Source organism: Drosophila miranda, chromosome 4, assembly GCF_003369915.1.
Source record: "Drosophila miranda strain MSH22 chromosome 4, D.miranda_PacBio2.1, whole genome shotgun sequence".
Lineage (NCBI taxonomy): Eukaryota > Metazoa > Arthropoda > Insecta > Diptera > Drosophilidae > Drosophila > Drosophila miranda.
Window position 1 is genome coordinate 3579298 of NC_046677.1, and position 133231 is coordinate 3712528.

General features: G+C 41.2%; 15 protein-coding genes, 1 long non-coding RNA gene and 1 pseudogene across 31 annotated transcripts; 11 read left to right on the forward strand and 6 right to left on the reverse strand.

Moving 5' to 3' along the window:
- Positions 1 to 17916: 17916 nt before the first annotated feature.
- LOC117188782 lies at positions 17917 to 24659 on the reverse strand. 3 transcript variants are annotated; one of them, XM_033393152.1, is made up of 6 exons: positions 24147 to 24659; positions 19880 to 20090; positions 19707 to 19818; positions 19467 to 19622; positions 19245 to 19406; positions 17917 to 19181 (listed from the first exon to the last, which is right to left on the reverse strand). In XM_033393152.1, the coding sequence occupies exons 2-6, from the start codon at positions 20081 to 20083 to the stop codon at positions 19015 to 19017; spliced, it is 801 nt and encodes a 266-aa protein (XP_033249043.1). In that variant the 5' UTR covers positions 20084 to 20090; positions 24147 to 24659; the 3' UTR covers positions 17917 to 19014. The 3 variants fall into 3 exon arrangements, with proteins under 3 accessions (XP_033249043.1, XP_033249041.1, XP_033249042.1); XM_033393150.1 differs by having other exon boundaries at positions 19239 to 19406; XM_033393151.1 differs by lacking the exon at positions 24147 to 24659 and adding an exon at positions 23929 to 24016 and having other exon boundaries at positions 19239 to 19406.
- A 109-nt stretch (positions 24660 to 24768) lies between these two features.
- LOC117188781 (putative serine/threonine-protein kinase haspin homolog) lies at positions 24769 to 26865 on the reverse strand. Of its 2 annotated transcripts, XM_033393148.1 has the most exons (6): positions 26848 to 26865; positions 26710 to 26795; positions 25702 to 26650; positions 25451 to 25654; positions 25099 to 25394; positions 24769 to 25032 (listed from the first exon to the last, which is right to left on the reverse strand). In XM_033393148.1, exons 2-6 carry the CDS (start codon positions 26772 to 26774, stop codon positions 24828 to 24830), a joined length of 1719 nt encoding a protein of 572 aa, XP_033249039.1. In that variant the 5' UTR covers positions 26775 to 26795; positions 26848 to 26865; the 3' UTR covers positions 24769 to 24827. The 2 variants fall into 2 exon arrangements, with proteins under 2 accessions (XP_033249039.1, XP_033249040.1); XM_033393149.1 differs by lacking the exon at positions 26848 to 26865 and having other exon boundaries at positions 26710 to 26841.
- Positions 26866 to 54792: 27927 nt separating this feature from the next.
- On the forward strand, positions 54793 to 56591 carry LOC117188774 (asparagine synthetase domain-containing protein CG17486). Its single transcript, XM_033393137.1, has one exon. The coding sequence runs from the start codon at positions 54844 to 54846 to the stop codon at positions 56563 to 56565; it is 1722 nt and encodes a 573-aa protein (XP_033249028.1). The 5' UTR covers positions 54793 to 54843; the 3' UTR covers positions 56566 to 56591.
- A 202-nt stretch (positions 56592 to 56793) lies between these two features.
- On the reverse strand, positions 56794 to 60795 carry LOC117188773. 3 transcript variants are annotated; one of them, XR_004472836.1, is made up of 6 exons: positions 60424 to 60650; positions 58002 to 59692; positions 57853 to 57919; positions 57378 to 57788; positions 57166 to 57323; positions 56794 to 57115 (listed from the first exon to the last, which is right to left on the reverse strand). XR_004472836.1 is itself a non-coding variant. In XM_033393136.1 (5 exons), exons 2-5 carry the CDS (start codon positions 59680 to 59682, stop codon positions 56869 to 56871), a joined length of 2646 nt encoding a protein of 881 aa, XP_033249027.1. In that variant the 5' UTR covers positions 59683 to 59692; positions 60691 to 60795; the 3' UTR covers positions 56794 to 56868. The 3 variants fall into 3 exon arrangements, 2 of the variants coding, with proteins under 2 accessions (XP_033249027.1, XP_033249026.1); XM_033393136.1 differs by lacking the exon at positions 60424 to 60650 and adding an exon at positions 60691 to 60795 and having other exon boundaries at positions 57853 to 59692; XM_033393135.1 differs by having other exon boundaries at positions 57853 to 59692; positions 60424 to 60635.
- A 2871-nt stretch (positions 60796 to 63666) lies between these two features.
- On the forward strand, positions 63667 to 65647 carry LOC117188900. The gene is made up of 4 exons (XM_033393460.1): positions 63667 to 64411; positions 64533 to 65088; positions 65147 to 65433; positions 65492 to 65647. The coding sequence occupies exons 2-4, from the start codon at positions 65004 to 65006 to the stop codon at positions 65516 to 65518; spliced, it is 399 nt and encodes a 132-aa protein (XP_033249351.1). The 5' UTR covers positions 63667 to 64411; positions 64533 to 65003; the 3' UTR covers positions 65519 to 65647.
- A 497-nt stretch (positions 65648 to 66144) lies between these two features.
- On the forward strand, positions 66145 to 68047 carry LOC117188899 (2-oxoisovalerate dehydrogenase subunit beta, mitochondrial). 3 transcript variants are annotated; one of them, XM_033393458.1, is made up of 7 exons: positions 66145 to 66187; positions 66597 to 66726; positions 66790 to 66867; positions 66942 to 67188; positions 67258 to 67476; positions 67544 to 67636; positions 67689 to 68047. In XM_033393458.1, exons 1-7 carry the CDS (start codon positions 66160 to 66162, stop codon positions 67914 to 67916), a joined length of 1023 nt encoding a protein of 340 aa, XP_033249349.1. In that variant the 5' UTR covers positions 66145 to 66159; the 3' UTR covers positions 67917 to 68047. The 3 variants fall into 3 exon arrangements, with proteins under 3 accessions (XP_033249349.1, XP_033249350.1, XP_033249348.1); XM_033393459.1 differs by lacking the exon at positions 66145 to 66187 and adding an exon at positions 66211 to 66320; XM_033393457.1 differs by lacking the exon at positions 66145 to 66187 and adding an exon at positions 66212 to 66320 and having other exon boundaries at positions 66409 to 66726.
- Positions 68048 to 78861: 10814 nt separating this feature from the next.
- LOC117188961 (mitochondrial fission 1 protein) lies at positions 78862 to 80126 on the reverse strand. Its single transcript, XM_033393645.1, has 6 exons — positions 79995 to 80126; positions 79875 to 79942; positions 79745 to 79793; positions 79508 to 79675; positions 79328 to 79440; positions 78862 to 79144 (listed from the first exon to the last, which is right to left on the reverse strand). The coding sequence occupies exons 1-6, from the start codon at positions 80037 to 80039 to the stop codon at positions 79123 to 79125; spliced, it is 465 nt and encodes a 154-aa protein (XP_033249536.1). The 5' UTR covers positions 80040 to 80126; the 3' UTR covers positions 78862 to 79122.
- Positions 80127 to 82514: 2388 nt separating this feature from the next.
- On the forward strand, positions 82515 to 87318 carry LOC117189021 (integrator complex subunit 3 homolog). 2 transcript variants are annotated; one of them, XM_033393889.1, is made up of 11 exons: positions 82515 to 82785; positions 82853 to 83463; positions 83779 to 84412; positions 84471 to 84654; positions 84721 to 84923; positions 84982 to 85791; positions 85967 to 86124; positions 86187 to 86331; positions 86395 to 86520; positions 86578 to 86766; positions 86835 to 87318. In XM_033393889.1, exons 1-11 carry the CDS (start codon positions 82714 to 82716, stop codon positions 86886 to 86888), a joined length of 3186 nt encoding a protein of 1061 aa, XP_033249780.1. In that variant the 5' UTR covers positions 82515 to 82713; the 3' UTR covers positions 86889 to 87318. The 2 variants fall into 2 exon arrangements, with proteins under 2 accessions (XP_033249780.1, XP_033249779.1); XM_033393888.1 differs by having other exon boundaries at positions 82516 to 82785; positions 86817 to 87318.
- Positions 87319 to 89023: 1705 nt separating this feature from the next.
- On the forward strand, positions 89024 to 90364 carry LOC117189026 (gamma-interferon-inducible lysosomal thiol reductase). 2 transcript variants are annotated; one of them, XM_033393900.1, is made up of 4 exons: positions 89024 to 89131; positions 89228 to 89400; positions 89465 to 89806; positions 89981 to 90364. In XM_033393900.1, exons 2-4 carry the CDS (start codon positions 89296 to 89298, stop codon positions 90221 to 90223), a joined length of 690 nt encoding a protein of 229 aa, XP_033249791.1. In that variant the 5' UTR covers positions 89024 to 89131; positions 89228 to 89295; the 3' UTR covers positions 90224 to 90364. The 2 variants fall into 2 exon arrangements, with proteins under 2 accessions (XP_033249791.1, XP_033249792.1); XM_033393901.1 differs by lacking the exon at positions 89024 to 89131 and having other exon boundaries at positions 89212 to 89400.
- Positions 90280 to 92745, reverse strand: LOC117189024 (NHL repeat-containing protein 2). The gene is made up of 3 exons (XM_033393898.1): positions 92495 to 92745; positions 91232 to 92439; positions 90280 to 91173 (listed from the first exon to the last, which is right to left on the reverse strand). Exons 1-3 carry the CDS (start codon positions 92679 to 92681, stop codon positions 90400 to 90402), a joined length of 2169 nt encoding a protein of 722 aa, XP_033249789.1. The 5' UTR covers positions 92682 to 92745; the 3' UTR covers positions 90280 to 90399.
- Positions 92746 to 94378: 1633 nt separating this feature from the next.
- Positions 94379 to 103618, forward strand: LOC117189023 (metal transporter CNNM2). Of its 2 annotated transcripts, XM_033393896.1 has the most exons (8): positions 94379 to 94938; positions 98937 to 99270; positions 99340 to 99528; positions 99616 to 99831; positions 100939 to 101112; positions 101201 to 101846; positions 101910 to 102176; positions 102284 to 103618. In XM_033393896.1, exons 1-8 carry the CDS (start codon positions 94550 to 94552, stop codon positions 102814 to 102816), a joined length of 2748 nt encoding a protein of 915 aa, XP_033249787.1. In that variant the 5' UTR covers positions 94379 to 94549; the 3' UTR covers positions 102817 to 103618. The 2 variants fall into 2 exon arrangements, with proteins under 2 accessions (XP_033249787.1, XP_033249788.1); XM_033393897.1 differs by lacking the exons at positions 94379 to 94938; positions 98937 to 99270; positions 99340 to 99528 and having other exon boundaries at positions 99616 to 99685.
- A 731-nt stretch (positions 103619 to 104349) lies between these two features.
- Positions 104350 to 105338, forward strand: LOC117189025. Its single transcript, XM_033393899.1, has one exon. It carries the CDS (start codon positions 104412 to 104414, stop codon positions 105252 to 105254), a length of 843 nt encoding a protein of 280 aa, XP_033249790.1. The 5' UTR covers positions 104350 to 104411; the 3' UTR covers positions 105255 to 105338.
- LOC117189022 (aminopeptidase Ey-like) lies at positions 105275 to 112408 on the forward strand. Of its 6 annotated transcripts, none has more exons than XM_033393892.1 (7): positions 105275 to 105358; positions 108880 to 109312; positions 109371 to 109526; positions 109581 to 111009; positions 111338 to 111410; positions 111480 to 111861; positions 111916 to 112408. In XM_033393892.1, exons 1-7 carry the CDS (start codon positions 105310 to 105312, stop codon positions 112142 to 112144), a joined length of 2751 nt encoding a protein of 916 aa, XP_033249783.1. In that variant the 5' UTR covers positions 105275 to 105309; the 3' UTR covers positions 112145 to 112408. The 6 variants fall into 6 exon arrangements, with proteins under 6 accessions (XP_033249783.1, XP_033249784.1, XP_033249781.1 ...); XM_033393893.1 differs by having other exon boundaries at positions 111344 to 111410; XM_033393890.1 differs by having other exon boundaries at positions 111338 to 111861; positions 111916 to 112406.
- Positions 105399 to 107024, forward strand: LOC117189028. Its single transcript, XR_004473087.1, has 2 exons — positions 105399 to 105612; positions 106969 to 107024. It is a non-coding gene; the product is annotated as an uncharacterized LOC117189028 (long non-coding RNA).
- A 1-nt stretch (position 112409) lies between the features above and the next one.
- Positions 112410 to 112940, forward strand: LOC117188667 (annotated as a pseudogene).
- LOC117188668 lies at positions 112925 to 113282 on the forward strand (the record flags this gene model as incomplete). Its single annotated transcript, XM_033392857.1, is given in 2 exon segments — positions 112925 to 113108; positions 113111 to 113282. Coding segments are annotated over 2 exon segments (336 nt in total), but the record flags the coding sequence as incomplete, so codon positions are not given.
- A 1879-nt stretch (positions 113283 to 115161) lies between these two features.
- On the reverse strand, positions 115162 to 115545 carry LOC117189027. Its single transcript, XM_033393902.1, has one exon. It carries the CDS (start codon positions 115510 to 115512, stop codon positions 115255 to 115257), a length of 258 nt encoding a protein of 85 aa, XP_033249793.1. The 5' UTR covers positions 115513 to 115545; the 3' UTR covers positions 115162 to 115254.
- Between the last annotated feature and the right edge of the window lie 17686 nt (positions 115546 to 133231).

Sequence of the window (133231 nt, forward strand, 5' to 3'; positions counted from 1 at the left end):
TTATGCGGCTCAACAGATCAGGGCTACTTTCGTCACCCTTGATCAAGTTATGCATAAAAATCACACCAAGCTTTTTTCTACGATTAACTAATGATGGAAGGTTTATTAATCTACCAGAGTAAGATGGCATTCTGGCACCTGCATCCCAGTTAAGATCCCGCAGAGCAAAGAGTAAAAAGTGTTTCTGGACTTATTCTATATGGTCCTGGTGTACTTTGTACTGAAGGCCCAATAAACAGGAGTCGTATCCTAAAATCGCCCGAGCTAGCGAGATATAGAGAGTTTTTGTTATGTACGGAACGTCAAATTCCTTTGACCACCAATATAAAACCGTACACGCCCATGGTCTTATTTACCATGGTAGAAATGTGTTCAGAAAAATCTTAGCTTGCCGTCTAATATAACAACAAGAACGTCCACCAGAGTAATTCTCTCAAGAGAACCACCAAATAGGGTATAGGGAGCCAACAAAGGGCTAGAACAATGAAATGTTATAACTTTGCATTTCGAGGCATCAAGGTGTTACAAGTTTGCACAACACCATGACTGAAAGTTATTGAGATCGGATTGCAAGCGAAAATGAAATAAAATGTCCTTATACTGGACACACAGTTTAACATCATCCGCATACAGAAGTACTCGAGAGTATGTTAATAACGAAGGCGACTCATTAATAAAGAGTGTGAAGAGTAAGGGGCCTAGATGGCTGCCCTGTGGTACTCCCGAAGAAACCTTTACTGGTAAAGAGAGGGAGTTTTCAAAGAGGATTCTTTGAGACCTGGAACAAGCTAGCTAGAGATCTACCTCAGGAGCTTGGGCGGGAACCCAAAAAGGTCAAGATTATCGGCTAGAAGGAAATGGTTTACAGAGTCAAATAGTTTACTAACGTTTGTGTATATAACGGCTGCAAGTTACTTTAAAAGCCTTTAAAATGAAAGAGGTGGTTGATCGACGCCTCCATGCTGAGTTGGGGATATAAGCCACTTGCAGAGATGCTGCAAGTGCGGAGTTAAAACCTTCTCAAAAATTTTAGGAATTACGGATAACCTTGATTTACTTTTATAATTTTTTGCGTCAGACTTGCTACCTTTTTTAGGAAGATTCGATCCAGATAGGGGGCAAGCAAAAAAAATCAGTGGACAGGGTGAATAGTTTAAGCAAGGGACCATAGAGAGCGTCGGCGCAGTACCTGAGTACACAGCCTGGAGCCCCGTCTGGGCCCGGTGAAAACACCGGCTTAACTATTCGACGAATTGCAGGCGATGAAGTAAAGAACATTCATTTAACAAGGGACTGAAGAAGCCGTTCGATCTCGGTAAAACGTATCAGTACGGATGACCAGAGTAGCTTTCCCCAGAATAGGTGGTTTGGAAAAATGGGGCAAAAAGATCTGCGATTGCCTGATCATTATTTGCCGACGTATTAGGTATCATTTCCTAATTTCCGAGGATGGGTTGCGAACGTTCTACGCTTACTGTTTACGAAGCAGTAAACGTGTTTAAGGTCCTAAGGAAAACGTGTCCTGCATCGAGATAGGTAGTTATAGTAGTTATAGCATAGTAGCATAGTAGAAGTAGAAGAGCCAACTTCTGGAAATTTTGTATAATGTCTTGATTTTAAGTTTTTTAGAGTGGATATCTCTTTGGTGAACCAATGGAGATTTCCAGATATAGTCGGATAAGAAAGCGGGACACAAGAATCAAAAAATGTTCCAGTGCATTGTAAAAAATGTTTGTGCCTTTTATAACATCAGTACACAAGTACAAGGCGGCCTAATACCTAAAATCCCTAATGACGTTATTCAGCTTCGCAAGCTCGGATTTACGAAAGCAGCGGTCACGTTCAGATAGCCTTCTCGAATGATCCAAGACAGCTGTTCCTATAACAAGCGACAATTCGAAAGTAGAATGGTCGGCGTCTTCAGGTAAAGTGATCGGGAGGACTCGGTTAACAACACCATGGTTGGATCTGATACAAAGCACAGATCAAGCAATCGACACGACAGGTCGAACAAGCCGTCTACAAAGTCATGTCGTGACATGGGCAATAGGTTACTAGACTCGTTTACCGAAGACCAAACAGTTCCTGGCAAGTTGAAGTCACCAAGAAATATCACATGATATTTATTTGATAGCGAGGAAGAAATAGCGCTTAAAGCGGACAAGTTCTGCTCATAAATTAAGATGTATGTCGAAGGTGGAATATACGAGCAAGTAATGAATATTACGAAAGCGGGAAAAATAAGTTTTACATACAAGAATTCCAGCTCTTGTTAAACTTAGACTGTAAAGTGTTCCGACGTGAAATTTGAGTCCACTGCAATCAGAACCCCTCCTGCACGTCGAGACAAACGGTCTTTTTTAGAAGTTGTGTACCGACCTGCCAAAACCTCGAAACTAAGAATGTCTGGCTTTAATTAGGTTTCGGTAAACATTCGGCCTCTAACATTCGGATAGTCCAAAATTTGTCAGAGCAAATGGTGTCAAAATGAGATGGGGACACACTTATCTTGAATGAAGCTATCTCCCTGGCATAAGAGGAAATAATCTTCTCCACATTTAATCTGACGGCTTTTATTTATAAAGTAGTTACATCATTAGATGTGAGGTCAAGGGCCAGCCGTGAGACAACAACTTTTCGTTTTGATGGGGCCCCCACCAGTAGCTTGTGCACCGCAGGCCTGGTACCTGTGATGGCAATATCCGGTGGTTGGGGACGTCTTTTTACTGGTGGGATCGGAATAGATGGGAGCCGTCATTGCCCTTGGAGTGTAAAACAATATCAGCTGCTTCACACTTGCAGTCGTGGGAGTTAGTGTTTCAGCAAGGAGCGGCTGAGTGATGGTTGGTACTTGCAGATCCCGTGGAGTTACCTTTTTAGCATAGGATACTCATTGAGCAGTTGAAAACTGCTAAAGTGAGACTCATCAACCACACGACATGCCTTGCAACTTTAGTGCAAACCATTACATTTCGCGATGACATCACCCACGGGGCCTGAGAACCCAGCGCATTTAGCTTGCACAACGCTGTCGCAGAGCCAGCAGGGGACACTCGGCTGATTATGGGTTATCTTCTTCTTGCATGATTTTTTGGCCGAGAATCCCACTAAATTATTTTTTTTGTTTTTTAAAACAAATTTTTAATGAAAATAGATATCTCACCAATGTGCCACAGAACGCTTATAGCGCAATAAGGAAAGTGAGAGTAAAAGGGAGAGCGGTTATAGTAAGAGCTATTAACAGAGAGCGCTACTGTTCAGAAAGTTTAAAGAGCTAGAGAGGGAGAACAGTTCTTCGGGTTTGTAGGTTTGGACACGTTTGGTCCCTACGAAAATGAACAATTTATCCGATTTATAGCTGCATTTATCAGCTTTGCACAATTGCAAATATCAGTACAACCAGATGCAAGATACTTAAGTTATGTAAGAAACACAACCTCTGGAAAAAATTAAACAAAATTCCAGTTTTTTAATAATTAAACGAGGGCGAACGTTGTGAGTTGCTGCTGCGACCGAAACTCTACATTTATACCCGGCGTAGGGACCGAAAATTGATTTGTTACTTTTTTCTATTCTTTGGACGTTGACATGCAATGACTGCATCTTACAAGAGGCGATGCAGTTACTGCACCGTCAAGTGGCCCGTGTGACACCAGCAGAAGGCTGTTACGCGCGGATCCCAGGCAAAACGCAGCCCTCCTCCCGCCCAACCGACCGAGGGGCGCTGCCGCATGACGCGCGGTGCGTAGCCGACCCGAACGCGAACATGCAAGAAAGATAGCTATTAGACTAACATTCGAGGAAAATTAGCACTAAACTTACTAAGAAACTACGCATGCAATCAAAATACAAATACCACTACAGTTACTAATTAATAGAAAGGTGTGTAAGGATTAATAATTTAATAAGAGGAAGAGAATTAGTGTTGGATATAATATGGTAGAGGGAGTTATAATCCGAGCATAAGACCCTAAACGGTTCATGCAAGGAATAATTCGATCTACAAAGTGGAAGGAACAACGGTATAAAATTTCTAGTCAACCTAATAGGAATCGTGAAGTTTATGCGGCTCAACAGATCAGGGCTGTCTATGTCACCCCTGATCAAGTTGTGGCTAAAATAATTTTGGCTAAAATAATAATCCGATCTGTTAAAGATTCGACAATCTGGTAGATATGGTCTTTTGTAAATTTTCCCGTATCTTCAAAATTGTGGATGCCACAGATTTTCGTTCTTTAAGGGGGCGGAAGGGGGTGGGGCGAAATTTTGAAATACACGTGTGCAGGTTCGATATCACGGGAGTGTGGATATTAACTTGGTTGCTCTAGCTCTTATGGTCTCGGAGATCTAGGCGCTAGTGTTTTGCGCTAAGCAAAGCCGGCTATGATACGTGTGTGTTAGAGAGAGACAGGGCGAGAAAAAATGAAATTGTTTTCTTCGTTCTGGCTATAATAATGATACGACCCAATTCAGATTCTGCAGTCTAGAAGATATGGTCATTCTCTACGATTATGCGTTTTTGGTTTTCTCGTATCTCGTTAAAATTGTGGATGCCACAGATTTTCGTACTTTTGAGGGCGGAAGTGGGCGGGGCGAAGTTTTGAAATATACTTCTAACAGTGACATATCACAGTAGTCTGGATACAAAATGTCGTTGCTCTAGCTCTTATAGTCTTTGAGCACTAGGCGCTGAAGGGGACGGACAGACGGACAGACGGACATGGCTCAATCGACTCGGCTATTGATGCTGATCAAGAATATATATACTTTATGGGGTCGGAAACGCTTCCTTCTGGACGTTACACACATCCAGTTTTACCACAAATCTAATACACCCCACTACTCATTTTGAGTATCGGATATACAAATGCGCGAAAATATGTACCTGCTCGACTCAAGCCTCGCATATAAGGGCTGCCATTCTGTATTTGTTGTTGGACTTCTCACAAATTGAATTTTCGTTTAGATGCATTCACATTATTTATCTTAATTTTTTTTTATTTCTGGATATCTTAGTTGGAGCATAAATAAATATAAAATCAATATGATAAAAAAAGAACAAAGAAAACTATGAACAAATATTTATAATTTGAACACAGTTTTTTCACAATTTCAGGAATTTAACTTTTTATACCCGATACAAAACCCCGCCCACTTCCGCCCCCACAAATAATGAAAATCTGTGGCATCCACAATTTTAAAGATACGAGAAAACGAATATGCAGAATCGTAGAGAATGACGATATCTTCTAGGCTGCAGAATCTGAATCGGATCGCATCATTATTATAGCTAGAATGAAGAAAACACATTTAATTTTTTCTCGCCCTGTCTCTCTCTAACACACACGTATCTAGCCGGCTTTGCTTGGCGCAAAACATTAGCGCCTAGATCTCAAAGACTATAAGAGGTAGAGCAACCAAATTTTGTATCCACATTCCTATGATATCGAACCTACACAAGTATATTTTAAAACTGCAGAACTCACTGTTACAAGTGTATGTCTTTTTGCTCACTGTAGGAAGCTCACTGCTACAAGTATGTTTCAAAATTTCGCCCCACCCCCTTCCGACCAGGTTAGGTCGCTGTGGCGTCCTCTTGGAGGCATCTTCCAGTGATGCCAGTTGCAGATGAGATGTTCCAGGGTTTCGGTTGCCCCAGGTTCGTCACATTTCCTACAACTGTCTCTGTTTGTGATGCCTAGCTTTGTTGCATGCGCCGCAGCCAGGCAATGGTCCGTTAATATTCCCACTAATAATCTGCAGTCCTTCCGTGGTAGGTGCAGCAGGTAGTGACTGAGTTTGTCATTGCGTTCCTTGCACATGATTTTCGAGGTTCTGCAGGCGGTGGTACTCCTCCACCTACATTCGGTTTGTGATCCGGCCTGCTTTTCTAGATCGCTTTGCAGCGTTCTGAGGGAGACAGGCACGTTCTCGGTTCTCGTATTCGCCAGCCCGACGCCTTCCTTAGCTAGTACGTCCGCCGTCTCGTTCCCTTCGATGCCCTGGTGGCTGGGAATCCAGTAGATCCGCACTGACTTTGTCGTGCTTAGGGTTTCTAGTGCCTCCCTGCTCGCCAAGACATTTCTGGAACTGACTGCGGACGACTGCATGGATCTTATCGCCGCTTGGCTGTCGACGAATAGGTTGACCGCATCGTGTGCTCTTTTAGTGAGAAGAGCGACTTCCGCTGCTTTCCTGATGGCAAAAACCTCTGCCTGGAATATGCTACAATGGTCCGGTAGCTTACATGACAGCCTTATCTCAGGGTCTGTACAGTATAGGCCCGCTCCTACTCCTCCGTCCATCTTGGAGCCGTCCGTATATATATTGAGGTGCTCCGTTTGGTCTCTTCCGATTTTCCAGTCTTCAGGTCCCAAGGATGCAGTTGTTTTTACGTCGAGGCATGTTTGGGGGGTCATGTAATCAGTTGATCTGTTCATTTCCCTTCCAATTGAACTATGCCCGTATTCTTGTGGCGACATATTTCCTGAAGCGATGAGGCGTTGTGCTGCCTTTCCTGCAGTCAGACGGGCGTGGATGTCTAGGGGTTCGATTCCAAGTAGGGTTTCGAGTGCTTTTGTTGGGGTTGACCTCAGCGCCCCTGTAATATAGAGCAAAGCCTGTCGCTGAGTCCTTTCCATAAGCTTATGATACGTTTTCTTTCCAGTAGCTTGCCACCACACTAAGACTCCATACAGCAGAGTTGGTCGCACCACCGAGATGTAAATCCAATGCATCAGAGCCGGAGATAGGCCCCATGTGCTGCTGAGCATCTTCTTGGATGCATAAAGCGCAATGGTGGCCTTCTTCACCCTTTCCAATACATTGGGTTTCCATGCCAGTTTACTATCCAGTACTGTGCCCAGGTATTTGACTTGTGTTTTTGCACGATGTGTGGTAGGCGTCCAGCAACGCGTTGGATAGGGTCTCTAGAGACTTTTCTATGTCCTCCGCGGATTTCACTGTGCCCGGACTCGCGAGCTTTGAAGTAACTGTCTTTTTAAACTTTTCCCAGTTTGTATTCCGGGGGTTTCTATAGACTATTACCTTCGAAGAATGTTTGAAGTCGCACTTAAACTGAATGTACTTGTGATCTGAGAAGGAGGGTCTTTCAAGGACCCTCCAGCTAGATACCGTAGTACTGTTTCCCGTTGCTAGTGTTAGGTCTAGCACTTTGGATGAAGTCGGACCCACGAAGGTGTGCTCCTCCCCGACGTTTGCTATATATAGATTAGTATAAAGTATAAAGTCTAAGAGTGACTCACCTCTATCATTGATGTCGGTGCTTCCCCACACATTGTGGTGGGCATTGGCATCCGTCCCGATGACGAGTTGATAGTTTTTGGTGCCGGCTTCTGTCACCAGGCTCCTGAGTTCGTCGGGTGGTGCGGGTCTGTCGTGAGCCATGTAGCAGGAAGCCACCAGAAGGCGCTTTTCCTCGCTTTCCAGCATCACAACCGTCAGGTCATCCGTGCTGTAATGAGACATAAGGTAAGCATGGATTCCCTTTCGTACGAGTACGACGGTTCTGTTCCTGCTTACCGATGTTGCGTAGAACAGTTTGTGATTTGAGGACTTTAGTCCGGCCACTGAATTGCCTGTCGCAATCCAGGGCTCCTGGACTAGAGCTATGTCGGCGAGCCCTTGCTCCATGGCGATAAGGAGCTCCGCCGACGCTACCTTGCTTTTATGCAAGTTTAGCTGCAGCACACTCAGCATGGGTGGCTGGCTCACTTGCATCCGACGGGTTGACTACTAACGTCAGGTCACCGTCTTCCTCGTCTTCGTCCTCAAGCGCAAGACCCTGGGCGGCCTCCACGATGGACTCGAGACCTAAGTCCTTTTCCACCTCGCCTACCTGCAGGGTATGCGCGTCCTTGTCCTCAGGGTGGCGCTTTTTGAGGCGCAGGTAGACGCTACCCATGCCCCACGCCATCTTCCCGAACTTGGGATACAGCAGATCCTCTGCCTCCTTGTTTATTTGGAGGATCACACATTGGCCCCCCTCGTTGGGTAGTGGGCTACCAATGTGTAGGATCCTCCAATCGGTCGTTGGCACGTCCGCGTTTTGCCGCTGAAGGAGCTTCAGCGCTCGGTCTCCCTGGATTGTGATGGGGAAGAGTACCTTCGCCTTAGGCTTGGACGGGATAAGCTCCCGGTCCACAACCTCCAGCTTGGCCCCCTCCCACAACGCCTCCAGTTGGCAGACCGTACGCGTCAGCCACCTTAGGGTTGGATCGTCGTTGCACTTTAGGATCTTAACCCCATTTAGCCACCCAGCACCATCGAACGTGGGCATAGGGGCCGCGGGGTCTTCTTCCATGTGTGCAAACAGTGCGTCGACGAGACGCGCGTGCACAAGCTTCCACTGTGCCGCTGACATCTTGCCGTTTTCTTCGCTCCGGTCGATGAGTGCCACGATCAAATGTCGTTTGGTCACATCGCTGACCTTCGCGTTCGATTTCGATGGCTTCTTGGCCACTTTCGGTGGAGGGGCTGCACTCTTGGGCCCGCGTTGCCGCTTGCTCGCCGGAGTGTCTTTAATGGCACTCTCAGTCGAGCGTTGCCTCTTGGTGGCCATCATCTCCTCCACCTTATTGGCATATTCGCCATTCGACGCCCTCATCTGTGGCATCTGGGCGTAATGTAGTCGGCCCTCCTCTACTCGCTGCTCGGCCCAGGCTAGCTTGACCTTCTCCTCCTGGGAGATGTCTACTTTACCTTGCAGCCGGCTTTTGATATTGAGGGCCGCTTTGTATTGTGCTTTGGCCTTCATCCCCTCCTTGGAACGCTTCGGCTGGTGCCTGGTTCCGGTGAGCGGAGAAGGCTCTCTTCCTCCGTCCTGCTCATAGAGAGCACGCTCTCCAGATCCGTGTCTGTGTCGACTACGGCATCTGTGCGGCTCAACTTGCAGGCTGCGGAGTGAGTTGTTTTTGTTGTTGTTGTTGTGGCAGTAGCTTTACAACTGACTTGGCCTGCTCCCGCCAAGTCTGAGGTGTGACCGCTGGCGACACGCAGAGAGGATTGCTCCTCCCCGTGCCCGCCGGTGGTAGCAGTCACGCTTCCCACCGACGTTTGGGTTGACATCCCAACCCGTGCTTTCTCCTTCTTCGCCTCCATATTTGGCCCGAGGGTCCATACTGGTTAATATTTTTCGGGGGGACCACCCCCTAGCGTTTTAGGCCTGACCGCCAGGCACCTCTAGCCATGGCCCTGGTTCGGTTCCCCCGACTTTGAATCGGGAAGACGCCGGACCATAGCCTTAGCTAGACACTGCATTACCCCGGACAGAGCAAGCGACAGTGCATTACCCTTGTCCCGGGTAATGCAGTGTCCATTGGCCAGCCGGCACCCTCGTGGAGGGTTCAGCTAGAGGATTTTCGCCAGCCAGCCCTTCCGACCAAACAAAAGACGAAAATCTGTGGCAACCACAATTTTGAAGATAGGAGAAAATTAAAAACGCACAATCATAGAGAATGGCCATATCTACCAGATTGCCGAATCTTGCCGAATCCGAATCAGATCGGATTATTATTTTAGCCAAAAGTAACAAATCAATTTGCAGTGGCTACGCAGCGCCCGTCGACACGTTCTGACTGATTTTCTGTCTCTCTCGCACGCACTCTTTGTCATTTAATGTAGCCATACTGACTATGTATTGGATATAAATGTAGAGTTTCGGTCGCAGCAGCAACTCACAACGTTACCCCTCGTTTTTATTGTGTGTTTCGAGTAAATTCCCAGCTCACAGCTGATATACAGTAAGCATTGTTTTTTTTTTTTTTTGAATCAACTGTTTTACAAATAGAACATATTTCAATAATTTCGATATATATTTTTATATAATTGCGGCCAATTAAAAGTACTTTATAGAAAATATGTACATTCACTACTTCGAGTTTTTTTTATTATTAGATCAATAAATGTCGTCTATGTCATCGGGGGTCGTCATCGACGCGTCCGTAGATCTGTCATTGAAGGCCCGTACTACAGGGTAGTATTAGATAAGTGTATATGTAAGTAACAGCCAAAAAGGAAGCTCTTCCGCTCCCATTAAGTAAAACCGATGCAGAATCATAGACAATGACCATATATACTAGATTAGGGAAGTTGAATCAGATAGGATAACACCATATTTCCACTGTGAACCAAGCCGCCTTTTTAGATAGATTTAGGGCTTTAGGTTAGGTTAAGTTAAAGCGGTAGCCGGGAAGGGTAGATAAAAACCCCACTGTGCTCTGCTGAGTCTATACAGCTCTGCTGAGCGCTTCTTCGATCGATATGTCCATATCAATCTTGAGACTTTACAGGAAACGGTTTGCTGTCATCTCCCATTTGCATTTTGCATCGAAAAATTCGTGCGTGAGGAGCCTGCACGTAGCCAACGGCTTCGCTACTTGCTCCCTCTCTGATAAGAGAGGAATCGTAGTACCCTGCCTGGCTAGCTCGTCGGCGGCGTCATTTCCCTCAATGGCCCTGTGGCCATATAAGGAAGAAATCTAACTGCTCTGCGATTTCGTGCAGAGACCTGCGGCAGTCATTTACAGTCGCTTAATTCGACGATAACGAGCGTAAAGCTTTAATAGCTGCTTGGCTGTCCGAGAAGACGGACTCTAAGTGCGTGTCTAGAAGTAGTTTGGAGACGATAGGAATGGCCTCTTTGATGGCCACAACCTCCACTTGGAACACACTACAGACTCCGCCTCCCACGCGGCCGTCTAACTTTGAGCCATCAGTGTAGAAGTGGACATTTGCAGGTCCTGGTTCGCCCATCTCATAGTCCTCCCTAGGTGGGATTGATATCTGGAAAGGCGTCGAGAGGTGATCACTGGGGATGCAATAATCTGTCCTCTCCGGTAATTGCGGGAGTCTCTTCAGGATTCCCGAGTGCCCAAGCCCAAGCCCGAGTGGCTTCTCTCATTCTGAGGGTGGAAAGTGTTGCCACCTTCTTTCCCATGATATCTACGGGGAGGAGTTGCAGCACGGTATCCAGGGCTTCCCGTGGTGTAGTACGTAGCCTGCCAGCTATGCATAGCTCTGCCATGCGTTGAACTCTACTGAGTCTGTTGAGACAAGTTCATTAGGGCTGGCCACCATACTACCACTCCATAGAGCATGATTGGTCGTATGATGGCGGTGTATAGTCACCGAACTATATACGGGGTCCGCATTCCGCATTTTAGTCCGATTGCTTTCCTGCATGTGTAAATGGCCAGTGTGGCCTTCTTTCCTCCATCCTCTATGCTCAGTTTCCAATCAGATTAGGCCAAAATACTTGGCATTGTTGCTAAAGGCTAAAGCGCTTCCACACAGAGTTTTGGGGGATTCAGTACCGGAACTTTGGACTTCTTAGTGAAAGGTTCCGTTATAGACGGGTTCACTCCCAGCCCCAGTTTCGGATTCCACCTTTCAGGTTTCTCCGGCCTCTGTTCTTGCCAGAGGGGCATGATTATCTAGAGCCTTATTGCAGGCGTCGATGAAGATCTTAACAAGACAAGTCGTGGCGTTCCTAGAAAACTCCTCCTCAGGTGGGGACTCAGGAAGAACACGACAGAGGTAGTCAGAGTACCGAGTCCAGTTTGTCCACCTGAGGTTCCGGAATCTAACTGGCTTCGGTAATGAGGAGAATACAGTTGCCACGTACCTGTGGTCCAAGCAGGACTGGGCTTTACAATTGCAAAAATTTTTTTAATTTTTAATATTTTTTTAAATCTGGATTTTTTTTTTTACATAATTTATGGGATCAAAAGCGTAAAAAAAAGATAATTTGTTTGCATTCCGGTAAACTTAAAATGTGTAGTAATATATAAAAATAAACTTAAGACACGTCTGCATTTAAAAAGTTTAAGCTCGACAACGCAACTATTGAATACGTCAATAAAGTAAATAGCCTAGGTTTCGTCTTCAACAGTGCATTGAGTTAGGGAGATAGATAGATAGGGAATATAAGTTTTTTGCTACACAAATGCCTTTAGTAAGCAAAGTCAAAATCACAGTTGGTGTTTTCTAACGATATATGTTATGTAGCTCGTTATGTATATAAACTGAAAAGGTCAGACAACTCTAAGCAACTAGATAAACGCATAAAAATAAAAATATATATAAAAAATAATAAATTAAATGTGATGAAATAAAAACAAAACCAAAATATTCCGACTAAATTTAAAAATTGAAAGATTATAATGATAAATAGAAAAAATAGGGCACTGCGTAGCCACTGCAAATTGATTTGTTACTTTTGGCTATAAAAATGATCCGATCTGGTTCAGATTCGGCAAACTGGTAGATATGGTCATTCTCTATGTTTAATGTTTAGTGTTTAACTATGGACAGTTAAACTGTGTAAAAATATAAATGTACAAATCATAAAATTATCTGCTACTGGAAAGTACGGTAACACAATACAAGGCAGAAGAAAGTTAACTTAAATTATTCGTTATGGAAGATTTTACTTTGGAAGCGCAAGTATCAAAGGAAAAAATTTATTGTAATTGCGGCAAAGGCTACGGAAAGATTCATGGTCAGAGTAGTTTGAAGGACAAAGAGGAAGACGAAGAGGAAAGTAATTCCTATGGGATGCGGAATGGGACAGCAATACTAATAAGGCTAATGAGAGCCGAGGATTTAACCTCGCCTAGGAGAAGTTTGTGGAGAAAGAGAATTCGATGACAAGTCCTGCTGCTTTCAAGAGAGTGCAAGTTAATGAGACGCAGCCTACTCTCATAAGAAGGAAGATGACGAGAGGGGTCCCAATTAAGACCGCGCAGCGCAATGAGAAGGAATTGTTTTTGAACGGACTCAAGCATATCTTGATATTTTTGGTAATGAGGAGACCAGATACAGGAATCATATTCCAAGATAAGCCGGACCAGAGAAACGTAGACTAGTTTAGTGGTATAGGGGTCAGAAAATTCCTTCGACCATATTTTGATAAGCCCAAGGACTCCTTTGACTTTATTCCAAATATATGAGAATTAAAACATAAGTAAGGTACGAAGACAATGCCTAAGTCATTAACTTTGTACCGGCGTTCCAAGAAATTGTATTAATTGTGAAGTCAAAAAGGTAAGACTTGTTGCGATGGAAGGTCATGACGTTACATTTGTTAAGAGGAAGAGCGTTAATAATACACTACTTGTTGAGAGCGTCGAGATCCGATTGAAGAAATAACGGGGTCATCGGATCGCTGTAGCAAAAACATAGCTTGACATCATCAGCATACATTAGGACTCGTGAATTAGGTAAAACTTGGGGAAGATCATTGATAAAGTGGTTTAATATTAAGGGACCGAGATGGATAGAAGGAGAGATGGTTTAGAAAGAGAAGATTGGAAACAGACACGCTGAGAACGGTTGCAAAGGTACGCATTAGTCCAAAGAAGATGTTTAGTCGGAAATCCTAGTAGAGATAGTTTGTGGATGAGGAGATTGTGATTAACTGAGTCAAAAACTTTACTAAAATCAGTATAAACTGCGTCAGTTTGACATCCTTTGCAAATCCGGCAGTAACATAGGAGGAAAATTCAAGGAGGTTAGACGAAATTTACCGACGTTTTACAAATCCGTACTGTGATTCAGATAACAGGGAACTACAAAAGTGTTGAAGCTGAGAAGAAATAATTGTTTCGAAGAGTTTAAAAATGGCAGATAAATTGGAGATACAACGGTAGTTTGATTGTGCGTTTTTAGTTTTCTCGTATCTTTAATATTGTGGATGCCACAGATTTCCGTACTTTGTAGGGGCGGAAGGGGATGAGGCGAAATTAGGAAATGCACATTAGTGTTGGGTAAACATTGCTCATTTTGGTGAACATGTTCACTTGTTCTTTTTTAGTAAGTGAGTCAACTCACTCATATTGCTGACTTGCTCTCTTAGATTGCTCAGTTACTCACTTGCTCAGTTGCTCACTTGCTCAGTTGCTCTGTTGCTCACTTGCTCAGTTGCTGACTTGCTCACTCAGTTGTTCACTATTCATGCACAGATGGTTCCAAATTTCACTATACTTTCGAATTAGCGACATACTGAATATTTGAAGGAGTAAACAGCTTTGCCGGTAATACAAAAAGTGTGAAGTAAACGCAAATATGAGCAACAGCTGCCAGATCGCAAAATGCCCTTTGACGAGCAAAATTGCGCAAAAAGTGAGTAGAGAACAAGTGAACAAAAATGAACAAGTGAACAACAAAGAACAAGTGAGCAAAAAAGAACAAGTGAACAACAACAAAGAACAAGTGAACAACAAAGAACAAGTGAACAAAAAAGAACAGCTTGGAAGGAACATGTTCAGTTGCTCACTTAAGTGAACAACTCTTTTTTGTTCACTCACTCATGAGCAACACAACACTAATGCACATGTAGCAGTGAGATCAAACAGGAGTGTGGATACCAAATTTTGTTGCTCTAGCCTTAATAGGCTCTGAGATCTGTGGATGCCACACATTTTCGTCTTTTGCGGGGGCGGAAAGGAGTGGGGCAAAATTTTGAAATATACTTGTGCAGGTTCGGTATCACAGGAGTGTGGATGTCAAATTTGGTTGCTCTAGCTCTTATAGTCTCTGAGATCTTGGCGCTCACTTTTAGCGATAGGCAAAGCCGACTATGAAACGTGTGTTAGAGAGAGACAGAGCGAGAGACAATGAAATTGTTTTCCTCATTGTGGCTATAATAATGATAATGAACCAGATTTCAGATTCTGCATTGTTGAAGATATAATCATTCTCTACGATTCTGCGTTTTTTGGGTTTCTCGATTGAGTCTGGATACAAAATGTCGTTGCTCTGGCACTCATACTAGTCTTTGAGCACTAGGCGCTCATAGGGACGGGCAGACGGACGGACAGAGAGACATGGCTCAATCGACTCGGCTATTGATGCTAATCAAGAATATAAATACTTTATGGGGTCGGAAACGGATATCGGATGTTAGACACATGCATTTTCACCACAAATCTCCTAAAATCATTTTGAGTATCGGGTATAAAAAACCACACCATTAAAAAAACTATAATTTATTAAAAACGAGGGGGAACGTTGTGAGTTGCTGCGGACACCGCAACTCTACGGTTATACCCGATACTAAGTCAGTATGGCTCTCCTCCGGCAGACGCCGCTAATATTAAACGACACGACAAAGAGTGCGTGCGAGAGAGACAGAAAATCAGTCTGAGCGTGACGTCGGGCGCTGCGTAGCCACTGAAAATGATCTGATCTGATCCAGATTCAGCAATCTGATAGATATGGTCATTATCTATGACTCTGTTTTTTTAGTTTTCTCGAATGTGCAATATTGTGGATGCAACAGATTTTCGTCCTTTGTGTGGGCGGAAGGGGGTGGGGCGAAATTTTGAGATACACGTTTTATAGTAAGATCTAACAGGAGCGCGGATACCAAATTTGGTTACTCTAGCCTTAATAGTCTCTGAGATTTTTGAATATCCCCAGATTTTCGTCCTTTGCGGGGGCGGAAGGGGGTGTCGCGAAATTTTGAAACAAATTCGTCTCGGTCCGATATATTAGGAGTGTGGATACCAAATTTGGTTGCTCTAGCTTTCGTAGTCTCTGAGATCTAGGCGCTAATGTTTTACTCTAAGCAAAGCCGCCTATGCTACGTGTGTGTTAGAGAGAGACAGGGCGAGAAAACATGAAATTGTTTTCTTGATGCTGGCTATAATAATAATACGATCCAATTCAGATTCCGCAGTCTTAAAGATATGGTCATTCTCTACAATTCTACGTTTCTGGTTTTCTCATATCTTTAAAATTGTGGATGCCACAGATTTTCGTCCTTTGTGGGGGCGGAAGTGGGCGGGGCGAAGTTTTGAAATATTTTTGTGGCAGTGACATATCACAGAAGTCTGGATCCAAAACATCGCTGCTCTAGCTCTTATAGTCTTTGAGCACTAGGCGCTGAAGGGGACGGACAGACGGACGGACGGACGGACGGACAGACAGACAGACAGACAGGGCTCAATCGACTCGGCTATTGATGCTGATCAAGCATATATATACTTTATGGGGTCGGAAACGATTCCTTCTGGACGTTACACACATCCACTTTTACCACAAATCTAATATACCCCAATACTCATTTTGAGTATCGGGTATAAAAATGTACACCAATGAAGCCATTTTTGTTGCCTAGAGTTGTAGAGGAGCATTAGATACGGAAAATATTGTAGAACCTTTAAAGCTCCAGCTGCAGCTCTAAGCAGAAAAAAATTTCATGAATGACATTTCAGAAATACAGAAATTTCCAGGGACCGTAAATAATGATATTTTTTTTTTATAATAAAAAATCTCTTACTTCTAATGGACCTTGAAAAACATTATGTACACCTTAACCTGGTGGCTAAGTACCTTAACAAGGAAATGCCATAATATTGGCGAACATTCTTACACAGAAGCCGTAAATTCCTGTTGAGTTTTATTTTACGCGAAAAAAAAATCATAGATAATCATTATTTTTCAGTTAAATTTTTTTTGATCAAGAATAATGATGAAGTCTAAGTTTTAACAAATTACTCAGAAATAATGATTATCAGTGAAGAAAAACGTAAAAAATTTAAATATAATCTTTACCAAGTAATTTTTATTATATAACTTATAATGATTACGGTCCCTGAAAATTTCAGATGAGATGGGAAGTTCTCCCGACGGGCTGAAACCGGCCGAAGTATGTTCCCAGCAAACCTCACAGCCATCTCTACCTAAGTTAATCTGAGTACCCACTTAAATCGAGATTCTGGTGTTCGGCGATGCCACAACCTATTTGGATCCATTTGTAAAGCATACCATTAATCCAATCATCGAAGTATCTAAGGCATAAATATGAAAAACATGTTTAACCGTGGATTATTGAGCTTTCATTGTACTGTAACGGTTACAAGTCGTAAAATATGAACAACTGCAAAAACCATATAGGATCAAGTATTAACCTAATCATTTAATACGGCATCCTCCATGATAGACGTATCACGTTTGGTGGCAAAAGAAATCACCTAAAATGATGGGCTTGTTACTTCAATGACTGCCTGGAATGCTAACTGTTCTATCCTGCCAAAAACTGGAATGGGCCTACGGCTCTAAATTATGAGTAAACGCCCTTGGCAGAAATTTTTACATTATAGAGCAAGTACATCAAAGATCTTGGGGACCACTTTGTACTCGACTTTATACCCGATACGCAGTACATGTATATATGTGCAAATAAAGCTCAAAAGAAGCTGGCCAAGTAATCTCGGATTTGTTCCCTGATTGGACTTGGTCTAATAGAACCATGTTCATATTTGAATTCGATTCTATTCAATCAATCGATTATAAAGTTGGACTTGGTCTAATTGAACCATGTTCATATTTGAGTGCGATTCCATTCAATCAATCGATTACAAAGTTCAAAATTAAAAAATTAGGCATTACCTAAACTTAAGACCACCGAAGAAATTTTTCCTCGTGAAAGAAATTTTCTTGAAGGCATTTGTCTATAATGAAATTTATAAAGAGAAATGGCTAAGTAGGAGTGAACATTTTAAGGTTTAGCCTTTAGCACTACCATGAGTTTAGTATTTGACAAATTTATTTATTTATTTGTTGGGTTTCAAAGTAATAAAAAGTTAGGCTTAGTTGTAGAATAAATCGTAAAAATATCTAAATATATGTATATACAGACGATAACGGTGTTTCTTTGAAAAGTCTTCTTTCTTGTGTTGTTTTTTTTTTGTAGTCTAGGAAGGATTTCTTCCTTCGAAATATTGCAGCAATTAAAAATCATTATGGAAATGAACAAGGGAAAACAATGTTATGATTGGTACTACGTAACACGTTTTGATTGGCATCCATAGAATTTTGTGGGTCTTTGTATAGGAAAAAATAACAAATAGATTTTATGCAAAAATCTAAACCATATATAAAGAAAAAATAAAAAGTTACAGCATTTATTTGCTCTATATAAGTATTAATCATTTCACAACTATTAATTTGGGTTCCAGAATTCAATAAACGGAAAGCACCAGTTACTGTTCATTCAAAATAAATTATTTGCATTATTTAGGCATTTTAAGCTTACATAGTAACTAAATTTATATATTTTGATAAGGTCCTTTGGTATTGGAATGCAATCATTTGCATGAGTTTTAAAATAACATCAATTCTTAGTCTAGAAGTACAAAAAATGAATGCTATCATTGGTTTCATCCCAGTTTACAGGTCAGACAAAGCTTATATTGACATTAAGAAATCGACCCCAATTCTTTTTTGTGTTTCATATTTGTACATACATACATACATATATAATATAAATTATTGTGCAATTATTTGGTATTACACTAGTCAGCAGATAAATGTTATAATCGATCTCGTATAGATTTATAAACATTTTGGAGGAGCTGATTTATAGAACTTGGGTAAAACGGTACACTGTTTTATTTGAAAAGTTTTCCAAGGATTTTCCTTTTTGAAAAATGGGTTACATAAATAATAGAAATGATTTATATTTCGTTTTTAAAGAATAGAGTAGAACCCCAAAATATACGTTTTCAGTCAGAGGGGGTATTTTAAATAATCAGTATAGGTCCAGCTCTCCCGTTCTGATGCAATTTTTGTTACACTGCATTTGGGAGTCGCATGTATTCATCACAGATTTGCTTTCCATATTTATCGGCAAACTCGGCTAACTTCCCAAAAGCAGTGTAATAATCCATAGTATTTTTCCGTTCTGTGCGCTAATCTTCGCATGATTCCTAATCTGCAGCAATACTTCTTTGTACAACGCATTCAGCAAACCCGATAAATAATTTTGTTTTAAAATTATAATAGTTAATAGAATCTTAAAGTCATAATATAGTATTTTCAAACATTTAAATGTTTTGACGGATGTATGATTGAATATAGACATACACGTGGGTATAATGGCCATAACAATAGTTAGCTAAAATGTCTTTAAAAAATTGTTGCAGTTGATTATACGCCATAGGTGTGTATCTTTAAGCTGTATAAATAAGGAAAAATTAAGTAAGTGTTTTATATTCGTGTTATATTGATTGCATCAGTAATAGACTCCCTTCTTAACAGCTGTTTCGTATCATTTTCTATTTCAATCGGCGATATTCCTGCACTTCTGTCATTTAAATAGGGAGTATCTTCCTCTACAATTTTTTCGAGAAGTATATCACCAGAGTTATTCATACCTAAAACATAAGTTCAATAAATAAATTGAATTAGGGATAAAAGCGAAATACGCTAACAATTACGTCCAACTATCGGTCCGTTAGATAAGTTATCCGAAGATGCGCAGTTTACGACTGCGACATCTGTGGGCGAGTTATTGCGGCCGCTTTTTTGTAAGGCTACAGCTTTGCGAGCATGGCGCGTGGTTAGCACACCAGTTTCTACATCTCTTTCAAGGCGGTGCCCTGAAACAAATATGCATATGTATATCTTAAACAGTTAATATCAAAAAAACTATGTCTTACCAGAACGTGATCGAGTAAGCTGCCGTTGTACGTAGTCCTCGAGATCCTCCTCTTCCTTTCGACTTATGAGGCAATTCAAAACTAACAAAAATAGTCCAAGTCCAAGGGAAAATAATCCTGTGCAAGTCACCTCATTCCACCACGCAGAACTGGAGCCTGAAACAATCCGTAAAGCTCAACATATACTCGTATCTGAATATTTTGAAAATATATGTATGTATGAGTGAGTATATTACTTACTAAACACATTCCAGGACATTGTTTCATCTGGAATAATTCCTGCCCCGATAAGAAAAACTCCAAAAACAATGAACACAATACCAATATGAAGCATTCCAATACTGGTGACAACCTATTTTACAAAGAAATGCATTATACTTGTGTTATTAAAACATTACTTTCTAAAAATCAACCTGGCTGTCAAGCATTCCTGGTCCAGGCTTGGCCGCATGATGGTGATGATATTTGCGTCTCACAGACCCACTGGGTGAATGGAATGTTTCGCCACTCTCGGAGCTTTGAGTGCTATACCTCCGTTCTCGAGCTCTTTTCTGTTCATCTCTTCTTTTACGCTGGCGCTTAATAGCCATAGCAGAATGTATTCCAACCGAATGCATATTCGTCCTACAAATCGGGTAATGTTTCAAATATTTGTATTTTACTCTTGGATGTAATTTTTTTCAATTGGGAGCAAAGTGTAATAGCCTTCGTTCTTGTGTCGGTGGCACGTTTCGACAAATAGATTGTGTTGTACATTTTAAAATATTTTCAGAATGGTTAAATACGGAGAGGTAAAAGTTGAACAGTTGAAAAGGAATTGTCTGAGCGGGGCTTACCGACGAGCGGCTTGAACTGCAGCCGAACTGCAGCTGCGGTTGGAAGCTGCAATGGAGAGAGAAGGCCTCAACGTCGACAAGAAAATCTATAAAAACTCAGAAGCAATTCAGCGTTTGGATGAAGAGATCAAGCAAGAGATCACACGTCTTGATGAGAGAATTCGACAAGTGGAACATCGTCTCGAAGATCGGCTCGAGGACCGATTCCGTCGATTGGAGTTGGGTTTTCCTGTCAACAACATGACAACTGCCAAACCGAAATTCACTACACCTATTTTTGGGGGCACAACAACATTTTGCGTTTTCATGACGCGATTCGAGATGTCAGCATCGAAGAATAATTTGATGGAAGCTGACCGCGCGGCCTCTTTGGAGCTTACTTTGAAGGGTCTTGCTGCTGATCTACTACAATCGATTCCCGACGCAGATAGATTAAATTACGAGGCTGTTAAGCGTGCCCTGGAGCGTAGATATGGAGGTGACCACAGGCGGGAAGTTCCCTTGGAGCTGAAGGGCAGGAAACAACAATACTGGGAGTCGCTTCAAGAGTTCGCGAGAAACATATAGCGACTCCCACGCCTGGCTTACAATGATGCTCAAGAGGTGTCAAGAGGTATTCAACGGAAGATGCTTCATTTGCAACCAAGCGGGTCATATGTCGCTATATACAAAAAGAACGAGAATATCGCAGGAACAAAGGCATATACAAAAGTTGAAACCAGAGACGGCGGATCAGGTATCAGGCTTAAGCAAGAGCAAAGTCTGTCCGAACTAGAGGGCTGCCGAGCCACAGTCCCAGATACTAAAGGATCTTTAGCTAAGCGAAGGCTAAGGCTGGAGCTGGAGAAGCAGTCCAAAGCAAACGAAATCCTGCTGACGAACTTCGCATTACTGGGAAAAAGCCACGAATCGACCATTGGGCAAATGGAGAACTGCAAGCTCCAATCACAGTCGGACAGAAGTAAAGAGACCCTATGGACGGTCGAGGACGAGCTGAAGCGACTGCAGCAGCAGTTGGCAGAGTCCGATGAGGAGGGCAGCATACAGCTTGCCAAGCTGGAGAAGGTCGCTGAGCTGAATGTTCAAACAAGAAAAACTGAGGCAGCTCTCATCTCCAGCCAGGCGGATATAGAGTCGAAGAACAGGATGGTGAAAACCACAAATGCGGCACTCGAGAAGATCAACAAGGACTATGCGGAAACTCGAGCAGAGGCCTCCCAGTTGGAGGAACGTCTCCAGAAAATCTAAGAGCAGCTCCAATCCAAGCTGCAGGCAGAAAGAACTTCGTCGAGCATCCTTCACATCAAGATGACTAAATTCAGCGAACAAATGGCCAGCAGCCAGGAGGGTCTGACCATTAAGACCGATGCCTGTGGCCAAAAGATGCTGCAGAAGAACCGCGAGATGCGGGATCTGTGCCAGCAGCTGCACTCCAGTCAAGAAGCTCTGGCCAAGCCGAAAGCGGAATCAGAGCCACGGCAAGGAGCGCTGAACGAGTCAGTCAAGAATCTGAAGAAGGAACTAGCCAAGATCCATGCCGACCAACAGCAGTTGAGCTGCGACACCAAGGAGACCATCAGGGAGCTGAAAGACCACCTAGAAATCACCAACACGGATCTCCAGCACAAGGAGAAAATGGCACTAGAAGATGCACAAAAGATCAGCGACCTAAAGACACTGGTGGAGGTTATTCATGTGGCCAATGCTACTATATCTGAAACTAATGCAGAGCTGTCCACGGTGGTGGAGGTGCTCCAGGCGAATAAGAGCGAAACGAATCACATCTTCGAGCTGTTCAAGAAACAGGGGAACTAAAGCTTTTCACAATTGCGATTTTATAATCCACAAAGGAAGAAAGGAATATCGCCGAAGCTACAGACGAACAGACAACAGAAGAGCGAAACTAAAAGTGATATATCTCGAGACTGGCACTTTTCGTTGGAACATGTTCGGGACGTGCAATATTAGGCGGAGGGCAGTGTAACAAATGGAGATTAAGTAGGCACGTAAAATCCCCAGTAAAATAAAGACTCCGTTTAGTAAAAATAATTTATGGTTTTTAGGAAAATATTATATTAGGAAAACATTATAGTTTTACCGTTTATTACGCCTGTTTTAACGCCCAGTCAACTTTGGCTTTTCTTCCAAAACAATTTTTTTAAGTTTTTAAAAATATATAAATATATTAAGTTTCACATTGATTTCTAGCTTAGTTCAAAAGTTATAAGCCCCTGTGCAACGTCGTATTTCGTAGCTTCAAACTGATCTGATTTCTTTCACTTCGTAGCGGATTTTTGAAGGCTCGATTATTTAAGAGCATCACGAGAAAAAGTAGCGGAATTTCTGGAGGACATTTCTGGTTCACTAGTTGCTTTCAGTTCGCACAAGTATTACCGACTGCTTGAACGAGTTTTTTACTTTTTTACTCATTACTCATGCATAAGTACTAAGTACGTCACTAAAAAGACATGTCATTGAGGATTTCCAAAGCTTTCACAGAGTAGGGATGGATTCTTGTATCGCTATGAAAATCATAAAAATTAACTGAAACCCGAAATACTAAGCGCCTTTCGAGATGAACGATGCCGAAGAGCTTACTTCAGATAAGACTGTTCGGAGCGGCAGCCGTCAATAGCTCTTAAGACATTTCAATAATCTCTTCTTATATCTTTTTTTCTAATTTTCTTGAATTGTCTATTATGGCGCTTATCCTAAAAACAATAAGCAATACGTGCTCCACCATAGAGCTTTATACCACTTTCTACCACTAACAAGGGATCAAAATGCGACAAACACACTTGGGATCTCGTCTCTTATGGCTCAGGGGCTCTACCTTATGTGGGATGGGGAAAGTGTATTTTCTTGGCAAATATGCAACACATTTCTTTGAACACAGCCAACTCTATGTCGTAGATCCGCAACCAAGGAAAACTTCTTCGAAAACTTTTATCCGAACCATATAGATCAGATAAACCAAAAAAACCCCTGGTTGCAGCCTGAAAACTTGAAAGATAGCACAGTGCCACGAAACGAATCTATTTGAATGTAAAATTCTAAAAATAGTCATAGGACCAGGCTCACAAACTAAAATTGGTCAAGTTGAAATTACAAATCCACTGTAGCACGGTTTAATCTAGCCGAACTAATATACATATGTACATACATATATACATATGATGTGAAATATGGTAGCAGAAGAGATCCCCAAATGCAACGATTTTTCTTTATAAATCAAACCAAAACTGCAGCAACAAAAAAATTTCAATCTACACATGTACATATGTATGTATGTATGTATGTACATTTGCGTTTTGGTCTTTTACAACTTACACTTTTGACCTACTTAAAGCCTTGTTCTGCTCCAGCCACACCCAAGATCAAAATATCAAATTACTAATTAAAAATTTCCAGGTCTTGGGTTTGCCAATAATTTCAACAGGTTTAACTGGGTGTTGAACTTGTTGTGTACTTATGTAGGTATGTATTAAATTAATAAACGCAGTATTCCGTAACGCAGGACACTTCTGCATGTGGATGTACTTGGACACATGTACATACATACGAATTACTAGTGAATCGCATTTATGAACCAGACGGTAATTCCAAACACAAATACAAATACTCACAAACATAAATATAAAATTTACAATGTACTCCCAGTTTCAGTTTTAGTTTGAAAGACCCATAGCTATACACCAGTATGAGTAGGTATGCATACACACATACATAATCGGTGGTAGTTTCACCACCCCCTTTTACAGTCCTGTGAATTGCATTCTGGCGCTTTTTCCTTTGTACCAGATGACTTCAGCTATCCCACTATCTCACATTCGTTTATTCTCACCTTTTGTGCGTAATTTCCTTTGCCTAACAGAATGAAGAACTTTTTTTTAATTTTTGATCAATATAATAATGCATTATACAAAACATAGCACGACAGTCCAATCACATTTTATTACCGAGTAAATAGTTAAAGTTATTATTTATATTTTATCGATTTTTGCTATGTACCGAAGTTGTGTGACCCTTTTATGTGTGATTCTGTATTTGGGCGAAATTTTTTGTTATCAAAACATACGGCTTTGACATAAAGCAGTTTTTTTTAGTTTTTTATAGAACGGAATAATTATTTGTTATATTTTTTGATTGAGTGCAATTTATTTATTTATATATATTTTATTTATAAGCAAGAACAACGGTTTATACATGACAAATATGTTTCACTTGCACTAGTGTGCATTTTTCCCCAGAACTGAAAGTGAAATATCCTTTAGTATAAAACAAACTTAAAGCTAAATAAAATACCATTGATAAACTTCAAAGCTCTAAGAGATGTTGGTTCTTATCCGAACTTAAAGAAGCTTTACTCTCATACTCATTTAGTTCAATCAAAAACAAAATTACATACATACATATGTCCATAAATGGTGACACTACAATTAAGAACTATTTACAACTGTGACGAATTAAAAATGAAATCTTTTATTACAAATATATAAATATAAAATAAGTGAATGCATACGGTCTAATTTAAATCAAATACTTGTTTAGCACAATGGGTGGCACTTTCAAACGAGAGTATTGTACTTTGAAACGTACTTAGCTTCTGAATGTATAGTTTGTGGAGTTTCGTATTGGCGCTCTTATAGTAAACGCCATCAATTAGTTTTGCAGTTACGTAGGAAAGCCAAAGCACGTTTGTTTTAGGGGCAAATGAAGCCCAATTGTTTCTAAAAAATATAATCAGATATGATTGTAGACTAGATAATACACAGTTTCCTTAGTCCATTACTCACTTTAGCTCATCCCGCATCAGTCGGTAAATATCATATTGATAGTCTCCTGACGCCGCAAACAGTTCCTCATCGGAAGACAGATCATTAAAATTGCAAAATTCGTCTATAGTTATTCTTGATAGAGTGTAGTCAATGATTGTAACTTTCACCCCCTTCGAAAATACTTTCAGATCCTTGGTATGAAATTTATAAGAAATTTCCTTCTTGATAGTTGGTTCAATCAATATGTTGCCCCAATGAAGATCACGATGCTCAAATTGGCACTCTTCTTCGCCAACCGCCAGGGCCAAGATTATCTTAAAATAGTTAATATTAACCACCAGTAATAATCTAAGTATTTCTATAATCGTACCTGTTGCAATGCATAATACGACTGTTCAGCATTTACAAATTTAAAACTGGACATGTCTTCTCCAGAAAACTTCAATTCTAAAACTATAAATAGTTGGTCATCTGCAAAAATTCTTGGATGATCATTTTCAGACTCCTTTTCCTCGTCGTAACTTTCCCAAAGTTTTATCAAATGTTCCGGGTACTTTCCTTTAACTAAAGATACCTAAAAACAGATTTAGTTATCCAAATATTATCCTAAACTTGTATTACCTTGTATATATTTGCATATCCATGAGTAGTATTATTTTTTCCTAATCTTAGGCTGCACATTTTCTTAGAAATTAAAATTTCTGGCAAAATTTGTTCAAAGGTCTTTTGCAATTCTCCGTTAACTTCAGTAGAACCTTCAATAGGTATTACCTTTAGGACAACGTCACAGTTACGCGTATCTCTTTTTTTCCGTTTCATAGTATACTTAAACACTTCGCCATAAGCACCTTCACCTATTTTCTTGGTATTCATCATTTTTGATGGTGCATATACAACGTCAAATCGAAGCGGCTTACGCTGATCGCAATGTTTCAGAACTTGGCTCTCATAATCAGTAATTATATTATTGCAGTCATTTAAAAATACCGATTTTCGTCCTTTAGAAGGGCTGACTTGTCTAGATGCGCGGGCAGTGAGTAATCGGGAGTTGTCGCTTATGTTTAGAGTAGGTTCAACTACTTGCGTTCGACGCCAAGAATTAAGAGATTTTCGCCACTTTCCTGGCTGTAAAACAAGTGAAGACCGAATTCCAAGTTCGTCAGAGTTCTTTTTCGAGTTCCTAATCGTATCGATCGTATTCTTGGATTCTACTTCGAAGCATACTCGTTTTTTTATGTGCAGTTCTACAAAGTCCTCCACACGGTCAGTATTACGGTTCAGAATCCAAGGTTTTTCAGTATTACCACCAAAGCCGTCAAGTTTCATTCCCGTGATAGGTGATATACCGCAGTCAAATAAATCATTCCCTAAACGTTTTCCAAACGGCGTTGAAATGGAGTCACAGCTTGTTCCAAACTTTTTTAAGACATCACAGCCATCTAAAATATGTTGCTCAGACCCGGCCTTCTTGTCGTTATCTAAAATACTGTGGTTGCTGTTTTCTACACTGGAATCAAGGTTAAATGATGCTCTAACATTCGTTTTAATTATGTTGAGCAGTCGCAGTTGCCTGTATGAAATTAAAAGAATGATTGTTATGCAAGATAACTAAAAAAACACAATTCTTACGGCCGGGGTTCCAATAACTTATCAAATGAATCTTTCCATGCTTCCTCCTGTAAAGTATCCTCCATCTGGACTAAGTTTCTATAAATCTAAAGTCTACTATTTAAATTTATCACTTCAATAGAGATGTGAAATGCATACTTCGATTATTTTATGTCTTTTTGTCGGAGCCGCCATATAAGTATTTAGATCATGAGGGTGCTCCCGTAACTGTTGAATTGATAAATCACATATCTGACAGCAAGCAATGATGGTATTCTTGAAAGTGCTTCCAATATGCTTCTGACTTTTCAGAACAACGCCCCGCAGTTGTTTTGGTATCTACAGCGAAAAAAAACTGGAAAACAAAAAAAACTGATATTACACCAATTCTTTTCTCCGGCATTGGTGGTTTATTTGATTATTGTTCTGGTTTATGTTTGCTATCGTGAGTTTTTTCCGCGAGTTTACTATCGTTATCGAAATTAAGCAGTAACGCAAATGGAGTGGTAACGCTGGCATTAGGTTGTGTTCTAGCATTATGAAAACAGCAGATCTGTGTTTTGATGTAGGATGTAGGAGTACCATAGAAACCATAGGTTTCTTCGTCACATTCTTCTAGCAGCGTATGCATACCCACAGGGGTCTAAGAAATTCTCTAATAATATGTATATGAATATCCATTACTTACTTATGTACATTTTACCTTTTCCCCCAGGCACATTATAAGGTGCCAAAATGGCACTAGCTTTCGAATGCGTCATACAGATCTATTTAATATTTATCATGCAAATGTTATCCAAAAGAAAATTCAACAGCCTAATGACGGTGGTCAAGGTTAGGTAAGGTTAGGTAGAGATGGCTGCTAGGCTCGCTAAGAGTCCGTTCCATTTCGGTCAGATTCGGCCAGTTGTGGCACCGCTTAGGGTATTCCCTTTCCTATCCAGATATTCTTAAAAGTTTACAATCTTCCTGGGCATAATGTAGGCATTTCTGATATGTCGGCTAAGAAGGGCGAGCCCAAGTATTGTTGACTTCTTCTGCTGAAAGCTGGACAGGAGCCGAACAGGTGTTCCACCGTGTCCTCCTCTCTTTTGTCTCTGTAGCTACGGCAATTGTCATTATATGGGACACCCATCCTGTTTTTCAATATACTGTTAGAAAACGTCTGCCTGGTCTGCATAGCTCAGAGTGGCGCTTCCTGTCTATGGTCGGCAAAGTTTTCCGAGTTATGCCACATCGTGGCACTAATTGCCACGTATTGTCTATTTAGCGCTTGTATTGGTTTTTTATGAGCCATATGATGCCAATGGACATAATTGGCATTCGAATATCCTCCTTTTCTTGGAGAAGGGGGCAGAAGCAGCTAGTCTGCTATACAGTTGCCCTTAAATATCCCGGTGGCCCGAGACCCATATGAGGCTGATAACAAATTGCTGAGCTATCTCGTGAAGAGTTTTGCCGCGTTCGAGGAAATCGTATTTTGCGATTTTATCGCATCTTGGCTGTCGCTATGAATGTTTATCCGAGCTGCCATAACGGTAACAGCTTAAAGGAAGCTCGGAGCTTCTCTGATTAAAATGACTTCCGCTGATAAGACGCTACAGTGATCGGGGAGCCTGAAGGTGTGCCCTTTGTTTAGCTGTTCGGTGTAAATTCCTCCTCTGACCCTGTTGTCCAGCTTCAATCCATCTGTAAAGATTATAGCCCCATCTTTGCCCCCGTCTCTGTGAGGGATGATTGTATTGGAGACTGTCTCTGTGTACTCCCTTAGAACACCGTAGTCCGTTTTTGTAAGGACTGTGTGCTGCGATGCCCGTTGGTCGGAGTCTCTCAGATGTAGTCCTGCTATTTCTAGCCGTTTCATTCCTGCATTTGGTGCATCATTTGGAGTACTGGGAAGATGATGAATAGGGCATAGGGTTCACTGAACTTTACTCCGTTGTTTGGTGATCGTCGGTTTTGATATTGCAAGCTACCACTCAGTAACTCCGTAGAGTTGCATTTATCTAACTATTGCTAGATATATCCATTGGACTATGCTTGGTTTCATGCCCCATTTTAGGCCAAGAGCGTTTTTGCATGTTTTAAGGGGTGTCATAGCATTCTTCACTCTGTCTTTGATGTTCAGATTACAATTAAGGTGAAAACCAGTCCTAACGTCCTCCAGGACCGTCTGGACTTCCGTAGTGGCACCCGGTACGACGTTATTAAAGAACCCCCGATATCGAGAAAAAATATTAATGAGTATTCTTTGAGATGCCGAAATTTCTCTATCGGTAGGCAAGTTGTGCGCATGACAGCATCTGAAGATTTATAGTTGTCCTCAGTAGTAGCCCGACGAGTCCCTCAAAATCTTTGAGAAGCCTTTTTATACGCGAGACTCAAAATGAGTATAGGGGTATATTAGATTTGTGGGGAAAATGGATGTGTGTAACGTCATGAAAGAATCGTTTCCGACCCCATAAAGTATATATTTTTGATCAGCATCAATAGCCGAGTCGATTAAGCCCTGTCTGTCTATCCGTCCCTATGAGCGACTAGTGCTCAAAGACTATAAGAGCTAGAGCAACGAAATTCACTGTTACAAGAACATTTCAAAACTTCGCCCCATCCACTTTTGCCCCCACAAAGGGCGAAAATCTAAGGCATTCACATCGTATCAAAGATACGAACAAACAGAAAACGCAGAATCGTATAGGATTACTACTAGAGTGCAAAATCTGAACCAGATCGTATTATTATAGCCAAAATCAAGAATACAATTTCATTCCCTCTCGCTTTGTCTCTCTCTAACATACATGTTTCATGGTCGGCTTTGCGTATTGCAAAATGTGAGTTCAAGGATCTCAGAGACTATAAAAGCTAGAGTAACCCATTTTGGTATCCACACTCCGAGTTGACGAGTTAGTTTCCAAATTTCGCCACACCCCCTTCCGCACCTGACAAAACCGAAAATCCGAAATGCCCCAGCATCCACAAATCTCCATCCACAATATCCACATTCCTATTAGATCTCACTATAAAACGCATATTTCAGAATTTCACCCTACCCCACAAAGGACGAAAATCTGTGGCATACACAATATTAATAAAAAAATACGAGAAAACTTAAAACGCACAATCATAGAGAATGACCATATAATCAGATTGCCGAATCTGGATCAGATCGGATCATTTTTATAGCCAATAGGAACAAATCTATTTGCAGTGGCTACGCAGCGCCCTACACGCTCAGACTGATTTTCTATCTCTCTCGCACGCATTCTTTGCCGTGTAGTTTAATATTAGCGGCGTCTGCCGGAGGACGTCCATAATGACTAAGTATCGGGTATAAATGTAGAGTTGCGGTCTCCGCAGCAACTCACAAAGTTCCCCCTCGTTCTGCTTTGGGGATGAAGACTTTTTTTGCTTTAAGCTAAGCTTATGGTATTGTCCCCACTACCAGAATCTTCCTCAAGATACATTTCAGTCAGCTTATGTTCGCCTTTGTTAGTTAAATAAATAAGGATGTGATCAAAGTTATCAAAATTACCGACCCTTCACTACAGAGATGTGTGCCTTGATGGTTGTTTTATAAGCCCCCCATGGTACAATCTGAGGGGCTTGTTTTCGAGATGATCCTGAGAAGACTTGCGTCCTCAGACGTTCCCTCGATTTCAAAGCAACATTTTGACAATAGGACCTTTTTGCTTTCCGGGTTTCCCGCCAGGGGGGTTTCTTTTCCACATAGGTTTGTTTGGGGGGCAAGCTGCCAGTCCAATGTATCCGGGCATAATCGTGTTGCTGTAAAACATTTTTCCCAGTTGGCTTTCCAATATAGTCAGTAGGTTTTGGTCTTGCGAGGGATAACATCGTCTCGATATACATGGGGTCATGGAAGGAGTGGTCCTCTAGGACTGTCAAACTCTTGACTATGTCAATAAGTTGAGAGACTAAGGTGGGGTTAATGACATCCTGTCGGTTTTTGTTTTTTAATAAACGTAGCGTCGTTGCCCCGAGCACAAATTAATAAATTAGATTTTAGGATGAAGCTTAAGAATAACTCACCGCTTACATTTGGTTGTAGTGAGCTTTGGCATTGCAGCCTATTAGGTTAGGTTAGGTTAAGGCGGTAGCCGGGAGGGGGGGGGATAAGAGCCTCCCGCCCCCAAGCTCACTTGGACCTATAAAAGGTCCGTTGTGTTGCCGCATGGACATGTGCCCCTTCGCGTTGCCCGAACCGTGAGAGCATACTACTGCAGGTTAAGGGCAGTCCCATCCGGTGGCTTGGATGTATTTGGACAAGGTCCCTGGTTTGATTACGGACAGGTCCGAAATGTCCGTGAGGAAAGCGGCCCCGAGAATACGAAGACGACGATTTCCAAGGGCTGGGCAGTGGCAGAAGAAGTGGGGGACCGATTCCTCCTCCTCCTCGTCGCGACAACTCCTGCAGAAGTCGTTATGAGGGATTGACAGTCTAGAGGCGTGAGTGCCGATCTGCCAGTGTCCCGTAATGGCTCTAGTAACTGCAGAGCACTGTGCTCTGCTGAGTTTATACAGCTCTGCTGAGCGCTTCTTCGATCGATATGGCCATATCAATCTTGAGACTTTACAGGAAACGGTTTGCTGCCATCTCCTATTGGCATTTTGCTAGAACAATTCGTGCGTTAGGAGCCTGCACGTAGCCAAGGGCATCGCTACTTGCTCCCTCTCCGATAGGAGAGGAATCGTAGTACCCTGCCTGGCTAGCTCGTCGGCGGCGTCATTCCCCTCGATGTCCCTGTGCCCGGGGACCCATATAAGGAAGAGATCTAACTGCTCTGCGATCTCGTGCAGAGACCTGCGGCAGTCATTTACAGTCGCTGAGTTCGATGATATTGAGCCTAGAGCTTTGATAGCTGCTTGGCTGTCCGAGAAGACGCACACTAAGTGCGTAACAAGAAGTAGTTTGGAGACGATCGAAATGGCCTCCTTGATGGCATCAACCTCCGCTTGGAACACACTACAGTGATCCGGGAGCCTGTAGCAATGACTGATGTTCAGCTCGCTGCAGTAGACTCCGCCTCCCACGCGGCCGTCTAGCTTTGAGCCATCAGTGTAGAAGTGGACCGCATTTGCAGGTCCTGGTTCGCCCATCTCCCAGTCCTCCCTAGATGGGATTGATACCTGGAAGGGCGTCGAGAGGTGATCACTGGGGATACAGTAATCTGTCCTCTCTGGTAATTGTGGGAGTCTCATCAGCATTCCCGAGTGCCCAACCGCGGATGCTTTCCACAGTCTGGCTTCTCTCATTCTGAGGGCGGAAAGTGTTGCCACCTTCTTTCCCATGAGATCCACAGGGAGGAGGTCCAGCACAGTATTCAGGGCTTCCCCTGGAGTAGTGCGTAGCCCGCCAGTTATGCATAGCTCTGCCATGCGTTGAACTCTGCTGAGTTTATTGAGGCATGTCCTTCTGTCCAAGGCTGGCCACCATACCACCACTCCATAGAGCATGATTGGTCGTATGATGGCGGTGTAGAGCCACCGAACTATATAGGGGGTCATTCCCCATTTTAGTCCGATGGCTTTCCTGCAGGTATAGAGGGCCACTGTGGCCTTCTTTACTCTATCCTCTATGCTCAATTTCCAATCGAGCTTTCTATCGAGGATTAGGCCAAGATACTTGGCGTTGTTGCTGAAGACTAGCGTTTCCCCACATAGTCTTGGGGGAATCAGTACCGGAACTTTGTACTTGCTAGTGAAAAGCACCAGTTCCGTTTTAGACGGGTTGACGCCTAATCCGCATTTGTCTGCCCATTTCGACATTTTCGTGAGAGTACTTGTCATGCACTCACACAACGTCTGCGGAAATTTTCCGGAGAATGCTATGGCAACATCGTCCGCGTACGCCACCACACGGCAGCCACCCCCTCTATCTCCCGCAGCAGTGTGTTCACTGCCACGTTCCATAGGAGGGGCGAGAGGACTCCGCCCTGCGGTGTGCCTCTGCTGACAAATCCGGTACACGTTGACGTCCCCAGTGATGCCTCAACCGTCCTGCATTGTAGCATCTGATCGATCAGGCTCACCGTCCTGGAGTCAACGCCCAGATCCGTCAGTACGCCCGTGATGGCGGTCGGAAGGATGTTGTTAAACGCGCCTTCTATGTCGAGGAAGGCTACTAGGGTGTACTCCTTAAAATTAAGGGACGCTTCGATGATCGATGTGATCGAGTGTAGGGCCGTTTCGGTGGATCTTCCCTTCCGATAGGCATGCTGGGAGTCTGAGATCAGACTGGACGGAATGCACGCCGTTAGATGCAGCCCCAGGAGCCGCTCCATCGCCTTTAGAAGAAAAGACGATAGACTTATGGGTCTGAAATCTTTTGGGGCAGTGTGCGAGGGCTTGCCTGCCTTGGGTATGAATACGACTTTGGTCTGAAGCCAGGTGTCAGGAATGCACCCGTGGGAGAAGATTCCCTCGTAAATTATTTTGAGCCAGTTAATGGCTTTATGTCCCGCGTGAATCAGTTGGGCAGGGAAAATGCCGTCTGGCCCCGCGGACTTGTAGAGTTTAAAGCTTCTGATCGCCCAGGAAATGTTCTCCTGGCTTAGCAGTCTCAGGATGGCATTTGAGGCGACAGAAGGAGGCGCGAGGTAGTTGGGTCTGTTTTCATCGCAGCCAGGGAAGTGGGTATTTAGGAGAAGATTTAGCGACTCCTCGCTGGACGTAGTCCACGACTGGTCGGTGTTCTTCAAGTAGCCCAGGGTGGGTGTTGTCTTCGAGAGAACTCTGCGCAAGCGTGAGGCTTCTGAGTTACTCTCGATTTCGCTGCAGAACTTACGCCAGGAGGCGCGTTTGGCTTTTCTAAGTTCTTTGTTGTAGGTTGACAGACTGGCCTTGTATTCGGCCCAGTTTTGCTCAACGTTTTCAGCCTTAGCTTTATTGAAGAGTCTCCGGGAGGCTTTCCGAAGTTCACCCAGTTTCGGATTCCACCATTCAGGTTTCTTCTGGCCTCTGTTCTTGCCAGAGGGGCATGCTTTGTCGAGCGCCTTATTGCAGGCGTCGGTAAAGATCTTAAGAAGACGAGTCGTGGCCTCCGTGGAGAACTCCTCCTCAGATGGGGGCTCAGGGAGAACACGACAGAGGTAATCAGAGTACCGAGTCCAGTTTGTCCGCCTGATGTTCCGGAATCGGACTGGCTTCGGTACTGAGAAGGAGAAGACAGTTTCCACGTACCTGTGGTCCGATAAGGAGTGCTCTTCCAGGACCCTCCAGGATACAATGTTACGCTGTATCTCATGAGAGGCAAGCGTGAGGTCCAGGACCTCCTTGCGGTTTTTAATGATAAAGGTGGGATCACTACCCCGGTTTAATAAGACCATCTGAGTGGTCAGTAAGTAACTGAAAAGGTACTCACCCCTTTCGTTTGTGTCAGTGCTTCCCCACTGACAGTGATGTGCATTGGCATCGCACCCCACAATTAGGCCGATGTCCTTGGCCGAGCAGTCTGCGATTAGAGCCCGGAGAGGCGCGTGTGGAGGGGGGTCTGGTTGTTCATGCCCCATGTATGCGGAGCAGATCCTCAGTGAGCGCTCCTGGCCTTCGAGACTCACTGCGGTGTGGTCTTCATTGCTGAAATTTGGGAGCAAAAATAAGTGCAACTCTCTTTTTGCAAGAATACAGGTACGAATTTTACCTGCGGTTTCAGCTAAATATAGCTTGTAGTCAGAAGTCCTCAGACTGGAGACCCTGTTTCCGAGGATCCAGGGCTCCTGAATGAGGACTATGTCGGCTCCACCCTTGGCCAGGTGGAGCAGTAGAGCAGCGCATGCTGCCTTACAATGGTGGAGGTTTATCTGCAGGAGCGTCAACGACATTCCTGAGGCTCGCCTCCACCATTGTTGCTTCTAGATCGCTGTCAGGGGACTCCGGCTCCTCCCCGACAACGATGTGGCTGAGACCTCTGGCTAGGTCGCTCTCGTCGAACGCGTAGTCGTCCAAGATGTCGTCCGACATCATGGACGCCGCATCCGACGCCGGGTTGTCTTCCTCGCACGAGGCCCCCTCTTTCGGGATCTCCGGCAGCTCCGGGTCTGGCTCGACCTCCGCTTGCCTGCCCTTGCGATCGGACTTGTAAGTGGATATGGTGACCTTCTTGTAGCCATAATCCACTACACCGTCCGACTTTGCGAGGAGATCAATGGATTCCTCATTTAGGACGAGGATGATCTGGCGCCTCTGCCCTTGGATATCCTCCACCCTTGCCACCTTCCAATCGGCTGTAGGAAGGTGGGGGTTGCAGACCTGCAGTAACCTGAGGATCTTCTCAGGCTCTGCAGGTTTAGCCGAGACCCACGCTCTGGCTCTCGGGCGACTAGGGACATCTTCCCACTTCACGGCCTCCAGTTTCGCCCCTGGGTAGACCTCTTTTAGGGCCGCCACCGCCTTCAAGTAGAGGGCCGCAGAGCGAGCGTCTTGGCAGGCGATGGCTTTCACCTTGCCTTGATGCCACCCTGCGTCCTCACACTTTGGCGGTGGTCCGCCGTTCTCCTCCACTTCCAGTAGGAACCGGTCCTGGAGCTCGTTCTCCACCAGGTGCCACTTATCGCGAGGGACATGGCCGTCCTCGGCGCCCCTGTCCAGGACACCGATCAGGGTCTTGCCCCTCGCCACCTCAGCGAACGACCGGTTCGTGAGGTGGGTCTTCACCCGCTTGGCTTGCTGGGCTTGGCCTGGCTGATTTGCGGGGTCCTCCGCTGAGCGTTGCCGCTTGTTGGGGGCCTTGGCTGCGCCCTTTCCGGCTTTGGCTGGCTGGAACAGTGGAAGGATTGAGCAGGCCCACAGCCTCTGCTCCTTTCCTTCGGCTGACGCCTTGAAGTTCGGGTCTTCGTTGGACAGGATGAAAGCCGCTCGTCTCCTGTCCTGGTACGACGGCTTTCCTCCCCGTGGTACAGAGACGTTGCCCGCCGGGGCTCCCATGGGTTCTTCGGTCCCGGTGCGCTTACCAGCCGCGATTACGCTCTGCATGGCAGCCACCCCGGTATCCGCTTCGCCCTTGGAGCCACCCGACTTGGAAGGACCCGATTGGCTTTTCGGGCCCCCCCTCGCTGCGGCTGCTGCCTGAAGACGGTGGACCGACTCAGTCTCCCTCCCCGTCTTCTTTGGACCCGGTTTCCCAGGCGCTGGTGCAGAGGGATTGGCTTGTCCCTCCGGTACTTTAAGAGGAGTACCGAGCTCCTTTGCGGCTTTGTTGGTTTTTATATATTTATTATTTGGCATAGTAGTTCCCACGAGTAGGCGGGAAGGGGATGGTCACCCGAGGCATAGCCCGCTTGCCCCGGGAAGCCTGATTTAAACTGGAGGTCGGCAGGTATCCAGAGTCCGCATATTACCGACCGGGCACCCCCCCGGCCATGCATCCCTCGGCATATAACAGTGTCACCTTGGATTGGGGTAATTTCACTGAGAGTTTTCTTCTCTCCGCCCGACTACCATTCGCCAGCATCCTAGCAGAGACATGACCGTGCTAGGACCTGTTTCCAGCCGCCCTCACGGGGAGAGTATAGTCGCACTTCCACCGGTATGCACAGTTACGGCGGGTGACGGTTCGCTCGCAACCCTCTGTGTCCTAGGGGGGGTGTGAGACGCAGACCGCACCGGGTATTACTAACCGGAGCGGCTGCGCCTCAGTTCCGAGTTCACAGTTGAGCCGACCTGTCATCCGTTTGTCCCCCTGTAGCACCCGATGGCTGACGGCCCTTGCAGCCTATTAGTAGGCCTTTTTTCTCGTGAGCCAGGATGACATCCGACTTCATTTGCAGCTCTAGGCTTACCGCCATGTTGTATCCATTACCTAAATTACTCACACATTACTCACATCCAAGCGGATTATTTGTCCAGAAGATGCTGGCTCCAGCTCGTCATTAGGCGCTTCGATCTCCGAGCCAACGTCCTACTTGACTGGGTTGACGACTGGTCGCGCCCCGGCCGCTTCGTCCGAACTATACCAGCCAGCGACCTGGCGCTCGGTCTACTGGGCACATCGCTCCAGTCTTCTGCACCGAACTTCGCCCCAGCGTTGACCTCATCGATTTGCGCTACCGCTGCTTTATAAAGCTTCACGGAGCGCTCGTCTTCGAAGGCAATGATTTTAATATTGCCCTGGAACCAGCCCATGTCTTTGGTGGCTCGGTTGCCCGCTGTCTTTACCGAGGATCTCGAAGCAGCGGTTGGCCAATGCCGCTTCCACCCAGTTCCACTGACTTCTGGGTATCCTCCCCTCCCCAGGTGTCTCTTTAGAGAGTGGCCTTTTGCTTGAGGAGCCACCTTTTTTGCTCGAAAGTAAATTCTGGTAGCACCGCCTATGCCCACTCCGCCTTCTTCAGCCAATCGGCTGATGGGCTGGCTTCAGCGTTACCGTAAATGGCAAATCATCCCCCGGCACTTTATCAGTCACTTTACTTTACTATCACTATCACTTTATCGGGCAGCCGCAATGTTGCTTAGCTGCCACTCCATGGTGTCAGTTTTGGGAGGTGCTGACTAGGTGACTAGCCCAGTCGTTAACTGGGAGCTCAGTTAATTACCTGCCCTCTGTTCGAATGATGCCTTGCCGGGCAACGTGAATCTCTACCCGGGCTAACCGTTCTCGTTTTCTGCATTTCGTGGGAGTGGCACTCCCCAAACGTCAACTGGGTCGAATAACACACTTAGTGCGGCCCGGTGTGTAGTAGGTATGGTTGGGATTTGCTAGGCAGTGTGTAGGGACGGGAGTGTGTGAGCTACTTATTACGAGGCAGCACTAGAAGCGCATCGTCTCTTTTGCTTTTTTGCGAAACCCAACTGTCTGCCCGGGACTGCTTATTTTCGGCACTTTCCCTAGGGATGCCCGCTTTTTCGCAGCTGACCTACCTACCGAGGTTAAAGCAAAATTGGCGATGAATTCGACGACTGAGCGACGAGCCGACAAATGAAAGAATGCGCAAGCAGCGGACAGTCGCTGATAAGAAGAGCAAACGCTCTGATGACAGGACCGAAAAAACGAGACTGGATCCAGCTCATGCTGACATACGGAGTATAAGATCACACCATCGGCCAAGTATAGTTCGGAGGAGAAAAGTAATGACCAAAGCCTCTCAAAGGTAGTCTGTGAAGTGCGTGAAACTAAAACAAAACCGGGGACAGCACGACAAGTGCCGTCTGAACCATGAGGATAAGTCTAGACGAGACAGAAGAGAGGGCAAACAGAAATTACAAAGAGAACCTTAACCCGGGTCTAAGAGATGTCATTAAGGATGATCACCCCTGAAAGCGATGACTGCGACGAGAGACCAGTCTCGTGTAAGTACATCATAGAGGAGCGACACACAGAATGATAAGCTGAAGATAGACGCGGTTGCCAGGCAACGTCGGTAGTCTACCAGAGGTTGAGGCTTAGGAACGGCCGAAGATCAGAAGATAAGCTGCGACTATCAGGACCGAACTCAATGAGTCATAGGAAGGTCAAGATGGAGGAACAAGCGTAGTAGTGGGAAAAGTTTTTTGTGCGGAATTAGCCGGAAATATCCGGACTAGCGGTAAAAGTTCCAAACAGTTCGAAAATTCCAAATCATAGCTCACACTACCGAAAGAGAATCATTGAAAGGACGACAAAAAAAAAATCTAGGTTAGAGACGCAGGAAAGAAAAAGAGTCAACGCTATTCAACGTAGCATGCTTCATTGACCGTTCAAATAAACCAACAGACCAGCTATCTCTGTTTTTGCAGTTAGTCACTTAGCAAAGTCTGGTGACATACAGCTTTGATAGGCAATACACACTGGCGACCATACACTATGTCCGTAATAGATTATTCCCACAGGCGATCATCCACCATTCATTTCTGGGATGGTCTGTAAGGTTTTGCCGCTCCGAAAATTTTCCAGTTGTTTTACCTTCAGTCTGGGATGTTCCTGAAGGACCTAGCATTAGTTTGGGCTGTGGTTCAACAACAAAATAATTTCTTTCACCAACTTATAATGTTTCTAGAAATAAATAATGATGATTATGATGACTATAACTTAGACGTGGATGAGATGCTTGACTGGGTACCGGCCTGGGTATCTGCACTAAAAAAAAAACCAAAGCCAGGAAAGCTGTGGTCGTTTGTGATTGCTTCTACTTAATTCAACCAAAGTTTAAAGTACAAGGACATATTTTATGTTTTTAAAAACAACGAGGCGTTCTCCAAAAAGAGTTTTCGAATGGAGAGGCCCTGCTTTGATATTTTAGTGAATCGGCTGGAACTGCTGCGGAAGAAGGACACGAGCTGCCGAGCTGTAATTCCATTGGAAAAGTGCATCACCGTTGCGCTATAGATTTTGGGCTCGTTCTCTGAGTACCAAACCGTTGGCAGGCTTTTCGGTGTGGCTTCAAACAGTGTGTAATATCCTGCAAGAATTTTTCAGAGCACTCGTCCACGAGTTTTCGAAGGAGTACATATCGGCCAATCACCTAACTTCCGACAAAATTAATTATTGCGTAAAGGAATTTGAGGCAATTGGGTTTCTAGGTACCTAGGCGCAATTGGTAAGAAATCTACAGATGCTGATGATCTCCATAGATGTCAGATCAAAATAAAACCATCAGCAGCTGAGGCCTACCATAGCTATCGATGATACACCAAAAGTCAAGCCTTGGAAAACGGATCGAAGCATCGGCATTACTCCAAAAGAAAGCTCCAAGCTCCAGCCCCTTCTTTGGAACAGCGCTGGAAGGCGCTGGTAGAAAATACGTTTGGACATTTAAAGGCCAGACCTCGAATAATCGGAAAATGCTTTGATAGCCACCACAACTATAATCAGTCAGCAGAACAGATTCGATTGCAATCGCAAAATAATGTGTAGAACGTAATTAAAATTAAAAACTTATTTATTTTGTATTTTTTAACAGCTGAAGTACACTGAAACTACGCCCTTTGGAAACTGACAGGACGCTACAAGCGGCAATCTACACCTTCCGGTAAGGAAGGCTGACGGCTCATGTGCAAGAAAAGTAATGGGCTAAGAAGAAGAATAGGCCCCCCATATCCCTTCCAAATCTTTCCAGTGTGCCACCCTCAACCTCAACTTCCTCTTCCTCAACTTCCCGTCTTGCTTCCACCTTTCCAAAAAACTAACTTCTCTTTTAGTAACCTATCAGAATGTAAGAGGCTTGCGTAGTAAGCTCAGCATTCTTTTCCGGGATAGTGTTGCATTTGCTTCCCACGTTATTGTGTTTACTGAAACCTGGTTAAAGCCGGACATTCTTAGTTCCGAGGTTTTGGCAGGTCGGTACACAACTTTTAGAAAGGACCGTTCGTCTCGACGTGCAGGGGGGGTTCTAATTGCAGTGGACTCTTACTTCACGTCGGAACACTTCACAGTCCAAGTTCAACAGGAACTGGAATTCCTGTGTGTAAAACTGATTCTTCCCGCTTTCGCTATATTCATTACTTGCTCGTATATCCCACCTTCTTCGGATATTTCAATTTATGAGCAGCACTTGTCCGCTTTAACCGCTGTTTCTTCCTCGCTATCTGATAAAGATCGTATGATAGTTCTTGGTGACTTCAACTTGCCAGGAACTGTTTGGTCTTCGGTAAACGAGTCTAGTATCCTAGTGCCCATGTCACGACATGACTTTGTTGACGGCTTGCTTGACCTATCCCTGTCTCAAGTCAACCATGTGAAAAATTCCTTGGGTCGATTGCTTGATCTGTGCTTTGTATCGGATCCGACCATAGTGTTGTTAACCCGAGCCCTTCCGCTCACTATACCTGAAGACGCCTACCACCCTACTTTCGAGGTGTCGCTAGATATAGGACCAACTGTATTGGATCGGTCGAGTAGGCTGCCCGAACGTGTCCGCTGCTTTCGTAAAGCCGAGTTTGCGAAGCTTAATAACCTCATTAGGGATTTTGATTGGTCCGCTTTGTACTTGTGCACTGATATCATAAAAGGCACAAACATTTTTTACAATGCTCTTGGCACATTTTTCGATTCTTGTGTCCCGCTTTCTTGTCCGACTAGATCTGGAAAACCCCCTTGGTTTACCAAAGAGTTATCCAGTCTAAAAAACTTAAAATCAAGACTTTATAAAAAATTTCAAGAAGTGGGTTCTCCTACTTCTCACTCTCGCTATGTATTAGCTCGGTCAAACTTTTCAGTTCTTAATGCTCAATGCTATAAGAACTACCTATCTCGATGCAGGATACGTTTTTCTCAGGACCCTAAACAGTTTTACAGCTTCGGAAACAGTAAGCGTAGAACGTACGCACACCCATCCTCGCTATCATTTTGTAATACGTCGGCAAATAATGATCAGGCAATTGCCGATCTTTTTGCCCAATTCTTCCAAACCACCTATTCTGAGGAAAGCTACTCTGGTCATCCGTACCCATACGGTTTACCGAGGTCGAACGGCATTTTCAGTCCCTTGTTAAATGAATGTTCCCTACTTCATGATCTTCGACTAGTTAAGCCGGTGTTTTCACCGGGTCCAGACGGGGTTCCAGGTTGTGTACTCAGGTACTGCGCCGAGGCTCTGTGTGGACCTTTGCTTAAACTATTCACCCTATCCATTGATTCTTCTTGCTTCCCCCGATCTGGAAGGAATCGTTTATAATTCCTCTCCATAAAAAAGGTATCAAGTCTGATGCAAAAAATTATAGAGGTATAGCAAAGTTATCCGCTATTCCTAAAATGCTTGAGAGGGTTTTAACTCCGCACTTGCAACATCTCTGCAAGTCACTTATATCTCCAACTCAGCATGGATTTATAAGGCGGCGATCAACCACCACAAACTTGTTAGAGTTTACCTCTTTCATTATTAAAGGCTTTCAAGGTAACTTACAGACGGATGTTATTTACACCGACTTTAGTAAAGCATTCGACTCTGTAAACCATTCCCTTTTAGCGCATAAGCTTGACCTTTTAGGGTTTCCGCCCAACCTCCTGAGATGGATTTCTAGCTATCTTTGTTCCAGGTCTCAAAGAGTCCTCTTCAAAAACTCCCTCTCTTTCCCAGTAAAGGTTTCTTCGGGAGTACGACAAGGCAGCCATCTAGGCCCCTTACTCTTCACACTCTTTATTAATGACTTACCTTCAGTATTAACATACTCTCGAGTACTTATGTATGCGGATGATGTTAAACTCTGTGTCCAGTACAAGGACATTTCATTTCATTCTCGCTTGCAATCCGATCTCAATAACTTTCAGTCATGGTGTTGTGCAAACTTGTTACACCTTAATGCCTCGAAATGCAAAGTTATGACATTTCATCATTCTAGCCCTTTGTTGGCTCCCTACACCCTATTTGGTGGTTCTCTTGAGAGAATTACCCTGGTGGATGATCTGGGTGTTATGTTAGACCCCAAGTTAAAGTTTTCCGAACACATTTCTACCATGGTAAATAAGGCCATGGGCGTGCTTGGGTTTATAAAGAGGTGGTCAAAGGAATTTGACGACCCCTATATAACAAAGACTCTCTATACCTCGCTTGTTCGTCCGATCTTAGAATACGGCTCCTGTGAATGGTGCCCTCAGTACAAAGTACACCAGGACCGTATAGAATCAGTACAGAAAAACTTTTTACTTTTTGCTCTGCGGGGCCTTAACTGGGATGCGGGTGTAAGACTCCCATCTTACTCTAGTAGACTACTATTAGTAAACCTCCCATCCTTAGTTAACCGTAGAAAAATGCTTGGTGTGATATTTATGCACAACTTGATCAGGGGTGAGATAGACAGCCCTGATCTGTTGAGCCGCATAAACTTCACGATTCCTATTAGACTGACTAGAAATTTTATACCGTTGTTCCTTCCACTTTGTAGATCGAATTATTCCTTGCATGAACCGTTTAGGGTCTTATGCTCGGATTATAATTCCCTCTACCATATTATATCCACCACTAATTCTCTTCCTCTTATTAAATTATTAATCCTTACACACCTTTCTATTAATTAGTAACTGTAGTGGTATTTGTACTTTGATTGCATGCTTAGTTTCTTAGTAAGTTTAGTACTAATTTTCCTCGAATGTTAGTCTAATAGCTATCTTTCTTGCATGTTCGCGTTTGGTTCGGCTACGCACCGCGCGTCATGCGGCAGCGCCCCTCGGTCGGTTGGGTGGGAGGAGGGCTGCGTTTTGCCTGGGATCCGCGCGTAACAGCCTTCTGCTGGTGTCACACGGGCCACTTGACGGTGCAGTAACTGCATCGCCTCTTGAAAGATGCAGTCATTGCATGTCAACGTCCACACAATGGACAGAGTGGAGGCTTTGCGACGAACCTGGAAGAAAGATTCACACCATTCCGGACGACATATAATAGAAGAGCAATGATGGAGCTCCCTGTGGCGCCAATCACTTTTCACTTTTATGTCGAAAGACATAAAGAAACTCAAGTCCAAGAAGGCCTCTGGCGACGATAGGATTGGCAATGTTGTGGCATAGGCGCTACCAAACAGATCTGTTGTTAATCTTTAACGCGTCGCTAAGATTAGCATACTTTCCCGAAGCCTGGAGATGTGCCCACATAAGCATGTTGCCAAAGCCAGGAAAGCCACCGGAAGACCTCAACAACCATAGACCAAGTCTCTTGTTAACTTTTGGCAACATTTATGAGCGCTGCATCCCACGAAGGGTACTGGAGTCGCCGCTGGTTAAAACAGCCATGCCAAACTACCAATTTGGGTTCAGGCTTCAGCACGGCAAACCCGAACAACTGCACATACTAGACGCTTCCAAAGCAAGCATTACACTGGATACGCAGGCTTTCGACCCAGTGTCGCACGACGGACTACTGTTTTCTTGATTCTGGCTATAATAATTATACGATCTGGTTCAGATTTGGCACTCTAGAACATTTTCTACGATTCTGCGTTTTCAGTTTTCTTGTATCTTTGAAATTGTGGATGCCACAGATTTCCGCCCTTTGTGGGGGCGGAAGTGGGCGGGGCAAAGTTTTGAAATATACTTGTTGCAGTGACATATCACAGAAGTCCGAATATAAAACGTCGTTGCTCTAGCTCTTATAGTCTTTGAGCACTAGGCGCTGATAGGGACGGACAGACAGACAGACGGACGGACGGATGGATGGATAGACGGACAGACAGACAGGGCTCAATCGACTCGGCTATTGATGCTGATCAAGAATATACATATTTTATGGGGTCGGAAACGATTCCTTCTGGACGTTACACACATCCACTTTTACCACAAATCTAATATACCCCAATACTCATTTTGAGTATCGGGTATAAAAACAAAGTTATGATATACAAAGCCATACTAGCCCCTGCATGGAAGTACGGCATTCAGGTGTATGTGATTGCCGCCAAAACAAACCTTGCAAGGATCATGACGTTCCAGAGTTTATTTCTACGTAGGATCTCCGGAGCTGAGTGGTATATGCGTAACTTGGACATTGCCAAGGACCTTTTTTTATTTTCTTTTTGTTTTTTAAATCATCATAATTTTTCCTGACTGTTGACTATTGTATAAGTTTCTCCAAAAGTAATAGCAAACAAAAAATTATATTATTATTATTATTTTATAAATAAAATACAATTCTAAAAAAAAAAAATAATAATAATGTACGAGATACATCTCTAAAATAAAAACAATAATATATAAGAAAATATATTTCATTTAACTTTCTGTGGATGCCTAATGTGTTCTGATCAATGAGTTTAGCTTATCATAATTCTGCCTTCTGTTTTTTTCAAGCCTGCAAATATAGTGGGTTTCACAATTTCTTGTTTGCCAAATAAAATAATACGTACTTGTATTTTTTGGTCATGTTTTCCAATTTGGTTCTAATTTCTGACCATCCCAGATCAAGCCCAGCCTCCTTCATGGAAATGGACATCTCCATATACACATGGGAATTCTTGCGAGCTCCCCCCATACGTACAATTTTTCCTGCCAAATATCTATGATTAAAAATGTGCAAAATGTTGTGATCAGAAAATGGCAGTAGTTTGTTAGCTAAACATAAATATGTATGTACCTATGTATGTGCTATATATTATTATTAGTATTTTGCAGCCATTAATAAAACTAACAATACACGCATATTGAAGTGGACTGCGTAGATGGAAAATCTCGTTATGAGCATTTGACATGATAATACTAAGGATTTGGGGGAGGAGAAAAAATTCCGTCAATTCAAAAGCAGTTTTAGAATTCTATCTGCAACCAAGGAGGATTAAACTACTTCTGGAGATTCTAGATCAGCCGCGTTTTTGTTTTGCGCTCCGCATATTTTCCCTTTGTTTTGCATAATCAACCGGTATTTACATAGGTTAGGTTAGGTTAACCCGGACGGCCCTCAGCGGGGCCACGCATAAGCCAATATGGCCCTTAGTTATCCGGATGGGGGGGTGTATGAACCGTCGCGGGAGTGTTAATGTGGTTTTAAAAGTCCCCGAGAATCGAGGTGTTTTTAGCATAGGCCAGCAGTTCCTGTGGCGTCCTTTTGGAGGCATCTTCCAGTGATGCCAACACTGGGGCGCCCAGGTATCTCCTCCTTGCCATTGAGAGAGCCGGACAGTTGCAGATGAGATGTTCCAGGGTTTCGATAGCCCCAGGTTCCTCAAATTTCCTACAACTGTCTCTGTTGGTGATGCCTAGCTTTGCTGCATGTGCAGCAGCCAGACAGTGACCTGTAAGTATTCCCACTAGCAATCTACAGTCCTTTCGTGGTAGGTGCAGTAGGTAGTATCTTCGAGGTTCTGCAGGTGGTGGTACTCCTCCACCTGCTATCAGTCTGTGCTCTAGCCTGCTTCTCTAGATCGCCTTGCAGCGTTCTGAGGGAGACAGGCACGTTCTCGTTTCTCCTATTCTCCAGCCCGACGCCTTCCTTAGCTAGTACGTCCGCCGCTTCGTTTCCTTCGATGCCCTGGTGGCTGGGAACCCAATAGATCCGCACTGTCTTTGTCGTGCTTAGGATGTCTAATGCCTCCCTGCTCGCCAAGACACTTCTGGAACTGACCGCGGACGACTGCATGGATCTTATCGGAGCTTGGCTGTCGACGAATAGGTTGACCGCATCGTGTGCTCGTTCTGTGAGGAGAGCGACCTCCGCTGCTTTCCCGATGGCAAAACTTCTGCCTGGAATATGCTGCATTGGTCCGGTAGCTTATACGACAGCCTTATCTCAGGGTCTGTACAGTATAGGCCCGCTCCTACTCCTCCGTCCATCTTGGAGCCGTCTGTGTATATATTGAGGTGCTCAGTTTGGTCCCTTCCAATTTTCCAGTCTTCAGGTCCCAAAGATGTGGTTGTTTTGACGTCAAGGCAAGTTTGGGGGGTCATGTAATCAGTTGATCTGGTCATTTCCCTGCCGATTGAACTATGCCCGTATCCTTGTGGAGATAGATTTCCTGATGCTATGAGGCGTTGTGCTGCCTTTCCCGCAATCAGGCGAGCGTGAATGTCCAGGGGGTCGATTCCGAGTACAGTTTCGAGTGCTTTTGTTGGGGTTGACCTCAGCGCCCCTGTAATACAGAGCAGAGCCTGTCGCTGAGTCTTTTCCATAAGCTTATGGTATGTCTTCTTTTCAGTAGCCTGCCACCAAGCCTTGCAAGGATCATGACGTTCCAGAGTTTATTTCTACGTAGGATCTCCGGAGCTGAGTGGTATATGCGTAACTTGGACATTGCCAAGGACCTTTTTTTATTTTCTTTTTGTTTTTTAAATCATCATAATTTTTCCTGACTGTTGACTATTGTATAAGTTTCTCCAAAAGTAATAGCAAACAAAAAATTATATTATTATTATTATTTTATAAATAAAATACAATTCTAAAAAAAAAAAATAATAATAATGTACGAGATACATCTCTAAAATAAAAACAATAATATATAAGAAAATATATTTCATTTAACTTTCTGTGGATGCCTAATGTGTTCTGATCAATGAGTTTAGCTTATCATAATTCTGCCTTCTGTTTTTTTCAAGCCTGCAAATATAGTGGGTTTCACAATTTCTTGTTTGCCAAATAAAATAATACGTACTTGTATTTTTTGGTCATGTTTTCCAATTTGGTTCTAATTTCTGACCATCCCAGATCAAGCCCAGCCTCCTTCATGGAAATGGACATCTCCATATACACATGGGAATTCTTGCGAGCTCCCCCCATACGTACAATTTTTCCTGCCAAATATCTATGATTAAAAATGTGCAAAATGTTGTGATCAGAAAATGGCAGTAGTTTGTTAGCTAAACATAAATATGTATGTACCTATGTATGTGCTATATATTATTATTAGTATTTTGCAGCCATTAATAAAACTAACAATACACGCATATTGAAGTGGACTGCGTAGATGGAAAATCTCGTTATGAGCATTTGACATGATAATACTAAGGATTTGGGGGAGGAGAAAAAATTCCGTCAATTCAAAAGCAGTTTTAGAATTCTATCTGCAACCAAGGAGGATTAAACTACTTCTGGAGATTCTAGATCAGCCGCGTTTTTGTTTTGCGCTCCGCATATTTTCCCTTTGTTTTGCATAATCAACCGGTATTTACATAGGTTAGGTTAGGTTAACCCGGACGGCCCTCAGCGGGGCCACGCATAAGCCAATATGGCCCTTAGTTATCCGGATGGGGGGGTGTATGAACCGTCGCGGGAGTGTTAATGTGGTTTTAAAAGTCCCCGAGAATCGAGGTGTTTTTAGCATAGGCCAGCAGTTCCTGTGGCGTCCTTTTGGAGGCATCTTCCAGTGATGCCAACACTGGGGCGCCCAGGTATCTCCTCCTTGCCATTGAGAGAGCCGGACAGTTGCAGATGAGATGTTCCAGGGTTTCGATAGCCCCAGGTTCCTCAAATTTCCTACAACTGTCTCTGTTGGTGATGCCTAGCTTTGCTGCATGTGCAGCAGCCAGACAGTGACCTGTAAGTATTCCCACTAGCAATCTACAGTCCTTTCGTGGTAGGTGCAGTAGGTAGTATCTTCGAGGTTCTGCAGGTGGTGGTACTCCTCCACCTGCTATCAGTCTGTGCTCTAGCCTGCTTCTCTAGATCGCCTTGCAGCGTTCTGAGGGAGACAGGCACGTTCTCGTTTCTCCTATTCTCCAGCCCGACGCCTTCCTTAGCTAGTACGTCCGCCGCTTCGTTTCCTTCGATGCCCTGGTGGCTGGGAACCCAATAGATCCGCACTGTCTTTGTCGTGCTTAGGATGTCTAATGCCTCCCTGCTCGCCAAGACACTTCTGGAACTGACCGCGGACGACTGCATGGATCTTATCGGAGCTTGGCTGTCGACGAATAGGTTGACCGCATCGTGTGCTCGTTCTGTGAGGAGAGCGACCTCCGCTGCTTTCCCGATGGCAAAACTTCTGCCTGGAATATGCTGCATTGGTCCGGTAGCTTATACGACAGCCTTATCTCAGGGTCTGTACAGTATAGGCCCGCTCCTACTCCTCCGTCCATCTTGGAGCCGTCTGTGTATATATTGAGGTGCTCAGTTTGGTCCCTTCCAATTTTCCAGTCTTCAGGTCCCAAAGATGTGGTTGTTTTGACGTCAAGGCAAGTTTGGGGGGTCATGTAATCAGTTGATCTGGTCATTTCCCTGCCGATTGAACTATGCCCGTATCCTTGTGGAGATAGATTTCCTGATGCTATGAGGCGTTGTGCTGCCTTTCCCGCAATCAGGCGAGCGTGAATGTCCAGGGGGTCGATTCCGAGTACAGTTTCGAGTGCTTTTGTTGGGGTTGACCTCAGCGCCCCTGTAATACAGAGCAGAGCCTGTCGCTGAGTCTTTTCCATAAGCTTATGGTATGTCTTCTTTTCAGTAGCCTGCCACCACACTAAGGCTCCATACAGCAGAGTTGGTCGCACCACCGAGATGTAGATCCAGTGCATTAGAGCAGGTGACAGGCCCCATGTGCTGCTGAGCATCTTCTTGGATGCATAAAGCGCAATGGTAGCCTTCTTCACCCTTTCCACTACATTGGGCCTCCATGCCAGCTTGCTGTCCAGTACTGTGCCTAGGTATTTCACCTGTGATTTTGGAGTCAGCCTAGTTTGGTCAATTTTCGGGGGGGTCCATATCGGTACCTTGTACCTCTTGGTAAAGAGGATGAGGTCCGTCTTGTCCGCGTTGATACTGAGTCCTACCTCTTCCGCCCACTCACGTATCTCCCTGAGTGTACGTTCCATTAAGGAGCTGAGGGTCGATGGACATACACCCGTAATAAGTATGCTTATGTCGTCTGCATAAGCTGTTATCTTTGGGGCCTTCCTTTCAAATCTCTTGATGAGGTCGTCGACCACCAGATTCCACAGTAGTGGCGACAGGACTCCACCCTGAGGTGTGCCTCTGTGTGCCCCCTTTACCATGGAAGCAGTGCCCCACTCCGATTGCACCCGTCTACAACTTAGGAGGTTTTTGATCCAGACGTTGATTGCAGGGTGTATGTTATTCGCTTCTAGGCGACTTGTTATTGCTTGTTATTGAATGCTCCTGAGATGTCCACAAATGCTCCCAAAGCATACTTTTTGTTGTGAAGGGCGCTCTCGATGGTGGCTACTAGCGAGTGTAGTGCCGTCTCCACTGATTTCCCCTTGGTGTAGGCGTGTTGGTTTGTTGACATCAGTCCCTCTACCTCATTCCTGATGTGCAAATCCAACAGCTTTTCTAGTGTTTTTAGTATAAAGGAGGTAAGGCTTATCGGTCTGTAATCCTTGGGACTCACGTGGCTGCACTTTCCTGCCTTAGGGAGGAAGACAACTCTCGAGGTTCTCCATTGGATGGGGATATAGCCCGTACTTAGGCATGCTGAGTATATTGCGAGGAGCCATGGGGTAAGAACCTCTTTGGTCAACTGCATCATGGCTGGGAATATCCCGTCCAGTCCTGGTGCTTTTATGCCCGCGAAGGAGTCTATGGCCCAGTGGATTCTCTTAGTGGTTAACAGACCTATTGGAGGGTGCTGTTCCTCGGTTGCTAGGTCCTGATGCTCCTTGGCGTCAGTGACCTCGGTGCATCCAGGGAAGTGCGCCTCCATTAGTGCTGTTAGGGCTTCTTTACTGCCCTCGGTCCACTGTCCGTTGTCTAGTATTAGTTGGCTCTGTACTGTGGGCTGCTTTGAAAGCAGCTTCCGAAGCCTAGCGGTTTCGGGCACTTTCTCGATGTTGGAGCAGAGTTTCTCCACGAGTTCCTTTGTGCCTTACGTATTTCCTTCTTGTAGCTCCTAAGTAGGATTTTATATTCCTCATTGACAATCTCTTCGTTCGCATTTTTGGCGATCTTGAAGAATTCCTTGAGGTTGTACCTTTGGAGAGAGAGATCTCAGTTCCACCAGAGTGGCTTGGACCTCCTCTTCGTTCTCGAGGGTTTGCACGATGCATGGTAGGCGTTCAGTAACTCGTTGGATAGGGTCTTTAGGGACTTCTCTATATCCTCCGCGGATTTCACTGAGCCCGGATTCGCGAGCTTCGAAGTAACTGTCTTTTTAAACTTTGCCCAGTTTGTGTTCCGGGGGTTTCTATAGACTGTTGTCTTCGAAGGGTGTTTGAATTCGCACTTGAACTGACTGTACTTATGGTCTGAGAAGGATGGTCTTTCGAGGACCCTCCAGCTAGATACCGTAGTACTGTTTCCCGTTGCAAGTGTTAGGTCTAGCACGTTGGATGAGGATGATGATGGATGGATGACCCACGAAGGTGTGCTCGTCCCCAACGTTTGCTATATATAGATTAGTTGCTAGTATAAAGTCTAAGAGTGACTCACCTCTGTCATTGATGTCGGTGCTTCCCCACACATTGTGGTGGGCATTGGCGTCCGTTCCGATGACGAGTTGATAGTTTTTGGTGCCGGCTTCTGTCACCAGGCTCCTGAGTTCGTCGGGTGGTGCGGGTCTGTCGTGAGCCATGTAGCAGGAAGCCACCAGAAGGCGCTTTTCCTCACTTTCCAGCACCACAACCGTCAGGTCATCCGTGCTGTAATGAGACATAAGGTAAGCATGGATTCCCTTTTGTACGAGTACGACGGTTCTGTTCCTGCTTACCGATGTTGAGTAGAACAGGTTATGATTTGAGGACTTTAGTCCGGCCACTGAGTTGCCTGTCGCAATCCAGGGCTCCTGGACTGTCGGCGAGCCCTTGCTCCATGGCGATGAGGAGCTCCGCCGACGCTACCTTGCTTTTATGCAAGTTGAGCTGCAGCACACTCAGCATGGGTGGCTGGCTCACTTGCACCTGACGGGTTGACTACCAGCGTCAGGTCACCGTCTTCCTCTTCTTCGTCTTCAAGCGCAAGACCCTGGGCGGCCTCCACGATGGACTCGAGACCTAAGTCCTTTTCCACCTCGCCTGCCTGCAGGGTATGCGCGTCCTTGTCCTCAGGGTGGCGCTTTTTGAGGCGCAGGTAGACGCTACCCATGCCCCACGCCATCTTCCCGAACTTGGGGTATAGCAGATCCTCTGCTTCCTTGTTTATTTGGTGGATCACACATTGGCCCCCCTCGTTGGGTAGTGGGCTACCAATGTGTAGGATCCTCCAATCGGCCGTTGGCACGTCCGCGTTTTGCCGCTGAAGGAGCTTCAGCGCTCGGTCCCCCTGGATTGTGATGGGGAAGAGTACCTTCGCCTTAGGCTTGGACGGGATAAGCTCCCGGTCCACAACCTCCAGCTTGGCCCCCTCCTATATAGCCTCCAGTTGGCAGACCGTACGCGTCAGCCACCTTAGGGTTGGATCATCATTGCACTTCAGGATCTTAACCCCATTTAGCCACCCAGCACCATCGAACGTGGGCATTGGGGCCGCGGGGTCTTCCTCCATCTGTGCAAAAAGTGCGTCGACGAGACGCGCGTGCACCAGCTTCCACTGTGCCGCTGACATCTTGCCGTTTTCCTCGCTGCGGTTGATGAGTGCCACGATCAGATGTCGTTTGGTCACATCGCTCACCTTCGCTTTCGGCTTCGTTGGCTTCTTGGCCGCTTTCGCTGGAGGGGCTGCACTCTTGGGCCCGCGTTGCCGCTTGCTCGCTGGAGTGTCCTTAATGGCACTCTCAGTGGAGCGTTGCCTCTTGGTGGCCATCATCTCCTCCACCTTATTGGCATATTCGCCATTCGACGCCCTCATTTGTGGCATCTGAGCATAATGTAGCCGACCCTCCTCTACTCTCTGCTCGGCCCAGGCTAGCTTGACCTTCTCCTCCTGGAAAATGTCTGCTTTACCTTGCAGCCGGCTTTTGATGTTGAGCGCTGCTTTGTATTGCGCTTTGGCCTTCATCCCCTCCTTGGAACGCTTCGGCCCTTCCCTACGCAGGGAGCTGGTGCCTGGTTCCGGCGAGCGGAGAAGGCTCTCTTCATCCGTCCTGCTTAGAGAGAGCACGCTCTCCAGATCCGTGTCTGTATCGACTACGGCATCTGTGCGGCTCAACTTGCAGGCTACGGAGTGAGTTGTTTTTGTTGTTGTTGTTGTGGCAGTAGCATTACAACTGACCTGGCCTGCTCCCGCCAAGTCTGAGGTTTGACCGCTGGCGACACGCAGAGAGGACTGCTCCTCCCCGTGCCCGCCGGTGTTAGCAGTCACGCTTTCCACCGACGTTTGGGTTGACATCCCAACCCGTGCTTGCTCCTTCTCCGACTCCATAGTTGGCCCGAGGGTCCATACTAGTTAATATTTTTCGGGGGGACCACCCCCTAGCGTTTTAGGCCTGACCGCCAGGCACCTCTAGCCATGGCCCTGGTTCGGTTCACCCGACTTTGAATCGGGAAGACGCCGGACCATAGCCTTGGCTAGACACTGCATTACCCCGGACAGAGCAAGCGACAGTGCATTACCCTTGTCCGGGGTAATGCAGTGTCCATTGCCCAGCCGGCACCCTCGTGGAGGGTTCAGATAGAGGATTTCCGCCAGCCGGTGTTTACATAAATACTTAGACTTTAATTAACTTCCTAACCAGCCCACAATCTGGAAATCTATTCTATTCCGCGAGTGCATGCCTTTCGATTTGTGTTTAAACATTATTTATTTATCTTCTAATTTTTCGGCGTCGGCTTTCGTGTTTGTATTGTTGCCGTGAGTATGCATTACATTGTATTACAGCTCTCGTCTCTCGTCTTGTAGCTTTTGTTGTTTTATCACTCTCTTGCTATCACCTCAACTTCAATAACTGTTCTTTCTCTCTCGCTCTCATAATTTTCTGTTCAGTAGCTCTCTCTCTCTCATTAGCTGCTGCTGCAACTGTTCTCCTCTCCTCCTACTAGCGTTGTCTGGCACACTGGTTTGATAGCCATTTGTTTTGGAATATTATTTGATTTTAATTGTGTTCAAATTTTTTATTATGGAGTTATCTGTGGTATGTATCTCAATAACTTTCAGTCATGATGTTGTGCAAACTTGTTACACCTTAATGCCTCGAAATGCAAAGTTATGACATTTCATCGTTCTAGCCCTTTGTTGGCTCCCTATACCCTATTTGGTGGTTCTCTTGAGAGAATTACCCTGGTGGATGATCTGGGTGTTATGTTAGACCCCAAGTTAAAGTTTTCCGAGCACATTTCTACCATGTTAAATAAGGCCATGGACGTGCTTGGGTTTATAAAGAGGTGGTCAAAGGAATTTGACGACCCCTATATAACAAAGACTCTCTATACCTCGCTTGTTCGTCCGATCTTAGAATACGTCTCCTGTGTATGGTGCCCTCAGTACAAAGTACACCAGGACCGTATAGAATCAGTACAGAAAAACTTTTTACTCTTTGCTCTGCGGGGCCTTAACTGGGATGCGGGTGTAAGACTCCCATCTTACTCTAATAGACTACTATTAGTAAACCTCCCATCCTTAGATAACCGTAGAAAAATGCTTGGTGTGATTTTTATGCACAACTTGATCAGGGATGACATAGACAGCCCTGATCTGTTGAGCCGCATAAACTTCACGATTCCTATTATCGAATTATTCCTTGCATGGACCGTTTAGGGTCTTATGCTCGGATTATAATTCACTGTACCATATTATATTTTTTCTTTTTTTTATATCTCTTCCTCTTATTAAATTACTAATCCCTTCACACCTTTCTAGTCATTAGTAATTGTAGTGGTATTTGTATTTTGAATGCATGCCTAGTTCTCTTAGTAACTTTAGTGCTAATTTTCCTCGAATATTAGTCTAACAGCTATTTTTACTGCATGCTCGCGTAACAGCCTTCTGCTGGTTTCAGACGGTCCACTTGACGGTGAAGTAATTGCATCGCCTCTTGCAAGATGCAGTCATTGCATGTGTACGTCCAAGAAAAAAAAATTGCGAGCAGCCAAGGCCAAACCAACTTCTATAAAGAGCAGAACAGAACATAAATGGATTGATTTATCATAGCCAATTAAATAGCCATATCACTAACTTAAAATTGTTTAAATTTTGAGAATTCCGACCAGCTGCTTTTGGACATCTATAGAAAACCCTCACTGTTCCTCCAGGATGTGCTCAGGGTGCGAAACGTATTACTAGTTCATCCTTTCTTTACCAGAATACCATTAACATTTAAAGTATCGAATTGTCGTCATACAAATTGTACATCGCCTTTGTCCGTCTGGTACTCTTTTTCGTTCACGAATTTTTCATCGCAGAAATGTCTTTTTTCAGCGCAATAATGTCCTTCTTTCCTTCCTTCAATAAACTGACGTTGCATTCCATACTCACTTACGTTTTATGTATTAACTTTTTGTTCAAACCTTAATTTAGCCAATGTTGTATAAAATTGAATCATCAATCGGATAAAATTATGTGTTCAGAACTGAAGGGTCTAGCTAGCTAATAATATTAAACCGAATATCAAAATCGAGAAATATGATTTCCGATCATGGACAGAGAACGATTAGCCATTGTCGACCAGTGGGTATTAGAATACTTTCCACGAAAATTATGAATCCTAAAGAATTTTAACTCACTTTAGGTGAAATATATAGTGGTCTTTCTTATGCAAAGATAAAGAAGAGTAATTATTATTAGTATTATTTTCCGCGGATTAACTAGAACTGTTATCCTCTTTAAATAAAGGGGGTTCAAGTGGGCTAAGTTCGTTTTTTCATTAGTATATTTACGTTATATTTTGAAAATGAGCGGTATATTTGTGAGGTTCAAACGGTATATTTCATATCACTGATATCAACAGAGTACCATCCCTAGTCCGCGGACACACTGGTGCACATGTATATTTGTTGAAATGTGTGGAATTTTTTGTGCAATTAATCAGAATACAGCTGGCTGTCTTGATCTAACTGATACCCTGAAAACTGTCTTAAGTAATCGTGGCCCAGATGTGCAGGATGAGCTACGGCTGGATAACGTTCTACTCTCCGGTAGTGTCTTGTGGCAACAAGGAGAGAGTATACAGAAACAGCCCGTAATCGAAGGGGATTGTGTATTGTTGTTTAATGGAGATTTGTATAACTTGGAAAAACCAGACTCAATGGCAGACACATTTTGGTTAGCTAAGAAGTTGTCTGATTGCCACTGTGATGAAGAGATACTTTCTGTGCTCACGGTGTTGGAGGGACCATATTGTTTAATAATATATAACCGGCGTGAGGAAATGCTTTACTTTTGCCGGGATGCTTTGGGAAGAAATTCATTGATTATAGAGCATAATCAGCAAGAATTGCATTTACTGAGCACCTCATTTTACTCGGATATCGATCAGTTATCAACACTTGAATTGCCTCCGTTGGGACTGTACAAATTAAAAATTGATAACTTGAGCAGCTGTGTACTATATCCATGGCAGCACCTGAATGCATATACACATCAGCAACTCAGCACGCTTGATTTGGCAATGGGCTGGAAAACGATAATCAAACGTACAATATCACCAGATTGGTTGTTAAAAAGCAAACTGGATTTCGACTATGACTTTTACAAAGTTCCATATGTCGACAACCATGAAACACTTTATGAAAACCTGCTTAGTACTCCTCAAGTCCAATCAGCATTAGCAACATTTAGTAAATTACTTCAAAGTTCTGTAGCATCACGAGTTCAAACGGCCCCCTTTTGCCGTAATTGCTTAAAGATTGGCCAAAACACTAGCATATGTACACACGCGAAAGTGTGTATCCTTTTTTCTGGTGGCATCGATTGCACTGTCTTAGCCATCCTGGCTGATAGATATGTACCAGATGGAGAGCCGATAGAACTTATTAATGTGGCGTTTGAAAGAATAACTGCTCCAAATACAGCTGATACACAGGAATATTGGAATGTTCCTGACCGCAAGACTGCGTTACAATCATACAATGAGCTGAAACGTATCTGTCCCAAGCGGTTCTGGATCCTGATAGAAGTCAATGTGACACGCCAGGAGTTACAGCTTCAACTCTCACAACATATCCGTCATCTTATATATCCGCTACAGACTGTTTTGGATGAGAGTCTAGGCTGCGCGTTTTGGTTCGCTACCCATACTGTACTATCATCTGCCAGAGTTGCTCTCATAGGTAGTGGTGCCGATGAGTTGTTCGGAGGATATACTCGCCACCGAAACGCTTATAGACATTGTCTGGGCGACGACATAGAGCGTCAGCTTGTTGTACAGAATGAACTTGAGAAGGATTGGCAGAGAATACCTGCTCGAAATTTGGCGAGAGATGATCGCGTTATTGCGGATAATGGGAAAACAGCACGTGCACCTTTCATTGAAGAGAATGTAGTTCGGTTTGTTCGGTCTCTAATGCCGAAACAGAAATGTTGCTATAGCTTCCCTGAAGGGGTCGGTGATAAATTGCTGTTAAGACTGTATGGATACCAATTGGGTCTGCGGGACGCGGTACTGCTGAAAAAGCGAGCTATTCAATTTGGTTCAAGAATTGCTGACAAAAAGCAGCACGCAGCACAGCATTCCATTTACTTACAGTTCAATCTTGCTAACTCGTTGGAAAATACCTGTTGAAATAAAAACGAACTTCACAAATTTCACCTGAGTTATGTTAATTTATTTTCAGACGCTTGGAGCTACGATGTTTACACATTCGGGGCTATTTACATATGTATAAACAAACGGAGGCACTTTGCTATGTCGATTTAGCACTGATGTTGATTGATAATATAATCGGTTTCTCATCCGATCAAAGACCTGTCTGATATCTAGGAACATAATACCCCCGTATTAACCCCTCAATTTGTTTATTTATATACATATTTATTTGCTAATGAATTTCGGGGAAGACTTATTATCTATCGCACCTCATAAGGATCAGCAGGTGTTACCTTCAGGACCCACAGGGAACGCGTTGGACGCACAGCCCTCCGGATCATCTCGACAAAACGTGTTATTGTTACTGTCATTTATGTCAATGGAAGAAAAGCTATCAAGCATTGATGGATTGGGCAGGCTGTTGTAAAGTCCTTTGTTTTTACTTTCAAGACCAAAATGAAGTTGTAACTGATGACGAATACTCTCTTTTTCATTTGCACGATTGCGTTGAAAATCTTCCTCCACTCTAAAATTAAATATGATTAGAAAATGATTTATAAAATATAAGACAATTACCTTTTTAAAGCTTCAACCTCGCTTCTGTGAATATTTTCAGTATCGACATCTTTTGTTGATCTATCTGAATACAACTTCTCCAATAAGCGGACTGGATTATGAAATGTAAATCGCTGATGAAACCTATCAGCTAATTTTACATTCGTTTCAGTTGCACTCTGAAAATATACTCTTTATTTTGAGGAATTTTCATTTTTTTTTTTATTTCATACCGTAATTGGATATATTGGAGTTCTATCTTGCAGGTTTTCAGGTACGTGGCGTTGTCGGCTTTTGAAATGACGACTGGGTTTTGTTTTGCAAGTTTCTAGTTCACCTCTGGAGCTATTGCAAGCGGGCTTGTCGTTGTTTCCGGGCAAATACATTACGTGCTTTCCCCCAGCTAGTGTTTTTAGTGATTGTTGTTCAATAACAGGCAATTCCTGGCTATTATCTGTATCCTTAATTCTATTCAAGCAAACTCCATTTTTGCCGACATTTTTATGCAGCATCCAGTTCTCGAAGCCATCAATTTTTGTTGTAGTACCCGCAGTCGGAATATTTGAGATGGAAGCCTGACTACCCGGCCGTTTGCTGAAAAAAAATTCAGGCTTTCTCTTCCGAAGGCTTTTGTAAATGCATACCTATAAAAAAGGATCCAATTAATTAATGTTGAATCGTTTCTATATCTTAGAATACTAAACTGACATCATTTGACTTTAAATTATCAAGCTTCCGCGCATGTTGTAAGTGACCATCTCTAGGCAGGGAAAGACTAAAGGTGTGGAGGGGTGATACCGAATTATGGGAAGATATTTTTGACTTGCTACCGTAGAATAATAAAGCTTCTCCCTCACATTTAGAGCGATAGTCGTCCGAGCTCGAGTCTGAATCTGTGGCGAGATTCCCCGCTGTATCATCAATTTGATCGCACAGGTCCTGTTCAGGCGTCCATGCATTTTGCAACTTGTTTATTTTGCGCACATGTCTTATTTCGTAAATAATGCTCGGTTGAATTGGCAACTCGTTTTTTTCCGTTTTTTGGTAACCATTTGGATCTGATATATTAATTTCTCTATCAATCTGAACGTCATCATCAAGAAGAGTGCGCCAAGCTAACGCCGGGCTAAAGGACGGCGTATCAAGTTGGCGACGTGGCAATGTAGGACGGATGCAAAGCCGCAAGCCGTTATCATCAACGCTGTCCTCTTGACTTGTTGACTTTTTATACTCAATATCGTAATTTGGAACGAAAAGCAGCGATGTACCTTCATTTGAATTCAAGTTTTTCTCGGTATTATGAGCAGTTGGGATAGAGACGATATTCTTTCCGGTAGAATCTGGCTGAAGTCCATAAATTGGTTGCATAACTTTGTTATCTTGAGAATCTTGCCGAGTCTCTGTGATAGTGTTGACATCCATGCCGAAATAAAATGTTCGCCTGTGTTTTTGAGCTTCTGGGGTCGGAGCAGAAATATTTTTTGTATCTTTTTTATTCGGAGCAGAATTCATGGGTGATTCTTTAATGGAATGGTTATTATGTTTGTAATGCGTTTTCTTTTCTCCAGTGCTTTCTGTGTTAACATTAACCTCCTTTGCATTTTTACTTCTTATTATAATAGCGTCTGAACTTTTTTCACGCCTGTAGGCCAATTTCGACTGATTTATGGGTACATTTGGCCTGCAATTTCCACCAACAGAGTTTCGCTCCGCACTTTTCCTCTTAAATGATAAATTTGAACCTTTATTTACTGTAGTTAGTCGATCTGTATTTTTCGAAAAATGAGTTTGTCTGCCCTGTTCATTTGTAATCCTCATACTTGTAGAGATATCTTTTTCCGCTGTTTCTGGATGAACGGCTGGTACAATATTTATTGATTCGGTAGGCACTTCTGGAGCCCTACGTTTTTTAGTGTACTTGTTCTTTTTTTCCGATCTAGCTAGGGATTGATTCGTCGCAGTTTCTTTATTATTCTTGTTCACGAGTTCCGGTTCTGAATATGTGTGGCGTTGCATTTGTGTCAAATTCGATTTTTTATTTGATACTAAATTGTCTTTTTTGTAATTAGCTTTAACATGATGAAGCGTTTGTGAACGGGTAAACTCTGTCTGCAATGAATTATTTGTAGATTCGACTATGAAGGTCCGCGATCGTTGCATTGGCGCATTCGTTGGGCATGAAATAGGGTTTTCACTCAGCCTTCGACCGCTGATCGTACCTCCGGAATTGAGTATTGCTCCATTTGTAGTGGCTCGTAAGTGAAGGCTCTTGTCAATCCGTGGAAGTACTTTAAATTGGACATTTTCATCTGTTTTATACTTTATTACCTTCTGACTGTTTGACGTCGGAAACGACCTCCGCCATTGCTGGCTATACCCTTTCTGTGGAGTAGGACTCGACCGTATATCAGGCTTTGAATAGTCGTAATGACGATGTGAGCTTTGTCGAAATTGTTGTGAGAGATTTTTAGCATGTGGGCTGGGGTCCGTATTTTGTCTCTGGATGTTTAATTGATGGGAGCTGCCAGAATTGCCCATTTTAATGTGCCTACAAAATATAAGTACGAAAATATGTTTTTAGTTACTTGTTGACCTTATGTGTTGTATTTTGTGTTTTCGTTGTATATTCAACTTATATGTGTAAGAAACGCTCTACTATACTATTCGTTCCGATGTTCCGAGCTACTCAGTCATCCCAAAAACCAGCTAAATACAAATGCTTTTGGATATATGTATGTATGTATGTAGCTGGTTTCTTATCAAGAACCTAGTGTGTACATATGTATATTGATGTTATACCATAAGTGTTTCACACTTAAGGTCAACAACATTTTATTGAATCCTATTTTATAGCATGACAAGCCAAGAGTTTTTTTGGCCTCATCTTTATTTTCATCCGTATCATTCACGAGTGCGTACATATGTAAACAAACATATGCATACATACATACATGCTTAGTAGTTGATCTTTAGAGAAAGTAGGCTATATGTATGCATGTATGTATTTACAGATATGTACATACATATGTTGACACGAACTGAAAACTTCGGTTTCATTAACTATGAATATCTAATGTATAATAATGTGTATAAATGCAAATAATTTAGTCATTTTCACGCAATCTTTTGATCAAGAAAACGAAACTACATACACATGCACATGCGAATAAGAAGACTTGTGTAAACATACATACATACATACACAACAGAATGTTGGAAATAGTTACATTCTGTGCCAAGTCAACAACACAAATAGTTCCAGTTCGGGAAATTACTCACAAATTTAAAAATCTATTGTAAATGGAAAGACTCAAAAAAATCTTTCTCATGAACTACATATGTACATATGTATATACACAACTTTCTTTTCATTTTCACCAAAAGTTTTTATTGCAAGATTCGCTAAAGCCGCAACTATTTTGTTTTAGAAAATAAACCAGACTGCATTCCATATTGGATTTTTTTTAAATTGATTGTCGAAATAATAGCAAGTGGTTAGCTGGGAAAATAAATACAAAGTAAATAAAATGGGAAATTTTTTTTTACGTTTTGTTTGGAACGACCACCAGTGCCCGCACTCGCGCATGCGCTTTCACAACACGTTGATCTCGTTTGATCAAAGCTCAGCGCTCCACTGTTATTAGGAGTGAGAAGCTTTTTTTCTCTAAGAGATACCGAGTTTTTTTCGAATAAGATATCATTTCAGTTGATTTTACCAAATGAAACAATTGTTTTCAAAATTGAATGTTAAGCTAAAAAATAGTTATATCAATTTTTTATTATCGATTTTTCATTAAAAACTTAAAAACGCACTAATAACTGTCAATAACTGGTTTCCGCTATTAATGGTTCTGATTTGGAATTTATTAAATTGTTATCTTCTTCTTTTATATACATATGTATGTATATGTACAAACATTTGTAAATAAAAATATTCAGTTGGTTTATTTAGATTTAAAAAACTCGCAGTTCTGCACCGATTGAGTTAAATATTGAAAAAATATATGTCGACAATAAATCGTTTCTTTTCACTGTATATACATATGTACATACATATGTACATATTTCCATCAACCTAACATCAACCGCAACAATAAACTAGCTCCATTACAGTCGTTAATTTTTAGTTTTAACAATTTGTCAGCGCTGTATAAATAAATAAATACATTTTCTAAATATATATAAATACATAAATAGATAATTTCAAAGGGCATCGCATTTTGTTGAGTCTATACAGATTGTAGTGTCATACTTGCGCATCAAATTTTAAATCATTCGTCCGTTTCTTGCTTTCTTATGCGAATGAAAAGAATGAATGAAGTTGCACGTGGCACCTGGAATTAGCAAATACAGGATATACAAAACAACAGTTCTTCTGATATCTCGGGGAAAACTTCGACAAAACATTTCATAATACTCCAAAAATTATAAATTAAGGGTATGTGAACCCAGAAAGCGGCAATGAAATATAAATTCCAGCAATTCTAAAACCGTAAAATACACGAAGATTACGGGAGAATACCTATAAATTAAAGTACGCTGCAACATCAAGACAAAACAGCAACATAAAAGGAAAAAATTAAAAAACTTACAATGAAATATTTTTGTGTGTGTTGCACGAACACAAGAAAATGTGCTGCTGGCGTGGCACGTCGCGGCGCCGAGCACCGAAGCCGACCGAAAGAGCCGAAGACCTGAGATTTAATCCAGCAAATTCGTTTGGTACGTTTTCATTGTATAAGCTGACATCGATCAGTATGGTTACTGAACCGATTACAAATTGATTATTATTTCCTTACACCGATATAATATTTGAAATACTTTTGAGTTACCGATACCCTAACATTAAAATTCTTAAACTAAATACTTTTTTCAAGTATTCTGAGTCACACCATCCAACCACTTTCGGCGTGTCTGATAAGAACCTCTTATTTACAGACACATTCAGGAAAGGGACAGAAAAGACCCGATTAAATCTGTTTTTGCTCAACTCGCTCTTCGCTCAAGCATTGACGGATTTTTTCACTTCTCTTTATTCCTGTTTTTCACTGAGCATCTTTTCGCGAGCGAACGATAAAAGTAACGATCAATTGCCTTTGTGAATTGTATGCGGTTTGACTATTGGAGCTTAAAATGAATCGTGAAAACCAAAACAAAAATGTTCGTTTGCAAATTTTGCAAATAAATATACATATTACAATACAATAGCCCCAAAGATGCGGAAAACATGAATAAATAAACATAAATACGAAAAAAAAAAACTAAAAGCATTTTACTCAGACATTTTTTTGGTTCTGCTCATCTAAAGACACTTTTTGTCGGCTCAACCGAAAACCAGAAACACATAACACAAGCGAAGAGACAAAAAGTGTTCTGCTCAGTGAGAGACCGTGTCTGCGTGGTCTTTTTCTGTTTCGTCACTGACGAGAGCTATGTATGTTGTTTGCAAGCTATGATTTTGACACATTATTGTGCAGCTTCTAGATATCGTAGTGTACTTATGCAGACTATATTTTGGAAGATTTTTTTTCTATACAGTCAGTCAAATAAATTATGATTGATGCCATTTATTCAAAAAAAACCCACAAATATAATGAACTATAACACTTCGGATTGGCGGCTCTTGCAGTGGCAAGAATCCACCATCAATCAACCATGAATCTCTTCTTGCAATCGAAATGGTTTTTATCTTCATTTATATTAAAACAATTAATCAATTATAATTTATATATAATCATACTTTATTTGACTGACTGTATAGAAATACAACTTTTCCGCTTGCTTCCCTCCATTTTGAATGTGCCGCCTGCTCTGCTGCGGAATATAAAATATTCAGCAAAATACCTTTGGCTACTTTTCTAGTATTCATCGGATTTTTATTTTGGTGATTTGAGTACTCGGACTAACCATACAGTGTATAGATGTGCCAGTTCATACTAGAATGTGTCACATGCGGGGCTACCAGTTTTGGAACGGGTGACAGTTTAGGGTGACACCTAACAGGAAGACAGCTGTTATTTTGAATACACTCATGCAATATACGGATGTAATAACCGGATGTATTAATGTATATATGTATGTATGCACATAAAATGTTTCATAATTAACTTGATATTAGAATAATGTCCATGAGAGTATTCAAGGTGCGACACGCATTTACATTTTTGCTTTACACACCCCCGTCGGAAAGCGCGCTATTGATAAGTGATTTGAAATATATTTAAAACTAATTCCAAATATATGTATGCGTATTTATTTTATTATATATATATATTTTCTTAGATCTTATATTTAAATATATAATTTTTTTAGTTAAAATAACTTTTTTATATGGGATAAACAAAGAAGTAGAGAACCGACGGCGATTACATATCTTTTATAATTTATAATCAACCTGTGTAAAATAATGAAATAAATGTGTAATTATATTATTGTAATATTTTATATTTTGTAATACAAATCAAACAAATAATTTTTATTTTATTTCCCGCGCCCTAGTGTACCATACCCCGACCCCCTGCCCATTCTTCATTTATTTTGTGGCGGTAGGTCAGCTCATCAAAAGACCCAAAACAAGAACCAAACTTAAATTTCAGTTCAAGCGGCCAATACTAGAACACACACACGCGAAGTACGTGAGAATGCGTGTGAACCCATACATTCAAATATGCTGGAGGCACAACAGAAACCAGAAATTAGCATCAGCATCAGATCTCTGAAAACGAAAAAGGCATACAAACACATATTTTTGTCGAAACGGAACTATAATAAAATGTCCGGAAACGGACTTAGAAATGATAAAAATCCGGGAGCGATGAGTGAAGTCTCGCAAAATGCTCGCAGACGGACTTAAAAAAGAGCATTTACCGGACGACAACCGATTGACGATAAAGTCTCGCAAAACTATCACAAACGGACTTAAAAACGGGTGAAAAATGGACAGAAAAGTGAAACATAACGGAAAAGATAGCTAGGTACGGGTGAAGTCTCACAAAATGCTCGAAGACGGACTCAGAAAAGAGCATTTACCGGACGAAAACCGTGCGACGACCAAAGTCCCGCAAAACTATCACAAACGGACTTAAAAACGGGCACAATACGCAAGAAACGCCGGATCACGTAATAGAACATGAACGAACATGTCAAACTGCGGCCCGGCACAACGCCGCCGTTTTTTAGTTTTGTGTTATTTTGTGATTAAAAACCGCAGCAGAAGGACGTAAACGGGGAGTTAAATCGTAAAAATAGTGAAAAAAAGGAAAAATCGGTAAGTAAATTATTATTTATTTAATAGTATAGTATAGTGCACAAAATTTGAGTTTGGGAGCAGTATAAGACCCCAAAAAGACAACAATCTACACATTCTGTGTGTATCTATTTTTTTCTAGCCATCTTCTTGTGCATCAGGCAACCTGCGTCAACGAATATAACAATTTTCGCTGGAACTGACTTTGCGCACCATTTTTTTTATACACAGGGGAGTACTAATATTAATAAAAAATGCCATTTAAGCGTAAAAGCCGGAAATATATATGCGAATCGAAGCATATCAATAAAAGTACATCGAACATTAATATTATTGAAGAAAATGCAGCAGACTTTAGTTTTCCAGAGCCGTGTAATGATTTTTCAAATGTTTTAGTTCAGAATTTCGAATCAACCAGTTTTAATGTGCGCCTAGGTCAGTGGATGTCCGCAAATAATATTAGCAAGAGACCAGCTAATGATTTGCTCCAGCTTTTGTCCGAAAAAATTCCAGGGCTACCACGAAATGTTCGAACTTTGAAATGTACGCCACGTGGGGTTATTAAAAGGAATGTGGCTCCAGGAAGCTATGTGCACTACGGTGTAATTCCAGGATGAACCATTATACGAACTTATTTAACATGGATTCTGGAAATATTGCACAACTAAATGAGTATGTTCCAGACACCCAGCAGTCATGTAAGAAAATTTCTTCATATTGGCCAAATAAATGTTCAAAAATGATTTCTAATTACAGCTATCATAGAAAAAATAAATAAACTGGACCAAAAAATGGACCTGATACTTAATAAACTCGACGGAATAAATAACCTGGACAAAAAATTGGACATCATGATTAATAAAATGGACCGAAACACAGCGCAAATGGTGGCTCTTCGTTCCGAAATTGGCTCCATTAAGGCGAAGGTTTGTGGAGAGATCCGCAAACCTAAAGAAGTTCTGCCTTGCCAACCGCTCACAACAATTCAAGAATTAGACCATTTTGAGCATAAATTGCAGGAAGAAAGTTTCTTCAAAAATGTGGTAAGTGTTTTGAGTGAAACTCACGAGTAATATCATAAATATGATTATTTTTTTACAGCGGGATTTAATGAAAGATTTTCTTTAGAGGACGCCGATTTCGACCGAATCACGCAAAAATTCTTCCAGTACGCCCAGGACAGAGTGTCGAAGGGGCAAAAAAAAATTAAATTTAATTCACTAATATAATTTTGTAATCTATTTATGTACCACCAAAATTAAAAATTAAAATTAATTAAAATTAAATTAAAAATTATAAAAAACAAAAAATTTCATTTCATTTCATATTACTTTCGGCTCGCAAAAGATATCATAAAGGGCTCGCAAACGATATTTCACAAGGCTTGCAAACGATATTGCAAAAGTCTCGCAAAAGATATCATAAACGGCTCGCAAAAGTCTCGTAAAAGATATCATAAACGGCTCGCAAAAGATCCGTTTTTGAGCTATCGAAAATGAAACTTTCACTGCCACAAACTGAGCGACTAGTGATTCATTTTCTTATCGTTTGCAGATCTTAATTCGATAGTTTTACACGGCTGAGTTTCGCTTAACTCTCGTTTGCGATATCGCTTGCGAAGTTTTGGTCCACTGGGATATTAGGGTGTACTAACACATGCAAAGATGTTCTCTCTGCGCTCTCTAATGATGACGCGTCAGTAGCCGAACGCCAGAGCCGAAGACTCTGGGGTTCCAAAACTGGTAGCCCAGCGTGTGACACATTCTAGTATGAACTGGCACATCTATATACTGTATGGTTAGTGGTACTCGTGTACAAAACAAGCCTTTTTATCGTTTCCGCTGTTATTGCACGCTACGACTTTTTTCGGTTCTGAGTACTCGTCTTATTTTACTTGATATTACATGTCTTACATTACAATTGTCTGTCGGTGAGTAAACACTTCGAAAACAGATTAAATGTCTGCCATCTCTTATACCGGTCGGTATGAAATATTCGATATATTTATATATCAACAGTGCAGCAGATGATCTACAAAAATATTAATTACGCAATAGTTTGCACTTAAGTTTGTCTACATAGCTAGTCTCATTCAAATTTGAAAAAATGAGAGTTTCTAAAGCAGCGCGCTCCTGTTTTAATACATTACGGTTAAAAATGAGACCGCCTTCAATGACCCGGTCACATTTTACGTATTATCCCACAGCTGCGGGATCTGGCAATGCGAAAAAAATGAATATGTTTAGCGCAATAAATAATGCCATGGATTTGGCTCTTCAAGAAGACAGCACGGCACTGCTGTTTGGAGAGGATGTGGGCTTTGGTGGAGTTTTCCGGTATTGAAAAAAAAATTTCAGCAGTTTTTTGTGCCTATATCTAAATATTTTTGTATCCAACAGTTGTTCTGTTAACCTGAGAGATAAATACGGAAAGGATCGAGTTTTTAATTCACCATTGTGTGAGCAGGGAATCGCAGGGTAATATAATATAAGATATTTTCAATTGTACTTATATTTCAGAATAAGACATTAATAAGTCATATTTTTTTCAGTTTTGCTATCGGTGTAGCTAACGCCGGGGCTACTGCAATTGCTGAAATTCAATTTGCGGATTATATATTTCCAAGTTTTGACCAGATCGTGAATGAAGCCGCTAAATATAGATATCGAAGCGGCGGCCTTTTCGACTGCGGTTCATTAACTTTTCGGGTTCCGTGCGGAGCTGTGGGTCATGGAGCACTCTACCATTCCCAAAGTCCTGAAGCATACTTTGCTCACACGCCAGGTCTTCGCGTTGTGGTAACTATATGAACTGTCGCTTACAACAAGGAAAACTAAAACTGGAAGTATATAAATGATTTAAAATAGGTTCCACGTGGACCGATTAAGGCAAAGGGTCTGCTGTTAGCCTGCATTCGCGACCCAAATCCCTGCATAGTTTTTGAACCAAAAACATTGTATCGTGCAGCTGTTGAGGATGTGCCTACAGAATATTACACCTCTGAGCTAGGCCAAGCGGATATTTTACGGAATGGAAAAGACGTGACACTTATTGGCTGGGGTACACAGGTCCATGTCCTTTTAGAAGTATGTGCCAATATATGTGGATGGTTATTTCAATTTCTTCGGATTGTTTAATTAAATTGTTCTTTAGGTTGCAGAGTTGGCAAAAGAAAGACATAATATTGACTGTGAAGTTATAGACTTAGTGTCAGTTTTGCCTTGGGACACTAATACCATTTGTAACGTAAGCAAGAAACAGTATTGTTTTAAAACTATTTCATCAATATGTATTTTAGTCTGCAAGAAAAACCGGCCGTGTTGTAATCTCACATGAAGCTCCGTTTACCCAAGGATTTGGCTCTGAGATAGCTGCATACATTCAAGACAAGTGTTTTTTGAACCTTGAAGCGCCAGTTAAGAGAGTGACCGGATGGGATACCCCATTTCCACACGTTTTTGAGCCATTTTACCTGCCAGACAAGCTGCGCTGCCTGGCAGCTGTTAAAGACATTGTCAACTATTAAAGCTTCAGAAGCTTCAACAACATTTCAATCGAAACGGATGCATTTATTTACCCTTATTTTTTACTGTAATTTCTATGTAACAACATGTCTGCCCCACATGTGACAAATAAAATGTTTGTTTTTAAAATGTATTGGAGCCCAGCTTTTTTTAAAGATATTTAAAGTTCCAAAAACCGCGATTTCTGTACCGAGTTAAATAATTGGTAAAACGTTGACTTTCTGCAATCACTTTGATCTAACGCCGTCGTCTATTTTGAGTTCTATGCTAACCCCTCTGCGCATTGGTTGCGTATCGATCTCGCATAAATTTCCGCTAAGCCACCAAGATTAAATACGAATTAAAAAGTTTAACCCAAATTCTCTTTTCATTTTTGAAACACATAGGTGCCAAAAAAGCTTGCCATCTCAAACAGTTTACTTATGCTTTCATTTTAGAGCTGAATGTTCTAGATAGGCTAGATAACACTTATTATTAGTAACAAGAAAATCGATACAGTGCACATTTGGCCAGACGGCCGATATTCTGGCATAAATTCAAAAATTTCATGGAAACAAAATATTTTTTGAATGATACGTTATCCCAATTAATGCCCTGGCTAGAAAATTTGAATTTATATTTTTGATTTTAATGCAGCACTGAAAGTTTGGCAGCCCTTCAAATCCAGATCTTCGATCTGCTACGAGTTGGTACTGAAAAAGCGGGAAAGTCTTTCTTGTGTTTGTTAGCTGGAAAATGTTGTAAATTTAAAGAAAAAGAGAATGTACAAAATGGATCAGAAAGGCCAGAGTATGTAGAATGTCTATATGAAAAAAGACTGTTAGTTTTGTTTGTGCCTTGCAGAATTGGAGAAAACTTATTGCCTGTCTATTGAGGTCCACAACATCTTTCGTGCCATCTTGTGCCACTTACTAACTATGTTAAATTAATGTTAAAATTATATATTAACTAATGTGTGTTAAATTAACTGCGAACCTTTTGCGACCGTCATACCTTCATGGGTATTTTCATTTTGTAGGTTAGGCTGAATTTTCTAAGAAACGCTGCTCAATATTTGGATGTACGAGTATATCAATAGAAATGCTTCCACTGTTGTGAGCTTGATATTTTAGCAACTGCAGACATAAACTTAACTCAAGCACGGCACAGAGAGAAACGATGATATATGTAAGTAAAAATATTGATTTATCAGAAATTTAAATCGCAGGGAGCTGGCACAAAAAGCTGCAGAAATATGCAAAATTTAAGGAGATTATATTTATAATGGATATTGTCTTAAATACGCATTAACAGAAGAAATCACGTTAATAATATACATATAACCCAACAGAAACACAACTAATAGAAATTACACTTTACATGGGCGGTAAGGGTGGGTTAAAATTTATCTCAAACAGCTTTGTTTTTATTTAAATGAAAAATCGGAATACCAATGATTGAACGCATAATTAAAGAGAAGTCAGACGTCATAAAGCGTATGGATGATCTCTCCTCAACTCAACTGACACTCATGTTGTTAATTTGACGGAACTTACCCATTACCAGTGCCCTGAATTTCAAGTCTTTCCGGATCTGGCGGGACTGAAATCCAGGGGGGAATAAGACTTTAATCGCAATTGGACCCACTACAGAGTAGGGTTCGGAAACCTACGAGAGAGATTCATTTCAGATTTTAGTGGAACAACGCGCTAATGCTCGCTATATATGAACATATAAATACAAATTTGTATAAAAACAGAAAAAAATTGTATATGAAAATAGAAACAACAGTTTTTTATGAAAATGTATATGAAAATATAAATACAACTTTGTATGAAAATAGAAACAAAAAGTTTTATTAAAATAGAAACAAAAATTTTTTTGAAAATATAAATACAAATTTGTATGAAAATACGTTGCTCCAACGCTGTTCCGGGCGCCGAACAGCAGGCTGGAACCACAACAGAAAGCTAAGTGAAGCCTTTGAATGAAAGGGATTTCCGTTTTAGATCGAGATCGTGAGCTTTACGACTTTTTTCTACTCAGATTCAATTCCGCACTAAAAAAATGTTCAACATAATGTGGTAAGATGAATTTTCATTACGGTTGTTTATGATTTTTAAATTTTTCTTTGTTTTAGATAGTATTTTTATGTTTCCGCTGAATATTTTTTTTTGTTTGAGGCATAACATTTTTCCTTGTCTGAACTAATTTTTTTAGTGTGAAGCAACAAACGCACTAAACACATGTGAACATGACTTCAGCTGAAGTCGAAGCTGCGGTTACAGAGCACCCTTTAGCACGGAGTGTGCTGCAGCGTTGCCAAACGATGTTCAACGATGCTTATATTACAGGTCTATAGTTAACATTGTGATGTAATATTTGTATACCATGTATTCAAAAAGTATAGTGCTGTCAAAGAGCTGGCTCCAAGCTGGCTTCAAATTTTGTTAAAAAGCCAAAACAAAGAGCTCAAAAGCTATCCGTTAATTCTAGAACTAGGAGCACGTATGAGTTTTTTTACAGCGCGCTGCCGAAAAATGCCCTTTACCTTTGTTCAGGCCAGCACCAAATAATTGCCAAGCATGTGCCAACAACGTGCGCTCCGGTCCCAACTCGCTCTCGCGCGCTCGGAGGGGCGCTCGGGAGATTTTACGATCCACTACTCACCGCAGCATCAAGCTTAGAGCATAAGACTTAGAGTTAGTACGCCTCCACCCCCGATTCAAACGGCCGATCTACCGCGCGACCCCCGAACCAAATACACAGAGACATATATCTACCACGAAACACAAAGATCTTTTACATTTCTTGCGACGGCTACTAGGAGGTTCACTGGATCATCAACTTCGTCGTTGGAGAATTAAGCAGCGATCCGCCCCACTACAAACAACCTTAGAATTTTTATATTGCTATGATACTGAAAACACTTGCCTTCCAGTATCATTTTCTTATTTCGCTTATATCTGTGTAACACCCAGAAGGGAGCGTTCGGGCGCTACAAAGTATATATATTCTTGATCAACATCAAGAGCCGATATAGCCATGTCTGCATGTCCGTCTCACAGTAGGCGCAGCGACCGATCTGGCAAATTACTTACATCTCATCTGATGACGCGTCGATGTAAGCGTCACTACCCCCGATGACATATGGAGAGGTCCTAGGGCATAGTCGATGGCATTGTCATCTAGCAGTGCATGCATTTCATAAGCTATGACTTTAGCATGCCTTTTATAAGCAATTATTTTAGAGAAAAAGAAATAGATTTATAAATAATTAACTTCACGAAAAAGTAATAATGCAGACATAAGTGATGAATTTAATGAAAGAGAAATACTTGTATACATAAGTGATGTCTATAAGTATGTAGTTGAGCTTAAGGCCTCAGTAGCTATAGCTCGAACTTTTCTTAATATTTAGACTTAACTAGTTATTAGCATTATTTAATAATAACAATAAGTATATTGCCTAAAAGTAGTGCATTACAAAGTAAAGGGTTTTGGGAACAATTAATAGATTCATTTATTTTTAGCCCTTGAACATTTTTAAAATAAGCTGGTTGACGTGAACCACGAGAAGCCGACTTCAAACTATCAACAAAACTCCAGCTCTAGAAGGTCGCTCACTGTAATCAGCTAACGACGGACAAAACACAATTGACCATAATTCAGAGGTATTTCACCCTGAAATATAGTGTCTAGGAGAACTGGAACTTTTAAGTCCCTCTTTCACGGCTGCTTTTTCAAACCAGGATGGACTTCTCTAAAGGTAACAGTGCCCAAGCTAATACTGTGGGTGGGTTTAAACCTAAATGTTGTCTGTCGTAGATACCGCAAATATTTATCGCGTACTACTCAACTTTGGAAATATTTGTGCAGAGCGATAAAACAGTGTACCTGCTCGAAGGCCAGAACAAAGACCTCAGGGTAATCGACTTACGTGTCCGTTTTCTTTACAGGGAAGAGAGTGGTATTGCGATTGCATATTGTAAATTTGGCGGGGATCTACCGAATATGTGGTATCCTTCGGAAGCACTCGGTAAAGGAATGAGCTGGAGTGCGACCAAATAATAGCCCCAAATTCTTCCCACACGCCAACTTTTTTTTATCCCGATACTCAAACTATTTAATTTGTGTTGAAAGTGGATGTGTGTAACGTCCAGAAGGAAGCGTTTCCGACCCCATAAAGTATATTTAATCTTGATCAGTGCTAGTGCTCTGAGATAATAAGAGCTAGAGCAACCAAATTTTGTATCCACACTCCTGTGATATCGAACCTGCACAAGTATATTTCAAAATTTCGCCCTACCCCCGCAAACGACGAAAATCTGTGGCATACATAATTTTAAAGATACGGGATAATTAAAGATAAAAATCATAGAGAAGGACCATATCTACCAGATGGCCGAGACTGGATCAGATCGAAATGTTATTAATACTAAATGGACAAATCAATTTGCAGTGGCTACGCAGCGCCATACACGTTCTGACTGATTTTCTGTCTCTCTCGCACGCACTCTGTGTCGTTCAATGTTAGCGTCGCCTGGCGGAGGAAAGGCATACTGACTAAGTATCGAGTATAAATGTAGAGTTGCGGCCGTAGCAGCAACTCACAACGTTCCCCATCTTTTTATTTATACGGTATTTTATTTATTGAATCTTCTCTCTTGGAGACTAACGATAAATAGGCAAATCTTAATCTAATATATTTATTACTTAATTACAATTAATTATTTAGAGAACGGCCCTAACTATTATTGCTGGGAGTAGTAGTCGTGTATATCTAGTGCGCCAAGTTAAACACTGCGCAAGTCTATTAGGATGGGCCAGAAGTTTGACCTGAAACTTTGCTTTCCCTTGGTCGATTTCATCTTGAACAGATCCTACATTTAAGTCTTTATCAATATTTCTATTCCGTATGTACCATGGTGCCTCAGTGATAGCTCTCAGTATTTTCGATTGAGCTCTCTGGATTATTTCTAGATGACTAATGCAAGCGTTTCCCCATTGTTCGGAGCCATATGTCCACATTAGTTTGAGAGCAGCATTGTACAAAAGTTCTTTGTACCCCAGTTTTAGTGGCGAACGGACGTTTATAAACCAATGTAGATTACTAACTTTAAATTTCAGTAGATTTGCCTTAGCTTCGATGTGTTTACGGCAAGTCAGCCGTCTATCTAAATAGACACCAAGGTATGTTACTTCGGTGTTTTGTGGAATGTATAGACAAAGCAACCTCTAAAGTTGGGAGTTTCCACCACAGTTGCTGAATTTTTTGGCAGATGGGTCCTCCATGCTAGCAAGCTGTAATCGGTGCTGCATTTTTTTCGAAGCGCTGAATAATAAAAAATTAATTAAACAATTTAAAAAAAAATATATATATAGTAAAATATGCGACACTTGAGTTTAAGTTTTAAAAAAAGATTTATTATTTCACTTAAACTTAGCGTACAATGGTTAGTTAGTTTCCCCGACGATGACTGAGGTCAGATGTCTTGAACGGAATTAACTTGGGTGAATTCTCCGACGGTGTCGCGATTGACGTTTGTCTTGAACAGAAATGACTTGCCTCCTTAGATGTAGACTATTTATATTATGATGCTCGGATTGGGATTCGTATTTGGATTCGGAGGCGTTGGCTTCGGTGATGGAGTACGTGACTCGATCGATATGTGGGAAAGGCGGCTTTTGATGAAAGGCTTCCGCTGCGTATGATCGGTGTTGCATTACTTGGGGGTGGCTGAGAATAGGGCCTCTGATTGGTGAGCTAGGATGGCGTGGTTCTTGAGAATCGATTAGTAATTGATCTCTGGAGAGTGGCGTGATTCTAGTGCGGCTGGATACGCGGCATCTATTGTTTTATGTTCAACTTCTAGCTTTAGGGTGTTTGTTTACATTGCCGGCTATCGGCTACGCGTGGTCCACTTCGAGCGTGAGATTGTTTATGGGGGTTCGAGGCTGAGGGTGTCGGATTGTTTATAGTATTGTGGGTGCAGGGTAATAGACATAGATAAGGGTATGCGGAGCATGGACTATAGATACATATGTCACTATATATATATATATATATATATATCTATGTCTAACTATTAGATAACTTTGCCGCCCTGGGTTTGTATGCAGTTAATGCATTGTTGCCTACACATTTCAGCAATACCTGTGATACACTTCTTGACATTTTCTTCGCTAATGACCCTAGCAAGGCTCTACTATATGACCAGGTATCAGTACCAGCATTCTCTAAACATAACCTTATCTTCCTTGACTTTGGACCATAAAGCTAATTCCTTTACTTATAGGGATTTTAAAAATATTGACTTTAATGAACTTTATCTAGAAATTAATGCGTGTGACTGGGGTTCCATTAACCTTTCGCCCCTTGTTGATTGTCAATAGAGTGTTTGAACAACATTCAGTACTTGTTCAACAAATTTATACCACTAACTAAGTCACCAAACCAAAGCAAAATCCATGGTTCAACAACGAGATAAAAAAAATGCAAAGTTATTGAGGTACAAAGAGTTAAGCGCAAATGTTAACAAAACTAAGCGTAGTATAGGAATAGGGATATGTAAACAGAAGACTATCCAGCTCAGTCATAAATGTCCAAGAACTTAACAAAAAGTTCTTGCTAACACGTACCTGAATAGCATTCCTCTTGGTGATAATAGTTTTAGCTTTGTATGTGTTAATAAATGTGATGTCCTTGCGAGTATACTTAAGGTGAAGTCTAATGCTAAAGGTTTCGATAACATTAGCCCGACATTATTCAAAATCTTACTTCCTAAGATTTTGTCTCTCATCACATATATCTTCAACACGGCTATAACTACGTCCTCGTTTCCAATAGATTGGAAACCACTTTTACCGATCCGAAAACCTAACAATGACTTTAGTCCCATTTCAATACTTCCGTTCTTCTCAAAAGTACTAGAAAATCTCATGTCCTTACAGATTAAATACTACCTGACTAACTACTTGCTATTAAACCACAAGCAGTCAGGTTTTCGAAAAAAAAAACTTGTATAAGCGCTGTAACGGATATTGGTGAAGATATTCGACAGCAACTCGATAAGAACTGGATTACGTTTTTAACACTTCTCGACCACAGTAAGGCGTTCGACTCAGTGAACCATAATATTCTTTGCACAAAACTGACCAACCTATCCAACTTCTCAGGGACTGCGGGCAATTTTTCAAAATCGTACCTAACAAATAGATTGCAGGCAGTAGTATCCGATACATATGCTTCCACTTTTAGGGTTCTTACACGGGGAGTACCTCAGGGATCAGTACTAGGTCCCTTATTGTTTTCCATATATGTTAATGATCTACCCAGTGTCTTGTCTGACTGTGAAGTACATTTATATGCTGATGACGTCCAAATTTATGTTAGTAGTTCCGTTAATGAAAAAAATCTTTGTGTCAATATGTCTAACAAAATGCTTTCCCTAATTGAGAAATGGGAAAAAGGGAATGGCCTGGGTATAAATCCTAAATAATCAAAATGTATTGTAATTGTCGACAATGTATCGAGGTAATACACCTATTTCTTACAAAGATTGTGCAGGTAATCTGGGGATAACATTCAGCAGTACTCTGTCATGGGGTAAACATATATCAAAGGCAACTGGACGTACTCTGTTGCGTCAGCTCTAAAAATTTTTTGCCAGAAGAAATAAGGCTATTAATTGCTAAAGTCATTCTCATCCCCACACTATTTTATGGTGTTGAAATTTTTGGTCATTGTGACGCTCGTGACTGGCGCACATTAGTAGTAGTCTATAATTCAATTTTCCGCTATGCTTTTAATTTAAGTCGTTTTGACCATATTTCACACCTGTCTTGTAAAATACTTGACCTAAACTTGACCTCATGGATAGATTTAGAACCTTAGTATACTTTCATAAAATTGTGACCACCCAAGAACCAATTTACCTTTACCGCAATCTTAACCCCGCTACATCACAAAGAACGAACAATTTCATATGCCCTCGAATTCAAACGCTTTGCTCGAAGAGGCAGTTCTTCGTTAACGCTATCCGCTTATCGAACAATCTTCCCCCATAGAATCAAAACCATTAGGAGCGCAACTCAATTTCACTTTCAAGTTAAAAAACACTAAGAAAAACAAAAAATAAAAAAAATGCACTCAAAAAAAAGGAAAAATATAAAAATAATAGAACAAAGAAATACAAATATTAGAATAAATAAATAAAATTTAAGAAAAAGTAATAAAAAAAAGACAAATTTTGTATACAATTATTATAAGTAAGCTTCTCTAAAAATGTTAAATGATATTTATTAGATTTAAGTAAATAACTTTCTACACAGATTCGTAAGGTGACCTACGCAATAAACTTAAGTGTAAGCTAGCAGCGCTAGGATAGAGCATGAATATAAATAAATAAATAGGTTCCAAAAAAAAAAAAAAAAAAAAAAACACGTCTATTTATTAAACGCATACACATTTCTGTTTTGTTTCAAAATCGATCTCAAACAATTTTAAGAATTTTTTAAATGGCTTCGAACCGGTTATCGTAGAGCAAAAAGTAAAATGTTCTTCTGGACTGGCCCCATACACAGGAGTCGTATTCTAAAATTGGACGAGCTAGCGAGATATGGAGAGTTTTTGTTATATAAGGATCGTCAAATTCCTTTGACCACCTCTTTATAAACCCAAGCACGCCTATGGCCTTATTTACCATGGTAGAAATGTGTTCAGAAAACCTTAGCTTGGCGTCTAATATATCAAAAAGAACGTCCACCAGAATAATTCTCTCAAGAGAACCACCAAATAGGGTATAGGGAGCCAACAAAGAACTGGAATTATGAAATGTCATTACTTTTTATTTCGAGGCATCAAGGTGTAACAAGTTTGCACAACACCATGCCTGAAAGTTATTGAGGTCGGATTGCAAGTGAGACTAGAATGAAATGTCCTTATACTGGACACAGAATTTAACATCATCCGCATACATAAGTACTCGAGAGTATGTTAATACCGAAGGAAAGTCATTAATAGAGAGTGTGAAGAGACCTAGATGGCTGCCCTGTGGTACTCCCGAAGAAACCTTCACTGGTAAAGAGAGGGAGTTTTCAAAGAGGACTCTTTGAGACCTGGAACAAATTTAGCTAGAAATCCATCTCAGAAGGTTGGGCGGAAACCCTAAAAGGTCAAGATTATGCGCTAAAGGGAATTGTTTACAGAGTCAAATGCTTTACTAAAGTCGGTGTAAATAACATCCGTCTGTAAGTTACCTTGAAAGCCTTTAATAATGAAAGAGGTAAACTCTAACTCTGGTTGATCGCCGCCTTATAAATCTATGCTGAGTTGGAGATATAAGTGACTTGTGTGTTTCAAGTGCGGAGCTAAGACTTTCTCAAACATTTTAGGAATAGCGGATAACTTTGATTTACCTCTATAATTTTTAGCATCAGACTTGCTACCTTTTTTATGGAGAGGAATTATAAACGATTCCATTCAGATCAGGAAGCAAGAAGAATCAATGGATAGGGTGAATTGTTTTAACGAGGGTCCAGACAGAGCCTCGGCGCAGTACTTAAGTACACAACCGGGAACTCCGTCAGGATCCGGTGAACTCACCGGCTTAACTAATGGAAGACCAAGGGACTGAAAATGCCGTTCGACCTCGGTAAGCCGTATGAGTACGGATGACCAGAGTAGCTTTCCTCAGAATAGGTTGTTTGTCAAAATTGGGCAATCGGCAATTGCCTGATCATTATTTACCGACGTATTATGAAATGATAGCAAGAATGGGTGTGCGGAGGTTTTACGCTTACTGTTGACGAAGCTGTAGAACTGTTAGGGGTCCTGAGAAAAACTTATCCTGGAGCACTAAGAACAGAGAACTTTTAACGGGCTGTTACATACCGATAGCGAGAGAAGGGAACGAACTTCTTTAATTTTCTTATACTGTCTTGATTTTAAGTTTTATTGACTGAATTACTCCTTGCTGAACCAGGGGGTTTTCCAGATCTAATTGGGAATCAAAACATTTTCACTAGATTATTAGACTTGCTTACAGAAATCCAAACAGCACCTGGCAATCTGAAGTTCGCAAGAACTATCATATGATCTTTATCTGAAAGCGATGAAAAACAGTTTTTATGCGTAAGCCCCTAAACATTCTGATCGGTTATTAGGAGGGAAGTTTGTTTTTTGAGTGGGTGGAATCCTTCTTTTTAGCCTTAAATTCTATTCTTCTTCTTAGCCTTAATACTAATGCAGTGGTACTATCTTCATAATATTCAAGAGAGAACTCTTGCTCACCGATAAACATAAGAACAATTGTACCCTAGGCTAAGATTCAAAAAGACCCCAATAAACATTCACTTATAGAACAAAAAGCAAACGGACCTTTTAACTCCCAACATTATAGAAATAATGGTATCGAATTGAGTTGTGGGGACGCTTTTCTTATAGGAAGCTATCTATCACCTTTAAGCAGACGGCTTTAATTTTTTACTTTTATTTATATCTGGAGAAAGAAACAATACCAACCATTAAAATGCACCCTTTACTGCTAAGCTACTTTGAGTGTGAGAGACTAAGTAAAAAGATAACGTTCCAAGGCAGCGGATTTATCCACAGAAATGGATTTCTTCTTAATATTTATGCGTTGGCAAATTTCCCGTATTTCCCAAACAGGATTTTGCTCCTGTAGATACAGAGATATTTCATAAAAAAGGGAAATTAAAATTCAACAAACTACAGTTTTTACTTATTTCCAAACGAAATAAAAAAGTAAATTGCATTCAAAATAAACAATTTACAACTAAGATACAATTGTGATACATAAACAGAGGCTTCTTTGTAAAAGATACATTTTCTTTGAGTTTTTGTTATCTCTGAAATTCTGCCTTTTCGGAGATCGGGCATTAATTGGCCGGATTATCAAGATTATAATGTTGTTGATTATTGGAGACGAAATTAACCCGACGAAATAAGTATAACAGTGGTATAATTTATTAAATTAACATTATTGGTGCCTATCATTTCAATTTGACAATAGTGTGCAAATAACAATAACAAAACTTACGATTAAATACTTTACAAAGAGAAAAAAGTTAATATTGGAATATATGTATACATGAATGACTTCATTATTAAACAATTCTCTAAGAGCCAGCGTCTGCATCGTGATGTGCACGTTTTGGGAAGGAATAAGATTCCGTGAAAACTCGTTTTGGGGATGATTTGTTTCACTATTTATCCCGCTTTTGTTTACTACAAAAAAAAATCATAAGACATACTTCATTAATATCAGGATAGTTTAAGAATTTAATGTAAAGAATGATTACAATAAAAATTTTTCCTGGTTTTTTTTAGTCGGCATGTTTTTGTCTTTTTTTCAATCAAATTATTTAATGGAAAAAGCATTATTGTTGTGATAAATAACTGTTCCATTACTTTCTAGCCATTGCGATTCCTAGTCCCAAAATGCCGCCCAGTACAAGGGCAGCTCCTCCAGCAACCGCCATTCCCTTTGCAATTTCCTTATCGCTCTGTTTTTTAATGTATTCCTGCGAAGCATTATTACCAGGTTAAATTTAAATATTGGTTCCTTAAGTATGTATTGTATTCATTCACCTCTAGAGAGCGCACTTGATCGTTTGATTCAATCTCCAGGAAAGCTTTGCAATACTTTAAGCCTTCAGTATAATTTTTAATACGAGCGTTTCCAAACGCTAGGTAATAAATATAATCACGCCTTCCGTCAGGATGCGTTCGTGCCAGCTCTTCCAGTATCATAATACCCTATATATATAGCAAAAATGTACATTTTTAACTCGCCTTTTGTAAAATATATCTCATTCTATGAGTCACCTTTCTTATGTCGTTCGTATAACGACTACGCACCAGACAAAATGCATATCTGAAATGTTTTAAAGAAAAGGGAAATGTTTTAGTATGCAAATTTTGTTGCCAAAATGTTGTCAAATATCAGGGCACGTACTCAAACTTTGTCTCTGAAGTTACTTCTCCGTCCAACTCGAGCTCATGGTGATATTTTTTTTCAAACCTCTGTAATAAGAAAGTACTGCAATAAACGTTAAACAAAATGGTATAACCGCACCTCCAAATCTTCTTGTGGTACTACATCATTTAATAGCTCGTCCATTGTTTTTTTGTTTGAAAACAAAGAAAATTTTTCACGAAAATTATTAGTTGTTAAGGGTTGTAGTGTGACCACCCGCGGACTTATCGGTGAAATATACCATTTGAAAATACTGATGAAAAAACCCTTTCCATTTCCCAAAAATACCATTAAAAAATTTGTATAAAAAAAACATAAAAAATTAATTATACATTTCTTACCATATTTCTTTTAGTAAAATATCAAAACAAAAAAAAACTTAAATTTTCCTTCATATGAGATCATTGTTCATATTATCTACTTTTCACTACATTTATCGTTGCTACTCTACGGTGACTTTCTAAGACATTTTGAAAAATATTTTTTTCCCGGCTTAAACTTTTCTTTTCTCTTCATCTATGATTCGTTTGTGACCTGATCTTTGTAATTGAATTTTGTCCTAGAGTGTTGTATAAGTTTAACAGTTCACAACATAATTGTATTTGTTTCCTTGTCTGTGATTACTTATTCTATAACACATCAGTCTGAACGTGTCGTCCGGGGCTACGTAGCGACCGAAAATTGATTTGTTAATTTGGCAATCTATTGTATATTGTCATTCTCTATGATTGTGCGTTTTTAATTTTCCCATATCTTTAAAATTATGTATGCCACAGATTTTCGTCGTTTGCGGTGGGGAAGGGGGTAGGTCGAGATTTTGAAATACACTTGTAACAGTGAGATCTAACGAAGTGTGGGTACCAAATTTGGTTGCTCTAGCTTAATAGTCTTTGAGATCTGTGGATGGTACAGATTTACGTCCCTTGCGGTGGCTGAAGGGGGTGGGGCGAAATTTTGAAATACACTTGTGCAGATTCGATATCACAGGAGTGTGGATACCAAATTTGGTTGCTTTAGCTCTTATAGTCACTGGGATCTAGGCGCTCACTTTTAGCGATACGCAAAGCCGACCATGATACGTGTGTGTTAGAGAGAGACAAAGCGAGAGATAATGAAACTGTTTCTTTCATTCTGGCTATAATAATGGTACGATCTAGTTCAGATTTGACATTCTAAGAGATATAATCATTCTCTACGATCATCATTTTCTCGTATCTTTAAAATTGTGTATGCCGCAGATATTCGTCCTTTGTGCGGGCGGGGCGATGTTTTTAAATACACTTGTAACAGTAATATATAAAATGTCGTTGTTCTAGCTCTTATAGTCTACGAGCATTAAGCGCTCATAGGGACGGACAGACAGACATGGCTCAATCGACTCGGCTTTTGATGCTGATCAAGAATATATGTACATATGTATATACTTTATGGGGTCGGAAACGCATTCTGGACGTTACACACATCCACTTTCACCAAAAATCGAATATACCCCAATACTCATTTTGAGTATCGGGTATAAAAAGATTCTGACCTCGAACCCACTGCCTACTTGGCTCCCATTGTTCGTTAATGGCAAGGGCATTGAGTCGGTCCGCAGAACCCAATAACAAAATACACAAAATTGTAACTTTATGTTTTGGCATTCCGTTGTGAACTATTCACTAGTTCACTGGAATCGAACAACCAATATTGAGATCCTAATGCTAAGCAATATCTTGGTGTATTATAGCCTTTGCTAGTATCTCCGAGTAAACAATATTTTATTATTATTTTTACCCTGTAAATAGAGTAGATGTCCCTTGAATTATTTTTTCGTTCAAAAACAGCATGCAACCAGGATTTAATCAAGAGTTTACTGATTTCGAACAGCAAATTGATAGGACCATTGCTGTGGTGTCATTAGTTGTTTGACTAAATTTAATGATTCGAAAGGTTGCTGCTCATTTGTTTCAAATATATTTTTATTTGTTGTATGGTTGACTTTTTTGTTCAATCCTTAAAATTTCGTTATTATCCCTCTCAGGAACTGAATCTCCAGATATAAATAATACATCTTTACATTTTGTAAAAAATGTTATCTTAACATGTTTCTGTAACATGCTCGTTCGTCAATCTGGCAACGCCAACAGAAGGAACCATATTTGTTCTGTATTTTACGATTTGAAATCTTTTTCTACACCGAAAAAAAGTCGAATCCAAAACTTTACACTGGGTGTGATTTTCATTTTGAAACAATAATCACACTTAAGGCGCGAGATCGTTGCTCTCGTTAAAAAACAACAAACACAAAACCTTCTCAATTTGAAAATAAAGTTAGGTTACCTCTCTGTGACCGATAATTTTCTTGTTTTTTTGTTGACCTTTTTTTAAACCTTGTTTTGGACACAATGTAATAGCAAAGAGCTAATAAAATTAACATACCTTGTGAAAAATAGATTTAGCAATCGGATAAAATTATGACTTCCGATCTGAAGGTCTCAGCTAGCTAATCATATTTGACGGAATATCAAAAATGAGGAATATGTATGACAGTAATAGTTCGACCTTAAAAATTCGTCTGTATATTTACGGTATATTTTGAAAATCGGACGTATATTTTGGTATATTTCTGAGGCACAGTCACACTGCATAATTTTTCTGTCTATTCTAAAAAACAGAAAACACTATTTAGTAGATGTTTATTGAAATATATTTTACAAATGCTGTTTTCTTCATATTTGTTCAACAGTGTACGGTTATGAAGTTACAAGAAAACCAATAGGCACATTAAGAGATAACCTAGTGAAACTCAAGCAAACCCTTACCCACACACAAACAAATGGAGCAGCAGCAACACGTCTCAAAGTTGTTTGTCTGCACGGCGGTTGATTGTAAAGATGATATCGAGGAGGTACGAAACTTAGATCAAAAAAATTGTACATTTGAAATAAATAATAATCTCTTTCTTGTTTATTTAGAAATTTGAGCGATCTTACACTAATCTGCAGCAACAAATTGCAGGCCTTAGTGATAAGGAGATGCACGACATGCTGTCGCAGTTTGTTTGTAAAGACAAACAGCATGACGAAATTTCAATTGGCTTTCTTTATATAATGCTAACTGACCCTGGTATGGCTCCAAAAACATATCGAGACATAACTCTAGTGTCCAGGGACGGCATGAATGTGATTGTTTCAAACCTTACCTTACTTGTCGCTGAGAAGTATTCTAAGCTTACAGAGGTTGCCCGCAGACAGCTTATCTGGGTATTACGAGAATTTGTGAAGCACCAGGTACTCAGTGTCGAAAATGTAATTTGGAACTGTTTACGACAAGCTGGCGGAGGAGATGCGTCTCACAGAAACCTGTTTCTCGTGGAGAGTCTGCTCGATATATTCATAGAGTACAGAGCATGGCTGGAAGCCAATCCGTTTCTCGTACAATCCACAGTTTACAGCTATGTCCGCCTCATAGAAGACCATGCTAATCCTGCCCTGATATCACTTCGTCAAAAGGAAGTAAAGTTTACAATTTCATTGATTCGGGAACGTTTCCATGATATCATTCCACTAGGAAGAGACTTTGTACGGTAGGTGTTTAAAACAGTTAAATATCAAAAAAAAATATGCGAGTGAACCCTCGGCATGCATGATATTCAAAACATACGTATTGTGATTGTTTAATTTTGTAATTACCTGTTTTAAAGTTGTCTTTATAGTAAGTTTCAGTTTGTAATTTGTGGGATGAACTGACAAAATTCCCAGAAGCTTCTGCACAGTATTAAATAACATTTTTTTTTCATTAAAAAAGTTTTGTAAAATATACAACATAAAACTTTCGACAAGCAAAAAAACATTTGGAAAGAGTCGTCTAATATTTGTATTCTATTTATTTTTCCCAATAGCCTTTTACAAAACGTAGCGCGCATTCCCGAGTTCGAACAATTATGGCGGGATATTCTCTACAATCCCAAGAGCTTACATCCAACATTCAACGGGATTTGGCAATTACTACAAATTCGGACAAGCCGAAGGTTTCTGCAATGTCGTCTCCTACCAGAGATGGAACGCAAATTACATTTTTTAGCATCGTCTGTAAAATTTGGCAATCAGAAGCGGTACCAGGATTGGTTTCAGGACAAGTATTTTGCCACACCTGAGTCGCACAGCTTACGCTCAGACCTCATCCGTTTCATAATTAATGTAATTCATCCGACTAACGATATGCTCTGTTCGGACATTATACCGCGATGGGCGATCATAGGCTGGCTCATCTCATCATGCACAAACCCAATAGCATCGGCCAATGCAAAGTTGTCATTGTTTTATGATTGGTTATTTTTCGATCCAGCCAAAGATAATATTATGAACATAGAGCCCGGCATTCTGGTGATGTATCACTCCATTAGAAATCATCCATTTGTCAGCAGTACTCTTTTAGATTTTCTGTGTCGCATTACAAAGAACTTTTATGTGAAGCATGAGGATAAAATTCGAATGGGCGTATACAATTCATTAAAACTTATACTTGACAAACAGGTTTGGTGTAAAGATATATTTCTTAGCCGTTTAAATACTTAATAATTATTTTTTACAGGTAATACCAAACCTACAACCGCTATTTGAATCGCCAAAACTTGACAGAGAACTTCGCAATTTAATACGAGAAAACTTCAGGGAATTTGTGTCAACTTTTCCAAACCTATCTCAGCACATTTATCCAACGCCACATCCTATTCAGAGTCAAATTTTTAAAAAAGATTTTCAAATGATGCATGGGGGTCAGTGTTCGTATTCCAAAGTATATATCGTTTAAAGTCGTATCATAATCATTTTTATTTCTTCAGAAAGTTATGATATCGCTGGAACTGTGTTTTCTACTAACAGTGGATCTGTCGTATCGCTAGTAGATGAGGACAACAAAACGGCTATGCCGCCATCAGAGCGAGAAATTGAAGGCATTTTCAGGGACCAAGACGTTGAGAGCTTAGGAAGGAATAATAAAAACGATGAAAATACCGATGACGACGACGACTTGCCACTTTCAAAAGTCAGATTGCGATAGACTACAAAAAAAAAACAATAATTTAATTAGTTTTCATTTTCAGGTCAGACTTAAAGAAAAGCCAAAGGTTGAGCTAGCCGAAGCAATTGCCGAATCATTTGAAACTTTTATTACAAAACGGAACTCATTTACATTTGAGGCATTTTTAAAAGATTTTCGTTCCTTACCTGCTTCTGCCTTTGAGGAGTTTCAGCTTAGTTATGTGATCTCGAATACCGTTTTAATTCTTCGCGAAACCTTACCCCAGCAAAATATATTCTCGGAGAGCAAGACTGATGAGAAGTTTTTGGCAAAGAGCATTAGCTATCCCATTTACGGTCTGTTTCGTTTTCTTTACGAAAACGATGAGAAAAGCAAAAAACCATTTCAAACAATGCTATCTGAGATATGTGAGCGAATACCTGAAACAGGATTTTTGTTTCTCTATTTTATGAAGATTCACTGTAAGTTGCAAACCCGCAAAAATTCACAACTTTCATATCAGTTCAAAACGACCGTATATCGACAAATATGCGATGCGGCTGATGACAAGATTGGCAACTGCCTGGTCAGAGACCTCGACCTGCTTGAGAAGGAAAATACAACCATTTACTTATGGCTCTTGCCTGACATCTATCGAGAGTTTAAGTCAATCGCCACCAATAACACTGAGCTATTGCGGATTACCCTGCGATGCATAGATGCAAAAAATGTTCGTGACATAATATACTCAGTCGCGCAAGGCAAGCTTACCATATTTAAACAAGATGGGCTGATTGATTGTATTAGAGAGAGTTTAGATTATGAGACATACGAACAATTCTGTCTGTGGCAGCTCGTTCAAGCACATGATGTACCCTTAAAGACTATTCAGGTAAGCAGTAGTTATTATCTCAACTATTCTATTTTTATACCCGGTGTGTAACACCAGAACTCACATATTAACTCACATTATACCGACTGAGTACCGGGTATAAAAGTAGAGCTGCGGTCCTTGCCGAAGTTCACAATGTTTCCGCTCGCTACGCTAATAATTTCAAACTTTTTAGGACCTATTGCCAGAATTAGAAGCGGCAAATCATCCGGAAGCACTAAGTCATTTTCTCTTACTTTTAAAAAACGAAGAGCCGACGAATGAAATAATTCGACTTATGCTAAGCAGGGAAGCTAAATCAAGGGGAGATCCCTTTGTCACTTCGGCGTTAAGGTAAACTTATACATTTGCCTACATTTCAGTAATATATTAATTTGAAACTATTTTGTTGATAGGTTTTGGTGTCAGCGGTACGAAGAAAAGCTGTCTGAAATCATTGCATCTCTGCTAACATCAAAATATCCTAGCTCATCGCCTAACAAAAGAAAACGACCATCTAAAGGTAGTTCCGTTGCCAGCAGTACTCCCTCCGCTGATCAAGTAGGTTTATTACATAGAATCAGGATTTACTAATTACTCTTTTTAAAATTTGTGCTTTAATAGGTATTAAACCATTTAGAGCATTATAGAAGAAGTTGCAGGCACGGCACAGGTACCGGGCTATATGTTCATGACATGATGCAGCGGGCTTTGCAATCGGCATATTCTCATAGTAATGAAAGCACAAAGGCAAGTACTCAGTACATATTTGTAATCTGGTTCATATAATACAATATAATCCTATAGAAACAATTCAGCGATCTATTCGCATTGGCAGCGGAAGACGAAACCACTGCCGTTGGCCGCCGTGGCGGGAGCGGTCGAGGACGTAAGCAACCAGTTAGTAAAAAGGACGCAAATAATCACAGCGCAGGAAATAAAAAAAATTCGGAGATCATTAAAACTATATACTCATCCGATGAAAACTCGAGCGAGGTATGGAAATTTGATATGGAACAGTAACATTTAAAAACTAATACTTTTAGGAGGATTGGTCGAAACAGAAAACTACACAGGCTGCAAAGAAACGAAAAAAAGTTATTAATGAGTCTGACTGACAGTTTGAACGTCAAACTCTGGCTTCAGTCTCCATTGTATGCTTTGACGAAGTGAATTATATAAAAAACGAAAAAGAGTTTTTCAACGACATTAGTTAAGTTAAAAAGTGTTTCATAAGATTTTATAATTAATAAGTAAATAATTAGTAAAACAAACTATAGAATTTTTTGAATGTTAAAATTGTAACGTTATATTTTTTTATTTTCAATAAAAAAAAATAGATCTTTTAAAAAAATTACAGATAGTCACAAGGAAATGACCCGTGTCTATGCATAGGACTTCACTAATAATAATATATGTTTTAACTAATGGGCAGATTAAGTAGGCTGACTGTAGGGTCGTCATGACAGATTGATTAAAAATAGTTAGTCTTGGCTGTTTGAAACAACAAATTCTTTTGAAATAAAGTTTCCCTGTTTAAGTAGAAAATAACTCTTTGTCTCCGTTCTGCATCCGGAATACGAACCGTAGGAACGTAACAAATGGCGCCAGAAGTGCGGATTTTGAGTATGGTTTAATGCGGAGTGTTCAAAAATGGATCAGTTAAAGAAAGTATTGGCTGAGCGGGGCTCACCGTTTGAAAGCCGAATTACAGATGCGGTTGAAAGTTGCAATGGAGAGAACAGGACTCAGTGTTGAAAATTACGACATTAGTCGACAGTGGAGGAGAGCCAGCCGGCATCGGACAATGGCCAGATGATGGCGATGTTGCATCAGATGATGCTGCAGATGAAGGGTCAAGGTGACCAACAAGAACAGATGATATTGCACCTGAAGGATCAGGTAAAGGATCAAAGGGAAGCCCATTTTCAAAGACTAGAAGCTATCGCAAAACAGATGGAAGATAAATGGGCCAACTTTGACAAGAAACTCCAGGAAAACTCACAAGCAGTTCAATTCAAAATGTCAGCGTATAAGAATAATTGGACTAAATCTGACCGCGCGGCTGCCTTGGTGTTTTCCTTGAAGGACTTTGCTGCTGAGGTGCTGCCAATGATTCCCGACGCAGATAAACTGAATAAAGACGCTGTTAAGCGTGCCCTGTAGAGTTGCAGCCAGTCAGGTGTTGACTTGTGAGGCATCACTCTTAATATGCCGTTCATCACCGAAAGCGCATATTTTACGAACTGAGGTGAATGATAGATTGCCAAGAAACGAGGGACATAGAGTATTCAAGCTTCATCTGAAATAAAACAGAATATATGATAAGACATTGCAGTAATCGACAAAACGGTGCCAGATTCCGGTAAATGAAAGCCTCCCCTGAGAAAATAATGGTTAGTTAGCGCACCATTAAGGTAAGAAAAAAGTAGAAAACGAACGTAATCAGGCAGGCTCCGGTTTTCACTTACTTTTGTGACTACATTTTTAGCCAAAACGTTTCGTTTTATTTTTAAAAATCTTTGTAACTGAATTTTTCCCTAGACTTCTTAATAAGTTGCTTCAAAAGTAAAGGTACACATCATTTTATTTTTTCTTGTCTGTGATCATTTATTATAAAATATATATTTATCTAGTCGTAAAATAAAAAAGTTTCGTTTTCGGTGCTCCCGTTTTTACAATTTTTGTATCGATATACATATTTCATTTTCTCATCTTCGTATTCTGCCAAACAAAAATATCTGACCTGGATTCTTCGAAAATATGCAGCGTGATAAAAAGGACTTTTTTTCAATTTCTTGTTTTATAGCAAAATGACGACAGAAAGTGCGCGATTTAAGAAGATTAAGATATCTTAGATGCAACACCTGTGTATTTAACATGTCTGACGAGCTGAGAGTAACAGCATGCATATTGAAAATTCAATTGCTAATGGTCAAATTTTTTGCACCAACATTTTGAAAAATGTGTCGGGAAACAGGTTTCCTTACCCGATGTTCTGTTACGCGTAAACATTTTTTTTTCTTGCCAATGATCCGATAGCCAAATAAGGCTGCGTCAGCTGTCTGCAAGAAAACGAAAAATATTGTTGCCCTGACCAGTTATTTCCGAGCCAAATTTGAGCTTGTGTTAAGAAAAATTTATAGAGAAGGCACAACCTAAATTGCTCTGGCAATTTTTTGCAATTAAGATTAGCCCGGCTGAATAAGTCCTTTTTATGAATTTTTCAATTTGTGTATCGAGCTACAAATCAGCTGAGAAAATAACTTTTATCGATTTCGGATTTCAGTTATCGAGCTACAAATCAGCTGAGAAACAACTTTCGTGTGTACAATAGTGTGCAACTAAGTACAATAAAATAGTAAATATAAATAAATAAATAATATGCATGATACAATATATAATATATATAATCAGTGTAATGTACGTGTTACTTTTTCGATATTTTACTTTTTAGCTTTTTCCACCGCCGATTCATACCAATTGAACTACATGCACACATTAAACCGCACATGAGTTTCTCAAATGGTTCCGACACGTAAACGTATAGTGATAATTATTTGCGTAGTCGTCATACTCGGCTGTTTGCTACGAATTTTACTTTTAAATTCTCCCCTGCCAACATTATCGGTTAGTACATATGTAAACGTTTTGTTTCTTTTATTACTACCGCTTTAATTTCCATTCTGTGCAGGACCAGGAAAATTATCAACGGGCCATTGGAGCGCCCGTGCTAGTTAAGGTTTTCTATGAGGCATTATGCCCAGACTCAAAGTTCTTCCTTACAAAACAGCTACTTCCAGCATACGAGGCTGCTGCACCAATAATGGAGGTGCTACTTGTTCCTTACGGCAAGGCGACAACAAGTGAAAACGATGGCAAATTAAGTTTTGATTGTCAACATGGTCCTACAGAATGTCAGGCAAATATATATCACGCGTGTGCGTCTGAAGCAATTGAAGATCCGCTAGTTCGGTTACAGGTTGTATCCTGTATGATTCGAGACAATCGTTCCCCTCAAGAGGCAATGCGCAAGGTAATTATGGCGTGATGCTCCTCAAAATATTATATTGTGTAGGATAGGACCATAAAAACATAGTATAAACATTGATTTTGGACGAACTTCTAAATAGGCCATAAAATCTCAGTCATTAGATAACAGGAAAAAACTAAAATATTCCATTCGTGGAAACCAATTTATCCCTTCCAGTGCGCAAAACAGCACGTTGATCTCGTACAAAAATGTTATGACAGTAACCATGGATCAGAGCTGCTGAAACAGAATGGAGAAGCCACACATTCCCTCAGGCCACAAGTAACATTTATTCCAACTATAACAATAGATGGCTACCAGGGTAGACAGGCATCTATTTTAAAAAACTTGCTTTTTGAAGTGTGTAAAGCTGCCGGTGACACAGATCAAGCTAAACAAATATGCAAAAACACTGTGTAGGGCAATTGTTTCCAGCACAAAATACAGCATATTCTATGCTTAAGAGACTACAAAGATTATCATTTTAACCAACTTGTAATTCTAACAAAACATAAATGTAAATACACAATTTCAATAAAAATAACTGTACATATAAAAAAATATATATATATATGATTAAAGCTCCTTTAGTTTTGTCATGTGCTTATACTTAAATGATCGACTTGAATATTTACATCATGGCTTGCTATGAACTCTTCCACATTGGGCTCGCAATTTACAGCAATTAAGAACCTTTTCATAAGGCAGCACTTTGTGTCGCACAGATTCAATGCAAATTCAATAGTAAATATAGGGTTGTTTTCGCTGCCAAAATTATTTTTCAAAACTTGTAACTGCAAGTTACACATTCCATTTTTCAGGCATCCAGATTTTTGATTTACCTCCAGTGCACTATTCAACGTTCTTATCGTCCATTTTTGCGGAGCTTCTTCTGTAAACTTAAGCTGTGGTGAAAGTCGAATGTAAAAGTTAATCGTGCTCTTTCTACTACAATGCAAAGGCAACGCCCTAAGCATATGTGGTTCGCCATTCTTTGGCAGAAGTTGCGGAGCATCTGTTTCACTAGCACAATCAACTTTGCTAAAATCTAGTAAAAATGGTCGGGCTTTTAAGGTTAACAAATCAATTATTTGTATGGCGTGATTATTAGTATCTGAAACCAACAGATTCCTCCCTTCTGCGTCCAAGCATAGTCCAGCTGGCTCGTTAAAAGTCAAAGGCGTGCCTCCTTGACTCTTTATAGCCAACGTCGAAACACAGCTCGTCTCCGTATCAATAACTTTAATTTTATGATTATATGTGTCAGCCACATACACCTTGTTGTCCGCATCACTATGTGTAACTCCTAGCGGATGTTGAAGTTTTGCATTAAAAAGCTTGCCATCGACATCGCCGAACGCAAAAAGGTTCTGAAAATTGTAAATATGTACGTGTTTTTAATGGTCGTTTCTTAATAATACAACTTACCAGGGGGTTGCGATCCCCTCCAACTACTGGCATCACTTTTCCATCAATCATAGATGCCTTGCGTATGCTAGAGCTTTCGCTGTCAGCTATAAAGAGAAAGTCCTTTGACATGGCCAGGCCAGAGGGCTGCGCAAATGCAGCGTTCTGTGGATATGAGTTGTTACGATTTTCCTCCAGACCGTTGCCGATTAACGACACACAGCAAAGTGGTTCGAACTTGCGAAATTTCCACCATATAATACCTTCTGGAAAGTATCCCCAAATCTGGTGGGTTCCGGCCATTGAGATAAGTATAATAGTTTTTTCAGGCACATTACGCTCGTCAAGATGAAAAGACATATCCATATCACGTGTGCGAAATACAGCCAAATCCCAAGGCGAAGATAAAGCCTGCAACGGCCCTACACGACCACCAATCCGTTCGTTTCCTTGATGTCCTGTACCAGCAAGGGTTTCTACTAATTCATTTTCTAGCGATATTTTTCGGAGTGCGTGATTTTCGGTATCGGCAACAATTAGCGTGCTCTCATTAAGAAATGCCACGCCCTGAGGACTATTAAAACGTGATAAAGTCAATTTACCATCAACGAAGCCAGCCTGAAGACCTCCGATCTTATGTTCTACGACACCATCAGCAGACACCACAAGTACCCGATTGTTACCAGCGTCAGCTATTGCGTAGCGACCTAACGAACTTCGAGCAATTTTAGCGGGAAAACGCAAACTAGACGTCGGATGCAAATGACTTGATAGCTTCATAGGTAGACTGCCTAAGTTTATTTTTTCCTGTCGGCTAAAGAAAGATAACGCGGCACCAATAAACTCCTGCATGAATATCCCATGTCCTTCACCCATAAGTAACAACATGGGCAAACCAGTCGGACTCAACACCATTATTGATGGCCAGCAGCGTACACCAAGAGCACGCCACAAAGCGGAACGGGAATCGTTTACAATGGGATGCGTGATTCCATATCGATCTACAGCAGACAGTATGTTTGCAGTAGTGCGCTCGTTCTCAAATTTCGGACTGTGTACACCGATAACTACAAGTCCGCTTTCAATGGGAAATCGCTCTTCTAGACTATGCAGCTCTGGTAATACGTGCATGCAGTTTATGCAACAATAGGTAAAGAAGTCTAGAACGACAACTTTTCCGCGCAGACCTTCTAGAGATAAAGGTTGACTGACGTTAAACCAATCCAAATCTAAGACCACATTAAATAAATATTTATACAAAATTATGACTTCATTCCACCTCACCTGATTCAAATTCAATGTTTGTAGACTTTAGCTTAGCAATGGAGTTGTCGTCGTCCCATCGCTCAAGAAAGTCAATAAGTACTTTCACTTTTTCTTTCTCTCCATTGGTGTTGCGGTATGTTTGCTGTAACTCATCTGTTATATATGTAACGATGTCGATTGTCGGTAGATCGTCGGAGTTATCCATTTAAATAAATTTTTAATTCTGAATGGTACAAAGAAATAGTGGAGTATATATATTATACATCAATATATCGATATAAAGTGTGATATTTATCGTTTCGGTGCATTCAGAAATAAATTCGACAATATTTTTAGAGGGGGAGGTCTTGAGTAACCAGCACAACCAAATAAGTATGTAAATATTCAGGGTATTTCTTTAATATTGTCCGAAAACATGTGGCACATATTTTTGTATAAGGACGTTACAAATATGTTTGTATGTTACAAATGTTTTTTCAATAATTGTTTCAATTTTCAGAACCAATTTTTTTGGTTTGGTGAATATGAAATTCACTATCACAATGTTAAGCACATTAGATGTAAACAGACGAAATATTCTAAGTATAGCATTTTTGGTATACCAAAATAATAATATAAGTGCGTGTCACATGTTGCAATAGCAGAACAAAAAAAAAGAGAACGATTTGATCATCGAAATGGCTATTGAAACGTGACCTAGAAGGAAAATACATCAAAAACATTATGCTATCTCTTTCTTCGCAGAAAATTTTGGGAAAGTCCAATGTCATAACGCTATAAACAAACACAAACAGTGTAACCGTAGAGTATGTGAACTCGGTCACACTATGCCCCGAGTGAAATATATGAACAATTATGTCGACAAAAAATTTAGCTTATCTTTAGATTTAGCTCACATACCCATTACATCTGCATTTTTAGAGTATTATGATAGTTTTTGAAGAAGTTGGCCCCACAGAAGAACTCTTACAAGTATAAAAGAAAAACCAGCTGATGAAAATAGCAATAACAAGGTTTTGGTCTGAATTGTGAAATTTCACATATTGAAATAAACAAATTGGCGATGGAATCGGCTATAATAAAACTAAACATAGAACTATAGAACTAGAACGTTACTTTTTGGACGCCCTTAAAAGTCTTGGTGCTTGAATTTGCGGAGTATCAGCAATGTTGTAATTCGAAATCCTTATAATGGGATATACTCCACTTCAACTTGTGTATTTTTTTTGTGTTTAATGGCTGCAAAGTAATAATAATATCAAAACGAGGGTGAACGTTGTCTGGAAGAAGGGATTTTAATATTAATGTAAGGAAATAGGGTATAAAAATGTCCATACCACCTATTGACAAGCAACAAGTGTTCAAATTACGTAACAGTTCATACCGTATACGTTTCATGCTTTTATTTTCGATTGACCTTTGCCTAAACTTTACTTACAAGCAATCCAATGAAAAAGAGTTTTTAAAATTAGTCAGTCTCGTAGAAAATTTATTCATCAATCAGAGAAAACGATGTGTTCAAAGCTGAAGGTTCCAGCTAGCTAGTAATATTAAGCCAAAAATCAAAATCGAAGAATATGATTTCCGATCATGGAAATCACGATTAACCCATTGTAGATTAATTGTGTACACACAAAATACACACCACGAAAATTATAAAACTTGATGAAGTTTAGCGCAGATAGTGTCTTAAATTTTTTTTAAATAAAGAGAAAGGGTAGGATGCATCTAAAAGAAGAATTAGATAAATGTATTATTTTCCGCGATTTAACGCAAGTTGTTTACCTGTTTAGATGCAGGGAGGTTAAGTGGGTTAAGTTCTCTCTTAATCGGTATATTTCGGTATTTTTCCGAGGGTCAGACCGTATATTTATCAATAAATCCGCCTGCTGCTGCTGCCCCAACAATATTTCTCGCTTTTCTTGGGGAAAAGAAGCTCGTTCCGTTAATTATTAGAAAATATTTTCGGAAAAAAATATCACCTATAAATATATATAGATATATATATAAAATATATATTAACATATCGATATACTTTGTTTGGGATTGTCGTGTCGGTATAAATTACGTAGTATGGAAAAAAGTAAACATACATTTCAAAAGCGGACTAAATGGACAGAGGAATGTAAAGTTAAAAACAACTTTAGCATTCTGGTAACAAATTTAAGGCTCTTAACTTTCGTTTTCCAAAAGGCTCTAAGCTTGAGGTCGCGTGTGAAAAATGAAAAATCAATCGCTCAAGAATGCTTGCTGCTTAGTTCGTTAAAAATGAAAAGCACACATTTCGCGGTCCTAATTACTATCCTCGTTTTTGCTAATGGTGCAAATGTGGGCCTCTGTTCCGTATCAAAAGGTGACAGTGCTAGTGCTGAGCCTTCAAAAATACCCTACCAAACCCTAGAAAACAGTAAAAGTGTTGACTTAAGATGGATGTTGGTGTCGTCATCACAAAATCAAGCAAGGCAAGTTCTCGCGCAAGAATAGTGATAACTAAAATGTCTGTATGTGCATTCAATTCGACAAATACATATGTACATAAATATGCCTGCATGCACATAGTACCTACATACATATGTTTGTCGGCGTATGCTCATATCATTAAGTAAACATAAAGAATAGCCCTGGCTCTTGCTTCGATTTCGCTTTCTGTCATAGGGCTTATATGTGCATGTGTATATACATATGCACATAAGTATGTATATAGAACATATTTATCAGGATTTTTCTTTGCTCTGCTGACATAATAACAGGTCGGAATGATTTCCTGGGTAGCGTTTTCAGCAAGTTTACAAGAATGTTCTTTAGGATAAAACAACTTTAAAAATATTAATTTTCAATTATCGAACGCTACATAATATTCTCATAAACCATAAATAGCTATTTTTATATTACGTATTCGTATGATCCGTCCAAGGTTTTGGTCATAATTTTTTAAATATACACATACACTTATGTACATATGTATGTATGTGGCCGTATTATTTAGTATGTAACAGTTTACAGTTCCATTTGAAAACAAGTAAGGGCTCAGTCCGACATTCCGACTTAGTATTATAAGACGATACAAATAGCCGTTGCTCAATATTTTGTGTGTGCCAAGTACAATAGAAAAAGAAAAAACTATGGAAAAGCACATTCAACTAAAGCTGTTTAGGTTTTCCAAAAGTAGGTCGAATTAGATTAAGAATTAAATAAGTTCCTCTTCTAAGGACGATCGCTCTGCTATGGCAGCTACAAAATATAGTGGTAAGAATTAGATTCTTATTATCTGAGTTATGTATGTATTTACACATTGAGATTACTTTAAAAATGGACACCAGTTCCGATGGGAGCTCAAATCTTGACAAGTATGTATATACGATGTGTATACATATGCGTACTGTAGGACTCTGATAAGCTTTCTTCTCTGCGTTGCTTACTTCTGACCATATTCTGGAATATCCTATTTAACATCTATTTGTATACATATGTACGTATGTATGTATAAATATATTTCTTCCCTGACACAAACTTTTTTGTATATTCTAAGCAACTTACCAAACTCTCTAAAGCATTTCGTCTTTAAATGCATGATTCGTTTAAATGTACATATGTACGTCACAGCCAGCGTGACCAACATACTTTCATACATATGTACGTTCTAGATCAGCTTGGGCTGCTTGCGTATATCAATGGCAAAGACACGGGATGTGTCCTAAAAATATTATTATCTAAGTTAATAATTGTAATAATTGTAACTTCTTAGTGATCTTTCTTCCGCTTAAGATTATGGCCAAATTATAATACAAGCATTTTAGCTGAAAAGCGTGTCTCCCCAAACAATATTCGCATGTACAAACATATATTTTTTAAGCGTGGGGAATCATTTTAAGAATCAAATTACAGATATAAGGTCGGAATTACTTGAAATCAAGGATGGAACAACCATTAGGGTGAATTATGATTCACCATCAATCATCTCACAAATCAAACGGTAAATTAACCTTGAAATAAAAAAAATCAGAAAAATATACTGTAGGAAAGCATAATTATTTTGGCATATAGTCAAATTTTAATTGAATATTAGTGCCGCACCATTGAAAAATGAAGCCCAGCAACCGAGAAAGAAGTTTAAAAAAAGAAAAGCGCATATATGTATGTATGAACAGGTGCAAAATATCACGAATAAGCTAAAACTACGATCTTTTCAACACTTTCGTAGCTGTTTCAGATCCTTAGCTTCATCGCTTAAAAATGTGAGATCCCAAAATGAATTAGCAAGTAGTTATTCTTTAGAAATATTAAAATTACCAGATATTCCTTCCAATTTTTATAATTATTTTACAGAAAACTAATGATTCTCTCATCTTTAATAATAAGACAACAAATAATGATAAACCCTATTTTTTAGAGGAAATGAATTTCAAATGTACATACATATATCTAATACAAGATTTGTATACCGAAATTGACCATTCCACCTACAGTATCGATACGAGCCAAATATAAATTGATAATCGCGAGTAGGCAAATGTGCACTTGCAACAAAGTTCAACTTTCAGAACGTGAAATTTACTAAATTAATACTACAATTTAATTACGAAAATTTCTTTACTCGCTCAGTAGATAAGATTTTACAAGCTGAAAAGTCCGAAGGTCCCACTGTGCAACGCTTCGAGTCATTTTTCTGATTTCGGACTCGTATCGGTGGTATCCGAAAAAATCTGGATTTTGTCAGTGTTAGCCAATGCTCTTGCTGCTGATTCATGATTGTGTATGCCCATGGCTATGTTTGCACACCCATATTCTTTTTCTTTCGAGGAGAGAGAATACATGTACATGTATGTATATACATACAGATGTTCATATGTAGGCTTATACACGTACATAAGTACAGCGCACCAGCAACACAAATGAAGTGGAATGGTTTGTTCCAATGATAAAAAGTCTCTTGCAAGAGACTACACGGGTTCCTAGAGCCCAGGCTCAGGCAAACCGATGGACGGACATTTCGTATATCCTTGGAGACGATATAATGTAATTATTCCGCATGTTGTTTCATATATGTACATATGTATATCTTCATATGTATGTACATACATATGTAGCTCAGACCAATTCAATTCACATGCGACGGCTGTACAAAGTCGTATTAGTAGCTGCCCCAAAAAACGTGGATCTGAAAATCAATCTTTTCCTTCTACCTTTAACATGTGTATGTATGTACCTATATACATATGTATGTATGTACATCTAAGAGATTACGTTGAAAGTGATAAGGGATATCTGATAGTGACGCTGAGGATAGGTTCCTTTTTAGTTTAGTTTAGTTTTTGGGTAATGACGCAGGTTAGTACTTCATACTTCGTATCTCTATCTTCACTAATTGTCATATCTTGATCAGTACTCGAATGTAATGCTGCCTCATCAAGGAGCATTATTATCGTACTTCGCGAAATAGGAATGAAAAAAGGCAATCGACGATCAGTTTAATCTACATATCTAAAACATAGTGTTAGGCTGCGAACATGACCTCTCCTCCCAACCATCAACCGGTCACATCTAATTCTTTCCTATGGCAACTATATGAAAACTGTATTAGTCAGCATTTGCCAAGAATTAATCGAACGTTTGTAACTTGCATTTTCTATAGTTCGAACTAAAACGGGTGGCAGCATTGTTCAGGACGTTTAGGCCAAAATTTTGGCCATGCGAAAAAACAGCCGAAGTCAATAGAGACAGATTTCCATATACTTTTGTCCCGATTGGCATATCATTTCACGTACTTTGATGTGAAAACCTTTTAAAATAAGCAAAAATGTACTATTCATATTTATATTAGATTGGAGCGGAAAATGGATGTGTGTAACGCCCACAATGATTCGTCTCCGACCCCATGAAGTATATTCTATATTCTCGATCAGCATCAATAGACGAGTCGGTTGAGCCATGTCTGTCTCTCTGTCTGTCTAGAGCGCCTAGATCTCAGAGACTATAAAAGCTAGAGCAGCCACATTTTGTATCCCGACTCCTGTGATATCGCACTTGTACAAGTGTATTTCAAAATTTTGCAACACCCCTTCCGCCCCGGCAAAGGATGAAAATATGCGGCACGCTCAATTTTAAAGATGCGAGAAAACTAAAAAACTAAAATGAAATCGCAGTGGCTGCGCGACGCTTTCCCCGCGTCTTCTCATTCCCTCTCTTCTCCTCTGGCGGAGGAGAGCCATACTTACTGAGTATCGGGTATAAATGTAGAGTCGCTGCCCTAGCTGCGACTCCCAACGTAAGAAATCCATCAATGATCCCCGATCAAGTTGTGCTTGTGAACGCGCCCATTTTCTCCCAATGGGTAAGATGAATTAGCAACAAGAGAGATGAGTGATGAAGAAGAATAAAATATGCATAGATACTCGTACTGGATACCGTAAAAATGAAAATGTAACTTTTTTAAATTTATTTTTTCACTTGTTTATTTTAGCATACGTATTCGGAGGGAGGCCGTAAACCCAATTCGAATTTTTGGTATACGATTGGAAGACGGTACAACCGAGACGAACGATGGCATACCAAGTGTATTGACTGAGAAAGACCACGAGTTTCGAATTTTTGGCAATGGTTTACAGAAAAATACTCTTATTACATTCACTAATGTGGAGAAGGATTACGGAGGTCCCTGTCTGAAGCCGGCCACTGACCTCTTTGCTCCCTTAGAAGTCTCCAGCGATGGCTTTTCGGCCACATACTCGGTTAAATTTCCAGCGGCCAGTAGCATATATTACATTTGTGCTAAAAACGCAGAGGATACAAAAGATGTGAGTGCAGGGTTGTGCCTCGAAACCATTGAAGACCATCTAAGTATAATTGTAAATTTGCACTTACAGCACAGCACAGCTGTAACCACCACACCTCTTGAGCATCAGGGGAATTCCAAGTGGCTGAAAATAGAAACGCATGAACCATTCTTACCCATCTGGCTGGCAATAATGATCATCCTAGTTTGTCTATGCTTCTCCGCCTTGTTCTCAGGGCTTAATTTGGGCTTGATGGCCATGGACCGCACCGAATTAAAGGTCTGCCACTCTCTACTAGTGATAAGCGCGACCGTTGAACTAAATCTATCTTACCTTCACCTATATATATATGCGTGCATTAATTAGATACTGCGAAACACTGGCACGGAAAAAGAAAAAAAATATGCAGCAAAAATAGCCCCCGTCAGAGATCAAGGTAATTATCTGTTGTGCAGTATTCTCTTGGGTAATGTGTTGGTTAACTCAACCTTTACCATTCTACTGGATGGTTTAACGTCTGGACTTTTTGCTGTTATATTTTCCACACTGGCCATCGTACTCTTTGGTGAAATAACGCCTCAGGTGGGTTTTTAAATTAATAATACTAAGTTAACCATCAAATACAAATGCTGTTTTGCGTCTAACTATTAGATTTTACTGTACTTGAGTGGGTTATTTATGCAAATGGAAGAGACTCCGAACGAAATTTTTTTAGCCAGGTTCGGCAGTTCTTTTTAGGAATAAATCATATCACTCTTCAATATAATTGGGCTTATTGTGGTAGCATGAACAAGAAATGTGGAAAGGGTTAAATAAACATTACCAGAGAGTCACCAGGTTACTAAGTAAAATGAATCAGTCGAATCCTAAAGCAAAGGGTTCACTCGAAACACGAAAGAATCTAAGGCTTTTATGGATAACGCTACTGACCTTTTTGCTACCTCAAAATTTTTGAGTTAATGACAGTGAAACCGCTCGTTCCCTTCGATCCTTGGTAGAATAGAAGCGATAAACAAATGCAAAGCCGCGTTAGAGTGGTCCAAACAAGTTTTGAGACTTGCAGGTTTTGCCACGCATCCATTTTTTTTAGAGTTAGTTCTTTTTGTTACATAACTTATGTATATTACGTCTGCTTGTGTTGAACTTTGCAACTCCGAAAAACGACTTTTGTACCGTTCGGCACCTTTGGCTCAGTATCGTTTTGAATTTGCTCGAAAAATATAAAAGCACAAGAAAAAATTCTGTTTCGACTTTTCCAAAGTTTTAAAAACCAAAATTTTGAAGGAAAAAATTATAAATCTTCATTTGAAAACTTAATATTTTCCAGACGGTAAGTTGAAGCTACAATATGTTTGGGTAAAATTTATAGCGGCATTTATCAGCTTTTCAGAATTGCAAAGTTTAGTAACCAGATGTAAGATACTTAAGTTATGCTACACAAAAAGCTGTTTTCAAAAAATAACATAAACCCTTAATATGGAAAAAAATGCATTAAAATAATTCATTAAAAAATGTAAAGCCCCAAATATGTATATCAGAAAAAGTCGGTTTGGTTCGAAGCGTAAATGTGGTGGTGCATAGTGTAATCAACGATAACTACATCGTATACATATGTATTTTTAATAATATTTTGGAATTTTGTAATGTATATGTATAAGTATTACACAACATTTTGTATTCATTTTACAGGCTGTGTGTTCAAGATATGGCTTGGCTGTTGGAGCCAAAACTATATTAATAACAAAAACTGTAATGGCTATAACAGCGCCCCTGTCGTACCCTATTTCTCGCATTCTCGATGCGTTATTGGGTGAAGAAATTGGCAATGTTTACAACCGAGAACGATTAAAAGAACTTGTTCGTGTAAGTACCGAATGCAATGCCTGCCACAAATTTTCCAAGACACATTTCTTCAACTATGTACAAACAAAATTGATCATCCACTGTATAGGTCACAAACGATGTCAACGATCTTGATAAAAATGAAGTGAATATCATATCGGGAGCTCTGGAGCTACGCAAAAAGACGGTAGCAGACGTGATGACACACATTGATGATGCTTTTATGCTTTCATTAGAAGCTGTGCTTGACTTTGAAACTGTATCTGAAATCATGAACTCTGGCTATTCCCGCATTCCTGTCTACGATGGAGATCGAAAAAATATTGTGACTTTGCTCTACATTAAGGATTTAGCATTTGTGGATACCGACGACAACACTCCACTGAAAACATTGTGCGAATTCTACCAAAATCCGGTTCATTTTGTATTTGAAGACTATACCTTGGATATTATGTTTAACCAATTTAAAGAAGGCACAATAGGTCATATCGCATTTGTGCATCGCGTTAACAATGAAGGGGATGGGGATCCCTTTTATGAGACCGTTGGTTTGGTTACTCTCGAGGATGTAATTGAGGAGCTTATCCAGGCTGAGATTGTTGATGAGACGGACGTGTTCGTTGATAACCGCACAAAAGTTAAGCGCAATCGTTATAAAAAAGCAGACTTTTCAGCATTTGCCGAACGCCGCGAGGTGCAGGCCGTACGGATATCTCCACAACTAACACTGGCCACCTTTCAGTACTTAAGCACAGGTAAAAAAAAGAGACTAAATGGGACTATTGGGACTGTGAAACGACTACAAAAAACTCTTTCAGCTGTTGATGCGTTTAAAAAAGATGTCATTTCGGAACCAATTCTCCGGAGATTACTCAATCAGGACGTTTTCCACAATATCAAAGCGAAAGGAAAAAGTAAAGACGACCCTAGTCTGTACATATTCACACAAGGAAAAGCTGTCGACTTTTTTGTACTTATATTGGAAGGCCGTGTAGAAGTCACTATTGGCAAGGAAGCTCTGATGTTTGAAAGTGGCCCATTTACTTATTTTGGCACCCAAGCATTGGTCCAAAATGTAGTTATTGGTATGTTGATGTTTTTTTGTTTGTTACAAAGTTATTTTGTGCATGTACATATTGATGATAAAGGTTTTAGATTGATTTAATATTAAAATACAATCTATGTTTTCTAGATTCTCCGACGCAAATGGGATCTTTACAGTCGCTGAATATGGATTCTAAAATTCGACAATCCTTTGTACCTGATTACTCTGTTCGCGCTATATCAGATGTGATATACATTGCAATTAAACGGGTTCTATATCTTACTGCCAAAAAGGCCACATTATTGGAGAAAAGTCGTAAATCCGGAACATTTTCAAGTGAGACATTTGACGATGAAGTGGAACGTCTGCTGCACTCGATAAGTGAAGATGAAAAGCCACGATTCTTAGCGGCGAGCACGAGGGCCTTGTCTAAGCCCAACCGAAGTTTAACTTCGTCCCCAACGAATATTGATTTATCTCATGACGAGAAGAGCAATAGTCCTAGTGTGCACAATCAAGGTGACCAAAGGATTGGAAACACTGAACCCACGGAGGATGCCTCAATGAGTAGTCTAGTTGCTTCAGATGTAGGAGACCTTCAAAATGGAGAGCAGGATGACAGAGATGCGACCGCTGCTTCCACGCCTCTTCTTCCAAAACTAGAAGAGCAGCCCAAATAGGCCTAAGCCCCAATAGCAATTTCAAGGCACATTTTATTTATGAGCTTATTGCAGAAAATCAAATTTCCCGTAACTATCCATCACATGTTCAATTCCAAATTCGAAAGAAGCCTGCCTGTTTCCGCAAATATTGTTATTATATGATATTATTGTTTGTTCTGTTCTTTCTTTTTTATCCGAATTTAGTCAATCGTTGTGTAATGACGGATTATGTTGTGTTTATGTTTGAAAAGGTATTAATTGGGACCTTTTTGCCTATATTTGAGAAATCAATGGCTACATCCAGCTGTAGTGCATTTTCGTAATACTAATAAGCAAACAACAAATATTTATATATATATAAATGTACTACATGTATAATGTGTTACCTCGTAAAATACGTACTTAAGATGTTAATTTGGCTCCGCCTTTTATCCTCACTTTCGTGCACTCTTTCTATAGAATGTGTTTAAATTTATATGCTTTAAACTGCATATATTTTCAAAAGCTTTAATAGCATATCACTCTAATCACTCTCTATCACTCTAAAGCTTTCAAAAGCCTGCAGAAAAAAAAGTCCTAGTTCATAGCATAGCCATAGCCCCATGGAGTGCCTATAATTACATTTTGTTATTTTCACTTCAACTACTGTATTAAAAAAGCAAAAGCATAGGGGCTTGTAAAAAACTAAACTCTTTTCGTTGGCTATTATTGGACATTTATTTAAATTAAATTTTAAAAAACACAAATCGATGTATACATACACACACACACATACTCTATGAAAATAAATCGCTAGGAACAAAATAAGAAAAAAACCCAAGAAAAGCATTGGTACTTTAATTTATATTCGTTTTTGTATACAAAGCTATTCCTTAATTGATAAACTGTGTCGCTCGTTATCGATTTTGAATCAAGTACCATTTTTGACAGACGACCTATAATGCTATAAATCCTCAATCTTGCAGATAGATTTCAAGTCCATGTCATTAATAAATATTTTGTCCCTTCCCTTCCTGTAAAGTAAAATACATACATATGTGTATATTTGGCTGTTAGTTAAAACCTCGAGTTTAAACGGAATATACTGACATTGAATACGAAGATGTTACTCAGAATTTTATATGTAACTAAGAACATTTTCAATTGATTAATTATAGTGAAATTAAAGAGAAAACTATTTTGAAATTAACTCTATTTTTCTCGCCGTTCAATCGAATAGAAGGATACATACGTCTTACCTTAGAAGCTAATTCCTATGGATACGAATTATAAGGAATGATAGCTTTGTTGAGGATGATCTGGAAAATATGGAATGTATTATTAAAGGCCACACAGATTTAAGGACGGAAATGTCAGAAGGTAGCATGATGACAGAAGCACCCTATGAATGAAATCAGGGTGGGTTCTTAGATGCGTAAGATTTAAATGCGAGATGAAAAGACCGCGAGTTCAATATACCCTTTTACTATACGACTATTTCACATCTATCACAGCAAAGAACTCCACAAGTAAGTTAAATGTATCATACATATGTGTAACCAAGAAGCTGCTTACTTAGCCATCAATACGTTTCAGAATTTATAGAACATATTTAAATTCGAAGTAATCAAAAAATGAGCGGTCTCGAAATTAATAAATCCAAAGCTGTAGATGAGGGTGATGCTAAAACCATCGATCGTCATATTTACAAGCAGGGCCACTGCATGGAAGATGACGTCTATACGTGCTTGCTTAGACGACATGTACATAGATATCCCGAAGATGGTAGCCACAAGATGTGGGTGCTTCCGCAACTAATAATACTCTTCTCAACTGGAGATGTAAGCCAGGTAACTAAAGCAATTGTAAAGGATATGATGCACCCGATTGGGAGTGGCCTGGTCGCCAGCGTTCTTGTGGAAGAATCGATACGTGAGGAGGTGATTCAAAAAATTAGCGCTAACTTAAAACCAATGGATGAACGGCTGCACCAACATCCAAATTACCTGAGATCGCTCAAGCTCATAGACCGCATGAATTGCTCAACCATACACATAGAGGAGTACGAGGACGGGGACACTGAAAAGAGGTATAGCCACATAAAGCCTGGTTCCCCCGTAGTGGTATTGGATTTCCCGCAACACTATTTCGGTGACAAACCGACAGCTGTAATAACTATGAGCACCTTTCGAAACTTCAATGAAGTTGTAAAACTATACAAACGGGAGGGTTTGAGCTTCGATTCGGTTTCTGTGTGGTCACTTAAGTTGGCGCAGTGCTTCGAGCTGGTGACTAGGCTGCCGCAGCCCTTACACTGGACTTTTAATAGTATGAATGTGCCGGTTGACTTCCTGATCAAAACTCCTCAATCGAACGCATCAGTTTCCGTAACCCAAAACATGCACTACGAGCTCCATGCCATCAACGGAGAATATAAAACAATTGCTTTTCCCATTTGTCACGACCTTGAAAATTGATATTCCGCGGAATCAATATACCATGTAATACAAATTTATAAATAGAGGAGCCCAAATGACTCGACCGATTTGTAGGAAATGTTTGTTGAGAAACCCACCTAATGGTGGGTATGAGAATAGGTCGCAAAGTATTTTTTCACCTTCCTACCACCATCCACCTTATTTATACTCGATACTCAAAGAGCATAGGGGTATATTAGATTTGTGGTGGAAGTGGATGTCTGCGACACCCAGAAGGAGGCGGTGCCTTATCTGGATCAGTTCAGATTATAGCCAGAACTTGCCGCTGCTCACAACGTTTTCGCTCGTTTAATCGGGATTTTAGTGGTTTTGTCTGAACAATATCTAATACTATCAGGTATGATTTAATCTATTTGTGTGACGTGCTTTGTGACTGTGAAGCAAGCTAATTTTTATCAGTAAGACCAGCAAATTAGGTAAATTTGCGTTACAGTGCATGCCATTGGGCCGCCAAATAGACACGCACAGAGAAAATGGCAGACAGCGCCAACAAGTAAATCAAGCATTTATTTTCGCTTCGTTTCACCGTCTCGCATTCGAGTGCAAGCCAACCACTGAATAGTTTGCTCATCCGAAAGTACTGATTGGTGCTATGGACAAAGAATGTCCCCATGTCATGCGCTCAAATTCAAATATGGGTCAGATGGTATGTGTACCTGTTGAGACACTACCAGAACTATTAAATGGTTTGCTCATAAGCACGGATGTAGATTCAAACCAATTCATGCTTCCAACTGATATCCTTCGGAGCAACAGAAATAGCTCACAATACTGAGGCAAATGATATTTTCCCTTTCCCATATAATACCAGGTTGCAACATCCATTGGCGCTTGGTTCTAGGGGTTTTTGATCTGCGCTATCACCAGATCTTTTCCTAGTAAGCATTATGTTTTGCCAGGCTTACCGCACAAATCAGACAAAACTGGGAGCCAAGCCCTCTAATTGTCGGGCCGTGCTCCCGATAGACATCTGGAAGCATGAGGCGGGCGGCATTTCAGATTTACGATCCGCATAGAGTTGTCCGATCTGTACGATCGGTAAATTAAAATGGGTCTGTTTGCGTTGCATTCGTATTGTTGTTTTCTGTGTTTTCTATATTATATGATTTTTAAATTAAATTCAACTCTAATCTATTAGCATTTTCTGGGATCTGCTTTTTCTAAAGCATTTTCTTTCTGCTTTTGGCTACAAAAATGATCTGAACTGAATCAGATTCAGCAACCCGATAGATATGGTCATTCTCTATGATTGTGCGTTTTTAGTTTTCGCGAATCTGCAATATTGTGGATGCAACAGATTTTCGTCCTATGAGGGGGCGGAAGGGGGTGGGGCGAAATTTTGAGATATACGTTTTATAGTGAGATCTAACAGGAGTGTGGATACCAAATTTGGTTACTCTAGCCTTAATAGTCTCTGAGATTTGTGGATGGCGAAATTTTGACACAAAACGGTCAAGGTCCGATATCACAGGAGTGCGGATACCAAATTTGGTTGCTCTGGCTCTTATAGGTTCTGAGATCCTTGAACTCATATTTTGCAATTGGCAAAACCGACCATTAAACCTGTGTGTTAGAGAGAGACAGAGCGAGAAAAAATGAAATTGTTTTCTTGATTCTGGATATAATAATTATACGATCTGGATCAGATTTTGCACTCTAGAAGATATAGTTATCCTAATCTAATCTAATCTAGGATGACCAGGAGCAGGAGTAGAAAGGCAGCAATTCATCCAGCGGCGGCGAGGACGGACACAGCAGCAGCAAGCGAAAGTCCGGGCACGACGACAGCTCCAAGAGCAAGTCTGAGAGAAGCAGCAGCAGTAAGCATCACTCGAAGAGCTCAAAGTCGGACAAAGAATCGGACAAGAAACACAAGAGCAGCCGCAATGTACATAATGTTGAATAGATCGGAACATAACTTGAATAATGCCAGAGCTGCCAATGTTATTTTGTTTAGCTGAAATATATGTGATGCTCGCTTCTTGCAAAAGCTTGAGTTTCTTAAGAGAGCACGGGTGTCTGAACTACACACCTATCGACGTGCTCCGCGCAGATGTGTTCGCTGCCATCTCATTATCCTATCCCGCAGTTAATGGGATTCAAGAGCACGATTACGTCCTTTATAGTCGTAATCACCTAGACTGAAGGGCATGTCATAGAGATAGCACAAGGGCGACAAAACGGTAAATGTGTTTGCAGCTATAGCTGCTTACATTGCAATAACATCACCCGTGATCAAATTATAAATACAAATTACAGCCTTATACATCTATTAGGATAGCATGGTAACATTACATTTGAATTCCAGTGAACCTGTTATGATCATAGAGCTTAGTGTCATCCGTACACATGAGTACTCGAGTCTACTAGAATGATTCTTTCTCTGCACTGCAGATATAGCGCAAAAAAAACGAGGGGGAACGTTGTGAGTTGCTGCGGACACCGCAACTCTACGGTTATACCCGATACTAAGTCAGTATGGCTCTCCTCCGGCAGACGCCGCTAATATTAAACGACACGACAAGGAGTGCGTGCGAGAGAGACAGAAAATCAGTCTGAGCGTGACGTCGGGTGCTGCGTAGCCAGTGCAAATTGATTTGTTCCTTTTGGCTATAAAAATGATCTGATCTGATCCAGATTCAGCAATCTGATAGATATGATCATTATCTATGATTCTGCGTTTTTAGTTTTCTCGTATCCTCAATATTGTGGATGCAACAGATTTTCGTCCTTTGTGGAGGCGGAAGGGGGTGGGGCGAAATTTGGAGATATACGTTTTAAAGTGAGATCTAACAGGAGTGCGGATACCAAATTTGGTTACTCTAGCTTTAATAGTCTCTGAGATTTTTGAATATCCCCAGATTTTCGTCCTTTGCGGGGGCAGAAGGGGGTGGGCGAAATTTTGAAACAAACTCGTCTCGGTCCGATATATTAGGAGTGTGGATACCAAATTTGGTTGCTCTAGCTTTTATAGTCTCTGAGATCTAGGCGCTAATGTTTTACTCTAAGCAAAGCCGGCTATGCTACGTGTGTGTTAGAGAGAGACAGGGCGAGAAAAAATGAAATTGTTTTCTTGATGCTGGCTATAATAATAATACGATCCAATTCAGATTCCGTCTCAAAGATATGGTCATTCTCTACAATTCTACGTTTTTGGTTTTCTCATATCTTTAAAATTGTGGATGCCACAGATTTTCATCCTTTGTGGGGGCGGAAGTGGGCGGGGCGAAGTTTTGAAATATTTTTGTAGCAGTGACATATCACAGAAGTCTGGATCCAAAACATCGTTGCTCTAGCTCTTATAGTCTTTGAGCACTAGGCGCTGAAGGGGACGGACGGACGGACGGACGGACGGACGGACAGACAGACAGGGCTCAATCGACTCGGCTATTGATGCTGATCAAGAATATATATACTTTATGGGGTCGGAAACGATTCCTTCTGGACGTTACACACATCCACTTTTACCACAAATCTAATATACCCCAATACTCATTTTGAGTATCGGGTATAAAAATAATAGAGAGGCCATGAGAAATTGTTCGAAAATCGATGTAGTGTATGTTTTCAACTGAAATGACTCTGATTGTTTCGTTTATCTTAGTTATATCGACATTTGGCCAAGCAAGCTATGATCACTACCGTCTTCCTCAAACTTTGCAACCACGGCACTACAACTTGCGTGTTTTAACACACTTGGAAGACGAAACTCGGCTATCTTTTTCCGGTGAAGTGGAAATAGAGCTGCGTGCATTGCAGCCCACAAACAACATAACCTTGCATGCTGGCCCGCGTCTGCAAATTACCTCAGATCAAACGCACTTCTATTACTTAGATGAGAGCGGCAATAGGACAAAGATAGGCATAAGAGCTGTGGAACGCAACTCGAAATATGATTATTATATACTAATGCTGTGCAAAGTACTGGAGCCGCGCCAAAATTATGTGCTGTATATACAGTTCTTCGCCCCGTTCGTGGGAGGAATGTCTGGCTATTATGCCAGCTCGTACAAAGATCAAAACAGTAATGAAACAAGGTGAGGCTTAGCTATTGAAACACCAATCTGCAGGTCCTCCACCATCGTTTATATGTAGGTATTTGTCTGTGACACAGTTCGAACCAGTTTATGCGCGTACCGCCTTTCCCTGCTTCGATGAGCCGGCGTTCAAGGCTACGTTCAACATTACTCTCGGTCATCACACGAAATACGTGGCTCTGAGTAATATGCCCGTCACAAAGAAGATTTCCATGTAAGTGGTTCATTAGTTATACACCCTGATCCTCAATCAGATTTATGATGACAGATCTGGTCGTAAGAACTGGCTGTGGACGATTTTTGAGCAAACGTTGCCCATGTCGTCCTATTTGGTTTGCTATAGTGTCAACGACTTTGCGGGACTTAAATCGCAAAATACGTTCAGTGTAGAGTTTACCACCTGGGCACCTGCTTCAGCCATTGCGCAATGCAAGTATGCTGCCCACATCGGTCCACGCCTATTGGACTATTACGAACGTATATTTGAAATAGACTATCCTCTTCCCAAAGTAGACCAGCTGGCAGTGCCGGATTTTAGCGCTGGAGCGATGGAAAATTGGGGTCTCATAACGTACCGCGAGGCGGCACTGTTTTATGCGCCGGAAGCCTCCTCTGAAGTGGACAAGCAGCGTGTGGCGAACATCATTGCCCATGAGCTAGCCCATCAATGGTTTGGTAATCTTGTAACAATGAAGTGGTGGAATGATCTATGGCTCAATGAGGGATTTGCCACTTATGTAGCCACATTGGGCATGCAAGAGCTGTGCAAAAAGTGGCATGCTTATGCAGAGGAGTCGCTGGAGAATATGATGGTTGTACTTAACTCAGATGCGTACCATACTACACGTGCCATTTCCCAGTCGGTGAGCAGGGCTAGTCAGTTTGCGGAGCAGTTTGACCATATCACCTATCGCAAAGGTGCAGTCATCATCCGTATGATGCACATGTTTATTGGCGATATCACATTCCGCAACGGACTCAACTGCTATCTGAAGCGGCACGCCTACGGCAACGCAGATCAAAATGATCTGTGGCGTTCACTCTCGGAAGCTGCGCATAAATTCGGAAGTATGCCTAGGTATTTGGACGTACAGAGGGTCATGGATACTTGGACGCTGCAAGCTGGCTATCCACTGATCACAGTACATCGTGACTATGTAAGAAACACGATCTCTATCAATCAGAGGAGGTTTCTCTTAGACGGCTTAGGCAAAACTATGGAAAAGGACAATTCCATTTCCAATGGATGTTGGTTTGTTCCAATAAGCTTTACTTCGGCACACAGGGCCAATTTTACAGCAACAGAACCACGAGTATGGTTGCAATGCGATAGCCAAGCTAACGACATACCTCTCGAGGCTCGATCGCCGCTGGGTGCTGAAGCGGATCAATGGCTTATCCTTAACGTTCAACTGACGGCGCCTTTTCGAGTCAACTATGACACCTTAAACTGGCGACTCATTATTAAAACATTACATGGTGGTGATTTCCGGCGTATTCATACCATGAACCGTGCCCAGCTAATTAATGATGCTCTGGCTTTATCTTGGAATGGTCATCTGTGCTATAAGATTGCCTTAGACCTGCTTAGATATATCAAACAGGAGCATGCGTATATGCCTTGGCGCGCCGCCTTAGATCACTTGGAAACAATTTACCGGATCATAAAGCAAACTTCCGACTTTGCCCTTTTTCAGGTATGAAAACTTTCGAATTTGGATTAAGATTGCAAAGTGTGACTGTAGTATAGTATAGAAAGGAAGCTAGTGATCAGAATCAGTTCGAGGCTTTCACAAAAGCATAATTGACATAAGTAGTCCCATTTTAATTAATTAAATTTGTACTGGCAGTCGGACTAATTCCGATGGATTCATATAGCTATATTTCTTTTTTGTGTAGGCCCGTGAAAACTATACGGTTCGCTTATTCTTTGTTGTATTAATAAGCCTCGAACTAATTCTAAAGTGTTTAATTAGCTAGACGTAGGAAAATTAGGTGAGAGCCTTTAATTTTCAGTAGCCTTAGCCACAGAACTTTATGAATGATTTGCTGAGACCGATTTACGTTTATCTTGGTGGAATGGAAACACAGCCAAAAGGTCACTGTCGACACCATGTCGCTCACAAGACATTGATTAATCAATGGGCATGTCGGTTGGCTCTTTCAGACTGCCTTAAACGTGCTGTGCAGTATTACCATCGCTGGCTTATTTCAAACGATCCAGATCTGGTAAATCCCGTACCTCAAAACCTTCGATCGGTGGTTTATTGTGCAGCCCTGCGGCAAGGCGATGAGTACGACTGGAACTTTTTATGGCAACGCTATTGCAACGCAACGGCGGCCAGTGAGCGACGATTGATACTTCAGGCTCTGGGATGCACACGGATAGTATGGGTGATTCGTCGATATCTTGAGATTATTTTCAATGAGAATTCGTCGATACGCAAGCAGGACATTTCTTTAGCTTTCGGAGCCATTACGCGGAGTGACATCGGATTTCCTTTGGCCAAAGATTATTTTATGAATAATTTCACGCTGCTGACGAAATCGTAAGAGACCACCATAACAACTTTAACATTTATATCTATTCAATCGTTTTGCAGTTTAGAGTCGAATTTCCGCGAGCTAGCTGCGTTGCTTCTACAGATAACTCAACACATAAGTAGCCCTCACGACTACAGGGAATTAAAAATGTTCATCGACTGCCACAGAAAACTCGAGAAGCTAGCCACACGCAGTGTAAGACACGCTGTTGAGCACGCCCAGGTTAACTTACACTGGCGGCAGAAACAACAGCCAGAGTTCACGCGGCGGCTTAAAGCCCGCTACTAACTAGGAAATACGGCTAATGCACTTTTACATCCCATGATTTGTATTAAGATATCCTCTTTAGGCTTCCAGCTCCCAAGCACCGGTTGGTTTGGTTCGAACCAGTGCATATTACGAGTAATATTCATTAAATAGCTCCGAAAAAGTCATTAACCCCATATCAAAAGATAAACAGATCTTAATTGCAAAAGCTGAAGTCTGAAAGTCTTTAGTTTCTAGTTTAAAAGCAGAGCTTCTAGCTGCTGTGCACGCACTTCCATACGTACATATGTCAGAACCGTAACGATCGGATTTATGTTTCTCGGAACTAAAATTATTTTTTGTGTATTCTGGTCTGTTTTCCAAGAAGTCACTATCTTCCGTGCTATCCTCTGTGTGGGTTAGGAAGGGGGCAGTGTCACGTTTTATTCTCATTTTTAGCGTACTCATTAGCAGCCATACTATATTCCGGGACGTGACCGGGACGAGGCGCCTTCTAAGTAGACCACATTGTATAGTCGTATATTCATGATGAATTGGCAGTCTTGGACAACTGAGGCCGCAACGGGTGCCCGACGACATTGAGTCCGTGAGGGAGTAAGTACTAAGCCAACCGCACCTGGGGGCTGCACAGACGAGCGGTTCCTCTTGGCGTTTCTACGTGAAACAAAATTCAGCCTGCAGTGATCCAAGGAGAAGTTCAATCGCTTATACACGCTGCAGTCCTCCATACCCGAGGTTTTCAACGAGCAGCGCATGGCCACAGATTCTGTGGTGCTCGACATCCTAAGTATGGGGTGAGTATCAGTATCGGGTGCAGAGCTGTGGCACGAGAGAGGAGATTCATTGCAGAGTGCTGCTGCTGTCGAGCCAGGGCCATGCGTGACAATCATTCGTGCCGGCTCTTACGACGCCAGCAACAACAAGTTCCAGGACATCATGCAGCTGGGCTCCATGATCGGGGAGATCATGAGGATCGAGGACGAGAACTAGAGAACTAGAGAATCATCAAATTCTCGACCTATGCGGGCATACACTTTATCAATGTGCCCTCGGTCTTTGAAACGGGCTCATTAAGATCCTTCTTTCCCACCAAGATCAAGAGTCGTGTAACTTTCGAATACTACGAGGATTACCATTGACTACTCCCGAGTTCCTTGCCGATTTCTTTTTTCGCATACCCTGAGGCCATATTCCAAATAGTTAGTCTCGAATACCTACCCATATACCCTATAGCCTGTATATCGAGGCCTCGCAGAACTTTGGCACAGCCATTGTTCTTCCTTTGGGTCTGTTGGGTCATTCCGTAAAGTGAAAGTCGGCTGAATCTTAACCGATTGGAAGGAATTAATCAATGCCAATGGCGATTATGTGCATAAATAATAAATAAATTTAAGCATAACATATTGTACAAATTCACTCATGTATCCGAACAACTGATCTCTAAAGAAATCATATAAAGTAGACAAGTTATGACTGTTCGGGTGTAAACAGAGATCTGAAACCCATTAAAAAATACTACAGCAAAACACAAGTGGAGAATACACTTAACCAACGTAGTCCTAAAATAACAATAATGTAAGCATGCACTCAAATAGACATCTGCAGTAAAATGTATCCCTTGCGTAGTCTAACGATAATTATAGAAATACAAATTTTACCTTCTACTTCATTGTCAAATCACATATAAGGCTCTGATTTTAAGAATAAAATTTAGTTTGAGCTACAACTCAACTCGCAAATGTCTAGACTTTTCTTTTAAGGTCTTAAAAGCTTGTCTAAGAAAACGAATGATGATTTTGCTAGAAAATAACTCTGGTTCATGGAAAAATGTGGCAGATCGAATTTTGGGAACTATGGTGCTCCGATTCGGCTGCAGCTCTGCATACCTATTAATTTAAGTTTGAATGAGAATTTCTGAACGCTTTTTTCGAATTCCAAAAATATATAATTTCCAACTGTGAGGCATTGTTCACACAATCTGGTAGCACGTAATTTCTCGATAGTTCTTTCTTTTAACCCAATCATCGTATCATTCATCGTCATCTCGGAATCTAGCCTGTGGATTCATTCCGATTAAAATCCCGCCAGTTGGAGCTGACAAATTTTGCGTAAAGCTCTAAAAAAAAAAATTACACAAAATGTGAATAATTTGTAATTTAATTTAATGGGTAAATGGCAAGGCGGATGGGATTTTGTAAGTACTGGGTAATTACTGTATAAAATAAGTACAAAGTTCTCGGGGATGTGTCTAGAATTGACTGCGCCTAGCACAGCTCTCGATCGGAATCATCGATGGTCAATCATCAGAGTATATCCGGTATTGGCAAAGTTCCCCTGCAAAAGATAAAAGTAGCTGAATTTATAGGTATATGTACCTACTGCATTGCTGTACGCACCCATCATCTTCGGTAGAGCGAGAGGTTCGGATCAAGATCATTTGAATAACTCATTGCCTCCATTATTTTTATAGGCACACAGGCGTAAAGATCTCACGGCTCAAAGCTCAGAAATTTAAATGTTAGAAGTGCGTTATCATATTTAATCAAATTAAAAAGGATCGGGGATATTCTCCCAATCTGAATGCTGTCCAGAACCATGCGCACACCTTCGTTAATGGCATCCCAAAGCCTGCCAATTAATGGTTAATAGAATATATGAATATATATTATAATCATTATATATTATAGTGTATCTTACCAGTTTCATGTGCAAAAAATGGAAATTTCTTCCATCCAAGTTGAAGGCTGCTATTGCCAGCAACTTCCACTTGTTTCCGTGCCTATCCCACCTGATATGCAGCAGTTTATCTGCGTCGGGAATCAATTGCATCCCCTCAGCAGCAAGATCCCTTCAAGGAAAGCTCAATTAGTTCTAGTTCGATCTTTCCATCATTTGAGTTCCATATGAACCGTGGATCTGCATGGTGAATTTTAAGGCACGGGCCCTAAAATATCTTCAAATCCCCAAGATCCTAAGAAGATTTAACAGTAAGAAAATGTTTCTGCATGGCTTTCAATAAAACAATCAACTTTTTCAAACTCTTTTTCAGATAACAGATTCATATTTTAATCAATTTTAGTTAACAATAAATTTAACTGGTAAAGTCCTTTTTAGCATATTCTGATTCATTTTCAGGGCAAATTGGTTTGGGCAGTTGCACCAATCTTTAATGGTTTTGCCAGAGTCATATGTCTTCTGCTGAATTGTTCCTTCACCGACTCTGGCGTGACAGTACTTGCTATCTCTAGATATTGCACTGCTCGAATCTGGCCATTTTCTAGCACTGGCACGAGTCCTACACGAAGTCCCGGCACGACTTGTCCGTTACTTTGACATTGTCCCTGAAATAATCCCGTCAGAAAAATCAGCACAAATAAACGCAGCTCCATTGTTCAACTGGTTCGGATGAGTATGAGCACAGACCTCTGGGAAAGAGCTTTATATTTTATACTCCTCGCGGTGGGTTACAACTCTTGGTCTTCCTCCAAACCAGGGTGATTGTTCTGTTTCAGCGGTCAAGATCCGCAAAGGTTGAATACCCCGACTGGAATAATTTAGCACTCTTCCTCAGCTCCATAACCAGTCGACACTTTTTGAAATGCTCATTTATTCATTCACACAAGAATTGACTCCTAAAGTCCCTTGCAGACTGCATTATAATTATTTACATCTAAAGGGAATTCAATATTTTCCACCAAGCTGTAATTAAATTCGTTTCTTCAATCTACGTTAGAATCGATAAAACCCATATGACCATGTCATTCCTTCTTTAATATTGCATACATATGTACATGTATATCTGATCCAATTGAAATATTATAAACTTGTTATGCAAATTAATTGATGTGTTAATTACAGGTAGCAACAGAAATATTTGGATATCCATTGATGCATTTGTTATTCAAGGCCAATCTACAAATCTACAATCTTAAACTTCCAGTATCGTTCCGACATGATATTTGTTCCTTAACTAAGGCTAAAATCACTCGTAACTTGATTTGGATTTCGTTTGTTAGCTCCACCATATCGGAACCGGTTGGTACTCAAAGTGAGCAATAAGCGCAAAAGAAAAACAAAATGTTGCTAGTAGTAGTAACTAAGTACTCAAAGATAACATTATATAACAGCCAGATGGAAGCACGTTTTTCGGAAGATTCGCGTAAGATATCCTCAAAACTGTATGAGCGCTAAAGCTTAGCGTTTCAGCTGTCATTTAGCTTTCAAATTTAAATCCGATTTATCGCTCAAGAAGAATTTATAAATATTTGATTATTAGCAGACCTAATATCTTCTGGTGCAAAAATTTAAGAGAATTGCCCAGAATGAGAGTAGGGGGAAGACTTATTTCAAAACGAATAGATTTGAAATAAAATCTGAAGTTCGAAAAAGGAAGAAATACAAATTTTAAATGGGATCAAGCAATTAAGTGATAGTTAGATCTTTCTATTATAAAATGGAACTTGGATCCTGGTTGATTCTAGGTACGTTTTTACAACAAAGAATGACGAATTGGGTAATCCTACAAAGTATAAATCTCGACTTGTGGCACGTAGTTTCCCACAATATTTGACTGATTAAACTTACATTATACTTAATACGACATTTATTCTTTGGTATTATTCTGAAATAGGTACATTAATTGGGTGTCGATTAAGGTATCGTTTGTAAAAATCCATGGATAAATGGTTGAGGTGCAGCCGTTTGACCAAACCTCTGAATTCCGAGTTTTACAGTTAAATTCTATAAATTCTGAATGACTGACTTGGGTGAAAGCAGACATTTTATTAAAAAAAAAATATAAAAAGACAGATTTTATGGAAAATTAGGACTTATTCTGCTTACATAATTATTGCTTTAAGGTTAGTATTACAATTCCAAGTAACCTCAATTATGTGGCATTAAATTTAGATGAAATATGTGTCTTGAGTAGAGCTGTTGGTACTTTAAGTAGATACACCATTTAAAATAATAAAGAACCATGTCAGTGGCTTTAAAGAGTTTTAAAATATTTTAAGGGTACAGTCAATCTTAGGTTGATTTTGGTTAAAAGTTTAAATCATACAAATTTGTTTACTGTATACGTCGTTTCTAATGGAAACGAAAATCACAGAAGGGTTATCCACTTAAAATGTTGGATTCATGCCTAATTTGGTGGAATTTGTTACGAACCTTTGTTTTCTTCGGGGCAAGGCCGGCTAGCCAGTCATCCCAGGGCTGGGTACTTCCCAAGCCCTCAGGTCGCACAATATACAAACTAATTGGACATCTCGAACAAATTGAAACAACAAAAGTAACCGACAAAAAAAAAACTGCAAACGGACTCTACTCGACAAACAACATTACAGTAACTTCCTTCAACACAGACGTGGACCAGGTCGAGGTGTCGATGTTTTTACCTCTGACGTACCCACCCTACCTGAGATCCGAATCACGACGTTCTGGATCTCCCTGCCATGTGCAGCAGCCTTACCCTCCCGTTGCTGTGGCTCCTCTTCCCCCCATACGAAACGATTAGCAATTCATTTTCTTTCTTATAATTTTCACGTTAATTTTCTACTTTTACATGGTATCATTGCTAAACTAGGCCTGCCTATTCATTCCCTCTTCATCTTATCATTACGGGCGGTTAATAAATAAATAGATAAATAGGAATAATTAATATAATAAATATAAATAAGTTACATATATAAATAGATATGGACGAACTTAAACTAGGGGATTAACATATACATATAAATGGAGACGTCTAACAAAAATAAATAATGGGAGTAAATATGTTAATTGATGATTTTTTTCTCTCTCCCTAAATGGGCGAGGGACCCGCACTACGTGGCCAGGGTAGTTTCTTCGAGACCAGCAAAAAGCAAGCCAGGATGGCGGAGCTGTGACCTATTCCCTATGGATTTGCCAACAAAAAGAATAAATTTGGGGTTTCTTTACTCCCCCTTTGGAGCGGACTCACTCTTGTGCTTTTTGGGTCTACTTTCCGTCCCGCTGGTCAGCTCTAAAGTTCCTGGTGTTTCACTGATCTTGATCCCCTGGAATCACAGATTTATTTATCTTTTTATCGGGTGATGGCCACTACTCCATCCTCATCCCACTCACTTTTTCTTTCAAAACTAAAAAATCACGGCTCTTTCTCCGTCAACCGGCGCGCATGCTCCTCCGTTGCGGGAAATTTTTACTCTGAACCCCCTCTTTGCTTAGCTGCTCTGTATGATGCTCCCGGGCCGCTGATCCCCATCGCTCTCTTCTATCGACCTTGAACTAGGTTCAAGGGCATGGCCTGATTCGGGCTGCTGGCGGCTCTCTTTCTTTGGGGTGTGGGTGAGTTGGCTTCGGGACTCCGTTATGGGATGAGATCGGAAATCCTCTCTCATAACGGTTTCGGAGGTTTCCCCAACCATTTTCAGCACTAACCTACGAAGAGTTCCTGTTAAGGGTCAACGTTGCAAAAAAAAAAGTAAACAATCCGGCAGGTTCCGGTTTTTACTTACTTTTGCGTTTTCAGCCACAACGTACTGCCACATGTTCTGCTAAACGCACAATTTAGTGATGTTGGGCGCTCAGTGTATTGTGTAGTGTATTGCGCTCATAAAATCGTCTATTATGTGTAACTACATCCTATGTATCAATACCCGAATCGGGGTGAGCCAGCTGTCAGCACAAATCCGAAAATATTGTTGCCCTCACCAATTATTTCCGACCAAAATGTGAAGAAAATGAGTTTTAAAGAAGGTAGCTTAAATTGCCTGGTAATGGTGTCAAACTTATGTTAATGCGTCAATTAGTCATCTATTTTTTCGTTTTGCGATTAAGATTCGTTTTGTTGTACGAAAAGCCGTTTGCTTTTAATTTTTTGAAAGGAAAATGTTTCCATTTTGAAAACGGATAAATCTTGCGTTTGTGTGAAAACGGGAGTTTGCAAAAATATATGGGAACATATTTGAGAACATATTCCACCAACAAATATTTAACAATGGTCTTAGGATGTAATGTACATCACAAATTAAATTAAGTCTATATAGGAATACAACAATGCATAGGAGAAATATCAATTACGAAAACGTGATGTCGTATTTATATCTAAACCCAAAACCGAAAAATATTTCAACAGAATAGAAATGTCAGTAAAAAAGCAACTACGTTAAAAAATTGATAAAACGAATGCGATGAAATAAATAACTATCTGAAACATAAGAATAAAGACACAAAATTTGTTAATTACCGAGTTTTTCGAACAATTTTGCTTCAAATTTAAATTCAAACAGTGGGTGAATTGACCAATCTAGCAAGAGAAACTTATTTTGTGAAATGCGGAATTTCTAAAACTTTTTTGGCGGAATCTATTTAGAATTCTTCCAAGAGATTTAAGTTTAGTTTTTATACCCGATACTCAAAATGAGTATTGGGGTATATTAGATTTGTGGTAAAAGTGGATGTGTGTAACGTCCAGAAGGAATCGTTTCCGACCCCATAAAGTATATATATTCTTGATCAGCATCAATAGCCGAGTCGATTGAGCCCTGTCTGTCTGTCCGTCTGTCCGTCCGTCCGTCTGTCCGTCCCCTTCAGCGCCTAGTGCTCAAAGACTATAAGAGCTAGAGCAACGATGTTTTGGATCCAGACTTCTGTGATATGTCACTGCTACAAAAATATTTCAAAACTTCGCCCCGCCCACTTCCGCCCCCACAAAGGACGAAAGTCTGTGGCATCCACAATTTTAAAGATATGAGAAAACCAGAAACGTAGAATTGTAGAGAATGACCATATCTTTAAGACTGCGGAATCTGAATTGGATCGTATTATTATTATAGCCAGCATCAAGAAAACAATTTCATTTTTTCTCGCCCTGTCTCTCTCTAACACACACGTAGCATAGGCGGCTTTGCTTAGAGTAAAACATTAGCGCCTAGATCTCAGAGACTACAAAAGCTAGAGCAACCAAATTTGGTATCCACACTCCTAATATATCGGACCGAGACGAGTTTTTTTCAAAATTTCGCCACACCCTCTTCCGCCCCCGCAAAGGACGAAAATCTGGGGATATTCAAAAATCTCAGAGACTATTAAGGCTAGAGTAACCAAATTTGGTATCCGCACTCCTGTTAGATCTTACTATAAAACGTGTATCTCAAAATTTCACCCCACCCCCTTCCACTCACACAAAGGACGAAAATCTGTTGCATCCACAATATTGCACATTCGAGAAAACTAAAAACAGAATCATAGATAATGACCATATCTATCAGATTGCTGAATCTGGATCAGATCAGATCATTTTTATAGCCAATAGGAACAAATCAATTTGCAGCGGCTACGCAGCGCCCGACGTCACGCTCAGACTGATTTTCTGTCTCTCTCGCACGCACTCTTTGTCGTGTCGTTCAATATTAGCGGCGTCTGCCGGAGGAGAGCCATACTGACTTAGTATCGGGTATAACCGTAGAGTTGCGGTGTCCGCAGCAACTCACAACGTTCCCCCTCGTTTATTTTGGATGTGGTCGCTACCGGACATCGAATAAATTCTCAAAAATCAATTAGAGTGTCCTTATTACGAGAAACAAATTTGGGTTGTGGTAAGTCCTTTTCAAAGGACGAAAACTCGACAATAAATGCCTCGAAGGAAGTAGGTCCATCAATAATGAAAATAAGTGATAAAATTGGTAATTGATTTCATAAAGAACGGGTCAAATTATGGCAGAAACATAAAAAACTGAACCAAAATTGCTACTTCCGAGACCTCTATGAGATGTCATCTGCGAACCGCATGTAAAAAACTCGATCTTAAAATCTAAAACTGTACTTTAAGCTAGTGCTAAAATAATAAAACATGTTTTTTCGAAGACTCCACACCATAAGGGACTGTAATTAATTAAAAACACCTCAACTTTGTTGCATACTTGATAAACTCGACTTAATGAAAACTCAACTGGTCCACGCCGTTTTAGGATCTTGCTCACCACAGAATAATAGCGCTCACACTGCTGTGAACACGATCCAATTATAATTCTTCTTTACTCCTCATTTCCTTTAGTTCCTTGAGTCCTTATAAATATTAAAAAAAACCCTTATGACCTGTGGAGATAATGTTTTTTATCCCCAATCGGCCGACTAATTATTTCGAATTAAATAAAACTCGGCGCAGAAATAAAATTACGATATGTTCTTTAATGCGTGACATCCAAATTGCAAGTGTGGCTTGCCTGCCCTTTACATTGCCGCTCCGATCGCTAAGCGCAGCTTCGCTCGGCTGACGTCGGTAGGCAGACGCAAAGCGGAGATAGCGAAGAGCGAGCTGGCAGAGAGCGTTTAGCAGGGCAAGCACGCGCAAAGCTTTAACAAACAAATGAGTGACATAGACATAAGTAACAAACAAAATAAGCGGCTGAGGGCCAAGAATTAGGTGCTATTTGGCAAGCAGCTAATCGGCTGGGTTCTGCTCCGAACATTCACCCCCCGTTGGAAGGCAAAGGCTTTCAACAGATCCATCCTGAAGGGGCAGAACCGCTATTTTTCCAACGGCCCTCTTGAAAAGGCCTCTTTGAGTGCGGATGACGGCTACTCTGATGGTTCCATCTTTTCCTGGGATGACGCTCTCAATGCGGCCAAGCGGCCACCTTAATGGTGGCAGCGTTTCCTCCTTGATCATGACGAGCGCTCCTAGCTTGATGTTTGGAGACGATGACCGCCACTTGCTCCGCTCCTGAAGAATCGAAAGATACGCCGTGCTCCATTTTCTCCAAAACGCCTGCTTCATTTGACACAGCCGCTGCCATCGACTAAGTAGGTTGACCCGGAGATGCGCCACATCTGGCTCGTCGAATGCAGCTTTCGGGGCTCCATTGAGAAAGTGGTTTGGCGTGAGCACATCTAGATCATCGGGACTTTCTGTAATTGCATAAAGCGCACGGGAATTTAACAAAGCAGAGATTTCACAAGCCAAGGTCTGAATTTCATCAAGAGTAAAAATGTAGGTCCCGACGATGCGATGAAAATGATATTTAGCTGCTTTAACAGCCGCCTCCCACAAACCCCCAAAATGAGGTGAGCGAGGGGGGATGAATTTCCAATCGATTATACTAGAAACGCAGAGATGTGACACAGCCGACGTATGAGGATCGCTGAGGAACATTTGCCGAAGCTCCAAAAGCTCATTTTTTGCTTCTACAAAATTTGTAGCGTTGTCTGACCAGATGATTCGAGGTTTGGGACGTAGACTTATAAAACGCCTTAATGCTGCCAGAAAGGATTCTGTAGATAGATCCCGAACGACTTCCAAATGAGTTGCTTTGGTGCTAAAGCATACGAAGACAGCGATGTAACATTTGATAGGAGGCCTGCTTCTGACTTCCGACTTGTGATAAAAGGGTCCGCAAAAATCAACGCCCGTTGTGTGGAATGCTGGCTGTCAATTAATGCTGGCTCAGCACTGGCTTCAAACGAAAGCATCTAACACATTTGCGAATGATTCCCGCAACATATTTGCGTCCACCAATAGGCCAGAATTTTTGCCGAAGCAGTCCGAGCAATCCTTGAGCTCCTGCGTGGAGAAACCTTTCGTGAAAGAAGATAATAATAGAGACAGTGACAGGATGTCCCTTAGGAAGCAGGATCGGGTGCTTCGCGTCGTAGTCCAATTCGGCATTTTGGAGGCGGCCTCCAACACGCAGCAATCCAAAGCTATCCAGAAATGGATTCAGTGAGGCCATCGTGCTTTTTGGGTGTAGGGCCTGTTTGCTGGCGAGGGCCCTTATCTCTTCCGAAAATTGTTGCTGCTGTATTGCCCTTATGAGCAAATGCGTACCATTTTTGATGTCGATTACGGTAAGTTGACCCTTCGACCGCGCTATGCCTTTGTCCTTGAGAATGTAGAATCGATATATGTAAGCAAAGACGCGCTGCATGGATCCGAATGAGTTTTGAAATTTGCAATCGTACGATACATCCCTTTCGTTTGAATCAACCAATGCTGCATGACGACGTTCTGGTACATCGGTCGGCAATTGCAAGCCTGCAGGCCACTCTGAGCTCTCAAGACGCAAGAATGGTGGTCCAGAGATCCAAAGGCTGCTATCCATTAGTTCAGCGGGCGTGGATCCACGTGATATGATGTCGGCAGGATACAACTTTGTGGGCACGTGATGCCAAGTCATTCCAGCGGTGAGCTCCTGAATCCGCTGAACTCGATTAGAAACAAATATATTAAAATTCAATGGTGATTCTCGAATCCAGGCAAGGGCTATGGACGAATCCGACCAGCAATGTATTTGGCATGGAGCTGATAGTCCCTTAACTATGGTGGACACTAGTTCGGCTAATACGAGGGCAGCGGACAGCTCAAGCTTGGGGATAGTCATACTTTTCAAGGGCGCGACTCTGGATTTAGAGCATAAGAGATGACTTTGCACAATGCCAAGAGCTTTCGAACGCATGTATACACAGGCGCCATATGCTGCTTGGCTCGCATCACAAAACGCGTGCATTTCTAATCTGGCTTGCTGCCGAAGCACGTAACGTGGAAACTTAAAGTTTTTAACCATCGACAACTGCGAAGTCAGCTCAATCCAAGTCGTATGTAGATCCTGGGGCAGGCTTTCGTCCCAATTCAACTTTAGGCTTTCGTTCCATAGCGACTGCATAAATATTTTAGCTTTTGTGATGATGGGAGAGATGAGCCCTAGAGGATCGTGGAACCTAGCTAGTGTAGACAGGACCGAACGCTTCGATATTGGGCCTGCAGCGGTTCCGACGTGAGCGAAGCTAAACAGAAGATTGTCCGTGGTGGGATCCCAAACTAGACCAAGCGCCTTGGTTACTTCAGTCCCGTCATGAAAGGTAAGGAACTTTTCGCGATCCGCCTCCGATACGCCTTCCAACGCAGCGGGTTCATTGGAACACCATTTACGTATGGGAAAACATCCTTTCGAAAGTAGCTCTTTACCTGCTGACGAATCTTGATGACAGAATCAATGCTGTCCCCTCCAGATATGAGATCATCGACATAGAAATCTCTTCGAACAACATCAGCTCCAAGCGGAAAACGCAACTCTTCATCATTTGCCAATTGATGCATAGCACGAATTGCTAAGAAAGCGGCAGGTTTGGTTCCGTAAGTAACAGTCTCCAACTTGAACACCTGAATCTCCTCCTTCGGGTCATTGCGCCATAGGATGCACTGCACGTGCGTATCGGGATGGGAAACGCGTACACAGCGGTACATTTTGCAGATATCGCCACACAAGGCGACTTTAAACGAGGGGGAACGTTGTGAGTTGCTGCGGACACCGCAACTCTACGGTTATACCCGATACTAAGTCAGTATGGCTCTCCTCCGGCAGACGCCCCTAATATTAAACGACACGACAAAGAGTGCGTGCGAGAGAGACAGAAAATCAGTCTGAGCGTGACGTCGGGTGCTGCGTAGCCAGTGCAAATTGATTTGTTCCTTTTGGCTATAAAAATGATCTGATCTGATCCAGATTCAGCAATCTGATAGATATGGTCATTATCTATGATTCTGCGTTTTTAGTTTTCTCGAATGTGCAATATTGTGGATGCAACAGATTTTCGTTCTTTGTGTGAGTGGAAGGGGGTGGGGTGAAATTTGGAGATACACGTTTTATAGTAAGATCTAACAGGAGTGCGGATACCAAATTTGGTTACTCTAGCCTTAATAGTCTCTGAGATTTTTGAATATCCCCAGATTTTCGTCCTTTGCGGGGGCGGAAGGGGGTGTGGCGAAATTTTGAAACAAACTCGTCTCGGTCCGATATATTAGGAGTGTGGATACCAAATTTGGTTGCTCTAGCTTTTGCAGTCTCTGAGATCTAGGCGCTTATGTTTTACTCTAAGCAAAGCCGCCTATGCTACGTGTGTGTTAGAGAGAGACAGGGCGAGAAAAAATGAAATTGTTTTCTTGATGCTGGCTATAATAATAATACGATCCAATTCAGATTCTGTCTCAAAGATATGGTCATTCTCTACAATTCTACGTTTTTGGTTTTCTCATATCTTTAAAATTGTGGATGCCACAGATTTTCATCCTTTGTGGGGGCGGAAGTGGGCGGGGCGAAGTTTTGAAATATTTTTGTAGCAGTGACATATCACAGAAGTCTGGATCCAAAACATCGTTGCTCTAGCTCTTATAGTCTTTGAGCACTAGGCGCTGAAGGGGACGGACAGACGGACAGACGGACAGACAGACAGGGCTCAATCGACTCGGCTATTGATGCTGATCAAGAATATATATACTTTATGGGGTCGGAAACGATTCCTTCTGGACGTTACACACATCCACTTTTACCAAAAATCTAATATACCCCAATACTCATTTTGAGTATCGGGTATAAAAAGCGGAAACGAAGCAGAGTTATCAGAATTTTAGGTTGGATGGTGGGTCCAGCCATTAGCGCATCATTCAGTGATACTCCAGACGCTGTTTTGGCAGATCCATCGAACACTACGCGTAATTTGGTGGTTGTACTATCCTGCTTGTGGACGCAATGGTGAGGCAAGAAGTACTGCGGGAGGTCTGACTGCCGCGAAGCTGGCGACATGTGTCCTAAATCACGATACTCCTGAAGAAACTCCATATATTTTGCCTTAAGCTGTGCATTTTTTGCTAGCTTCCTCTCCAAATTGAGAAATCTACGTAGCGCCTGCTGATACGATTCTCCTAATTCCTCTAGACTGAATTTGGTTGGCAAACGCACGGAGTAAGCTCCGGACTCTAGGCGAATGCAGTTTGTGACGAAATGCTGTTCGCAATGAACATCTTCCTCCGAAATTGATGAGGGCGAATAATCTCCATCGACTTCCCAAAACCACCTTACAATATCGCACAAATTAGTCTCGCAAGCGGAGATGACAGGGGGATCTTCAACGGCTGCTAGCGCCGCACGGGCTTTCTCAGAGTTTTTAATACTTCCTGACACTATCCAGCCAAGTTTCGTCTTCTGCAATGTTGGCAATTGGTCTGACAGTCGAATCTGTCCAACGCACATTAATTCGAAGAACAAACCAGCACCTATCAACAGATCGACACGCTGGGGCTTGGCGAAATTAGGATCAGCCAGTTTTAGATTATTTGGCATTGGCCAATCCTTTGCGTCTAGGCCGAAGTTAGGCTGCATTCCTGTGATTGAGGCAGTGATAATTTCAGAGAGGAATCCGCGATAGCTTTCGTCTTGAGATTGCAGGACGATGTCCACAGCCTTGCTGGATGGTAGAATTGACTCTCCAATACGGGCAATTTGAACGTGAGACGGGTGAGGATCTAACTGCAGCTGATTGGCGAGTCTCGATGTTATAAAGTTAACCTGAGAAGCGGAATCTAAAATGACACGACATGGAATAAGCGATCCAAAACGGCCCCTGACATATACGATTGCAGTAGCTAGCAGCACGTTTTGGCTAGGCAGAGATTTCTGACTCGAGGAGGGAGGGCTAATATATTTGCTTGCTACTAGGGCACTTGCAGGATCATGCTGGGTCGATTCCGTGCTCGGCGACGGAAACTCAGCGTCAGCGCCCGACTGCATGTGGAGCAGTGTGTGATGCTTGGCTTGGCAATTTCTACATGCCCCTGACTTGCAGCGTTGCAATGAATGGCCTTTGTTGAGGCAGTTTAGACATAAATGGCGCTTCTTCACCTCCTTGTATCGAGAAAAAACAGGGAGATCTATAAATGCCTGGCATCGGGATATGTAGTGATCGGAGGATTTGCAATACTTGCATGTTGAGCTATTATGATCGTTAATGGAGGTGATTAGGGTGCTAGGTTTACTTTCTCCCACCTGCTGGCTAGGAATTGTTACCATAGCCGATCCCAAATTTTCCAGCATCCGACATCTTGCTTCCAAGAATGAGGCCATGCTTGACCACCGAGGCAATCCTGACGTCGGCAAGTTCTCTTCCCATTTCTCCTTGGTCTTGTGGTCCAATTTCGTGCCTATGATGAAGATCAGCAACCCATCGGAAAACTCCTGCGGGGTCGCCAAGGTCTGAAGTGCACGCAAGTGCGAATTGATTTTATCGCTGAGCGCGCGCAAGCCGATAGCCGAGCCCTTCTACACCCCGAAAATAGCCTTGACGTGTGTCTGAAAATGTAACAGTTTATTATCGAATCGCAACATTAGTAAATTCAACGCCTTGTCGTAATTCTCCTCAGAAAGTTCCAAGGAACGAATCGTATCCAGCGCAGCACCATCTAGACATCCACGAAGATATTGGAATTTTTCGATGATTGGTATACAAGACCATCGTATACCATTGTCGAAAACATCGCGTGGAATTCTGGCCAATCCATGTAGCTCCCACCGAATCGCGGAAGCTGCAACTCGGGCATTCGAGAACGGCCTATACTATTATAGGCGAACAACGACGAATTCCCCTCGAGAGTATGCCGAGCCGTTCAATTGGCAACATTTACCGTGCGAGCAGCCATCAACTCCCGCGACAGCCTGGACCTAACCTTGACATAAACATTCGAAAAGTCCAGCCGGGCATCATGGGCTAACTGCAGGAAATCCAGCCTTTCAAGGCTCGTTTGAGCGGCATCGAAATCCGCATTCATTCGCTCGATCTGCTCTAAGCGAGCTTGAAGTTCTGCCTCATCTAACTCGGAAAGCTCTTCATTGGTGAGAAAGCGATCCATGGCCTTTAGTTGGCGCGCGATGGACTCGGCCTTGTGCTTGTAGAAATCTACATCACTCGGCATTGCTGCGTTCGCGACATTGGTAGGTGCAGCTCAGGTGCTGCCATGTTGAGGTTTTAAAAGAGTCACTCAGCACGACCGAAAAAGACACCCTGTATACGTATAAACGTGGCAACCGAAAGCAAAGGGATTACAGCTAATGCCTTTAGCTGTGCGAGCTGTCCGATTCCGCTTTGTACTCCGCTTGTGTGTATTAGTGAGTTCGCTGCACTGCCTACCGCACTGCACTGACCGAATTGTCGCGACAGAGAAATTAATAGCCAGCAATGCGTGTATGTAGGTGTATGTAAGTGTGTTTTAGCACCGAATTGTGCTTAACCGCCGAAAATTTGCTAGGGCTAACGAATGTCGATCGCGAATGATTATTAATTGACACTGCAACTCAGAGATCACGTCGGGGTCACCAAATTTTATGTGGAGATAATGTTTTTTATCCCCAATCGGCCGACTAATTATTTCGAATTAAATAAAACTCGGCGCAGAAATAAAATTACGATATGTTCTTTAATGCGTGACATCCAAATTGCAAGTGTGGCTTGCCTGCCCTTTACATTGCCGCTCCGATCGCTAAGCGCAGCTTCGCTCGGCTGACGTCGGTAGGCAGACGCAAAGCGGAGATAGCGAAGAGCGAGCTGGCAGAGAGCGTTTAGCAGGGCAAGCACGCGCAAAGCTTTAACAAACAAATGAGTGACATAGACATAAGTAACAAACAAAATAAGCGGCTGAGGGCCAAGAATTAGGTGCTATTTGGCAAGCAGCTAATCGGCTGGGTTCTGCTCCGAACATGACCCTTAAAATTTAAATTTTTGTTCCTTTGAAAATGCTACATATATAGCGACAGTCTCTACTCCACGCCATATGAATTTGCAAAAGTACGGGAGTATTCTAAGTTTTCGTCCGTTGGCTGAGGTTTTTTATTAATTACAGTCCCTTATGGTGTGGAGTTTTTATACCCGATACTCAAAATGAGTATTGGGGTATATTAGATTTGTGGTAAAAGTGGATGTGTGTAACGTCCAAAAGGAATCGTTTCCGACCCCATAAAGTATATATATTCTTGATCAGCATCAATAGCCGAGTCGATTGAGCCATGTCTGTCTGTCCGTCTGTCCGTCCGTCCGTCTGTCCGTCTGTCCGTTCCCTTCAGCGCCTAGTGCTCAAAGACTATAAGAGCGAGAGCAACGATGTTTTGGATCCAGACTTCTGTGATATGTCACTGCTACAAGAATATTTCAAAACTTTGCCCCGCCCACTTCCGCCCCCACAAAGGGCGAAAATCTGTGGCATCCACAATTTCGGCGATACGAGAAAACTACGCAGAATCGTAGAAGATGACTATATCTTCTAGAGTGCAAAATCTGAACCAGATCGTATTATTATTATAGCCAGCATCAAGAAAACAATTTCATTTTTTCTCGCCCTGTCTCTCTCTAACACACACGTAGCATAGGCGGCTTTGCTTAGAGTAAAACATAAGCGCCTAGATCTCAGAGACTACAAAAGCTAGAGCAACCAAATTTGGTATCCACACTCCTAATATATCGGACCGAGACGAGTTTGTTTCAAAATTTCGCCACACCCCCTTCCGCCCCCGCAAAGGACGAAAATCTGGGGATATTCAAAAATCTCAGAGACTATTAACGCTAGAGTAACCAAATTTAGTATCCGCACTCCTGTTAGATCTTACTATAAAACGTGTATCTCAAAATTTCACCCCAGTCCCTTCCGCCTACACAAAAGACGAAAATCTGTTGCATGCACAATATTGCAGATTCGAGAAAACTAAAAACGCAGAATCATAGATAACGACCATATCTATCTGATTGCTGAATCTGGATCAGATCAGATCATTTTTATAGCCAAAGGAAACAAATCAATTTGAAGCGGCTACGCAGTGCCCGACGTCACGCTCAGACTGATTTTCTGTCTCTCTCGCACGCACTCTTTGTCGTGTCGTTCAATATTAGCGGCGTCTGCCGGAGGAGAGCCATACTGACTTAGTATCGGGTATAACCGTAGAGTTGCGGTGTCCGCAGCAACTCACAACGTTCCCCCTCGTTTTTAGATTGTGCTTTGCAAGCAATCCGCGAGTAACAGCCCTCTGCTGGTGTCACACGGTCTACTTGATCTTATTGCACCTAATTGCATCGCCACTTAAAAGATGCAGTAATTGCATATCAACGTTCAGATTATACAGCTTTAGAAAAGAGTAAAAATGTTGTGCTGCACCTAATGCCGTTTACTCGACCTTCGTAGTTATATATTTAAATCTTTTTCTAATCTTAAAGTAAATGTAAATAACGACGGGAAACCAAAATATGTGTCGTTAAGGCCAGACAATTAAATCTGACAAGTCAGCTGAAAAATAGCACCAAGAATACCACGAAGCTGTTAAAAATTAAAAAATTGAAGAAGTCAACTTTTGCAAAAATGGTGTATCCTGAACTGCACAGTGACAATAATGAATCTAAATATTTTTTTTTTTGGTTATTATGAGTGGCTTCATTTAAAAACTACGCCAAATAAAATGATTTTTGAAATGTTTTAAATTCAAAATTTTCTTTTGTTGGACGCACCAGGGACAAACTTTCGTTGATCTCGAGTTTAATACAATTTATTAATATATTTATATGAATATATGAACTTACCAATTTCATATGGAGGTAATGGAAATGGGTCGCATCCATATTGAAGGCCGCGATAACCAGCACCTTCCATTTTGGTGCCAGTCCTAATGTAGATGTAATTCATCCAGAATTACGAGGAACGGATCACTCCCGTACATTTGCAGGTTATGCAGAATGTATATTTCGCCGGAATTCAATTTTGCGGAGCGACTCTCCCGCGTTACGTGATTTAACGTGTTCACCAGCTGCTCCTCGGACAGCGTCCGGACAAACGGCAACAAAAATTGATCCATTATTTGAGTAATTATTTATTATTTGAGTAAGACAACAATAGTTGCAACACAAATGTAAATCAACACACACACTGACTTTTCAGCTTTTACTTCGCGTCCTGTCCGATCTTTTCCGTTAACGGAACAATTGTTTCTGACGCACACATACAATTCAAGTAAGCCTCACGTATTACGCATGTATTGAAACATAACGGAAGATTGCGAGAAAAATGATGGAGTTGTCGACTGCTGTTGTGGAGGCAGATGAAAAAGTAAGCAATCCACTAATAATATCTTTTATTGGACCATTCTATTCAACATCCATTGCAGGAGAACGTTTAACCCCCCCCCCCCCCCCCCCCCCCCCCCCACCCTTCCACACAGCAGCAGCGCACCTCGTACTTACACATCATCTTCAACAACAACCTCCACCTGGCAACAACAACAACAGCGTCGTAGGAGGAGGAGGTGGTCCGGGAAAGAACATGCTCGGGAACAGCAACAGCAACAATCAAAATCCTCATCTGTCGCCGGCCGGTGGATGTCTCGGACTGCCCACTTCGCTGCAATCGGCCTCCTCATCGGGATCGGCAACGCTAGCTCACTCGCTAAACAGTGCCAACTCGGGTCCCATCGACCTATCGGCCGCCTCTGCCCGTCGAAGTTCCAGTCCCGTCCGGCCCGGTGGCCATAAGACCAGAGACAACTGCAGGTCTCCATAGACTGGATTCTCGGGGATGAAGAAGCTCCCCCGCAACAACAGCAGACGCCCCAGGAAGTGCAAGTATATCCCATACTACGGTCCTTTCCGCAGGCTGCTCCATCTCCAACTCTATCTTTGGCTCGGGGTCCCACAACTGGGGGGATACGGTCGGTCGACAATGCCGTCCGTGCTGGAGGTATTTAATTCCTCGGCCGACTTGAGATCGCGGTGGGAAACGATGAGGCGAATGAAATCAAAAATGAAAACGACACAGAGTTGCCCTTGCCGACATCGTCATAAAGTATTATGAAAAGTTAAATCTGTCAATAGACCGCCAACTCGGCCGCCAGCTTGCCGAGGATGTGTGTCCGTCGACTGGTAGAGGCGGAGTCATATATGACCTGATCTGTGGTCGCAAACGCGAAGTAAGTTTTTCTAGGATTACAAAATTAAATTAATATATATTTATTTTTCTACAGTACTTACGAAAGCTTAAACAAGCAGCTGCCCTGGAGCTATTATTCCCACAGAACGCCGATACTTCCCATTCCTGCCGTTCCGTTTATTACATATTATATATTATATTATATTATAGTTTCTTATTTACTTATTAATGAATTATGAAGAATTATTTCCACTCGCCGGCGCCAAAGGGAGCTTATCTTTTTCTACAAGCTACACAAATAAATCAAAATCGCCGAATCGGTATCTAGATATGTATATTAAACGAGGGGGAACGTTGTGAGTTGCTGCGGACACCGCAACTCTACAGTTATACCCGATACTAAGTCAGTATGGCTCTCCTCCGGCAGACGCCGCTAATATTAAAAGACACGACAAAGAGTGCGTGCGAGAGAGACAGAAAATCAGTCTGAGCGTGACGTCGGGGGCTGCGTAGCCAGTGCAAATTGATTTAATCCTTTTGGCTATAAAAATGATCTGATCTGATCCAGATTCAGCAATCTGATAGATATGATCATTATCTATGATTCTGATTTTATCTATGATTTTCGTCCTTTGTGGGGGCGGAAGGGGGTGGGGCGAAATTTTGAGATACACGTTTTATAGTAAGATCTAACAGGAGTGCGGATACCAAATTTGGTTACTCTAGCCTTAATAGTCTCTGAGATTTGTGAATATCCCCAGATTTTCATCCTTTGCGGGGGCGGAAGGGGGTGTGGCGAAATTTTGAAACAAACTCGTCTTGGTCCGATATATTAGGAGTGTGGATACCAAATTTGGTTGCTCTAGCTTTTATAGTCTCTGAGATCTAGGCGCTAATGTTTTACTCTAAGCAAAGCCGGCTATGCTACGTGTGTGTTAGAGAGAGACAGGGCGAGAAAAAATGAAATTGTTTTTTTGATGCTGGCTATAATAATAATACGATCCAATTCAGATTCTGTCTCAAAGATATGGTCATTCTCTACAATTCAACGTTTTTGGTTTTCTCATATCTTTAAAATTGTGGATGCCACAGATTTTCATCCTTTGTGGGGCCGGAAGTGGGCGGGGCGAAGTTTTGAAATATTTTTGTAGCAGTGACATATCACAGAAGTCTGGATCCAAAACATCGTTGCTCTAGCTCTTATAGTCTTTGAGGACTAGGCGCTGAAGGGGACGGACAGACGGACGGACGGACGGACGGACGGACGGACGGACAGACAGACAGGTCTCAATCGACTCGGCTATTGATGCTGATCAAGAATATATATACTTTATGGGGTCGGAAACGATTCCTTCTGGACGTCCACTTTTACCACAAATCTAATATACCCCAATACTCATTTT

Bases quoted from the DNA above. Each gene is read 5' to 3' on its own strand.
- LOC117188781 (XM_033393148.1), bottom strand. From the start codon at position 26,774: ATGGAGGATACTTTACAGGAGGAAGCATGGAAAGATTCATTTGATAAG. The intron at 25,655-25,701 runs GTAATACAAGTT...ATCTGTTTTTAG, and splicing joins GATATGCAAATATATACAAG to GTATCTTTAGTTAAAGGAAA. The intron at 25,395-25,450 runs GTACGATTATAG...AACTATTTTAAG, and splicing joins CGTATTATGCATTGCAACAG to ATAATCTTGGCCCTGGCGGT.
- LOC117188774 (XM_033393137.1), top strand. From the start codon at position 54,844: ATGTGTGGAATTTTTTGTGCAATTAATCAGAATACAGCTGGCTGTCTT.
- LOC117188773 (XM_033393135.1), bottom strand. From the start codon at position 60,473: ATGAGAAAGATTTTTTTGAGTCTTTCCATTTACAATAGATTTTTAAAT. The intron at 57,324-57,377 runs GTATGAAATAAA...GTATATTTTCAG, and splicing joins CTCCAATATATCCAATTACG to AGTGCAACTGAAACGAATGT. The intron at 57,116-57,165 runs GTAATTGTCTTA...ATTTAATTTTAG, and splicing joins GAGGTTGAAGCTTTAAAAAG to AGTGGAGGAAGATTTTCAAC.
- LOC117188900 (XM_033393460.1), top strand. From the start codon at position 65,004: ATGAACCATTATACGAACTTATTTAACATGGATTCTGGAAATATTGCA. The intron at 65,089-65,146 runs GTAAGAAAATTT...TTCTAATTACAG, and splicing joins TCCAGACACCCAGCAGTCAT to CTATCATAGAAAAAATAAAT. The intron at 65,434-65,491 runs GTAAGTGTTTTG...ATTTTTTTACAG, and splicing joins AAAGTTTCTTCAAAAATGTG to CGGGATTTAATGAAAGATTT.
- LOC117189022 (XM_033393890.1), top strand. From the start codon at position 105,310: ATGACTCGACCGATTTGTAGGAAATGTTTGTTGAGAAACCCACCTAAT. The intron at 105,359-108,879 runs GTGGGTATGAGA...CGTTTATCTTAG, and splicing joins GTTGAGAAACCCACCTAATG to TTATATCGACATTTGGCCAA. The intron at 109,313-109,370 runs GTGAGGCTTAGC...GTTTATATGTAG, and splicing joins CAAAACAGTAATGAAACAAG to GTATTTGTCTGTGACACAGT.
- LOC117189021 (XM_033393888.1), top strand. From the start codon at position 82,714: ATGGAGCAGCAGCAACACGTCTCAAAGTTGTTTGTCTGCACGGCGGTT. The intron at 84,655-84,720 runs GTCAGTGTTCGT...TTATTTCTTCAG, and splicing joins TTTTCAAATGATGCATGGGG to AAAGTTATGATATCGCTGGA. The intron at 85,792-85,966 runs GTAAGCAGTAGT...CAAACTTTTTAG, and splicing joins TACCCTTAAAGACTATTCAG to GACCTATTGCCAGAATTAGA.
- LOC117188899 (XM_033393457.1), top strand. From the start codon at position 66,497: ATGAGAGTTTCTAAAGCAGCGCGCTCCTGTTTTAATACATTACGGTTA. The intron at 66,727-66,789 runs GTATTGAAAAAA...TGTATCCAACAG, and splicing joins GGCTTTGGTGGAGTTTTCCG to TTGTTCTGTTAACCTGAGAG. The intron at 67,189-67,257 runs GTAACTATATGA...GATTTAAAATAG, and splicing joins CGCCAGGTCTTCGCGTTGTG to GTTCCACGTGGACCGATTAA.
- LOC117189027 (XM_033393902.1), bottom strand. From the start codon at position 115,512: ATGGAGCTGCGTTTATTTGTGCTGATTTTTCTGACGGGATTATTTCAG.
- LOC117189023 (XM_033393896.1), top strand. From the start codon at position 94,550: ATGGAAAAAAGTAAACATACATTTCAAAAGCGGACTAAATGGACAGAG. The intron at 99,529-99,615 runs GTCTGCCACTCT...TGCATTAATTAG, and splicing joins TGGACCGCACCGAATTAAAG to ATACTGCGAAACACTGGCAC. The intron at 102,177-102,283 runs GTATGTTGATGT...TATGTTTTCTAG, and splicing joins GGTCCAAAATGTAGTTATTG to ATTCTCCGACGCAAATGGGA.
- LOC117189024 (XM_033393898.1), bottom strand. From the start codon at position 92,681: ATGGATAACTCCGACGATCTACCGACAATCGACATCGTTACATATATA. The intron at 92,440-92,494 runs GTGAGGTGGAAT...ATGTGGTCTTAG, and splicing joins AAACATTGAATTTGAATCAG to ATTTGGATTGGTTTAACGTC. The intron at 91,174-91,231 runs GTAAGTTGTATT...TACAATTTTCAG, and splicing joins GAGGGGATCGCAACCCCCTG to AACCTTTTTGCGTTCGGCGA.
- LOC117188961 (XM_033393645.1), bottom strand. From the start codon at position 80,039: ATGGACGAGCTATTAAATGATGTAGTACCACAAGAAGATTTGGAG. The intron at 79,676-79,744 runs GTGACTCATAGA...CTATATATATAG, and splicing joins ATACGAACGACATAAGAAAG to GGTATTATGATACTGGAAGA. The intron at 79,145-79,327 runs GTAATGGAACAG...TTTTTTTTGTAG, and splicing joins GGAATCGCAATGGCTAGAAA to TAAACAAAAGCGGGATAAAT.
- LOC117189025 (XM_033393899.1), top strand. From the start codon at position 104,412: ATGAGCGGTCTCGAAATTAATAAATCCAAAGCTGTAGATGAGGGTGAT.
- LOC117188782 (XM_033393150.1), bottom strand. From the start codon at position 20,083: ATGCATTCGGTTGGAATACATTCTGCTATGGCTATTAAGCGCCAGCGT. The intron at 19,623-19,706 runs GTAAGTAATATA...GGATTGTTTCAG, and splicing joins AATGTCCTGGAATGTGTTTA to GCTCCAGTTCTGCGTGGTGG. The intron at 19,182-19,238 runs GTTAGCGTATTT...CTTATGTTTTAG, and splicing joins ACCGATAGTTGGACGTAATT to GTATGAATAACTCTGGTGAT.
- LOC117189026 (XM_033393900.1), top strand. From the start codon at position 89,296: ATGGTTCCGACACGTAAACGTATAGTGATAATTATTTGCGTAGTCGTC. The intron at 89,401-89,464 runs GTTAGTACATAT...CATTCTGTGCAG, and splicing joins CTCCCCTGCCAACATTATCG to GACCAGGAAAATTATCAACG. The intron at 89,807-89,980 runs GTAATTATGGCG...TATCCCTTCCAG, and splicing joins CTCAAGAGGCAATGCGCAAG to TGCGCAAAACAGCACGTTGA.